General features: G+C 39.2%; 2 protein-coding genes and 1 long non-coding RNA gene across 4 annotated transcripts; 2 read left to right on the top strand and 1 right to left on the bottom strand.

The window, feature by feature from the left end:
• Positions 1-28108: 28108 nt before the first annotated feature.
• On the bottom strand, positions 28109-93757 carry LOC113006402 (uncharacterized). Of its 2 annotated transcripts, XR_003269748.1 has the most exons (6): positions 93681-93757; positions 57885-57949; positions 35837-35955; positions 35423-35532; positions 34140-34208; positions 28109-30617 (listed from the first exon to the last, which is right to left on the bottom strand). It is a non-coding gene; the product is annotated as an uncharacterized LOC113006402 (long non-coding RNA). The 2 variants fall into 2 exon arrangements; XR_003269747.1 differs by having other exon boundaries at positions 28109-34208.
• A 19189-nt stretch (positions 93758-112946) lies between these two features.
• adgrl4 (adhesion G protein-coupled receptor L4) lies at positions 112947-125123 on the top strand. Its single transcript, XM_026143091.1, has 16 exons — positions 112947-113195; positions 113562-113711; positions 116156-116305; positions 116617-116766; positions 117151-117221; positions 117940-118119; positions 118534-118717; positions 119535-119648; positions 119733-119932; positions 121419-121598; positions 122269-122472; positions 122752-122972; positions 123474-123540; positions 123642-123733; positions 123939-124107; positions 124610-125123. Exons 1-16 carry the CDS (start codon positions 113084-113086, stop codon positions 124670-124672), a joined length of 2307 nt encoding a protein of 768 aa, XP_025998876.1. The 5' UTR covers positions 112947-113083; the 3' UTR covers positions 124673-125123.
• Positions 125124-128339: 3216 nt separating this feature from the next.
• vtg3 (vitellogenin 3, phosvitinless) lies at positions 128340-138539 on the top strand. Its single transcript, XM_026142852.1, has 28 exons — positions 128340-128460; positions 128899-128919; positions 129029-129180; positions 130281-130532; positions 130612-130773; positions 130870-131018; positions 131103-131253; positions 131373-131530; positions 132432-132597; positions 132686-132811; positions 133103-133321; positions 133611-133828; positions 133929-134023; positions 134127-134251; positions 134329-134430; positions 134523-134642; positions 134738-134927; positions 135027-135114; positions 135230-135415; positions 135668-135758; positions 135853-136021; positions 136204-136313; positions 136405-136479; positions 136700-136900; positions 137416-137561; positions 137716-137854; positions 137958-138050; positions 138246-138539. Exons 1-27 carry the CDS (start codon positions 128355-128357, stop codon positions 138042-138044), a joined length of 3804 nt encoding a protein of 1267 aa, XP_025998637.1. The 5' UTR covers positions 128340-128354; the 3' UTR covers positions 138045-138050; positions 138246-138539.
• Positions 138540-144179: the final 5640 nt, after the last annotated feature.

The following is a 144179-nucleotide window of genomic DNA, read 5'->3' as shown; positions in this document are numbered from 1 at the left end:
GCAAATGCGCAAGGTCGTATGTAAATGTAACAAAATCGTATCCTTTAATACACGTCCCTAATAGGTCTGGAACCGCACCAGTCGCAGCCATTCGAACTGTTTATTAAGCCAAATTAGTCCGAATGAAATCTTTCCAAGCCGATCAAATAGTTTGCTTGATTAGTGGTGTGTTCATCCTGGCACACTGAAGAACAGATGAATCCAATGGGGGGAAAAGACGAGGAAAGGCAACTCTAATTTCTGAGGACAATGAACTAAATTGTTCTGTCCCAATTTCTCAAGAGATACTTTGTAATCATGGTAAATTATTGCTGCATGGTAAAGTGGGAAAAGAACAATAGCAGTTGTTCCAGACTTTCTGTGTGTTTGCACAAATAAAGAGATATTTCAAAGATTTTAAAAATAAAAGTTCCATTACAGCACACGAGACTGTTGGGAAATGACAGTCTGCATGGAAATGTTGGGTTTTTTCCTTTTATGCACTGGCAAACCTAGAACACATCATCATTATCATCACAGATCCACTAATGGCTGATTACAGTTGTAGTTGGTCAGGACTGCTCGTTTGTTTGTGTGTGTCATCTATCAAATTATTGTATGCCTATAAAATGTTAATATATCAATATCCATATAACATGTCAGTGTGGGATGCTAATATAAAGGATAGTGAAAGTTAAGCTCTGTGGCACATGACATAAAATTAACCCCATTTTTCCATTTCAAAATTCTGAGTTTCTGTCTGTCTGATGCAAAAGGAGAAGCTAAAGGTCTCAGCATCTGCACAGCCTCTTACCTATTGTGCTTTGACCTGCCTCATGCATTGAATTTTCTCTTGTGAGCCTGTGTTACAAACTCTGTGTGGGTGTGTTTTTTCCACAACTGTTCTCAATAGCAAACCTCACAGAAGCAACCTTCAGAAAGATGCTACTTCATACCGCTTCCTTTTAAGCCACCTCGAATTTGTCTGCATTAGGGTTCGCCAAAGAGGAGAAATTAGTCAGTGATGTCAGGACTAACATAAATACTTCTCACGAAAGAAGCAGAATAAATAGGGGTCAGCATAATAAATGCAATAAATGTTCCACAGGCAAGAGGAAATGGAAAAATGGAAATGTGCAATGGATCCCATTCATATTTCAGACGATGGGATAGGCTTGCCATGTTTAACCTAACGCTGGGATATTTGATTAACTGTGTTAATCATTTCCCATCTGCACTGGGCCCCTGTCTCTGCCTTTTGATTAAATTCCGACTAGTCTTGCATTGTTCATTATGTGTACTTGTCAAATAATTGACTGCTTGCAGGCAAAAAAGGAATGTACGGCTTTCAATCTTGATGAGGAAGTGCTTTAATATCATGTCATTCACTTTGCATGTCCAGGAGATGAGTGGAAGGCACAGGAACGAGTGCATCCCCGGTGGAACCTCAGGGGTAGAAAGGTTATCGGGAATTTGGTCCAGCTGCTTTTCGACAAGTTTTTTGCCCCTAAGGGTCACATCCAGGGTCAAACACACACAGACTTTTCTGTGAGTTATCTGTCTCAGTATGTATGGAGAACACATGACAGGAATTCAGTTCTGTTCTGGGTAATGTTAATTAAAACATCTTTAAAAGGTAATTTATGTGTGCTGGTTGGCATGCTGTTTGTGTAATATATTTGCTATTTTTCAGCAAATGCAGACTGATTATTGACGTGCTCCATATAGATTTCCTGAATGGAGACATGAATAATGCCATTTCAGGTGTCGACTTTTTATATTCAAGACTTTCTAATGCAACCCTCCTTTTTAATTACTTCACAGCACTAGTGAATCAAATCATAAAGCTGTCAGCCTCCACTAAGAACGCAGACCTGCTGCGATAATGATACCTGACTCAAATGACAGCTCCGTGCTGTGTTATTCCTGGGGTTAAGGGTGTGTAACTCCAGGCTCTTCGGCATTGTCTTTGCTCCCAGTCTTAATACAGCCTTGTTTCTGTCGCCCTTAAGAACGAGGCGTTCCACTCTCTATGCATATGCAGCGAGCTGACAGCCGCTCTTTTTCCTCCTCAAGGATAAACTCGACCATTCGACGCCATTAGCCTTGTAACATAAGTAAAACTCTGCTGAAGTGAATGGGAGGAATAAAAGACAGTGGGAAGGGTTTATGGTCATGTAAGGCCATTTTGCAATCCTGTTATGAGCCACATCTGTGTGAATAATTTATTCCTAAAACGCTTGTTTCCAGCAGTCTCAGTCAAATCACTTCATTGTGGAAGTGAAATGAATTTACTTGCATGGCTCCACAAGAAGTGCCTAATGATAGACTTTTAATATTATGCCCCTATTGTTGTCACACTATTCACTGTCAAATCTACAAAAGGGACGGGATTTAATTAAACAACTACTTGTGGATTTCATCTCCATAGCTATGGCAACATCCTAACATCCCTTGCCAGACTGCAGGTTTGTTCTGCATCACGTTTCATTCATCTCCACTCAAACTGCTGCCGCAGAGATCACAGAGAAGCCGGTTTCAGTTAGAAGCTAGCGCATTTATGTGGCTAATGATATGCTGTTGACAGGAAAACAGCTAAGAAGTTCATCCTCATTACTGTGTCCACGTTAAAGAAGCACTGGGCTTCAGATGCTGCTGGCTCTCAAAATGAAGCCAACAGTTTCACAGCATTTAGATTAGTAAATATGTCTGTGTGTGCGGGAGGTTCTCCACAAATTACTAGAGTGAACCTATAGGTCACCGCTTTGCCATGGTAAACATAAGCCGCTAGAATTGAGCTCAGGGGCTTTCCCACCATCTCTCCGAGGTGGCAAAGGCTCAGCCACCGCTGCATTCTTGTGTGTCTTACCATTAAAACCCAGTGAATACCCCGGCGACAATGGTCATGTGGTCAATGTGGAGGCGGCGGTGTAAGCGGCTCAGACTTGGGCAAAGGGTGATCACTGGAATGGACTCATTAAGTCACAGCTGTTGTGTTTTGAACAATGAGGCCAGGGTGCTTCTCAAACCTCTCCGGCACCCAAACATTGAAACCTCAGCTGAGGATGTTCTGCGGGGTGGGGGGGAGAGTCGACAATAGAGGGAGGCCTGAGTAAAAGCAATTGCATCTTTGTCTCTGAGAGCTTAGTAAATATTTATGTGTTTTCTGTCCATTCTGTGTCTGGAAACGAGTGTGAGGACATAGGAAGGTCTTATTTGAATAGGCTTCCACTTGTGTGTCCTTGTTCACAGACACCAAAATAACATGACGACCATCAATGGAGGAAAGCCTGCTCAAACAAAATGAAATATTTTATTTATTTGCCCCATTCTCTGTGCGGATATCTCATCTGGCTCAAAGTGAGAGTTGCCTTTGAATACACAGGGACAGTTCATCTGATGCTGCATGTCGCCACAGTAAGAGGAAGCCAGAAAAGCAAAGCCAGTGACCTCTCTAAGGTTTGGGGGTCTCAAACTATAACACCCTTCCTCTCCTAACAAAGCAGTCCCCTGCTGCTGCAGCCCTAGTAGTGAGGTGCCAGCACCATTGCAGTAGATTGGATTAGAAAGATGGCTAACTGTGAGATGGAGCCTAAGCTCACCACCAGTCCCATTTCTCATGTAAATGCCACAACAGTTCACGGCGCTCGATATAATAGAATGGATACAACACGGTTAAAAGTTCCTTTGTCTGAAAAATTACTAGCTGTGACATCGGTTGGCCGAGATCTTTTTCTTTTTTAAGTTCTCCACTCTGAAGCACTGGGAGTGCCTGGGAAACAACCAGAGAAATGAGTCCTCGACTCATGTCATACTGTATTAATCTGCTAGTGTTTTCTTAGAGTAGAGGACTCTTGATTTGTTCTGTTTCCTTTTCCCTTTCGTTGGAGTCGGCAGTGTTTGTTTTGGAGCTGACAGCTGACGTTTTAGGATTCCGGAAGCGAGCCCACCAGCAGTCATGAAATCTTAACCTGTAACAACAAAGTTACTTCAACACAGCGTTTATACTACTGGCAACAATGACAGTTAAAAACACGCTGGCAAGTTTAAGTGTAAACTTCTGTTTTATTCTAGCCTCTCACGTACGGTTGAAAGGATGTGGAAAGCAAAGCGTGAAAAAGAGGCTACATAAACAGAGAGAGTGGGTGCTGGAAGAGCCAGAGAGGCTCAGGTTCAGGTCACCAAATCAAAGAATTCACACCTTGTCACCTCGGAAGCATGAGTAAAGAAACCGAGTCTCCAGATGACAGAGGAGCTAACTCCCACTTAAATATTTATTTGTGTTTAGCGGATACCCTCTGCTTCTTCCCAGGTGAGATCTGGCGTGTGAGGTCCCCACTGCATGTCTTCACATGACCTCTCTTCACTCAAGATCTGTGTCATATTTTCCCGAGTTCGACCTGGATCCGATCACCAGAAGCCGGCAGAGCGGTTAGTCCTGTGAAAAAATAATTAAACTCAGGGGTTTCACATGTAATTGTCAAAACAAATTAAGGGGCCTTGTGCGTCTCACTATGTTATTTAAAAAAAGAGACAGAGAGCGAGACCATTGTGTGTGCTCTTTCTTTTCTAACTTACTTTAAAACAAAACTGGATCGCTCTTTTTGTTTTTTTAAGTAATCGCAAATGTTCTCCACCACATGCCCTCGTGCTTCCTCATATTCCCATGCTGAAACCTTTCTAAATCCCCTCAAACTTGTAGTTTGTTTAAAGTGAGGAGCAATGTGATAAGACCTCTCCTGAGAGGCGAGAGCCATTTCAGTCAGCTGCCGTTTCAGTTAGGTGCACTGGTGTGTATTGGTTAAGCTGGTATTGGACCATCTCAAATTTGCCCCTTGGTGTCAGATAAGCACACGCCCCCTTCTACCCACTCTCTAGACTGATCCCCCCCACTCAACCCCCTGCCAAGCCAACCCTCGTACATAGACACAAAAGCACACATGCACACACGCACTCCCCACACAGCTGTTTCCCTCCTCTGGGGGACTGTCAGGGCCAACTGTGCAGCCACTGAAATGAGCTGCTAATCCCTGTACAGACTCCCGAGCATATTACAATGCGCCAAGCCATCGGTCCATCCGCCACTGTGCGAGCACGAGCGATTAGTCGCTATGCATGCATGTATATGTTTAGGCGTGTGTCAATCCGTTTGAGTGCCAGCTGCATAAAGCAGCGTTTCTTCACGAGAGGCTGAAAATGATTGTTGTTCTTCTCCTATGTGACCTTGGTAATAGCTATATATCTGCTTGCCGCAGTCTCTAAGAGCACAACCAATTGCCATTTCAGGAAGAAGATTCCACTTCTTCCCAACAAGTGTTTCAGCCTCCGCTCTTTCCCTTTCATTGGAGCAAAGTCATTATTGGTGCTTATGAAAGTGAAATGAATGCGAGCGTAAGGGGATGGATGTGAGGTCATGGCCTCGGGGTCTGTGGGGAGTGAGGATGCATAAACTCATCACCTCGCGCTGATGGAAGCCCGCTCACCTCAAACGACACGTTTGTTCCTCTCCGCTCATTGCTTCTTTTGGTTTTTGTCCTCACCGCACACCCGAGCGCAAAAGTATGAGCAATCTAGCCTCAAATGGTGTTCACAAAAAGCCATAAATAGAACATTTGAAGAAAATTCAGTGTGATTACCCGAAATCAATATTATAAGGAAGTGGAAACGCAGTCTGAATATCAAAGGCCAGAACAGCATGCCTTCCCTTTAACATTTCTCGGGTTTAATTGCAAAGGTGAACATTTCTTTGAATCTGTTAACATTGTTATCGTGGAACTTTTGTGAAATCATGCATTTTTAAAAAGGAGAGCTGATTTAAATCCCCAAATAAGAACTGAAATATTCATCAGTTTGATTATGCTTGCCCTTCGATGAGCTAATCAAACTGATAGACTGAGGAGTCTAAGGAGCCTCTGCATTAACTCCATAGGTGCAGCAGTTTTACATCAAGTTGGCCAAGCTTCGTGGATCTTTGATTGACTGTCCTGTACCAAAAATGATGCAAGACAAATCTAAAAAAATATTACATACACGATTCCATTAATCAATATCACTTATCGATAGATTCCCTATTGATTCTCTTACAGAGTCTGACTGGTTCCACTTTGGCTTTGTGCAAATGAATCCCATGCTGTGTGGACAAATGTTTGTGCTAAGGTACTTATTATACATGCTACACACTTAAAAGTAATCCAGTACATTACTTCATTACTCCCAGGAGAAAGTAATTAGTTGCACTACTCGTTACATTACTGTCGCGACACAAAGCAAATTGTCTTATAATTAGCAGTTAATAGTGTAAACCTGTAGGCTACAGCCCCACGCACCAACACAAATCCCTATCCTGATGAGGACACATGGTCTTTCTATCTTTAGTAGTTGGGCATGAACACAAAGCTGAACAAAACTAGCACTAAGAGACTTTAAACCGATCGCCATGGTGATTCTACGGTAGAAAAATGAACAGGTAGAGATGGAGGCTGCAGCCGACAGCTCATCAGTTTGGGATCTGTTGAAGTTCAGGTTCTGGCTGCTGGGCTGAGGTCAGCGTTAACTCAGCTTTCATGTCACTCTGGGTTCTTGATCAGCTGAGCATTAGCACGCTGTACAGCTTGCAAAGGAGTTGTATTAGCAGTATAAAGACTGCACCATTATATTGTATATGACTGACATCATATCCAAGCATCAGTGTTTCCTCAGTCTAAATGGATTTTTAGAATAATGGACATTTTTTTAAAAACTATCTCCCAAACATCAGGTGCTACTTTTCTCACTCAAAAAGCAAAACAAAAAAAAATTGGTCTGCTAGTGGAGAGTAACACTAGAGTGCACTAGACTGGAGACTAGTATTACTAGTAGTGGATTAAATAAAAATAAATACACCCAACTTTACCTGACATATTGAACATTACATAATTTTCCAGTACACTGTTAAAAAAAACATCTTAAAAAGACGGTAATATTCTGGCAGCTGGGGCGCCAAAATACTACCGTAAAATAACAGAAAATAACTTTCTCATGAAAATAAAGTTATTTTCGCTAATGAAAATAGAGTTTGTTGCGCTAATTTTACATGGGATTCTGCCTTTTCCAAGTGCTTTTAGACATTAAATTAGGAACATTTTAACGTGATCAAACAATGAAATTACCTATAAACAAAGTGAATACGTAAATGTACAGAAATATACAGTTAAATAATAATGGATTGCATGCCCTGGGACAGAGGCGAGGCTGCCATATCACACCATCGGCCCCTCTGGCCATCACCAGTAGGCAGTAGGTGAAGAGTCTTGACCACGGACACAATACCAAGAGTGTCCAAGCCGGGGCTCGAACCGGCAACCTTCTGACCACAAGGCGAACTGCCAACTCTTGAGCCACGATCGCCCTGAAGAGCAATGATAATAATACTTATGTGATGTAACACAAGCTTATAGGAATCATGTTATATACTTTTCCATAGCATTACATTTGAATTCAACAGTTCGATCTTTCAAATAACGGACAGATATTTGTGAAACCATGATACATTTGTGAATGTATTTTAACATCTAAATATGCATATGTACAGACAGATACATTTAATAATCATGAAAATTATGTTTTATTAAGTTACAGTGATTTAACGTTAATTTACATTTGAAATGTGAAATCAGTCTATTTACGTAACTTTAATGATATTCTAGAAGAACAGAGCAAAACTGTAAAATGCAGTAAAATACTTTCATATTAGGATGTTTTCAGTGCAGCCGCGACCTTGTGGTTGTTAGTTCACATTCATTGGCCGATGCTTAGCATCATGTTATTATGTGTCCCAACATCCAATGGCATGTCACATTGTTTTCATGGACACCCTCACCCCAGGTGCAGAGGCCTATTTCTTTGTTGTGAATACTTTGAGATTTGTATTAATTGCAAGCCCTACCTCTACATTTATTTTTTAAAATATATAATTAGCACAGCGTGCAATGTTTTATGTTTTTATTCCTATTAATTATATTTTCACTTGTTACCTCTGAATTATTGAATCAGACCTAGATGACATGAAATTTTCAGCAAAATTATAATTCAAATACTCCTTTAATTATTCATTATTCTCATTAATTTCCAATCATTTTATATATTTTTCCATAGTATTACATTTGAATTTAACAGATCATTCTCTCACATAACAGACAAATATTTGTGAAATTATGATACATTTCTGACTGTATTTTTACAATCTAAATATGCATATGTACAAAAAAATATATTTAAAAAACAAGTAAATTGTGTTTTACTGTATTTACAGTGATGTTATGTTATTTTACCTTTGACATGTAAAATCACAGTCTACTTATGTAAATGTAATGATATTCTAGAAAGACAGTAAACTGTAAAATATACAGTAAGATACTGTGACATTACTATTTTCTGGAACACTGTATATTAACAGGACGTTGACCCCTTTCTTTCAGTCGTCTCCATAACTTTCATCCTCTCACTGCTCACTCCAAGATTCAGACTGAGGCTGCTGGCTCGTGGTTGGCTCTGACTTTAATCACTTAACCTTTGTTAGCTTATTTCGATTATCTATATTCAGCAGGGTGATGGTCATTTAAGTGTCTGATTATGTATGTTAGGAACGTGTTTGATGTCGTGAACTTTGTGTCTTTGTTCCACACAAACACACTAGCATGTGTTTGTGTGTATTCTTTATTTTCTGTATTTCATGACGACCCCTCTGCATCCTATGGTGGTGTTTTCCTACATCCTGCAATGAAGAAACAAAAGAAAGAAAAGTAACAGAAAATTTAATAAGAAGCAAAAAATAATACGGAAAACAACATTTCGTAACATTTCTTTGCACTCATGGTGAACTTAGATTAATTTTGTATTATTCAAATGTTGCATGAAAACACTGGGTGGTTTTGTCCAGTATAAGCAGGTTAGTTTGCACTAATGTGGAGAATTCCCAGTAAAGCGCTGTGTTGGTCCGGTGCACAGTGACCGTGGTGCTCACGGTCACATTTAGGTTAGATTCAAATTGAGCACATTCATTAGAATTAGAATTTAGATTTGAATAGTATTTCTGTTTATATCATTTTATTATTATATTAATAAAGCAAAAGGTTCAATTATCTTTGTAATTTTTCAGTTTTACTTGAGTAAAAACGTTGCTTCAGCACTTCAACTTTTACTGGAGCATTTTTCTACCCTGGTATTTGTACTTTGACTTGAGTAAAGAAAGTCTGTATTTTTGCCACCTGTGGATTTGGTTTGTGTTCATCAGCAACGTGCACAAAATACGTCCTTTCTTATTTAACATAAGGGTCTCTGCAGAGTCCTACAAATCAAAATAACTGCATTATTTTAATTTTATTGGGCAGGAAATCTTCAGTTCTGACTTTTTCCCCAATAAACAAACTGTAAAAGTCAATGAAAGCTCGGCTGTACACGTTTTAAAAATGTTTCAGGTAGAAAGCATTCAACTTAACATAGAAATAGAACCGTAACCAGGTGTTATTGTGCTAATTCCCTGACAGTTAAAATATTAACGCTTCAAACAGAAAAAATGAAGAATGAACCCAATACATGCTTTTGTTACTTCCACTGAGGACCGACTGTCAAACTACTTTGAAGGAATTTCAGTACCTTGAATTCCACAGATAGCAGACTGTCTACAGGCATAACAAGTGCAATTTTTCACAGCTACCTGTCTGTAACACATTGTCCACTTATCCATCGTCAGGCCTCAAAACTAAAGCATTCAAGTTTCCACCCTGCGCCTGTGACGTCCGGCCAGCCATGACCCATGTAATCCTTTCCTCTATAAGACAAGGAAGGGTGCAAATATTATGAATATTATACATTCGACTGCTTTAATCACAACATCTTCAATCCAAAAAAAGAGAGAAGAAAATCCACATGACTTGACAAAGACATACTCTGTCAGAGAAGCAGAAAGTCAAGATTCCTAACAATTGTTACAAATTAAAGAAAACCTATTTGTCGATTGACATGTGTCTGGCAGACGTAGGTGAGAAAATTGTGTGTGTAATCGGCAATTACTCTAATAACAGTGCTGACATGCACTGGAGGGTAGGGTTTGGGGGCTGTGTGTCAAGTGGTTGGTGAGGGGAGAAGAGCCAGTAAGGTCTGCTGAAAGCCCTGTCAGGGTTTCCAAGTGATGGTTTGTCAACGAAACACTCCTGTTTCAGACAGCGTCAAGGCTCAGGTGGCTCCAGTGGGCCTTTCTACCTCCACATGGTGTGTCTCAGGTCACGCCTGTCCAGAGTGCTGGCCTTTTTCCACCCTTCCTCCATCTGCAGGACATTCCTTCTTTTCCCTGTGTTTACTAAGCTTTTTAGTCTGCTTACTTTACCACCTGAACTCCCGAGCTATATTATTTTCCTTGAAACATTCCTGAATAAATTTCAAAGATGACTACCCAAGGCTTCCATTTAGCTTGTTGGTTACACTTCCTCCATTACACAGCTACGCTGGGTTATATTTAGTTGTGGATAAAGGACTCCAGCCCTTTACTGGAGGAGCAATAACAAAGGAAAAGTAAAAGGAAATCATTAGCAAATGTTTGCAAAGGTTCAAAAGCAACACAGACACTGAAAAATGGCATCTGTGTCTTTTTTTCCCCAAATGGTAAAATTTGGTGATATATGAGATATTTACAGATGCATCAATTTGTATGTACCTCACTGTAGTGAGGCTTCAGCAATCCAACTGTATAGTTGGGATCAGTGGTTTCTCACGTAGGGGTCGTTCCCTCCTCAAGAGGTCATGCGAGATGTCTGTCATCTGAGTCATGAAAGGATTAATGGGGCGGGAGGAAAGAAAAACCAAGTTCTTGTGTACAAATCTGTGTCTGAGTTTTTTAATGTTTGCTTTTTGTGAGAAATGTTTAGCAGTTTGACCTCTTTGATCCTGAGGAATATTAGTTATATTTGAAGTTCAGATTAATGTAGTGGAATAAAACCTCCAATATTTTCTCATGAAACACAGTGGAATAGAAAATGGAAGAATAGTAGTTACTTTCAACCAGCAGATGTATTTACTTTTGGGTTTTTTCACCAGAGGTAGTTTGGGAGAAGTTTGCCTTCAGGGTTTACTGAGACACAATACGAGATCCACAGTGATAAAAAAAAGTTAGCAGAACTGGTCTATCTCGAATTTGCCAGATTTCTCTCAGGGCATCTTTTCATGCACTCAAAGGACAAAGCTACTGGGTCCCCTGTATATTATAGTTGATGGACCTTTGTTCATGTGGATATTTTTTATGTAGGAACAAGGATCTAACAGGAAGTGTACCACACACCACAGCCTTTATAGCCTAAGCTACTGTACACTAGATGGATAAAGGCATTGAGACACACCTCTTACTTGTTGAATTCAAGTCTTTCACTGTTATTGCCTCAGAGGTATAAAGCACCTAGCCGTACAGTCTGCCTTTACAAGCATTTGTAAAAGAATGAGTCGCTCTCAGTGAATCGGATTTCAACAAATCCGTTTGTGAAGTTTTTTTTTCTAGATATTCCATAATCAACTGTAAGTTGTATTATTGGAAAGCGGAAGCATTTAGTGTCTCACCCAGGAAGTGGCAGAGCACGTAATGTTGCAGAGCGGGGTCCCCGAGTGCCGAGGCAAACAGTCGCCAACACTCTGCTGAATCAATAACCGCAGAGCTACAAACCTCCTCTGGCGTTAACATCAACACAAAAACCGTGCACTGTAAACTTTATGGCATGGGTCTCCACGGTTGAGCAGCTCCTCTAGGTGCAATGTGTAGATGGCCCAGTACTTTTTTCATGTTGTGGAATTTGCAATGTCAGTTTCAGCTAGTGAAAGAAAGGGACTTCCAATGAACAATTTAAAAATAGCAGCCACGGACAGCGAAAAACAACCTTGAAGGAAAAACTGGTTAACTTCAAAACAGGAAATTGTCTTTTTGAGTTTCTGAATCTTTTTGATCACAGCTCAGATTTTAGTACAAATAATCATCTTACCTCAAACCTAACACGCTATGCCCTAAAATACACCAAGATTTGTAGAAACTCCCACCCTCATCAATAAACTGACCTTCTGAGTCTACACTCACCTGACTTTGTTAAGCTTAATGCCAAAAAGTCATTTGTGGAAGACAAACTATGAAATATGTCACATAGACAAGAAGAAAAGAGGAAGACTTTAGTGCTGATGAGTCACATCCTGTAGGATTTGGTTGCTGTAAGGTGACAAATGCACTTTGATCTACGTCTGGATTATGTTGATGATGTTTTTCTTTTTTTAAAAATGGTAATAAAGTGCACGTTTTGCACTGTACTTGAAGCTGCTATTATTATTTTTCATATTTAATCAGGGTCACAGATTTTTCCAATCCTTAACCAAGTGCTGAGTACTGAAACATAACCATGAAAACATTTAATCAATCTTTGGCTGGAGGAAAAAAGTTTAAGACCGTTCTCATTTGTTGCCTTTTTCTTTCACACAGAATGTAAAAGTTGTGTGAAAACTAAAGCTTGTTAAACTACGATGTTTGTTTTGACTACGATGACCTGGATGACTGAGAACCTTCACAGACATAAAGCTTGTTAAACTACATGTTTTACTGTTTTGCTACATTGTAATTTTTTAAAGCATTTTCTCACTTGAACTTCATCTACTGCTTACGTAACGCACACTGAATTCAATCCATGTGAAATGTTGTGAAAGAAACAAAAACTGGAAAAAAAGCTCATTTATTGCTGATACTTGGCACGTGCTAATGTGAATCAAACGCTCTCCGCTAATCAGATCGTTAAGCACATACATATAAAAACACAACATGCGAGAGCTCTGTTGGCCATTATATGCACTTGACAGCTTAAGCATAACTATTATTATACAGGCATGTACGAAGCAGTCGTTCCAATTAGGACATGTAAATGAAAGGGCCTAATAACCACCTATGAATAATTCAGATGTAACACTGGTGTCACATTGATTTGCTTATACGAAGAGTTGTGTTAAAAACAGCCTCTTCATTATAAATGACCACTGAATTACTCATTTGTGTCATGGCCTGAAGAGTGATGTGGGTTTCAGCATAGTAAGTGCTCATCAAATTATATTCGGCAGGCCATAGCCTTGAAATTATATTCAGTAGGGCAGAGGCTGAAGTTTATTTACTACCTCACAAAGAAAAATATTTGAATATCAAACAAAAAAATCCCTGACTGTATGCTTTCAGGTAGATGCAATGTGCTTTGTTAAACATACAAGCAATCTTTTGAGCTGTGCATACTCGTAAGCTCATCCTACTGTGCATGCATTCATGTCACCTTTGGAAAAATAAGAATAGGTTTGTGGTTGTTTGCCTAGCTTTATGCTCATTGCATTTCATATTGAATTTAACCTGCTGAGTTGGAGCCCATTCAAAAATGCAGTGTGCTGTGCTGCAACTGGAAAGAGGCGATATTGAACCAAGCTAATGTGCATTTCTATTGGCAAACCAATGCACTGTAGAAGTCTCTGACTTGATAACATCATTCTTCTTTCAGTGTTACACAAAAGAATCTGCATGCTTCAAGGTACCCAATCCAAGAAGATCATTCTTTAGAGATGGTGTTAGCCAGGCAGAACCCGACAGAAAAAACGGATGAGTTGTTTAACACAAAATGATGTCATCACCAAATTCCCCCTGTCACTTTTAAAAAAAAAAGAAATATTCAGCCGCTGCTTATTCTGCTGCCTCACAAAGATGTCTCTCTGTGCTGATGTGTGTAAGCAGTGCCTATGGGAGGGAAGCTGTCAAGCTTTGATTGTGACAGAATTTAAATAACAGTTGTTGCTGACCTAATTATGGTACTTCTGCATTTGAGGTAATGTGCCTGAACCAGTTGAATGATAAATTAGGAGTCTGTGCATTGAACATCTATCGCGTCTGAAAGCAAACCGAGAAAGTGACGCTGGTCCAAACAGCGCCGGCTTTGCTAACTAGTCTGTGCATTTCAGTTAAAAGCAAAAAACACTTGTGGATCGCGCTGTTACACGACAGGGCAATGTGCTTGACTGTGCAACTTTCAAACCTGAAAAAAAGAGGATGAAATTGGAATAAAAACCAGCAAACACAGTGACCGACACACGGAAATAAACAAACATCAACATCAACATCAATTCAGCAAAAAAAAGAAGAAAGAGACAGACCAGAGGTGAGAACTGAAGAGAGAGGAATACAATGAGAAGGGGAGCAAGGTTCAGCAAAACCTTCCAGCATGAAAGACCCTAACCACTATATCTCCTCCCTGATAAGACTCAAGAAGCTTATCAGCCAGTAGGTAATTTCAATTAAAAGGGGTTTTGCAAGACAAGTGGTTAAATACCTCAGAGGGAACCTGTCACCACAGGAGAGGTGGCAGGCTGCCTTCACTAGACAGTGAAAGAGTAGGAGAGGAAGAGGAACAGAGTGCTGCATGAATGGCTGGACTTGGCCCCGGTAGCGGCACGTGATGAGCGTTATTGCATTAGCTCCTCGCCAATCACATAATGAACTCTCTGTCAGACGAGACAAAAGTCCGGCCACACCCCTGCAGCACAGCAAAAAGCTAGAAGAATGCGATCGGTAGGATTAACAATGAAGGAACCCTGAAGGGAGGCAGAGAGAGGCCTTTTGCCAGGGAGAGATAGGAAGATTCAGGAGCTTAGTGTTGTCAAATGTTTTATTCAGCCATGACCGTGAGTGCTGCCAAACAGATTAGCCTGTTTACCAAAGGTTCTCATTTAAGAGATAAATCTTTAAATGTTGGATTTGGTAGTGGTGGGAGATGGGGAGGGGCAGCATCTATGTCACACTAAGTGGGGGTAGGTGGGCGGGTGGCTTGGGGTGGGGGAAGGACATCTAACGCCAGCGAGTAACAAAGCAACTGAGAGGTAGAAATAAAACTTCTCATTAAGCTCCGAGTTGTCTGAATTAATGACAGCTGTAAGGAGACTATGATCAATATGCCTCAGAATATCTCTCTCCCCGGGTAAGATGAGGATCGAGCTATCTTCACACCAAGCAGGTTGAATGGCCGATGTAGATGGTGTGCTGGGATGGGTGGGGTGGGGGTGGTGGTGGTAAAGATTTGACTGTTTTCTTTGTTGTAGCTCAGTGGAATTCTTGCCTCTCTCCTCTCCTTCCCTCTTCACTCCTTTTGTTCTTGTCTATTACAGCGGGGGTGATGAGGCTCCCCTGGGCGTGTTCAGCTACAGAAGCCCAATCTCAGAGGATAATCATCTTCAAGATACATCAACAGGGCAGTTGTAATTTTGAACGACTGGGAAAAAGAGAAGCAGAAAAACGGCGAAGACAAAGGAAAAGATCAGAAAGGAAAAAAACAACACGAGTTAGCCACCGTAGGTAGAATTAAAACACCTTTCCTATATAAAATGTTCCCCATTTTTTTTATCTACATGGCACACTCCCATCACATTTGCTTTCCTCCCTACTGGTTGTGTGCTGAACGCACCCACAGTTTGGCTGTGAAAGCTTCAATTCTCAGTCAACTTGTTAGAAAAGGACCATGCCAAGCATTCCACTCCATTTCCAATTAATGATGCTGCTCTTGGCAGGAAAGTAGTAAATGACTACCAAGAGGGTTGTTTTATTTCCCAAGATGAAGCATACACAGCTTCCGTTTCTCAGTCAAGAATTGATAACTACCTAGATCCTATATGACCCACTTTCTTACTAATGAGAGGTCATCACACACTGGGTATAAATGTCAGGGGAAAATGCTGTCATTTCTGTTGGGCAGTTCTTTAGTGCTTTATTGACCTTAAGGGACAGGCCAGGTATTCCTGGCAAGTGGCAGGTGTGTGAGTTAGGGACTGAAAAGGACAAACTACTGTAGGGCAACTTTTAATGGAACCAATGGGACCTATGTGTGTTTTTGTGAATGTGAGAATGCTATGGCCCCTGCATGTGCACACACACACACACACACACGCGCGCGCATTACAATAAAAGTGAGCTGGCATTTGGCTAACGATAACACCGTAATAGATTGCAGTGCTGAGGAGCTGCTGACCATTATATTTCAGAATATTCAAGTATCGTCTGTCATTTCTCCACTGACACGAGAAATGGAGCCAACTCTATCTGCGTGCAATGTGACAGCTTTCTCTGGAAATCTCATTGGCCACCTGGCTATCTCGTTCAAATCAATAACAACTCAGCCTACCACAGCTGTAGAGTGAGCCACTTCCAAAATGGCAGCCATATGTCCAGTAAAAGCAAATAAATAACTTGCTCAAATCTACACCAAACCTGGATGTTATTCAATAAGTCTTGCACAGAACAATATTTTCTGCTCTGAAAGGCTACAGTTGTCAAACTGGCTCTAAGAGTGCTCAAAATTCGAGGTAGTGTAGTTACAGAGTTTCAAGTAGGTTCAAATGTGCAAATCTGCGAATTAACATAGGTCTTGACATGGAATAGTGGGGAGTTGTCATAGAGGATCATGAATATTCAAGCTTGTGACCTAGTTTGAAATGCTAGAGCAGGACAGTGGGGTGCAGGGTAAAAATCCATCTGAACTCAAATGTACCACAGCAATGTGGTAATAGGAATCAATGTGGGAGGGATTTAATCGTAATTACTCAATCAACTGTTGAGCTACCTTCTGCTTTGCAAAAAGAGAGGTTTACTCTCCTCTCACGTCTTTGTGATGCGAGCGTGCCGTAAAAAGCAGGAAAGTAACACGCTTAAAATAAATATTTCGATTCGACAATCGAGCCACAAGATGCTGAGCCTCTCACGCTGGTACCCCATCACAGATCCCTCCAAGACAAAGTGTGAACACCCTTCCTCTGAATCATGAAGCAACATACTGAAGTACACAAATGAAAAGTGTTTCATTCTTCCCAGACCATAAGTTAATAAAAAATCCACTCTGTTGGCACCAGACTGTCTGACACAAACTCAAATTGATTCATAATTGAGTTTGTATAGATTTTTATCCAGCTTTTGCTGGTTACATTAGGGCTTGACTAGTCTCATTTTGCAGTGGAGTGTAGAGCAAATGCAACCCATGCTCTGGGCTCACTGTGCACCGTGCATTGCAATAACTTGCTCAAATAATAACGGCCTTTGAAGGACAATTTTGCTCCTCTCTACTCACCAGCGTGCAGCCACTGAAAGATGTATTTAGGGTCATCTTTTCCCCCTGACACAAGGCTGTTTTATTCCTATTAAGGTTTACATTTTGCATTTTGTTAAATGGAGCGTATAATAACATAAGGATTTTTACATCAAATCCAATTCTTGAAAACACAATTTTTATTTCTTTTAAATTAGTGCAGCTGTCAAAAGCACGTTTGCGTCATCAAAGGTAGATGAGCCATCTGAATCGGTGACAGCTGTGAGGTCACAAATCAAACACGAGAGCCTACGGTCCTATCTGAACACCATCACGTGACATCCCACATTCGTCCTAAGATGACGATGACGCTGATGATTATGCTGAGCAAAATGAGTGACAGGCTCCGCCCACTGATTGCTTAGCAACTGGGAGAGGACCTCAAAAATGGGAGCACTTCTGATCAGAGCGAGTTCAAACTTGACACTGACACTCAGGTCCCCAGCAATATACCCACCAAGACTGAAGTAGATCAGATGATGCTGATGAGACAGATGAAGGAAGCGCAGACAGACATAAAGAGGCTGCTGGTTTTATTAGACATGTTTATTATTGTCTAACACAAAATGAGCTTACAGAAAAGGTTTGAAGAGCATCCTTTTAGTTCTTTCAGGTTTAGATTTTTAGGTTTTTGCTTTTACTGGATTTGTGGGGTCGTTCAAACTACAGAGGATACTGGCACAGAAGCTGAGCAATTACTGCTTTGCAGGAAAACATATTTTAACCATTTCCACCTACAAGTTTGCAGTATCACTTGCATACAAGTACTTTACCTCACTTTCCAATAGGGAGCGTACGCATCTATGCGCTCCTGAAAACTGCTGCTCCTTTGATGAAAACAGTCATTTTACTTCACAGAACAAGGGAGCTGCTGGTCTGCCGCTGCCTCAAATGGTTAGTTAGTTTGTGTTATTGTGTAACTTTGGTGTTTAAAGGGTTAGCTTAGAACGTGTTAAAACACCAAAGGCGTCTGGTGGCTTTGAAAAGGGCAATATAATGGCTTCAGTTCCCTTTAGAAAAGAGCCGGTCTGACAGCAAGATAAATATTTTAAGTGTACGCTTGACTGATACAGATAAAATAAATGTTGTTGCTAACAGTGTCCACAGCAATACATTGCTTAGATCTGCGATCTATAGACTGTGACTAAGTGGCTCATTCAAACCCACAGTAGGGACCCTGCTACAATCTGTAGCGATAAAGAGATTAATAATAATAAAAATGTCTTTTTTGGTTCTTTTGTACCTCCATCTGCTAAATTTCCCTTTCTCCCACCTTCTCCTCGAAGACCTCCTCGAGTGTTGTTATAGATTGCAAGAGGCAAGGCTGTTCCTGGTGCCACTAGCTTCTTTGATAATTCAGGATCTCTAGTGCCTGGATTACAAGCCCATTGACTAAGCAACACCACTCATTAAAGAAGTCGTACACAGATAAACCAAACAAAAGTAACCAAAGACACACTGAGATCCCTGAAATTGCCCAGTACAACCACACTTGCCTTTGTTGAAGTCTTACTTGTAGTGAGTGCTTTGTGATTAAGAAAGAGGCAGGCCATTCATCAGACACTGCTGTCCATTCAGTCCTCAGTGGGGCCTGTCATATAGGTCTCTACCCAGCCCTGAGACATGGTCAATCTTCAGCCAGACAGCCACCTCCCACTGCGATAAAAAAAGACTAAGTTTGGGATTTATGGCCGATCTGCCACAGGCCTCAACATCTCCTTAGGGAGGACATAAAACACTGAGGAAAACAGAATGTAAGCAGTAACACACACATTTGTCTTTTATGGCTCGATGTACTGATAATGATGTTTGAGTTTCCATTATGTTCCAATGAAAGGTGAGAGAAATCAAGCCCGGTACCTTGATCTCCTGACCCACGGCGGTAAAAGTTCACGTCTGTAATGTAAACCTTTCCCGCCGGTTCCGATGGGATTAGGCACCAAGGTGCTCATTACGTGCGCCTGCTGAACAATATCATGATAATAAAAAGCATGCCCCGAATCTCGCTTATACAGTGAGGTTGTTTTTCTCATAAGGAGGGACCCAAGGTGGCTCAAAGCAGCTCTTCGGTTGTAAAAGGAAAGTCAGCTACCATCACTTACCCATCCTTTGTATAATATGTCTTTGAAGGATCTTGTGCATATTTAAATAAGGGTATATGTGGTGTGCATTGACAGTGCTTCATTAAAAGACTGAAATATTCCCATTTCATTTGGCAGAATCCCCAGTGCCGTATTTATTGGTTGTCCCTGGCAATACCGTGGAACATTAATAAAGCACACCAATATTATTCAGCTTGGGGGATAATTAGGCACCCCATCCAAGAAGATGGTATATGGCACATAAATTCTATTAATAAGCCATATATTGGTTTAAGATCTAGAGGTCCTGGGTCTAAACTTGTCATGAGAATAGCAGAACATTATAGCACCTTGGTTCTGCCGGGACAAGGACTAATGGATTTTGTCCTCAATTAAAGCTGAGATAGGTAAACATTCCCCTCCTCGCTGCTTCGTTAGACCACATTTGTTTATGAAGGAAAATAGATGACTTCTTTAATATTAATTAAACTTTGCAACGTTTAGCTAGATTTTCTTTAACTGCAACTAAATGCAAATAAGTCACAGATAGAAAATTCTTGGTGTGATTTGGTTAAATTTAAGAAAAGAAGGGTGCTTTTACTGACACTTTTCCCTCACAGATATTTGCTGCTCTGCCTGCATGTCCACCACGAACCTCACCATCCACTTCTCACATAAAAATGCATAAACTCTAAATATTAATGTATGGATATAAATCACGACAAAACGTACATTTCCATAATACCCTCGGGCTAAACGCACAAATCATAATTCGTGACATTTTCAAGTCAGTTAATTTAGCGATGATTTATCCAAAGAAATACACGAACAACTTTACATTCATGTTTCCAGTTAATGAAAAGTATCTCTTAGAATAACTGCTCAATGATGCGCTTGTTTCTTTTTACTAATTGTTTTCGGACTAGGCAAGGAAAATCTTTGCCTGCAAAAAGAAATAAAAAATAAACAAATCCGTACACACATGAAAATACAGAAAAAACACACCTCAAGTTTTAAGCATCACAAGTTTCATGAAATTCGAAATGTTTATTCTCAACATGTTTGTTTAAACGTGAAATTTTAGGGTGACAGCAAAGCTCATTTTTGGGCTGGTTCCATTGTTTGATCACGTGAAGATGAATGAATGAACGAATGAATGAATGAATGAATGATGTTTACCCCTGCGGTACAGACTCTCTCCAAACCTCTGCTTATTGAGGATGGCAGTAGAGCTGGAGCAGAGACACGCCCATGCAAAATCACACAATCCGAGTCAATGTCCGCTCTTTATTTGACCATTCGTGTTATGTTGCGTATTTGCTATGCAGACATTTGCATGTATTGTGTGGCTGTGATTGACTTTCTAAACATCGCTCCCTGGACCAATAATCCTCCAATCTGCAGCCTACACAGAACCAAACTAATCATAGTGGCAAACAGTACTGCTTTACTCACACTGTTGCTTATAAACAGGGGCTGCCCACAAATTGTTAAGCAAACACAGTGCTGACTGCATCCTCAGAGGAAACTGCTGCCACTTCCAGGAAAAATTCAAAAAAGTCTATTGATTAGTGGTCACTGGTTGAAAATAAGTGGGAATTAAAATGAGATGTACTTTGCTAGATTGAGGGTGTAAACCAAGCGAGTAGTTCAGGACATTATTGTCTTCAAAATGCATCCATGTGAAATGCAGCCTTCACCAGAACCTTAATGCTCACCTTAATCTATCTAACACATTTTGATCATTTCATTATTTTTATTGTGGGACATACACATGTATGTTTTACAGCTTTTGTATTTTTCTATTATCCGTGTCATTATTTTCTCCAGCTAATTCCTGGTAAATGGAAAAACACATCATTCATGCTGCTCCGTCTGTGGAGTTGATCTGTTTATAGCAGATCTGATTATGTCACAAATAACAGCCTCTCATCACTGAAGGCTAGATGAGTGCACAGTAGCACATGTGCAGACTGGATCACCTCTGGAGAGCGAGCGGAGTTTCAAAAGTAACAGATATCACTGAAGATGCAGCAAACACAGCAGCAGGTCTGCTTTCATGAGCACGATCATGCTCAGTTTTCCAGTTTCCCTGAAAACAAATGCAGGAAAAAATAGATAAATATGAGAGAAAAGAGATCATTTATTTGGTGACAGGATAAAGAAAAGGTATATTAAAAGGAAAGTTGGGCCTGAGCCCATCTGTTATTCTAAATTTTGACAAGAAGACTTTATTAATTTTGTATAATTAGCAACATTTACTGTGAAAGATCAAAAGGACAAAACTAAAAGCATACAACTAATTTCCACGCTGGCGGATGAATACACTTTCATTCACTGAGATCTATAAAAATAAAATATGAATGATCTGAGTCATTCGTTACCTTTACAGTATTTGCTGGATGGATCTTTGATGCATGCGATTTGCATGATACAACTGCAGACATCACATCCAATTATTAACATTACATCCAATGATTAACATTACATCTGTTTCTACTACTGTTTCACACTTTATTAAGTAACACTGACTTTATTATAATGGGTTCAAAGAGACAGCTTATTTTATATACTTGTCAGGTCCACCTAATCCTAAATAGCGAGGAGAAATTATAAATGCATCCCAAACACGAGCTCGGGTCTCAGGAGGTTAAATTGATTAACAACAATCGAGTGATCTGTTACGCATACTGATAATTCTGTCAACGAGTGAATGATATGCTTTATCTATGACCAAGTTGTACTTTAGAAAGCTATTCACATCTTGTCGGCTTGTTAGCCACAAACTGCCACATATCTGGGCAGAAATTACAAGTATGGCAGCAAAACTCATCCTTTTTGTGTCAGATTGAGAGATAATATATGCTGACTTATGTGATATCAAAATGATCTGATTAACTGCTCTTCATTGTATACGTGAAAACACTGCTGGTCTGTATTCAGGTTTGGTGTAATGCTCAGGTATCTGAGAGAGCAGTACTTCCGTTTAAATGTTTACTCTGGTTGCATTTAATATGTTTTTGTCCATTAAAATTCTAAATTCTGTGCCTCATTACAGAGCACAGATTCTTTTAGCTATATTTGGTACAGTATATGCATTGCATTTTGCTCTTGCTAGATAAATAAAATAAAAAGCTGACTTTTCTTTCTATATTCTGCACTTTATGTTGTAGTGCATCCATTTATTTACAACTTTTAGAAATCTACACGCAGGATTTGAGCAAATACACGAGGGGAATCTGGGGGGATTAGGCTGACAGTTTTGTTTTATGAAAGACTGTCTACAGTGACAGCGACAGCTCCCTGCAACAGCAAGAGAGCCCTGTTGCACTGTCCTTCACTGAAGCCTTTTATATTATGAGTATGCAGCGTTCCCAATAATCATAGCTTTTGATCCCTGTTTGAAAAGAATGGATCTAAGTGAGAGATGGGTTTTATCTCTTTGAAACTATACGGTGAATGAGGCGCTCACACAACATTCCTAAAATGACTGCAATGAAGTTCACAATGACTGGATTTGCTTACTCCATCCACCTAAGCCCACCACCAGACAGCTGAGTCATGCCTGGCTGCCAAATGGGTTACTATCAGCAACAGTGAAGTGGCAGGACCCACTCAAACACAGGCTGAGCCAAGAAACCGATCTCCTGTGAGAAGAATGCCCGGCTGTCTTCCCGTGTCATGTAGTGGTGCTGATGGGCTGATAAAGATTTTGCCAACTTGATTCTTCGCTTCCTGTGACACTTATGATCAGTCAAAGGTCTCGGAGATGCCGTTTTTTTCCCAGTGTGGACCCAAAGGATCTAAAGGGTAATTGTGACGAGCTGCTGACCCCTGAGCTCGGGTCAAATTTCTTCAGAAAACAAACTATCCAGTGAGGAATCAAAACTATTTCAGCTCCTTAACACTATCTAAGGACTCGTTCCCATGAGACTTATTTTCTTATCCGTTTCCTCAGTCAGATAAACTGTGATGGGTCTTACTGACAGCCAGTGATATGGCAGGATGTGCTCCTGGGAGATTTGTTTGCTGATCTTCATGTTGTTAAGACGTTTTTCATATTATTGGAAGACAGTTACTGCTCTAAATGAGAATTTTAACTACGGCTTTATGGCAATGTCAAGCTCAAACGGGTCCTATCAAATCAGGAAATGAGGAGGTAAATGAGAGATCATTTACTGCAAAACTATTTCCGCAGTCGTGCAGTAGATGAAGAATACAGGCATATTTGGCAGAGAACAAACTGCTTTCCTTAAACAGTTAAGAATAATGATGGTCACCGATTGATTTAACAGCAGAGTGCCCTCTGACACTAACTGCACAAATACATTCTTACCAAACGCATTAAGTTAACAGATGATTTCCCATGGAACTGTTTGTTTATGGGTCTAATTTATCTGAGATATGTCAACAGCTAGTTTCTCATGTCTGCAGCGTTGTATATTTAAACGTTTTCACACCTTTGATTGATACGAGTGATGAGTGAAATGCGAAGCTTTAATATATGCAGTCTTTATTTCAGATGTCAAAACACACAGATTTCCACAGTGCATGTGGAACATAAGATGGACTGTAGAAAAATATAAATGTATATATATATATATAGGAAAAAAAACTTTTTCCAGCATGAGCTGTTTGCATTGTAATTAGTATTCGTTTTAGTCAGTGGTTCTGCTCTTCACACAAACGTAACCTTCCCACTCTCATTTTAAAGTTGATTTCCACAAAATATTCTCACGATGGAACGGCAGCGATGACCTGGCCTGCTGGTTGGCACAGAAGGGGTGAAAGCAATTTTACACTTGTCCCACAGTCTTGTCTTTTATTTAAAAAATATTCTTCTTGTTATTATTATTGCTCCATTCATTTGAAAAAAGCACACATTGTTGATTGTGCCACAGATCGTGCATCTTAAGGTAGTTCCATTTTCAGGGAGTTAGTGTAAAATGACGTGCTAATGGGAGGATAGCACCAGCACTGTCCACAGTTGAATTTCTAGTCTGTATGATGATGGGCATAGCCAGTGTGATGTAATCCAAGTCATGTGAGTTTATTTCTATAGCAGATTTAAACAGACCAAATTAATTTAATAATTAATAAAGTGTTTTTGGGGACTGCACCACACAGCAGGCTGCATTATTTGTCACCAACACGTGTAACCAGATGTCCTTCTTTATGCAGGACTGCACAACATTTTTATCCCTCGTCCCGCCGTCCTGCATGTTGAGACAGTGCTCTACATTTTGATTGGCTCTGCAAGACAAAGACTTTTCTGAAGTTTGCCTTTTATTTAATACATGTGAAGTGAATGCTTTTTTATCCCATAAGTCACAAGATTTTGTTGAACATGATGATAACTACCACAAAGGGTGGGCTTATTTTTCAATTTCACACGGGAGAAAATATGGTGACACAGATAAGTGATTGGATATAGCTCAAGGAAGAGCACACATATATAAAGACTGTCACACGAGACCATTAGCATAAACTTCAGCTTCTTTTTAATTCCTACAATATTCACTTAGCAGTGAATAATGCTTGCTAAGTGATTGCTAATTAATCCCACTTAGTCCCATGGAAATATTGCCCCACATTTAGTTTGTCTGGACTTGGTCACCCTACCCACAGCACAAAGAGGTCCAGTTCAGTGACTCCACTTAGCAAAGGTGAGGTCTAGCAGACACTAATCAGCTGCACATCTATTAATCAATGCAGGGTAAACCCTAACGTCACTGTCCAGATGGACGAGTAAGTCCTCCAGAGTTTTTATGAAGCAAAAATGATTCAGATAGATAGAAACCGTTTTTGCACACAAGCTTAATGCAGTGACGTTGGGCACATTATATGCTAAAACAAATTCTGCCCACATGTACATGTGCTTTTTTTCGTGCATTTTCTACACATAAATGACATTTTAGGTCACTGAAAAAAGAGCTCCTGAAAGCCTCATTGCAGAATTAAGACCTTCCTTTTCATTTGGAAAAGAAAAACAAAGATTTTGTGTACCTTTAATCTCCTTTATTCTTTTTTGACATGAGGCTGTTGATTATTGTGTGCATTCGGCATTTTTCTGCAATATCAGATATAAACAAAATATTATTGCTGTTAATCTTACTATTTGGAATTTTTACACAATTACATGTACACAAACAGCTACTGGGTCTTTTCTACAGCTACTGGGGGAACATTTCCCCCCTTATCTGATTGGCTAATATTTCAGTAAGGTTAGGCTTATATCACCACCTGTTACTTTACTCTTGACAGTATGGCCAGATATTTTTCAAAAATGATGCTCATGTGGATGTGGCTCTGTAGAAAAAAAAGCCCATCCATCCATCCATCCATCCATCCATCCATCCATCCATCCATCCATCCAACCAATTCAGGGTTGCAGTTAAGCTGGAGCCTATCCCAGCTATCATAGTGCAGGAGGCATGGTACAGCCTGGGCACATCGCCAGTCTCAGGGCTGGCAAAACCCCTCTTTAAAAAAATGCCTGTGTATGTGTGGACACACAGAGGTTGTTGCTAGGTTAAAACCCACGATAACTGATTACACCATAACCATGTGTAACTAGTTACCTAGCCATGCAACCTGCAAGAAGGTGTAGTTTTTTATGTCCACCTTGAATTAAGTCTGTAGCATATTAGGCATAAATGCCAAACACAAAGCTTCTTACCTCCTTCCACTGATGAATAGCACTACAGGGCTGCACGGTCTCTCTCAGTGTTCTGGTGTTATGATTGTGAGTGTGGTGTAATTTAAAATTTTAAATATTAAATTTGTTTCAGTAATGTTTCCAATTACTTTTGTATACAGCATGTCATAAAATAATTCCTCATGCTGGACGCAGGCTATGAGAGTTATGTGCAGCTAAGGTAACTCTTTTTTTATATTTTGTGTATTTGTGCGGGTGACTAATTGTGGCAGATGGTAAAAAAAAACATCTTTCCACTGCTGCAGTGGTGTCATGACGGCTTTGAAGGTCTTGGTTTATTTACAATTTCTCTGTTTGCCTCTACGCATTTTGATTTTTTACAGTACCAATGCTACCTTCTTTTATTTTAATCTTTGGATTTGTAGATGTTTTATTGTCAGCTGTGTATTTTTAACAACACCTAACCAGTTCCATGCCTCTCGTTTAAGTGTCTTGGTTTCCTTTGCTGTTGCACTGATTCAATAAATAGAATCATTGACAAATTAGTTTAATTTGTCTTATTTACATATTGCCAAATCACAACAATCGTTACCTCAAGTCACTTTATATTTTAAGGTAGAGGCGTTAAGACCCCCTATGAGCAAATTCTTTGGCAACAGTGGGAAGCAAAAACCCCCTTTTAACAGGAAGGAGCAGAACCAGGCTCAGGGAGGGGCGGGGCCATCTGCTGAGAGCGGTGAAGAAAGGACAAAGACACGGTGTGGAGGAGAGCCAGAGCCACTCTGGTCTTGTCATTAACATAAAACATAAAACATCATGCAGGCTCATTTCCTAGTCCAGTTATATAATACAGCACAGTCACCATAGACCTAATTATGATATGTATTGTATGTATAGGAGTGTAGTTGGATGGACGTTCACACGCACAGGCAGAAAACTAACAGGAAGGTCCCGTCTGAATTGAAGCTTGCTCAGGTGCCCAGTTGCTCCAGTGCATCACACTCTTGGGTCTTATCGTCGCTATTTTGTAGATTATTTAGAATGCGGTTAATCTTTAAAGTCTTTGAAGGATTACTAAATAATTCACAGACAGGCCTGCATAAATGTAACACCACAACAAATTTTAAAGTCACAGTAAAATAATAACTAGTGGAACAGAATATGTGGGTGAGAAATACAGTTGTTATAAATACAATGTTATGAATGTACAAAACATTTTTAAAAAACTCACCAAGTGACTTGTAAAGTCAAATCATTTGCAATCTTCCAACTCTGTAGTTCCTCTCGGAGGTTTTTGGAGGAAGCTCGAGCTCTTCTTTGCCTTTTTACGCAACCTAATCACCTTAATACTTTCCTAGCAGCAGCAGCCTGACGGAGCGAAGATGAGCTGATGAAAGTAATAAAGTTGACTCCAATTTTCAATCAGAAGTAAGTGGACACAGAATCTGTGATGAACGATTCTTGCCATAAATTTATTTACAACCCTAAAAAATGAGGACATATTATAGAGAATTATCTTCATTAACAAGAGCAGCAAAGTATCCAACATACAACAGATGATCGGAGCGCACGGTGTAGTTCTCAGACAGACCATGTGAGTACACATCTGAAGCAGATCTTTCAAGATGTTAAAAAGTGTATGAACAAATTGCTTTACATAAATTAATACCAAGATGTATATAAAATGAACAACAAGGACCTTCAAATTCAGAATTATTCTGGAACAAAAATACAGTGAAACACAACTACACTGAAAATGATCAAATATTTAATCCAAGAAGGCAGAGCAAAATGAAATATGATGAAAAATGAACATGTAGTACACCGCAGTGTTCTTGGATTTACTGCTTGTTAAAGCTTCCACTGAGGATTAGATCTTTTCTTTTTTTAAAGATGGTTGTTTGTACATTTTCTAAAACTTGAGTCGGTGCAAACACAAAGCAATTCTCCTAAACATTTGAAGCAGAACAGATGGGCCTCAATCCAAAGGTCATGTTGTCATATCACAAATGGACTTATGATGCAGACATATGTGGCAGCTCTTTAGAGCTTATGAGTCATGTTGTCTGGGGTGGCAGCTAAACGCTAGCCTTGCTTGTAATCCAGAGTGCTCAGCCTCCTTTGGGAGAAACTGCAAACAGCACCTTGTCAGAGCACATAAGCAGTAACCTCAGCCACACACAGAGCTTGTTAACTGTAATCTAAAGGAAACATATTCATGCAATATGTGATTTAGAAAGAGAATTTATGCTGAGTGAAATCTATTCTTATGCTGAGCCACATTTGTAAAGCTAACACACTTACACATTCAATATTCTTAAAGGAAAATTCCTGAGTAGGTACAGAGATTAAAGTTAATATTCTGTGCTTAGTTTTCATGTTTGATTAGTATTTAATAACTTTAACCTCAATAAGGAATGTTTAACGCCCAGTATCAAAATGATCAAACACTGATTCATGTGAACTAATATTTCTGGCGGGGCAGGGCGCTTTCCTGTAATTACCACAAGTAGTTGTCACTTTTCCATATGTTATATATATGTTTTGCATGTAAAATTCACAAAGTGCCACAGACGCTCTCGCTATAAAATGCACTGACTCCCAACACGAGCCTCTTCAGGCCCAACCTCCTTCTGAGCATCTAAAATTCAGGGTTTAATCATAGTCTACAAATATCCTTAATCCCTTCCACAAGATCATTCTATAATCTGCAAAAGAAGGACAAAAAGTCTACTTCAAGATGAATTCAGTTGTAATCCTAGCATATTGTGATGTATTAGAACATAGCATCAGACAAAATATTCCTCCTTTATTATGTAAAGCCCCCCTCTTCCCTTCTTATCAATAACACAATGCACCGTTAGAGTAAATATAACCAAAAGTCACTTTTTGGGTTTTTTGATTTTAATGAATGAGCTCCACTCTGAATGTTTCCTTACACGTGGCCTCCTACTCGTCCTTTTCCATCTAACGGTTGCACCTGTTTTTAGGCAGGCATTAACAAATCCCATAATTTGTGCATAAGCACAGAATCTCAGTGCGCTCTGCGTAGCTGCTGCTGTAAAATATCAGCATTAGCCTGGATTTCACTGGGGAAGCCACAGGGTTTAGTACCACTGTCACTTTATAGCAGAGAGGTTCACATATTTGTCCCCGTGTCTGTGCATATTTCCTCCAGGTGCTCCAGTTTCTCCCCACAGTCCAAAGACATGCAGCTCAGGTTAACTGGAGACAATAAACTGCCTGTAGCACAAATGTGGATCTGTCTACTGCACGGTAGCACAGTGATGGATTGGCAGGTGCTTTTCTCCTTTCATCCAGGGACAGGCTTCAGCCTTTCCACAAAATAGGAATTAGGTACATGGTGGATGACTTTCAATAGCAAGTATTGTTTGACACATGATGGTATAATGGTGTAAGTCACGTTTAGTAAGAATTGGGCTCAGGACAGAACCTTTGCATGTTGTACTTTGTGTTTTTAATGTGGACACAGAAAAAAATATAAAGATAAATGTTTAATAAGTTGAATAAATTAAAGGTTTGGTTAGAATCCTTGCTCCTATATTCTGAAGTAAAAGATCTGCTCATGTTGTGTAGCTACAAATGTTTTTTTAAAGTATGCTTGTAGGAAACAAAGCACACAACACAAACAACACAAAGAAGAAAATATCTTCCTGCTTGTAATTGGACTGACTGTTCTGGAAACTTTCTGCTCCCAAGAGTAATGTCGATTTTATTTCAAACAATTTTTTGAGCACCCTGGATTCATGTTTTTCATAATAATGGATAGTATGTGTATTCCTCGTGTACATGTTTCAAACTATTTGGTTTGTTAATTTATGCTGATTAACTGATTCCTCGGTAATTATGCTCAAGTAATTACAACATAAATCTTTTGTGTGTGAATTCCCTGCACAAAACTTCAAGCGTAGATTCAGTGACAAAGATGACACATTAAAAAAACAGATGAATAATGTTTAATTTTGAGCAGTACATGTAAATCAGAAATGTTTCTGGGCAACAGAAACATGAGGGGTTGAAAAAAAGCCTCAGCCTCGCTTGAACCGTCTATGATGAGGAGCTCAGATGGTCATTTTTAGAGCAAGGATAAAGGGTCCCGCTGGGGGTCTGAGTGCACAAGAACCCATCTGCAGGTCTATTGAAAAAAAAAAATGGCAAAAAAGAGTCTGCTGAGGTGGGCTCATCTACATTCCCCTGACACTGTGCAGGAGCCCTGGAGGACTGGCCAGGACATAGGAAGTCATAAATGATTTTCTTACCACCGCAGGTCCTTACTGTTTCAAGGAAATGACCAGAACGTATGAGATAAAAAGGAAACGTGTTTTGAAGCCCCAAGAGTCAGGAGAACGTGCACGACAATGGAGAGCACAAAGAAGCAAGAAGTTATAAGTGCAATTATTGTAGTTCTTATTATTCTTTCTCAGTGTCTGGAAGCTTATGTTAACCATGAAGCTATGCAGTTCTCTATTGAAAAATTACCAAACTGCTTTTTGTAATTTTGGTGTTAATTATTAACCCAGGTCATCAACCTATTACTTTGCAAGGTATTGACAAAGCCTGCTGTGCGCCCCCTCCTCCTTCTATCCCAACAAACCCAAATTGAAGAATCATTGAACAAACTTTTTCATGTAATCATATGCATATTTTATTCATGTAATGATATGCAATCATAGCTAAATCTTTCCGTGTCAGCAGTTCCTGTATGCATGGCCCAAACAGAGTTTCCTGTAACAGAATAGATAAACAGCGTTTGCCAATAAATATCAGAATAAGTGGCTTAATTTAGGACGCTCAAAAATGCACATTTCCCCTTCGTTAAATCCACGGTGCATTTCCACCAACTTAATTACACAGAATCCTGTGCCCTACTTATATCTACACACTATGGTTCCTTCTCACAGGGGGGTCCCAAGCAGGCAGTTGTAATAAATATCAGACTCCCCGTGAAAAACAGCTTACCCAACTATGAAGGCGGTAGCTCCAAGATGGCTAAGCTGCTCCCAAAACAGTAAAAGCTGTCACGTATGACTTGTGTGTGGTGATGAATCAGCTGGAAACTAAATCAGAACTGCTAAAAAAGAGAAATTCACATCCACTGTATCATATTCTAATAAACCACATACCCTACCAGTTGGGGGGGATTATGACTGTCCATTTGTCTAGGCCAGGCCACCACTGTTAGGGAGGAATTCTCTCTTTGTGTCTGCACCATGCAAAGTTAAAAGCGATGGTGGTGACTGCTGTAAGTCATTTGTCTCTGGTAACACTGGTTTGTAGGAAGCTGGGACCTCAGCTCTGGTGGATGATACATTATTGCTATCACTTGGCCTTGTTTAATTACATCCATGTATGGGGTCTGGTATCATATTCTTCAAAGCATATCAATCATGGGAAACTTTAACCAAGGTCCAAGTTATTGTGTCATATAATCCGGTGTTTGACAGAATATGTGAAAGAATATTTCAGCAATAACTTAAGAAACAGTATGGTATCTCGGCAGCTAATCCATTAATACGGTTTATCGCAGCCGCAGAATATAAAATGAATTCTCTGGCTTTTTCTTGAACTGCAAATGAATAATGAACAGCACATGAATGTAGATATTCCTTGAAAAGCTTTTGAAGAACATCTACTTTTTCTTCGAGTGTGCAGTTTAATTTTAGCCTCATGTTGTTTATTAATCACACTTCCTTTCATAGTTATCACCGTTAATTTCGCCGCACAGCATTTATGTAAAAAACAAAAATGCATTGAAGCACCTATAGATAATCCCAAAGACATAATGCCTTTCTTTGGGCTCACAGAAATTGTTACAGCCATATATGTTTATTTAGGACAGTAACTTCAAATAGATGCATGTGGATTCACGAGCTTGATAGATTTAAGTGCATTATTAACTTTGACACAAACAGACATATTTATATACCTAAACCTTGTGATAGATGCAAAGAAAATATTCTCCTTGTACCTACCAATTAATACTTAATTAGTACTTTTACATTTTATTTATAGTGATTTTTATTGTGCAATGGACCTAAATTCCCTGCTATGCTTTACGTGCACAGAGTGTGGCTTATTACATTGCTAGCTATGTAATCATTTTGTATTTACTCAACCTTTGTGCCTTTATATTTATATATATAATATTTACAGGTTAAATGCATTATAATTGCTGTGGTGTCATCCAAATATGACTTTACTGGGATCAGATGACAAGATCAAAGCAATTCTTCAAACTGAATTTGCCAAACTGTGTTGTACAGCCATTTGTGTTTGTGCTTATTTTGCCCCCTGTAGCCAATCCAGAGACACATAAACAAACTGAAATGAGCTCTGCATGGAGGCTGATACGTCTCGCTATAACCCAACGCTACACAACAACTTAATGGGTATTTGATAGACTTAATAGACTCATATCTGGTCTGAATTTATGACTAATGTGTTGTAGCTTCATTACTAAGTTTGCTGAAGAAAAGCTGAAACTCGGATCAAACCAAATATTTTTCTGACATGGCAGCACTCTGGGGAACAGCCGGTGTGTGATTGTTGGCTTCTCTGTAGTTTACATATTGTAAATCTAAGAAATTCAAGCATCTCCCTCTGTTAACACAGTGTGCAGTTATGTTGGGAGAGTTGTCCTGCAAATGTTTCCTTCTATTCGCGCGGGCCATTTTTCACACGCAACGAGATCCTTGTGTATTTGTGCAACAGTTCTCTTGTCTACATTCGGCAGCTGCAATCTTAAGTCAATGATTTTTTCTCTTCCTTTCCCCAGTTGATGAATTGAATAGGAAAATCCCTCTATGTTTATCCAGGGAGAATATCTCTCAGAGTGGCAAAAATGCAACAAATCCACAATGAAAAGTAAACCGAACCAATCTTTCCCTAATCTCTGCTTGAGAGTAAAATAAAAACTAGATTTTGAGTCTACGTCCTGAGTCAATCGCTCCCCGGATGACTAATGTGTTGCTGGGATAGAAGCTTTGCAATGTGCGATGAAATCTCGCAGGGCCTTTGTGGCTCTCACTTGCTGGACATCCCCATTGAGACAGTAAAGAATAGGTGGTCACAAGGTATGGGCACAATGAAACAGAACTCAGGGACTAGAACAATTGCTTAAGCTGTCAGAGGGTGACAGAAACTGTAATTAATGATATTTTCTATTTTCACGGAAGAGAATGAGCAGCTGACAGAAGCATTATTAATGAGAGCTGCCTTGTTGAAGGGAATAATGGCAGTTTATTAGAAGCAAGACAGATTTAACGGATCTCTCTCAAACAAAGGCTTTAGACACATTGAAAAATGGAGACAATCTGCCTTAAAGATCTAATGGGAGAAAATGTTCAATACAACAGAAATGTCTGTATTGTGATCATATTCTTTTTCCCCTCGAAACCATCTGTTAGGCACGTCAAGAATAAAAGAATTCATTTTTGTTTTTTTCCCTTGATTTTAAAAGAAGTCGCTTATAGCAAAGTCTAACAAAAGTATTTTATTTTTACTATCGCTGCAATTAATCTACAGAAACAATAGCTTGACAGGTACATAGATGGATATTCTTAGTGTTAAATGCAAAACTATAGCTCAATGTCTAGTGAAACTGTCACCTATTAAATCAGAATTATGCTGTTAGAGTGGTTTCCACTCTATATCGAGGATTTCCAACATGATTTAGTATCAACAACTTTGTAAAAGTATACTGCAGAATTTATACATGTGACACAAAGGTATCGCACTTTTGGAAGATTTATTGCGTTCTACTGAATAACATTAGCTTTCTGTTTTTTTCTATTTAGACAGATGTTGTTTAATAGACTGACACAAGTAGGGCAATAGTTTCTATTCACCAATCCAACCAATCACTTTGAGAAAGCATGAGGATCCCATTATTCCTCACAGTGTCTCGCGGATTTAGGCAAGATATAAGTATTTTTGAAGTAAAGCAGATAATGGCAATATTACCACGGGGTGAAAAAGATTTGTGTAACATATTCTGGCAGTGTTTCAACAGATCCTCCACTGCTTCATTCATTTCACTGGACTGAAATATGGCTTCGATGTGATACTACAGGCATATTCCACTGAATAGACGTATTAGATGATTTCCAGAAATGAAATGATATCTCCCCCCCGAACCTATATTCAGTTCATGTAATTGATTCTCATCCAGCAAGTTTGACTGTATTATGTTTGTTTGAAAAGTTAAAAGAATTCGGCTAATTTCTCCCCAAGCAGGCAATACTTAACCAGATTAGAGTGGCCACTTCAAGCTTTGTTGATGCATCCAAGTGAGGCAGGGCAGCCCAGCTGCAAAAGCTGATCAAAAGAGAGAGGGGGAATGTGATATTAGCATCAAGTGCTTCAGCGAGTGACTCAGACAAAAACATTGAAAAAAACATCATTATTAGACACTTCCTTTACCCATGTTTGGAAGTGAATATATCTGTTTGTCAAGCAGCTGTGTGCATCCATACATGGCATTGATTCGTACTTTAACCAGCATTATAAGGCAATTCCTCTTTTCCTTTTTGCAACCCCTTATTGGTAATATGCTAATGACATCCGCTGTGATTAGTGATTTTCTTCTAATCTTTATTCCACGGTGGCCTGAGCAATCACAGAGGTAGAGCTTCGAGATTTCGAGCAGTGAGCTTCTTCTGACTGCTCTTCCCGTCTGCCCCGACTTGATTTAATCTGAATAATAACTAAAAATTTGGATTCAAAGGCCACTGTGGTGCACCGATGCGCTTTTGCGGATTCAGGAAACACACTCAGAGGGAGACACTTTTTGGCTGTCTTAACCCAACCTGTTCTGATTAAAAGGTGTTTAAAAGAGGAAATCCTGATATATTGCTACAATAATGCTTAAAAGGCAATGTGTGGCATTTTAAAAAATCCTTTGGGAAACATTTATTGGACCATCTTTTCATCCTACAGCCCATGTGTCAAAGTATCCTTGGGCAAAATACTGAATGCCGAGCTGCCCAAGGAGTCCGTCAGACAGTGTGAATGTTAGATAAAAGGGCTTAGGTGCAGACAAAAGCGTTGCACTTTTAGTAGGATGCACTAGTTAATTTTACACCGAGCACTAAATAGGAAACAAAATTAAACACTGCCTGGTAAGACATGTAACCACTGTAAACTTTGGTTATTTAAACTCAGAGACATCTGTACAGAGACATCGTGAACGCAAGAAAAAACGTCCTGTGGGGATTGTGGGGGTACTCTAAATATTTCTGTGGTCTCACACTGTTTCAGGCGTTTCAAGCCTTGTCCATCAAGAACACAGAAAAAAGGATTATATGAATTTTCCAGTTAACTCACACCGTTAACCAAAGAGAAAGTCAGTTTAAACTCCAGCTTAGAACATTTAGGAAGACATCATTACAAAGTTCACCCCTTCCCCAAAGCCAAGTATTGAAATGAGGTCTGCCATTTATTCTAGTAATTGAAATACTTTCAGAAGTTTCTGTTGAAGTCTACCTGTAATAAAGTGTCTTTGAATGGAAAAGACTACAGGGTGCACTTACCAGTGCGCGTTTGCATTGAAATGCACTTGGAAGCCCTCCCTAATTGGCAGCCATCTCATTTGGCTTTGATATTGCACACCATCATCTGCATGAGCAGAACAGGCCATTGTCTGGGGGATGAAGTACAGGTGAGTAACAGGCTAATCGTCAAAGACAGCGCAGGCAATGCTGGGTTCAACATGAAGCCATAAAGTAACTCCAAAGTAGTGTCAATTACAGCTTATATTCATAATAAACTGTTCATCCCGGCGATGTTTCGACTCAGCTCGGGATGAACTGTGTTATATAAAGTGGTAATGTGGGCAGTAAAATGTGACTTTAGACAGCGAGATCCAAGGACCTTCTAATTAAGAGCGCCATCTTCGAGACATCATGTGGAGTGATCTAATGGTGAGTGGCCATGCATGCTTTTACCTGGAGTGTGCTTTATCTACCAGTGCCTCGCAACGGGACCTTAGACCAACCCGTCTCCTGCTTTAGTGCTGAGGTATGAACTGCACGGGTCCTAGCAGCCATTCAAGGACCATTACAACCTGAGTGAAACGAATGGGCAAAGTGTTTATGCCATGTAGTACAAACAGCATCGCCAGTGTGAGCTATCATAGGTGTATCTCAGCTTTGGATACAGCCATGCTGCTCCAGAAGGTGTGGCGATAGAATTCACACCACCTGCAGGAGTGAAAAAGACTTCCTGCATCGTTTCGTGATAGGGTGAATTCATGCTATTACAGTCATGCAGGTTTCATCCTCTCTTTAGCAGTCAACTATAACCCATCTCAGAGACGCTAGGTGCTAATTACAAAAGGAAGAACTTGGAAAGAGAAAGCAAACAACAGAATCCAAGATAAAGGATTAAGACAGGTGCCTAATCTTCTGTTTTGGATGTTTTGGGCTTGACAGGCTCAGAGCTGCACATCCTCCTACTTGTAGGTTCATACATTTCACTCTGAACCTGTTGCTAAAAGCAGTGATTAATCATTTAACTTTCCCACAGTCATCCTCGGAGCTTCACAGTGTATGAAAAGCATTAAGAAAAGAGTCGCTGCTGGTGGGATGTGACAAAGCAACGGCCCACTGACTTAACTGAAATTAAATGGACAATTTAAAACGAGCAGAAACAGAGGAGGAGACCGTGGATTGCTATTTTCATATTTTGATATAATTATTTTCAGTCCACTAGAGAATAAAAGCAGAGAAACCTAAATTAACTCCACGGTAAGCCCCCTATCTATTCACCTTTAACCCCTTTATATTCCATGCTCTAAAATATCTCCGTAAACAGCTTTAAATAAGCACTGCTTTATTATTTTCTTTGCAAAGGTTTGTCAGACATTTACACAAGTATGTATTGGTGTGTCATAACTCTACTGAGGGTTGAAAAATGGATTTAGTTAAGTGCAGGAAGTATTATGTTTAGCTCAGGGCAAAGTGTTCTGTTGAGTTATAGCAGCCGATTACCCACAGCTCTGGTCCGAGGACTACATGGGGTATTTGTTTACACCAAAGGAAATGAAACTATTTCCATTTAACTGCCCTGATTATTGGCCTCCTTTGCTTCATTCCTCAATACATGTGAAATGTTTCCTACTGTTACAATGGGTACCTTTGCTCTGACCACAGCAAATAGAGGAAAAAAAAAACCCCTCTGAGCGAGGAAATAAAAAAGGTGTGTATTACGTGAAGCATTGCGGACGAATCCTGTTTTCCATTATGTCTTCGTAACCGAATGAGTTTTTATGCAGAGGTGCTGATGCAATTAGCTGTTCCCCTCCTCACCGTGTGCCAGATCGTGCTTCGGTTTCAAAGAGTCAAAGAAACACTATCTTGCTCCAATTTCTGGAGACCTGTGCTTAATTTGGCCTCCTTTATCTAACAGAGTTTTTCTTTTTCAAACACCATGTGGTTTGATTTTGGTTGAATCCAAATAATGGACCACAATGGCGAGCAACCGGGGGCTAAGAGACTGATGTTTTAACTGTGATACATCCACATTTTTATCTCCCACTTTAACAAGTATATCCTTAAGAAACCCCACTGCTGCAGAGACCATTATCTATGTTTCATGAATAGAAAAATATCAATGCTGGAAGCAGAGAGAAAAATAGAAATGTGGCCCTTGGTTTTTGAAAAGAGCCGAGCATTAGGTTGAGCTTCTGCGACGTGCGTTGGAAACACATATTTTAGCCACGTTTATCTCCATTGCTTGACAAAAGTACTGACAAAAGCTCCATATCTTGATTTCCAAGTGCATATACAGTATTTCGGCATAATCCCTACCAGGAGTGAGTGCCGCGCAGAGAGATAGAGGGAAGGTTGTGGGCAGTGGAAAAAACGATGAGGTTGATCCCTCGTAAGCTGGCCCATGGCCTCAACCCTGCAGCATTTATCTGAGCAGCAATGGTAGTGAATCCATCACCAATCGCACAGATAAAAAGACACCCCTGCTGTCCCTGATTCTACTGCCCCCTTGAGGAAACAAAATGACAAAGGTAATAAATGCATCCAAATGCATCATTACACTCTGCGTTCAAGGTGGTTGTAGGTATCAGTCATTTTTATGAGGCTCTTGTAAAGCACACACTTCAGCTATAAGTGAAATGCTCTTCTCTGCTATTTTGCAACACAGATTATGTGACACGAGTAAAAAGGCAGGCACAGTTTATTCAAAGAAAACAGACCCTGTGCCTTTAATTTTACACACACAGTGAAGTAAAGACAGAAAAAGTGTAAGAAATACACCCCCGAAATCGGTGTTTCGTTTTTTATTGCTGTGGCCATTGTCTTACAGCTTCGGAACAAATCTGCGGAGCAAATCTACAATCTACTGTCTCCTCAATATTAAATTGTTACCCACCAATTACGCGAAGCACAGATGCTTCATCCAATCGGCAGCTGGTGTGCTGTATATTTCCGTTAATATTTCACATTAGCCTGTAGCGCTACATAATACCAGATGATTGCTTGTCTGTTATGGTATACGATGAGAAGTGTTCGGGGCTGCTAATGTGAGACGTCTCTGTTTACCACTTTGATGGATGGCCTCCCTGATAGGACCTGAGTTACGTTCAGGGGTGTCACAGGAAAAAGATGACAGATGGGCCCAGCTGTTTAAGATATCGACACTTTGACCAGACCATGAAGACATTAATCACAGCATGACTAAGCAGCACGGTGGGAGAACGGGTGACTTCTCTTATTAAGACACAAGTCGTGATGGTGGGAAAACCCTGCGTAACACACCGTTCAGTGATCAGAAGTTATAAATATTATGGCGAAGACAATGCAGAAGCGACCCAAGGAACTTGTAACATGATTAACCGTCACCAGAGATTAGGGGCCAGTAATAAAGATAAACGGGGGGCTGTTGATGCTGTAATATGATATCAAGGGATGGCAGCTATCCAAGAAGTCAGTGTCACAATGAAAAACAGGGCACTAATGGCTCTTTGGGATCTGAAGACTCACTCGCACCACGTTGTCTCGTTGATAAAACACAACTGGTACTAGTCTCGCCGGAAAAGATGCTGCCATGTTATTTCTATATTGTGCCTCTCGATTAAATATTTATCCACCTTGAGAGCATCACCTTGTAGTTTAGTTCAAAGACATTTATCCCTGCTACGGTGATTTCTATGATGATCCTCTTTGATACTGACAATTATTTGAGACGATAGTTTCTGTGTTGATATGTTTCTTATACATGTGATAATTACAAGACAGTGATTGGCTGTGTTTTAGCTAAATATTAAGATGCACAAGTCATATTTAAAGTTTATTTAAACTTAAAAATATTTTGGGATTATTTTACTGCAGATTGATTACAGTGCAAAACTTTTCTTCTCCTGTCATAATTGATGTTAATTTCAATGCCTCCCAACCTGCACAAAAAAGTGACAGAAAAGACAACAGAAGTCTGGCTGACAAATTAGACTTGAAATCGTTCATTAACATAATGTCTAGAAGTTCATTAATAACGCCGTTTTAAATTATTCATGGTCTTGTTTCACTAGATACAGCATGTTTCCTCCTGCTGAGCTCCACATCTCAATTGGCTAAAAATGGTATAAAAAAAAAGAGAAGTGAGAGAACGAGGGGATGAAAATAAAGGAAAAAAATGAGAGAGAGAGAGATCACAATGCACACAAAGACGACGGGTCATTATTTCAGCACTGCGGGGAAGACAGTTAGACACTACTTTGTTCTGTTCAATTTGACTCTGTGCGACACAACATGCAACCACAAGCGTAAACCAGCGTATACCTTATTTTAAAAAACAAACAAACAACTATGCATGTCATAAGTATGACTGTTTGACTACCCACGGAGCTGTGTATTTGCTGCACAGCTTGGTATACTATGGATATCCCACTGTTGTGATCAAATAGTTACTTGGCTAGCATTCGTGAAACTATGGTTTCACACCAGCTGTACCGCCGTTTCAGACATTACAAACTTTGAAGCAGCTCCTAGCTGTTTGTGCTAGCCTACTTTGCCTTTCACCTTTTTTCTCACAGTGCTTTCTACATGAAATGAACATCCTCACTGGTGCACGTTTCACTTACCCAGTAAAGCACAACCCCCCCCCCCCCCAAAGTGATCAGTTTGCTCGGATCTTACAAATGCTTCATTCTATAGAAAAGCACTTTGATGCTACAGAACCCAGTGTCATCAAGGACGGCACTAACATAGTAAACAGCAAGAAACACAATGTTTCTTTCCTCTTCCTGAACTGGAATAAAAGGGGATCTCATTTTTCTTACCATAAATATTATCTCTGGTAAGTAATTTTGTGACTACAATTTGATCAGACATGCTTAATATTCTATTGAAATGCCACAGGCTTTGGCAAGCGCCCACTCAACATACCTGTGCAAAGGAAAGCCATCTTATATTTGAAATGCTGAATAGTGATGAATGAATGGAAAACATATCTGCATGATTTTTCTCTCAAACATAGTTTCATACCGGGTGCTTAGCAACATTGCAGCTGAGCAGATAAAGGAGGAGGCGAGAGAAATCCTCGCTGACAGCTGCTTTCTCCAAGCTTCTCCATGTTGTAAAGATGTACCCTCAGAACTGTATTGAAACAACTGACCCCATTGTTCCCAGTGTAATTAAAGAGACCACAGCTGAAAACGCTGGGCCACATGGCCAAAAGGGGCTTTCCACACTTTTTCAGCATGCTGTCCACTGTAACGTTATGAAGAGCGACGAACAAAAGCTTCTTAAAATCAAAGACTCCGTAACATTTTAATTTATGCATATATGACCTTTTGTGTTGATTTCAAATTCTGCTGCATAAAGAAAAAGAGGTCCATCTTTCACGTTGAAACAATGTCTCAATAAATTTGCACTTGGGACACTAGGCAATTGAAAATGGCCCATTTTTTCTAATCATAAGCACTGCATGAGACTACTTGGTTTTTGTGTTTAGATTTGGTTTTAAAAATGCTAAAGCAGATTACTTGTATTTTTCTCTTTTGTCAAGCTTAGGGAAATTTGGAAATTTGAATAAACAGTGAGCAACTCTTGCAACATACAAATTTGTGCTGCCATAAAGGCTCATTTTCAATTAAACTTCCAATCTCATTTATCATCGTGAAGGCATTTCTCCCTGATTTAACTGATAAATCTCAACAACTGTAACACAGCTGTGTTATGGTGCTGCACAAAATTTCAGTGCCTGCAATCACGTTCCACTCACTCGTCCATGAGCCTCTGTCTGCAGCAGCTGTAAATCGAGTAATTTCACAGTAGCATGAAAAGTTGAAGACAAGCTTAGCAACAATGTCAAGCGAGACACGGAATCACATTCATCTGCCGCTGTGACTATTTGATACATATCTGCTTATGCTTTGAAAACAGACACTATATTCCTTCTACAACCTGAAATACAGAATGTCCTCATTCTGTTAGCCAGATAATGACCCGTCCGACTTCAAAACAGTCTGTTCTAATTAAAGTCCTGGTCCAAAGCGACGCTACATTCCAGGGGCAGCAATCTGATGGAGCGCATGGATTCACATGAACCAGGCACCATCACAGCAGTCTTTGATCTCCAAGGGATTCATTGGATGTCAATCATTCAGCTAAGCTGGTTTTGATTTTTGGTGCACATTTGTTTTTGCAAATTGCGAATGTTTTGTTATTTCCACTAAAGACAAACAGTATGGCATAAATTAGAACGATACAAATTGTGCATGTGTTTATTTGGAAAATTAAAATGAAACACTGAATATTTCGGCTTCACCAGTGGGAAGAATGGTTTATTGCAAAAAGTCACTGATGAGATGATTCACATTGTTTCTGTTCCCATAAGCTTATAATAGTCTTTATTGGAGCTTTTATTGTTCTAGGGCCATGCATGAGGCACCTAATACAAATAACAAGTCTATAATCCAATAGACATGTAATACATATTGTGAACAATACAAAGACAAATACGAGTTGGAGTGACAGCACTGTACGTCCTTCCAGCTGTGGCCTAGCTGCAGCTACTGTTAGCATCTATTAGTCGTGTTTCTGGAGCAGGAATGTAGCATCAAAAAGAGGCACTGCACACTTGTCTCTCACATACTGCAGTGGATTTGTCCTCCTGCTACTTTCAGTTTGAACTGACTTTTTACACTATTTGCAGGTCACAGTGGTTTGTTCACACTGGGACAATGGGGAAAACTGGAATAACACCAGTGCCTTCAGTTATCATTGGCTGTTTCTCTCAAAGTGTGATTGACAGACAAAATAACACATGGGGCATCTTCAAGAAAACAGCAATAGCTTGCGTTACTGTTTTGACTCCAAAGAAGTATGCTAGCATCGGACTGTTTGAAAGACGTATCACAATTTAGCGACTGTTTTTTTTAACACTGTCGAAAAGAAGTTGACAGGTTTTTAGGATTCAGTTAAGGTTCTGCAAAGAAAGACATTAAAGCACAGAAAGTACAAACAACAGATCTACATACCAAAAGCCCAAAGCACATTTGCCAAAATGTTTGGGCTTGGTTTTTGTTTGGGAATGTTTCACATGCCATTTTGCACATTATAAGAAGATTTGATGGAGGATTTGGTCATGAGTGAAAAGGTAATTGCACCATTTTTGGTATGGATCCGACTTCAAGACCACCGCAGACATGGCAGTTTAATTTCAGAATGTTCCAAATTACATTTTGCACATTAAAAGAAAATATGATGGAGAGTTTGGTCATGAGTGAAAACAGGTGCATAGTTTCTTGGATTTGGCTTCACCTCCGATGTGGGAGTTTAAGAAAACTTTACGCTTGGGATTTTAACCGCCATGGTAGTTTCAAGAGTATAATTGCAAAATCTGATAGCATTTTGCCAACATGATGCTTCTGCAATATAATAAAACGGTGATCAGTCTGACTTGAAATTTGGCACAACTCATCCATGTGCTTTCCCAGGAAGGATAAAAGCAGCAATCAGCTGAGCAGGTGTGCGCTGATAAATATCTGGACCAGATGCAGTTTTCTAAATTTGTCCTGTTTAAATAAAATAATGAATTTAGAGGGCTGTGCTGTTTTGGTAGATGTATGTACTTTGGTTATTAAACTTGAGTTCATCTGCTGCTTTCGAACAAGTAAGGTGGTGCTGCTTAAAACCCATTATTGTCGCCCTGTATCTGCAGACACAGTGGTAAAATGTTCTTTTTAAAGGCGGTTGCATACTCGAGCCCGTCATCTTTCACTTCAAGGCAAGGCTATGAAAACAGCTTCATAAATGAGCAGTTAAGGTTCTTAACAGCTTTACAGCACACGTTAAGATGTTTGCCACATAATTACATACTGCGGTGATTTGAAAATAGTACACAGCGAAATTATAATTTTTATCGCCTGTCCCCTCCATTCCTCAGAGGGTTTGTCATTCCGTTAAAAGAAATGATACCAAATCCCTCCAGAAGAAAAACAACCGACTGTGAACCATTATCAGACAAAAGAATTGCTTTGACCAGTGCATGAAACGCCACAAGTTTAGTTCTCCTGTCTCCTGCACACACAGACGTGCTCCTATGCAAACACCAGTTTGAAAACTAAAATCTATATATTCCATAAATTAATGGAATATATAGAGATGAATGCTTCTGAAATTCTAATGACCATTAAGAGTCCAAGAGGTGCTACTATTTTCTTTTGGGAGGTTTGAATCCCTGAAGCATAAAAAATGAACATAACTGCTTAAATGTGTTTTGTTGATTTTCAATGAATCAACCAGCTGTGCCTCTGTGCCCAACTCACCACCCAGATGCCAGAAACTGTTACGAGGTGGACAATACTTCACTGTTCTGTGATTAGCCGATACATCAAAGTTTATAACCTACCACATCAATTTTACTTGGGTAGATAAAAAAAAAAGGAAACTGACAAAAGCACATAGTTGCCACGCATTTATCACATCTATTATTAATCAGCTACATTTTCATGTTCACTTATCTTTAGTGGAACATTTTAGTTTTCCAAACCATATATTTCCCATTCTGTTATAATCAAACCATCCTGTTTAATCATAACTTACTTTAAGTTGGTGTTTTTTCGTTGTTGTGTTTCTTGGATGTGGACAGAATGCATGGTGGGCCTATGATGTTTGTATTCACCTCCAGCACCGGTTAGGACGCAAATCATACCCATCACATTATGGAAAAGTGCTCTGAGCTAGTTTTGATCTTTCGATATTTAGCCAAGGTTATCTTTGGCCAAATGAGACTAAAGTGGAGACGCTACATTCGGAGAAAACCAAATGCAGCATATCAGCACATCTCACAGTGGAGGGCCAATGATTTGGGCTTGTTTTGCACCCACAGGAGCTGCGTACTTTGCAGTCATTGATTTAACAGTCAACCATGAACTCCTCTACACCAAAAGATTCTAGAGTCACTGCGAGGCCATCTGTCCGGCAGCTAAAGCTCGGCCCGATTCGGGTCATGCAGCTGGACAGTGACCCCAAGCACAGCAGCAAATCTGCAACAGAATAGCTGAAAATAAAGGAATCAAGCAGTTGTAATTCCCCAAAGTCAAACTTTAAATCGGACAGGATGTTGTTTTATTAACTGCATAATCACCAACGTACCTATAGTTACGCTTTAAGCCAAGCAATTTTGGACCCCGAACTAACCATCCAGTGATCTTCCAAAACCACGATGTGAACAGAATTTAACAATTGTGATTATTTCACAAGTTAAACCCATGTGTTTTCATTTATTGTACTCCTCATAAAAAGTTGTATTAAATGTTTGTGTCAAATTTTGCAGGTATTTGAATCAGCCGGAGATCAAATTTGAAGATGTGCCAGCAAGTGTGAAAAAAAATGTTTCTTCCAGCGTTGCTTCACTTTGGAAAAGTCAGTTTCAGCCACCTGACAACCTAAAGTACATTTCTGTACAACAGCACACAGACAGGCTCTTATATGTGTGTGAAACAGACAGATATGTCTTAATATTAACACTAAGGAAGCCACCTTTACAATATGGACTCCCACGTGCTAATGAGATCACTTCCTCCTGCCCAAACTCCAAATTATCACCGTGTCACTGCAATTGATTTGAAATAATGTTATCCATAATGTTACAGCAAGGATTGATAATTTCAGCAGGTAATAGACCACTGCTACAACAACCCACACATTTCATTATTTTTAATTAGACCCACCTTTTTAGTCCATTAGCACCAGCTGCTACACCAGTGCGTTCAACTTGTGAACCTCTTTGCTGCTGATTAACATTACCATCCTCAGACTAAAGGCCATCCTGTTTTTCAGCATTTTCCAATTCAGGAATAATAGAGAGATTTCAGCCTTTCTCCCCTTCACAGCATACTAGATGGACTGCCAGTACACCAAGGGACTAATAGAGACACAATTCTGGGCAATTTGCGGTACCCCCTTACCTGAATCTTCGCAACAGGAAACAAAACTATAACTCCCAAGCAACTCCTAAACAGAGAACATTCATTGTCAACACAGTTGGGCTATGAGTCAACCAGGGACTATTTGCTGTAGGCCAGCTCTTGCCATCCAATAAGTAAGCATCGATAGCAAAATCACCTCTGCATTAAACAGTGCAAGGGGATCTGGTGATGTTTTTTTATTTATTTATTTTTTCCCACACGGTGAGAAAGTTGCTGAAAGGCTGTAAGAACAGAGTGTACTTTCAGCTAAAGAAAAAAGATGGGACGTACAGACAATTGTTGTGAAAATTATGATAGTTTGTGATATAATCACAAAAAAGGAATGGTTCCTTTCAAGCTTTGGACACAAAATCCCACATTTAGGAAATATTTTTGAGTCCAAAGCATGTACTTTTGAAGTGAAAGCAGGTAGCTGTCACCATAGCAACCAGAAAAGCATAATTTTTAACAGACTGGCAAGCTCTGTATTTTATTCCAAACCATATTTTTTCTAAACTAAACCAAGTAGCTGTTGATGGCGAAACCAAGCCAAGCAACATCATAGAAATACAAAAATCATGTAAACGATGAGTATAAAATATTTGATGTGCATGAATAGGGCTCGGGTCTGATGCCTAGCTCCCCCGCCATCGCTCCAGCCTCAAAAAACTTTTTCCTCTCTCTCTTGTCAATACATATTAAAGCAAACTGATGGAAAGTTGTGTTGCTGGACATGAAATTCTGTTGGGAATTTTATGCCCAGCAACACAAATCAATAGATTAAAGGTTGAGACTATTTCACAAACTACCCCGCGGCGGGGTTACATACACAGTGGTAGCCTGGCCATCAACAGTTACTGATTCCCAAAACATTACAATGATTAGGCAGAAAAGCAAAATGCAACTACACAAAAAACTGTAACATGCCAAGAGACTTGTGCTATGAAGCAGGGTTTAGGCTTAGTGGGGTAACTTTAGGGTTAACATCCTATCCTGCTGTGGCGCAGGTTATGTTCGTGAATAGTGATCGACTGAAACAGGTATGACTCAACAGTTCTTTGGAAAACTGGAAGACTTCTTGGGCCGCAGTGTGCAGATAGGTGACGATTTTAAATAGTGATTAAATTCTTTATCTTTCCCTGATAACATTCATTGATTTTTTTAATCATTTTTGTCCTTGGCTGACAGCATGTTTATTGTTCTATAACCATTAATATGTGACTGTAAAAACAGGGCACCATCAGGCCTTAATATCAATAGACTCTCTTACCCACGTCTAAACATCAATTTAACCTCCCAAGACCCGAACTCTTCCACGGCATTTTTAATTTCTCTTTCATATTTGGGCTGATTGGGACCTGATGAATGTAAAAACAAAGAATTACCGGATTTTTTTTTTTTAACCTAATTTTTGTTTCTAAGAAAAATAATAGCCACATATGACAATATTAGTTTAAAATTTTGATACAACAGTAGCAGCATAATGTCCTCGTAAGTGCATATCAGGCCCTTGTAGAGCAAAATTGAGTATTTTGGTCTAAATAACCCAAAATGTGATGTCCACATATGTGGACGCAGGTCCTAGGAGGTTAATGGAATAACAGTATAATCCATCATATTCTTTTGTGTCTTAATGATAAACCTCTAATACTAATACTATCCTCGTTTTAAAAGGTTAACACTTTATTAATATACTAGGCCTTTTCTGGTCTCATTGACCAAAACACTTAAATTGCACACACATGCAGTACACAAACTCACACCGCTCCTTTGGCTTCAGCAGCAAATTAGCTTTAGGCCTTTACTATGTGTTTAACGTCTTCATATTTCTATAATTTTATAGTTTTGTCTTAGTAAAATCAGTTGGTCAGCTGCCACTGTACTAATCAGCATTTCCAGTTAGGCACATGAATGCACATTTAGGTAGTTTTTATATATGTTTTATTTATCAAAAAAATAAAACAGCCCTCCAAAAAAATAAATAAGTTAAAAACCCTGAATTTTACGGATTATATGTCATCTACTGGACAGCATCTTTAGTTCGTTTTTTGTTTTGTTTTTTTTGTTTTTGTTTTTTACAACATTTCATAAGCTGACAAATTATCCTGGTTATGGCACCGCATTTTCCCCTCACATCCGTACTTCTTGTGTTTCAAAGAAAACAGACATACATTTCTGGTTTTAGTCTAAACAAACCGATTCAAGAAGAATGTAAGCATTCATTGTCAAAAGTGGCATCTGTTTGCTGTACGTAGGCTGCAAAACCCAATAGTGTGACTGCTGCTCTATGTCCGGGTGAGGTCAGCGGAACAATCAGCTTCACCTCGGGGAACGGCCTGTCATCACCTGTGTAGTTTCTGCAGCACTAAGAAGCAATGATGTTTTAACAGCAACTGCAGTGGGACGTATGGATCTGGCAGACAGCAGGTCACTGTGACTCTAAGGGAGGTGACGGACCGATTTCTGCGGTGCTGGATGGAGTATTTCCCCAAAACAAAAGCCACCACTGCTTATGTTGGAATGAGTCTTGTGGTAGCAGCGTGTAATATCCTCAAGTTGTCTCTTTTTTAAGGCTTCCTCTGTTATATTGTTTATTGCATTATTTCCAAGACAGTGATGGCATTAATTTGCTTTTCTACTTGGCCCTGTGAAGTTAAGCAGTTTAATTTCTTTCCATTTTTAGGTCCGACCCTTCTTTCATCTTTGGAAAGCCCCCCAGGGAGATGTGTCTCTGCTACTGACCTCTCTCCTGTCTTGAACATGAAAAATCTTTCTGCATACAGGCCTGATTATGCAAACACTGAGTCCGTTCCTCAAATGGGAGATGACTTGAACCTGCATAATTTCCTGAATATGTATTTTTTTTTTTTTTGGTTGGATGATGAATAGGGAAACATGTTGTTGCTCATACCTGCCCAACTGTAGCTCATCCTTCTTCCTGTTACCTTGGGCCTAATTTAATAACCAAAAACTCACTCAGCCAACTGTGATCCTACTGTGCACCCTGATGGCAGAAATATGTGTAAACACCTGCACTAATTACCTTCTCAGGCAGATTATTTATGAAATGCATTAAAGCATGTGTAAAACGATTCATTGGTCAGAATTCGGAGCAATTTTTCACTCGACCATCCAAATATCTTCCAGCCCAAGGGAGGCAGAGCACGTTTCCAATGAAACTAAACGGCATTATCGCTTCGTGACTGTTTATTTTCAGGATTGTTTGCGCTGTGGAGACTAAACACGATTATCAAATAGACAAAGATGAGGATTGCTGTGTGCTTTAAATCAGACCACACTGATTGTTTATGTTAGATGCAATCTCCTTAATGTGTTTATCATCCTGTGGACATTGGAGGCTTTTTCTTTTATGAATTTGACTAAATTCAGTTCAGACAATACCTATTTCTTAGGATCTGTATCTCTCGTTAATAACCTTCGCCTAGATATGCTTCTTAAATATTTTCTTTCATGAAGTTTGTCAGACTGTATTGACTGCACTGCAGGTGCTGGGTAGAGGACAAAATTAGCACGGCACTCAGCCTTGAGTGTTCAGGAGGACTAATTGAGCCAAAACTTCTCCGAGATAGACATCTCTGATTACATTACATCAGTGAAATATTCTTGTCTCACAAGTGTGCTGATACTGCAACGACAATGAACGAGACAAACTTCCATAATGATTAACAGTGGGTAATGATTTTACATATCTACTAATTGTCCATGTTTGGTTATCTTGTACCAGAAGTTACTGGGAGGCAGCCAAATTGATCGCGAAAATTTGTATTAATTTTCAAGCGTAATGATGAATGAATCAAATTTGAAGAGTCTAGTCAAATCCATTACTATCTCATCAGTGAAAATGACAACAGATAATAGATTTCCAGACCCCGCCGTTCAATTGGTGAATCATTTAATATAGTTTATACAGTTTAATTAGATCCACTGATAGCCTTTCAACAGACACAGAACGGTAGCAAAATCTCGCATCACGCCCAGCTAAAAATGTAAAATCTCAAACGAGCGCTTCACTTAAGCTACTGAAGGTTTTGCTTTACTAGAAAAGGTTTAAAGACATTTAATGACAAACAGACAAACCTCAGCACAGCTTCCTAAAAGGAAGGAGATTTAGCCACAATCTAAGCCTCTGACTGCGAAGATGGTGGCGAGACTCAAGTTTGATGCCACTGTGCGAGAAACACTTTTTATTTCTTCAATGAGATGAAAAGAGCTGGTTATCTCAAGCCGATCTACGGGAATGAGATCAGATCGATTCACATACTTTTTCTGGTGCATGATATCAGCACACTTCCAATCAGTTTATGATAGGCTACTACTGTTTGCCATGTGCACCAACCCACTGCCGTGCATCCCTAAATGCTGGAGCCACACTGCTAAGAACTGCTGAGCATTCAAAACAAATAAACAGCAGCCGGCAGTTTCGGTTAATGACAGCACGCTTTAGCAAACCTTGTGAGCAGAGTCGCGTTGAGTTGTTTTTTTTCTAAATTGTGCTTTATTTTTTTTACATTTGAATATCAGGGCTGATTGAACAATAAACTGATGTTTCGCTCAACTGATAAAATCAGAAAACTGCAAAATCAAAAAGTCCTGTGACAACTGAGCCGCTCTGATGTGTGCCAAATATATTTAAATTGCTCTACTTCTTTTAATGTTGGTCTACTTTATGCTAAGACCTCGGTGCTGTGTGTAAGGGGGGGGGGGGGGGGGGGGGGGGGAAGGGGGGATTTTAAAGTATTGGGTCAGCCTTGGTTGTGGTAGATACTCTGGTAGAGTGCTAATGGACTGTGATCGGGATTGGGGGCAAAAGTTGGGCTGGGAAATCCCTAAAATCAATTTTATACTCAAGGGCAATCCAAAAATGTATGCAGCACCCAATTATTTAATATCTGAATGTTGTAGAATCTTAAAGTCCCATTTCCTGCTAAGGGCAGCAGTTACTGTACTGCAAATCATGAAAATGTGTTTGCCTTGACTTTGCATTTATTAGCTGGGTTTATTCGTGCTCTAGCAGGTGACAGCTAGTCGGATGTGACAGAGTGCAATATTATCCCTCAGACACAATCTCCGCAATTTCAGACAGCTACATCATGAGAGGATGATGTCTTTGAATTATTGATGCATTGTCAAGGTTGAGTGCATCATGCTTTTTAAGGGACTGCGAATACAAGGAAACTGCTTTTTTTAAGAAAAGGAATACTTCAAAGTCTAACATCCCACAATTAGAAAGATATTAGTACACTAGAACTATATAATGATTACCCCATCTGAGCACAGCGAGGCTAAGAGATGTAGCTTTTGATGACCGCAGAGAGCCGAAGAAGGCGACTTCTGACGGATCCTTCTATCTTCGCCTTGCAGTTGTAGCATTTGATTCATGAACGCTGTGGCTCATGCACAGGAGAAGTGTTATAATTAACTATGAGGGATAAATGCATCACACGGCGATTATCCTAATTACTTGAGATATTCTGGAAGTTCACTATAGCATCAGAGCTCTTCTCTGTGTATTTGTTTCATATGAGTCCCTTGGAGACACTAAAACACAACCGCTGTTTTATTTAAATGCAGAGCACCTGAAGTTGAAGTAATTTATTGCATCCACAACTTCATTTACAAGAGGAAAACATCAGTTTCTGCTTGCACAGTTTAAAGAGTTGTGTCACTTAGTGGAGACTCTATTTATTTAAAAATCTATCTAATTGCTCTCACACAATTCGCCCTGTATTTTTAGCGCTTGTAACCCAATCGTCACTCCCTGTTCACCTGGCCCGTAGACGAGCCTGCAGGCAAGAAGTCATTTGAAATGTGATTTAAAAATCTGTGAACTTATCCTTCAAAGTGACTCTTTATATTGAACTCACAACAACTCAAAGTTGCGAGCATAATGTGTCTGTGTTGTCAGCCATATTAACAAAGTGAACACACCATTAAACAATGTCATTAACCACCGACTCATGCTAATGTCTTCGTTTAACTATCAATGACGCTTAGCTTACTGGTCTGAAAGGGAAATCTGTTTTCTGGATTATTAGTCCAAAATAGAAATTCAGTGAGCACTTCGAATGTTGTTGTGGTGCTTGAGAGGGTGGGGCACTGCAGTTAAATTGAATTGAAATAATTCAAATGGCAAGGATGGGCAGTGTAGGACTACTTGTGATTGTGTTTATTGATGTATTTGTGAGTGGTTAGCACGGAGTCAATGAATTGGGTGTTGCTTTTATACTATGTTCTTTGCAATATCCCATTTAGCATGCCCATCTAAATGCTAATAAGAAAAAGGCTGTTTTGGAATTGCTCAGTATAACTGATGTGGTAATTCACTGATTGCTAACTAACTGTAACTTTGTGGCAAGTTAAACTTAACATGACACCTGTAACGCTTTGTTTTTATGAAGATACTTTTGCAGCAACTATCATCGCTGTATTTTGAGGCATATATCAGACCAAAACCTTGTCATTCATCTCTTTTGAAGCTTCTCCACACTTCTTTCTCACCACATCGCTCAGATACCTCCCCACAGAGGCGACAGGATGCTCAACAAATATGACCCTGAAAACAACCAAAGAATATTTTTAACACGTTTTTGTTTGCACTGTAGTGACACATGTCATTATGACCTCAGGTCACGCTGTTCTTGCGCGTTCTTGACTCTACCCAGGTGAAGGATCAAAATCATAATGCTTAGTCGGAGGCCTTAAATCCTTCAGCTAGTTTAAAAAACATTGTTGTCGGCTCCTGTGACTTTAGTTTCTTTGTGACATTCTCATTCAGTGGCTATATTAATCAGCCTCAGCCCGTAGGCCCAAACAGATGGCTTTGATAACTCGCTTAAAGCGGTCCAAAACTCTGCAGATAGCGCTACAGTAAACTAAACATCCATCTTTGGCTCTACGCGTTCCATTCCCCATGCAAACAGAGTCATTATACTCACGGCTTGGGGGAAAGATTCCCTGTCACACAGCCTAACCCTCTTCTCTCAAGGATTTGGATCCTTGTCAGCTGTATTTCTTAAACTAGTCAAGTGACACTAATGTTAAGTGAGCGTTACTGGCTCCAGCCACCTTGAATATACAGACATTTAACCCGACTTTTTTTGTCATCTGTTCAAAGTGACATTAAAGCAAACTTTCAAAATCTGTTTCATTTATTCATTTATATTTTAAATTGTTTATTTCCTTTAAAGCGTCGCCTATCGGACTTGAATAACGACGCAGTGCTTTTTACGCCTCTGTCAGCCTGCATTTATTTTAGCACGTTTGCTCAAGGTAAGAGGAAATACAAACACTGCATGGCACAAACTTTTTTTTCTTTTCCTTTAGTCACAGCCTGTTTTATCTTGAAGAATTAGAGTAAAAATAGATACACAAAGTGAGCTCCTAATTAATTTAGGGCCTTTTTGGCTGTGTACGCCTCGTTCGTTGGGTTTCCACTGATGACTTTAAAGTACAGTCAGTTTAATTTAATGCTTTGCTCATCCATTTCATAAGAACAATTACACATCTATAGCACTTTTGATAGATAGCCATCTCATTTCAAGGTGACTCGAGTATTTGAGAAGTAATACTGTATTTAATGTAGCTTCACAAATGACACTTCCAAATTGCTAAAATGTATGCAGTGGCTTAAGACAGCCGGCAGTCCTTAGTCACCGTGAAGTATGTCTTAAATTTAGCTGGTCCTGTATTCAAGGATAAAATTATTTTGGCATTTAGAAGCGAGTGGTTCTGCTCAGAGTTTTGAAGCATGTTTATTGTTATTTTTGTGTATTTTGAGAATGTGGGTAATGACTCAGCAGCCTGGAGCCCAGCTACAGTCAGTGCTGATTAAGCTTAGATTACTTCGTTGTACGGACACACTTGAATGTTTCCATCTGTATGTCTAAGATTCACCGGAACATCTGCCTAAACTCTTTATATGTCATTGCCTTCTCTTGGCTAACATTCATTTTCTTTATTTAATAAACTGCTGTTGTTTATCACACACTGATTCATTGTCATTCAAGTGCTATCCTGTGCAGCAGTCTTCACTCAAAACCCCCCAAATAAAGTCTGTGATTCATTTATTCATCTCATCTTTAATAACTCTTTTTTTTAGCTTGTTTCCTCTGTTTCCTGTAAAACACTCTTTATAAATAATTCTGGATGAACTTGAGTTGACCCTCTCGAAACACAGGTTTACAGTGTACTGTACAAAGAACACATTTCATCGTTACTCATTTCTCTTTGAAGAATCTGAATGTGAAACAAACAAAAATCACAATCAAAATGTAAAATCAGTATAACGCCGCCACCACTGAGCACCGGGGTCTTCAACAGACCCTAACTGTCACAGTGTGTTAAGCATATGCACACCAGACGCTTATGTGTCCCGTTACAGCAAATAGTCTAAAACACAGGAGAGCAAAATATAATTAGTGATTTTTCTTGTTTCTGAGGTTTTGCCAATATTTTGCAAAGTACTGCATTTTGTGAGTCTTGTCTGTGTTTGTTCATGACAAAAGATGCCATGTAATATTAAGTATAAAGAAATATAGTTGAGAAAGTGAGCATAACAAGAGAGGATGAGATGAAAGCATTGCTCTGATGCTTCAGCCACCCCCAAGTCCTCATTTAACTTCATCAGTCTGTCTGCTTTTCTTACTTTTTGGTAAAAGGCAGCTTACACAACACAGTCTTTATGCACCATCTTTGTTTGGTCAGACTCACATACACTCTTTTGAAAAGGAAAATGCACCTTTTTCAGTTTCAGGGTTTTTCAGGGTTTATAATCTTCAAACAACCTCAGTAGAACAACATATAACATGTTACACGGTGTCATTATTCTTTTAACAAAAGCCAAACCAAACTGAAGAAGCAGTGTGTGAAAAACTAAGCATAGCCCATGCTTCACCGGCACCTTTAGGACCAATAATAAATTTGCTGTATTACTTTATCAGTCTCTCACATCACTGTGGAGGAATTTTGGTCCGCTCTTCTTTACAGCCTTGCTCGAGCTCTCAGAAAGGACTGCTGCAGCATTTCAATCGGGTTGAGGTCTGCACTTTGAGCCACTGGAACACCTTGATTCTTTTCTTTTTCAGCCATTCTGTTGTAGATTTGCTGCTGTGCATGGGATTTATTGTCCCGTTGCATGACCCAATTTAGGCCAAGCTTTAGCTGTTGGACACATTTCACTCTAGAACACTTTGTTATACAGAGGAGTTCATGGTCGACTCTGACTGAAAGGGGCCCACGTTTTGCGGCTGCAAAACAAGCCTGAATCCTCATCCCCCCACCACCATGACTGACAGTTGGTTTGAAGTGTTTACACTGATATGCTGGGTTTGGTTTTTGCCTAATACAGAGCTGTGCATTATATGGTCTCCACATTGGTCTGTTATGTCCAAAGGACATTGTTCCAGAGGTCTTGTAGTTTGTTCAGATGCAACTTTTCAAGCCATAGCTATGCTGCCAGGTTCTTTTTGGAGAGAAGAGGCTTTCTCCTGGCACCTCTTCCAAACAAGCCATACTTTTTCAGTCTTTTTTATCTGTACTGCCATGAACTTAAACATTTAGGATGCTAACTGAGGCCTGCAGAGCCACAGTTGTAGCTCTTGGGGTTTTTTTGCAATTTGTCTGAGTATTGCATGAGCTGACCTTGGGATGAATTTGCTGTAATGCCTAATCCTGGGAAGATTGGCAACTGTCTTTAACATTTCTCACTTGTAAATAACCTTTTTTCACTTTCAGAACAGTGTAGTGAATTCCACATTTTACTAACAAACAAAAAATCCCAAGTCCGATCCCAGGAGGAGATGCAAATCCCTTTGTGGCTGCGTCAGGAAGGGAATCTGGAATAAAAAAACCTGCCAAACCAAACATGCATAGCAACCCACTGTGACGACCCGTAGTGAATAAGGGACCAGCCAAAGGTAGCAGTGGGACTGTAGAATAAGGAACTTAAGTTTGTTTAAAAATGGCCTCATAACCCTTCATGGGTTGATGGGCAGCAACAATGGCTCCTCTAAGATCAATGCTGATGTCTTTCCTCCTTGGCTTTACATTAACACACAACTGAATGCTCTGGACCCGAAAACTCAAACCTTCTCCTCTTACAGAGGTGCTCACACTTGCTGATAATCAGTTCATCAAGTGCATTTAGCAGCACCTGGCTGCCTGTTTATCCTCTGAATTCCTTACGGGTGTAATGCTTTGTACATTGTGGCTTCGTTTTTGTTGATTAAATAACATCACGGTGTAAAATATAAATATCTCATGTTCTAGACCAGGTTATATCTTATTATATCCTGATATGTTAAAATGATCGAAATGAAAGAGTGTGTACTTTCTCGTTCACGTGACTCTATTGGTACACTATCAAATTCTCACAAAGACAGTAAAACATTTGCACCTCAAAAAAGTTCACAACCACAACCAACTTCAGAAAAAAACACAGCGTTACAGAATTACGAAAAGCACCGAAAAGATGTCTGACGTAAAAGATTTGGCTGTGCACCTTTAAAAGCAATTCCTTTTTCTCTGTTGATTGTGAGGAGCTATACACCCACATAATAAAACTGCACTTACACCCATATTTTAAAAGATTTTTACATGCGCAATTTGTTTTTCATGGCAAAAGCTGCAGCTATTAGGCCAGTATTCAAATGAGGCATTTGGCAACAAACCATATTTCTCTCACAAGACACTTGCGTTGTTTTTCCCCGACCTAGCTGTATACAACTATTACAAGTACAAATTGGACACAGCTTCATGGAATCCTGAAAACTGGGCAGAGAGTGACTGGTGGGCAGATGGGCAGTGGATAAAGTCTTTTATTTCCACCATTGAGCAGCTCCACACCTTGGATAATAGGAGCCAATTCAGTTCAGCCCATAAAAAGGTTTATCAGTTCCTGTCAGCATGCCCTGCAGGGGTGAGGCGACAAATAACAAGGTAGTGAAAAAGAAAAGTGGTAGGAGTCCAGCTCCCTAACCTGTTCCCCTGTGCCAATGGCCATCTGCATTTTCAAAAAACTCTCATTTCCGCTCATGACTCGAGATAGGAGATTGGAGAGTTAAAAGTCATGTTTGAGCAGCATTAGAAGGAGATACTGAGGTCACGTGATGTGAAGATGCTGCACTCCGTGCATCTTAGCAACGTCACAAAATGTCAAGCACTTTGTAGGCTGCCTGGCAAAAGAGGACTCGCTGTGAGCGTTACGTTTCACCGGATGGTCGATTTTAGAAAATGATTCAATTAAAATTAACATTGTATTTACTGATGTATACAAAAAATAAAGATACAGAGTTACAAGTTGTGTGTTTTAATCATTTGACTGAAAAACTGCTTTGGCAACAAGGTTAATGTTCTTTTGATATTTATATTGCTAAAATAAAATGAGCGTATTTAAAATGTTTAATGATTCGGTCAAAGAGGTACACATAGTCTTCTGCACTTCAGAATATTTATTTCTGGGAAATGATTCTATTCAAGTGCAGGACGATGAACAAACCGTGTCAAATTACAGCCCTCATCCTGATTTGACAAGCTTGTCAGATCTAAACTAAATTTCTGTCTCTACCTGTATATATATTTTTAAAGTGACCTCAAACCCAAATAAACCTGGAGGTTCTCTCCAAAAGCCAAAAATAAGGTTTCACTATAACAGACTAGATTTAAGGAATTACTCAGTTTGAAAAGAAATGTTTTTTTCTGTCAAAATATAGGCGACTTTCACATGATGCAAAACTTTGATGATGGAGAAGAAGAAATGAGACAAAGTTTGTTTTGTTTTTTTAAATTCTACATTGCATTTTATGTACAGCAAATAGTAATTTTATATATATATATATATATATATATATATATATATATATATATATATATATATATAAATTGTATCTATCTGTATATATATATATATACACACATATATATGTGTGTGTGTGAGAGAGTATTATTTTTTCCCCCCTTTTGAGAAGTGTTGGGAGCACAGTCGTGAGAGCTCCTCCACTGCGTTTGCCTTATGCTTGCTGGAATAAATTGGTACCATATGGCACGATGACAGGATCACTCAATCTTCTGTGTACCTGAACACCACATTAATCATTTTTTGGGGGATATTCTTTCCCTTTCATCACACAGGAATTTCCAAATAGCCCCTGCCTTTATTTCTCTCACACATGTAGTGAATTTACATAAACAGAGTACACTCTGCCCTTGTTATAAGCCAGACTATTTGCCCAAGTTGGAGCAGGAGCAAAACAAAATGTTAAGGTTGGGTGTCAGGTGAGACTTTCTTCCTCCTAAACATCTTGACTTACTTTGATTGTGAAACGTTTAGAACGAGGCGCATTTTTTAAATAAATCTTTTCAGATAAACCATAAAATTATCCACATGTGTGTATGCAAATAAATCTCACACATCGCTTTTTTATACAAGTAAATAAATAATAAGTGAATTTTTAAAAGATTTCCACAGATGATCAAATGTTTGCACAGATTTTTTTTTTATCAAAGTAATAATCATAACTGTTACTTTAAATGTAATTATTTGCACCTACCTTTATTGAATTGCTATGATGAAATTCCACATGTATGAACATAAAGCTCCTTCCACTAATTCAGCCTAAGAGTTTATAGACAGAGAAAGGTGAAGTGAGTAAAAAAAAGGGTGGAGTGGCCCAGAGGTGAGAGAGACGAGAGAGAGAGAAATGGAGAGAATGAAAGAGGGAGAAGTGGGACAAAAGAGAAAGAGTGGTCTTTATAGCAATGTCCGCTTGATGAATCAGACATGTCTTATTTGTTGGCTGCACTGCCAGGGAATTTGCATTGATTATTTTCCCCTCAACAGATACATTTAAATCAATGTGGCACAGCACAGCCAGAATAGTGTGAGAAAATGTGCTAGGCACACAGTGAAGCCCGGAGCTTTAACCTTGGTCAGACAGGAGGAGCCACAGCTCCCCCTTCATGCCAAACAGATGAGATCAGGACTGAAAGCAGGACAGCACCATCTCTGATCTCCCAGTGAAAAAACAATCCCCCTCCTTCCACCCGTAATAATATTTCTACGGGCCAATATGTCTTCATTACACTGCAATTTTTCATATGCAGATGTGCCAACTAGTGTTTTCCCCTAGTTTTACAAAAGGATATATTTTGCTTTACACGTCACAGTTTTGCTTTTGTTCTGCTCTTTTTCCTCTCAACACTTCTTAGAGGTTGCTTATGAAATCATGTTTTTATTGCTTTGTCTGTATTTACACATGCTTTGTATTTATAGTTTTTTTTCCCCAAGAATACAAAGAGGTCAGCAAAATTAGTTTGTTGTCATTTAACATTTACAGGAGGAACTGCTTTATTCGGCTCTGCATATCCATGTAACTGTATCTGCTTTGCAGTGGTAGGCATCAATGTGGTTTGACAAATGCAAAAAAACATTTTCCAGGCTTTCCTTATTTACAAGGTCCAGAATAGACTGTTGCATATTTTCTTAATGTTATATTAAATGTGAAATCCCATCTTTAAAACACAGCTCAGGTATGATTTGCACTGCAAGTATTTTTCTTTCCTGACAAAAAAGCAGGGTGTCAAGACTTCTTGAAATACGCTGTCAAAGATGTACTTTTATTTGTAAAAACGAGCTTCTCAAAGACAACAAATGCTGTATTTTTGTGAATAAATAAGCACGATTTGCATCATCCTTTCACCACTCTATGGTGACACATACACTGTTGCTCAGTAAATGTATTTGATCATCTGGTATTTGCAAGCGAAAAAGTAGGTTAGGTTATTATTTACTATCACAGATGCGCTGGCTTTAATGCAGACCCAGTGTGGATCACTGCTAATGCTCCATCACAGGGTCAGGCTTAAATAACACTTTGATTGAAGGTTTTTTGTCTCCTGTAATAAAGTCCTGTGCTGCCCTCTTGCAGTATGTTAAACTATGTGATTGCAGGGTGCCAGCAGCGTGACATTGTGAAATTAACATGTTGCAAAAGGCAACGTCTATTGTATGTTTCCAGTTTAAGAGAAAATCAGTTTTTCATTAATGTTGTGCTTTTTTCTTTTTCTTTTTCCCCCCATTTTCCAGATTTGTAAGCTGTGGGCTCTAAATTATGAATTTCACATTCTAATTGGATTGGCTATTTTTAACACGCATGCCCAAGATGCACACATACACCACAGACCACTCCTGCTGCCTCTCTTTTCCTGTCTCTCTCATTCCCCATCTCATTGATAATTTCTCCTGGAGCTTCAGCCTCTCACAGTGAGATCAAAGTGCCTGTCACACACTGCCAGTGGAGGATGGTTCAGGAGCATCACCCTACAATATATTATTCCTCTGTGGATGATGAAAGAGTGTGTACTGGGGTGGAGATGACGCTGTTACGAGGCAAATGCAGCAGGGGGCATGATATTAGGCAAACCAATCCACTCCTGGGCTGACCGTTACATTAGGGCTCTAAAGTTAAATTAACCCCTGAACGTGTTACTGGCAAATACGCCAGCATCTCAGAGAGATTTACTGCAAGTGTAAATTTGCTGCTGCGTGCGCTGCTACAACAAGGACCTTCATTTTAGAAAAAGAACAGGAAGTGCAATGATTCATATTTTGAGCCCGTTTTGATAACAACTGGTGGCAACAAATTATGCAAAGTTTGCTCACTATTTTTTTTTCTTGCATCAAGTTGTTTGTTTGATTTTTTTCCTCTTCGAAGAAAAAAAAGAAAAGAGAGGCTTTCCAATATCTCCTGACTGTCTCTCTTTTCTCTGAAAGGCACATCTTAAGTCTGACTAAAGCATACACTCGTCTCTCCCCTAGGGTGCAGTGGCAGCGGTGCAGAAAAAGTGAACTGCCGAGGACCCCACTGTTTAGCAAACACTCCTACTGAGGGGAGGAATTAATTATTCAGAGCCAAGGACCAAGGCAGCCCCATTTGATTGCACCACAAAAGAAAGGTCAGAGCTTTTCATATGAGGAACCTCCTGGTTGTGCATCCTGTCAGCTGAGGGGACGTGTGTAGGATATAGGGCTGAATGGCAGCTTGGCTAACGGCTCAATTAAAGGGACACAAATTTCTAGGTGAGTGTGTTCACCAGATATGCGGCAAACAACAGGTACAATGCAATTTCACAAAAAAAATATGATTAGCAGCAGAAGAGAAATGGGTGATTGTGCCAACTCTGCAGGAGCTGGAGCAAGAGAGAAAGAAATACGCCTATTTTATTTAGGAAAAAAAGAAGAATGCTGCTGGTGAGAATAATTAAAAAGTTATGACCACTGAAATCAGCTTTTGTATAAATTTGAAAAAAAAAAAAAATCATTTCATTTTCCTTCTTCGCAAGTTAGCAAATGATCCATTACCGTTTGAATTGTTAATAGGCAATAATGGACTTCACATTTAATTAATAACATATTATTTAATTTTGTGCAAAATGACCTTCTAAAGACTGAATTATTAGCTTTCAAATACTGCAAATACAGTGTGGACACTTGTGGCAATTAATTGAGTCGGTGAAAGTTTAGTGCCAGGCTCCCCATAGTGTGATCGTCTGCATAATCCGATCGAATTTCACCAAGAAAGGCACGCGTTTTTTTCCCCCAGTCATGGTAAAATGCCTGATTTTCATCGAGTCCCTTCTCTCCACTCTAAATTCACAATGCTTAGCTCACAGAACAGACCATGAACATAGCAGTGCCGCAAAATCCAGCTACAGCATCCTTGGGGTTTATGGAGTAAATCTGCTGTCAAAGTAGAATACTGTTGAGGCCTCTTGGTCCGTTACTATAGGTTATAATCTCTAAAAACTATGGACTAGTGAGCCCCAGCAGGGTGGAGGATGGAGCCGGGAGAGCAAATTCTACAACCATGCAACAGGGGGTGCCTCTTCACTCACTATTGGTGAGTGTGCGCTCCACACCAGAAACCGAACACTTCTATTGGCTCTCTTCAACACCCTGTGAGCCAATCGTGTATGGCCCAGCTCAACCATTCCATAGAAACCAGGCCTGCACCAGTAATGACATCAACTACTCCATTGAGCTCCAGTCTTCACCCAGTAACTCACACTATAGTGCTCAGTGTGTCTGCAAAAGGTCAAAAAGTAAAATGACAAAAATGTGAGGAATGCAACCTCACAAAATCAGCAACCTTTGAATGTTTTTAGTATTTAGTATTTAGTATTTATTTATTTATTGTCATTGTCAAGAACAATGAAATTGCGTTTGGGGCTTCCATACAACCCAAAAAAAAAAAAGAACATAAATATAAAAATGTTGTGTAAAAAGAAAAAAAATATCGGTGGTCTAATTGCAGGTAATCAGTCAGTAGGTTGTGTGTGCTAACTGTGGTGTCTTCACCTTAACAGTATGAATTAGCTCATTGATTTATGCTGCTGGAGCATTATGGCTGAATAGACAGATACAGATAGTAAAGGGGATAGGTCCTTTCTGGGATGATTTCTTGCAGATGGTTCAGCCATTACATCTTAGTCTCTCAGACCATTAATTTCCCAGGTAATAAACCCCTGTGTTGTTAGCAGGTCCCCTTCCCCCCTGCACCCTGTGCCGCGGGATGCAGCCGGGTGTAGCTTGTGAGTAGTTGCCAAATGGAGATGACAGTTTGCTCCATTGTTCATCAGTGAAACCATGGAGCCATGCTGAGTCTATAGCACATGGATGAAAAACACCAAAAAATTAACGTGTTGTAATACAGTGTGTTATTTCCCCCCACAGAGATTTCTATCACTGCTTCAGGTCTGCCTCGAACGCGTCCAATAGGGCTTGACAGATATAAGATTTTGCAGACATATTTAATATTGAAATTACAGACAGATGAAATTTTGCATCAATATTCTAAATGTATCAGGACAGAGAGGCACAGGAAAAAGTAATTAGACATAGACACCAAAGTCCTGGGCGAAGCCTCATGTTCTAATTTAAAGTTTTTATTTCCACTTTCTAGATTTAGAGTTTCTCACTTACAGTAATCATGCAGTGTCAACGGAGATCTCTGTATCTGCTTAATTATTAACATACAGATTTTTCTTTTTCTTTTGCTTGTTTTTCTGCTCTGCTTCAATTTCTTCACAGAGGTGAGAGGAAATATTAAATTACTTTTTCCCCTTTAATATGGGCTCACTAACTTCTGGATGCATCGCATGTTTTTATGAGGGATCGCAAACAGCACAGGGTCTAAACTTACCGTAAGCACCTACAAATTCAGCTGCATTGAAAAGTATTATATCCTTTCACTAAAGCTGAGCGGGTTCGGTTCATGTTCTTTTCAGACAGATGTAGTGCAGCAAAGAAAGGCCAAAGTGAGAATTTATTCAGGATGGCCCAGGCATTATCTGCAATAGTGAGTGAGTGTAACCCTTATCAACTTTGAAGTCAGGGAAAATGCATGAGTCGGTGGGAATGTGAAAGCTTTTCTTCCTGATAGCACAAGTATTTCATCACATTTTACACCAGAATATACTGTACTGTTGGCTACTTTCAGTGCTCCAGCAATCCAAAGGCTAGCAATCGACTGTGCCAAAAAAAGAAAGAGAGGGGGGAAAACAATCTAACCTTGATTGTCAAACACTCCTTTGCTGTGCCAGCCTCATGAACTGAGGCAAAACAGCAACACAATCTACCCACTCATAACACAAGCGAGGATCTCTGGAGCAATAAACTGATTCTGAGAGCTCTCATCAATCTTTAATCCTTCCTCAGGCTCCGTGGGGCCGCAGTGAGTAAAAACCTCCCTGCAAAACCAGAACGAGGCCGGAATCTGGCACATTCAAGGTTCAAGCAAAGGCCTGGAAGACTTGTTCATGGGGCCAAATCAACTGAGGAGACCTTTTAACGCTTCATATCCAAGGGCTGAGACATGTGCCAATATTCATCACTTGTCTACAGCAAAGGTTTTAAGGGAAGGGTCATCAGAGCTTTGTGGTAGGTCGGGAAAAAAAATATGTTACGGGATTTTTAGAGGACGTATTTAACCTTGGTTATCTTCTCTGATACAAAGAAGATTACGTATACGTAAAAATCCGAAAATACAACCACAGGCTGTATTGAAATTAGTAAATACATTCACTTTGCAGTGCACTAAAACGAAATGGACCCGGGTATTGACAGCAAATAGTTAATCATTAGTTGGAAGGAGCATTAAAGTAAAGTTGCCTGGTGTTGTGTGGGCTTTGGCACTACATCCCAGCATCCAAAAGTCAAGGACACATTCTAAGCTGATACGAGAGAGGACAATCTAAACAACTATCTGTGTCATCGTACCAAAGCCACAAACATAGCAGCTGCGTGTAGCCTGTGAGTTGTTGCCAAAAGGATATGACAGTTCGCTCCACTGTAGATCAGTGAAACCAAGGAGCCTTGCTGAGTCTAGAGCACAACGATGAAAAATTAATTCAGACACCGAAAAAAATTAAGTGCCTCAGGAAGAGTGTGTAGTCTGTCCCCAGAGGTTGTTCTCGTCCCTATTCTGAGTGGTACGGGGCAGCTTGTAATGCGACCTAAGTAAGTGTCTGCTGACTGAAAGTCTGAGCTTTAGTCCCACCATATGTTTTCCCACCAGTATTTTACAACTCGGTATATCCGAGCAAGTCACTACAATGCAAACGCAGCGTATCGAGGTGGCCTTAAAGGTCTGCTGAAATTAGCGCGTGTATGTCTGTTTAAGAGGAAGGCTCAAAGAAAAATGTCCTGCTTCCAGGACACACAAAAACATTGGTTGGACACCATTTGAAAAGTAAGGCCACGCAGTGAGTGGGCTTTGGCACTAGCATCCAGAATCTCAACGTCAAGGACACAAACGAACAGGATATGGCAGGGGCCAGTCTAACCATCTGTATCGTCACACTAAAGCCGCAAACAAACCTGTTTACTTTTCATATTAGACAAAATACCGAACTCTCTAGAGTAAAGCCAGACAACCTCCACTGGCCTTTCTAGCTAATTTGTATCTAAACTTGCCCCGACATAGCTTGGTTTTCTGTTGAGGCTCGTCTCATAAAGATATAACAAGTTAGACTGGGGAGGCAGCGGGAGGGAGTCCACGCTAGTTCACCCACTGCAGAAGCAAAGCAGGTGGCCAAGTTGGTGACAATGAACAGACAGCATTGGTGGCCTAATTTCTTCATGTCAAACAACACCATATGGCTCCTCTGCTCCCCTGTACCTATTTAGAAACTGCGTCCGCATAAGTATGCAAGTATCATAGTCTTCACAATTAATTAAAAAAGGGAGGTAAGAGGATGCACTTCATTGTATATACTGTAAAAGATGTACAATTAAGGAGGGGAAAAAAAAAGAAAACATATCCCCCCAGGTATTTAGGCTTTATGCATGCCACGTCCTTGAAAGCAGCAAAGTTTCAACAGACAGTGTTCTTTTTTTTTTACCCCCTCGACACATCCTCAAATTTTGCATAAAATTGAGACAAGGCCTCTTACAGTTGTAGAGCACTCGTTTGGAAAAAAAGTGGAATATATTCAATTAATCCCTCTGACCTCTGGTAAATGTTTCAGAAGATGACAAGAAATCCTTGCTTTCCAGTCGTCCGCACTTGATCGCAACTTGAAATCGGTTTACAAAAAAAAAGTTGTACATTTGTTTTTTATCACTACATTATGTAAAAACACACCGCTTTAGACGCTGGAATAACAGTTATTAATGTTCAAGGATGAGTCAACCTTCTCAGCATTTTCATAGATAATAGTTTGAAATACAATGTCTTTGCTGCTGATGTCAACAGTCAGCCAGCTAAACTAAAATGATATTTAAAACATATCACCAGAAAAGCTTTAATGATGTTGGCCAGTGATTCTGTGACAGCTCTGCTAACAGAAGTGAAAGGCTCTGTTTATACCCAACCATGTGACTAATGGCAGTGATTGCTGACACAAACTTTCTCAAAGCAGAGGTGGTGACAGGTAACAAGGTAAACTATGTGCACGGAGACAGGCCGACTCCTTAAGTGGCAGCAAAAGAATATTGCACCATATGGTTCCATATGCTGCACGCAGCACTGGAAGCAGATCCATTACAGTTTATATTCAATGCAAATTATTTAAATCCCATAACAGAGTCTGCTGTTTTTGTTTTGGATCATATCGATTTCATTAGGTGTCTAAAATTCATTAAAAAAATGGGTTTATACGCGAGTGGTCCCACTCTCATTTAACGTGTGTGCTGCACCATTTGTGGCACCACATAAGAACTGTTTCCATTTAATGTTTTATTCCACAAAAAATGCTCACTTATTCAGATGTGAGCATAAAAACAGGAAAATATGAAATGAGAGACCTAATCAAAACATATCCAAAGTTGTAACAGTTATTATGCCTGTTATGATTATAGCATTTAATCCAGTTAATTTGAATTCCATTTATGTCGACCCCCTCGGGATTATTCCCAGGTGTCATCTTAACACAGAAATAAGACCGCAGACAATAGCAGAAAGTTTTCAGTGAGAAAGAGTTGAAGGGCTCTTGTCACCCCCCATGGGTTCCCAGCAAAATCTTTCAGCAGGGGACGAATAAAGCAGAAAATGGGTTTGTGCAGCATACAATAGCACACAGATAACTAGAAGGACAAGTATTGAAAATGTCCAATGGGGACGAGTTTGCAGAAATGCCTTGGTTCTGCACGACTGTGGAATGCCTGGTTCTTAATGGCGCACTAGTGGGGGTCACCATTAAGTGACAAAACAATATCAGTGGGGAAACATTTGCATCACGGTGTACAAATATGCAAGTTGTCAGGCATAGAAAGCCTGGCCTTTTCACTGTGACAGCAATCCCTTTAGGTGTGAGGCGAGTGCAGTTCAGTGGCGCAGGGGACAGCAAGAGATTTGGTGGTGGGGAACCGGTGGGACTGCGGAAGTTGCATGCAGTGAGGTGTGTGTCAGGGCGCCAGAGACAAAGAAATGATTACACACAATGAGTGGAGCAGAGTACATGCTGACACTAATGCAGTCCGAGGGGAGACACGAGACAGAGCACTTGTGACAACTGTGAGAGGGTGACGCTCCTCTGACAGACAGCATCGGGGGTAACAAATAAAACAAATTTGGGTTTTTTTGGTTTTTTCATTTGCTTTTTGTTTGTTTGTTTTTATAAAAACTACAAATAAACCTGAAACAGGCCGCATAATCGAAATGTTGCCTCAACAATGTGACATAAATGAATAAATCTTTTTCAGGGTTTCAGCTTAAAAGGTTACACATCTGTACAGTTGCAGTACAAACAATGTGATTTCATACAAAGAGCTGCACAATCACGTGTGTGGTGAACATAACAGCACGTCTGAGGCCGCCATGTTGCTGCAAAATGTTAAACATTTGAATCCTTCTAATATTTAAATGATTGACTGTTTAAGGTGTCCTTGGCTTCTAATGTTACAGCACTGGTTAACGTTACTTAAATAAAGAAATGTACCAAATGTTAATGTCAATAAATGTTACCATTAAGGAAAAAGGAGCTCAGACAGTCTGACGTAGTCAGAAATATACTTGCTATCTACACAGACGGGCTCCTCTTATATACAATAACATAAATGGTTCTTATATTGCATTTTTCTGCTCCACTTGAGCACTCAAGATGCTTTATACAACATGCATCATTCATACAAACACTTTTTTATGTGTCTAAGTGCTTTCTGCCTAACATTCACACTCGGGCTAACGCACTGCCAGCAACCCTGGGTTCAGTATCTTGTCCAAGGATACTTGTATACCAGAGCAGCTGGGGATTGAACCACCAACCTTTCAATTAGTAGATGACCTGTGCTACGTCCTGAGACACAGCCAACCAAACATATCACGTATATATTGTAGGGGACCGTGCCAATAGGTTATGGAGTACACAGGACAATAGTTTAATTCACAAGTCATTAATATGCTTAATACTAAGCATACTTGCATTCAAGCTGTAGCAGAGAAAATCTCCATTATTTCAAAAAGATTTTTTAAAATCGTTGTCAGGTCTGCAATTATGGAAAGTACAGAAATGCACAGTCGCTACTGTACAGATCAGATGGCAGCTTTCAAGTTGTCTGCTTCACTGAACACAGCGAACGAACCTTCACCACCTCTTCCAAAAAGATATAATTGTAATAAAAAACATGCAGCACAGCTGTAAAGTACTTTGTTTGAGATCGGTAAAGGCAGTTCTAACTTTACTGCAGCTCTGAACACTTTGCTCAAAGGATGTGTGTCATAAAGACTTTACAACTTCTAATTAAATTTGATTCGGAACAAATGAGAATGTTGCACCATCATGAAGTCTGACAGCACATTACATATGCAGCCCTATTATTGATTTTACTGAGTCTACTTGTGTGAGTTCCTCTGGGCCAGCCTCCATCTCTTTATGACAGATGGGGATCCTGATGTGCTCCTGACTGCATCTCACTTAAGGGGTGTGCTTAGGTGCATGCTGTTTGTTAAAACAACACCTGTCTGCGACTATGCGTGCGAGCAGTATTCAAGAACTTCTGTACAAGTACCTATCACCAAGTGTGACACCACCGTGGCTGAAATTGTGGCATTTCTGTTCCAAGTCACCTCATCAAGCATAATTTAACTGAAAATCAAACAGCAAACAGCTCAGCTTTGAATACTTCATGCTTTAATAAATATGCGAGGAAGGATTTCGAAAACAGTTGAAGAATAGCAGATTGCAATGACCTAAATAAATAGTTCACATCAAATTCACTGCATTCCCAGGAACTAGAAAAGTGTAATTTTCACATCAAACCCGCGTCCTCTTTCTTCAGAAACACGAGGACAGAATGAATAGAAAAGATTATCGCATTGCACAAAGATGCTTTAAAGTACCCACATAACACGCACAGCAGAGTGGCGTAACCTCTGCAGATTCTTTGATACCACACGCATATTTCTGAAAAAAAAAAAGCCTATTCCTCTTTCCACTTTTCTTCCTTGCTGAACACGTAAAAATGCAACCATGCATCAACTCAGTAAACACCTTACTCATTGCAATAAAACAAAAATGCAGCAGCCAAAATACATTTGGACTTTAGACAAAGCCTCAAACTGTGAGTCACATCGTGATGCAACCAGAGAAAATATTATTCCAGAAACTGAAATGAAAAAGTTGAGCGGTCAAAAGAGAATTTTAAAACGCATGCTGAAATGATTTCTCTTGCTCTGTGCACATATCTCAGAAAGCATCTTTGGACAGTGAGAAGAGAAGTGATGCTTGCAACTTTCTACAACACAACTTTAGTCTACAGATTTTATGATAATGACTCTTTATATAATGATCATTAGAATATTTGAAACCTCTGGGTTAAAGTTCCAGACATTAATCACTCTACATGGTTTAAACAACAAGCTGCATGAACACCTTTATCCTCTACACCAAATTAGGGAACTATTGTCTACGTTACTGAATGCCTAGTGCATTCCTTAAGGAAAGTTTAATCTATTTACAAATACTGTCATACAGTAAGCCCAAAGGCAACAATGTCACGCTGAGAAGAAGAATTACCTCTGCAAGTGACAGAGAATTTCTATCAAAACATAATGATATTCTTTATTTTAAATGCACACACAAGGCTTCAAGAAAGGACTAGCCCTCCCTAAATGCCAGTCAAAGTGTCACTGTAAGCTCTGCTCTCTTATGACTCCTGACTGGGAGACACTTTTGGGAAAATCAACAAAGGAGAACTCTTCATCATCTTGGCAGGTAGGTCTCTTCACAAATTACCTTTTCCCCTCCATCCGTCACACAAGGGAGTTCACCTGCATCTGTAGCACAATGCTCTGCTGCTCGCTTCTTTAACATCCCACATCTCTACAGCTCATCTCATAAAATATTGCTTCATTATGTCTTGAAATAATGTCACAAATGCTCCACATGTGAAAGACACCGGGGAGAACACACACACACACACACACACACACACACACACACACACACACACACACACACACACACACACACACACACACACACACACACACGTGTATATATATATATATATATACATATATATGTAAATATATATGTATATATGGTTTATGGGGTTTTTTTGGGTTTTTTTTTTGTGTGTATATTAAAATTTAATAAAGTTTGAGTCATAAATATATATATCTATATATATATATATATATATATATATATATATATATATATATATATATATATATATATATATATATATGCAAAAGTCCTATTGCACTTATTTAGGTTTCTCCAAACCAGTGACCTACTAAGCACTTGTTTTTTGTATTGATGGACACTAAACACAGCTGGTGAACCAAAGGTTGCAATCATGTGGTTTAATTTGCCCTTGAAAACAGGCCTGTGTCAGCCTTTATCCAGGTTGCTCTACACCTCTTTCACATACCACATCCAATGAATGAGAAAGACTAATAAGCAGCAAGCATCACCCAGTGGACTTGTCTAATTGGGTCAATCAACATCATCACCTCCTATAGCAGGGAAAGAGCGAGAGCATTCAGTATGTCAGAGGTGCTGCTCAGACCACTGCAAATGAACAGGCAGACGCGTGTGGATATTATGATATGGGTCTGTGATTAAAAGAAAAAGTTTCTGATAGTCTGGCGGTGACATTGCATATCTTCTTGGCCTTCTTTCGATCTGACATCTCTTTACGCAACTCCCCCCCCCCCCCGTGCTTTGAGAAAAGGAATGTTTTAGTTAAAATGTGAGAAAGATACTTGCATGTCCACAACCCCCCTGTGGTGGACTCCCATAAGACTTGTGATTCTAGAGCTTCTTGTCCAGTGCTTTTCATGCCGATGGACCAAATGTGGAGGAGTGCAGCTGCCATTCAGGCAGCGTAATATGCAGTGATGCATGTGTTTTTCATAAGGCTTTTACTGCTCGCTTCAAATTGAAATATTGCATCAGAATTGCACTCGTACTTAAAATACAATCAAAGCACCCGAGGCTAGGTGTCAGCACAAGATAAAGATGACAGAAATTACTGCTTGGTAATTCAAACATCTTATCTGTTATAACTCTGCTTGGCAAGAGTTAATCTGACATTGCAGAAAGCTGTCATGAGTGCGACTTATGCTGTACTGTATGAAGGATGCATGTACATGATGATAAACAAGTTTTTACGCACATGTTCTCACTATATTTTTTTAATGATCTGACCTAAATCACATAAGATATATGTTTGTTAGACTAAAGAACAGAAACAAATCTTTAAACCCATTCCAAATATTTAAAAAATGCTTGTTTACAGATTTACAGAACTGTTACAGATTAAACCAGCAATGTTTGAACAGCCAACCACAAAAACACCAACTGTGTGAACGAGCAGAAAACGTTGAAATGGAAACTAGACAATAGGCAAGCTAGGCAACCGCATCCAGTTTGGGCCAGGTTTAGAAACATTGTGCAACTGAAGCACTGGTGTCATCAGTAAAAAAATGACAACACAGATGGCCCTGCTGTCCGCAGGGGAAACACCATACAGGCTGTACTGGGTTTAAATATAGCATAAGCAATCATATCGGAAAAGTCGGAAACAATTAATTACTCCAGTAAGGTATTTTTAAAAAAGTTTTCACTTCATACATTGCAGCAAATTAAAATGTGTTTATGGAGCATTTTATGGAAGGTGAACTCCAAAAGAGGCAATTTCAGTAAGACATTGGTCATAAAACCTGAAGTCACCAGTGTGTGTGTCTCTCTTTGTGTGTGTGTTTCTCTATGTGTGTGTGTTTTGAGCTTTTATCTATCTATCTATCTATCTATCTATCTATCTATCTATCTATCTATCTATCTATCTATCTATCTATCTATCTATCTATCTATCTATCTATCTATCTATCTATCTATCTATCTATCTATCTATCTATCTATCTATCTATCTATCTTATGGGGCAGGGATAGCTCAGTAGGTAAGGTGGTCGCCCCATGATCGGAAGGTCGGCGGTTCGAATCCACTTAACGGCTACCCTGAGGTACTCCTGAGCAAGGTACCGTCCCTACACACTGCTCCCCGGGCGCCTGCTTAGTGGGCTGCCCACTGCTTCACTGAGTGAATGGGTCAAATGCAGAGAAAAACAAGTAATTTCCCCATGGGGATCAATAAAGTATCCATTATTATTATCTATCAACATTGGGTGTTTATGAGATGATTGTCTAGGGGCTTGTATATCTTCTGTCCTTTACAGTAGCAGACTGTAGGTTTGACCAGTTTTCCAGGGTGCTTGGTGGGTAATTTATATTCTTGTATGTCCTTTGTGGGGCCATACCTTCATTTGCCAGATTCCCTGTTGTTCTTGTGGCTAAAGATATTCCTTTCCCTTATAAGTAAGTAAGTCATAGACACAATTTTATTAATATAGAAAAGTATGTTGAAATATGCAAACCAGAGCAAAATAGTATAAAAGGCACTGATCAAAAATGACTGCTCTGGACTAAGTTAATATAATTTAGTTTTGTTATAAAGATCGCAGCTGACAGAATCCAAACTGTAGCCAAACAGACAAAAAAAAGCAACATATTTTTTGTTTTGTTTCGTATTGAATGACTTAAAATGTCCTCTTTCAGTGCTTTGCACTGAGTTACAAATGTGAGTAATAAATATTGTGTTAAGTCCATGTGGAGAGCAGAAAAGCTAGACAAACAGTCAGTGTAAAAGTGACTGAACCTTCCTGACATCTGATTGCCACTGTCAGCCACAAGGCCCTTAAATTTTTAACCAAACCTTTTGTACTCTAGAGCAGTAAAAAATTAATCACTACTCAACATGAGAAAATTACTCTGCCTTCTTTTTATTTTTTCCCTTTCACTTTGGCTGTGGCCATTAATAGCGCAGTCACTGTTGCCCGGACAGCGTGTAATTCCTTTTGACTTTCCTTTCCATTTGCCTGGAGGATAAAGTAGTTTAAAACATTTCTGCACACAGAAGCATGGCTAACAGGTAATCTATCTAATTATGGCAAGGGAGGGGTTCCCCTGTAAAATATTGAAGAGCTTCCATAACCTTTGTTTCACCCTTTCTGTACACAACCCCCTAAAACAGACATAGTCTTAATGGTAGGTTGGGCCTAAAGGTTGGAAGTGCAGACAATTCAAGCTAGCCAAGTGGAAGAATAGGAGCTGATCAGCTGTTTGTTACCATGGTGTCATTTCAGAGACCGTCCAATATCGCGATAATTGCATGAGATAATTGAACTGCATGATAAGAAAAGTAAAACCAATACAATAGCCCTGCAGTATAAAGTATTGCTGTTGGCATGTTGGGGAGATTTTGATTTGATGTTGGACTGCATCACACTCTGATGAGCTTCTGTCTGAGTTTCCTTCAGCAGGAGGAAAGAAACAGTCAGACACTTGTATTTTAACTGTAACATACAGAGATAGTACTTTTGTTTTTATAATATGTAAGAGAGAGTGCTATGTACAGTTTTATTAATTTATTTAAAAATCTTATTAATATTAATTATATAATATTAATTAATATTAAAAAAATACACAATCTTCCTTTTTATTATCTGCACCTCAGATAATTTACTGTCTTACATGTACGTGTTGTAGGCAAATATTTAGCCTATTGGGGTGGTTAGCACTCTTGTCTCACAGCAAAAAGATCCAGGGTTTGAATCTGGATGGGGCCTTTCTCCCGTCTTATTAAATGCATGTTCTTCCTGTGCATGCGTGGTGTTCCTCCCGGTACTCTGGCTTCCTGCCACAGTCCAAAGACATACATGTGTTGGGTTAATTGGTGGTTCTAAATTGGCTGTAGGTGTGAATGTGAGTATGAGTGGCGGTCTGTCTCTTAGTGTTCGCCCTGCAAAAGATTGCCTGTCAAGGGTGTTCCCAGCCTCTTGCTCTGCAGCAGCTTGGATAGGCTCCAAGCCCCCAAGCAACCAATTGACAAGCGGTTAAGAAAATGGATAGATGGATGGATGTCCATTATACATCCATCACTGTTTCACTGGAACACTGGAGAGTGCTGAGATAATGTTAATAAACACGTCATTGACGCGAGGTTGATCTGCAGCCTTACTGTAGTGGAGGCAGGAACAGAACACACCTTTTCTCTAAGCAGTCCATCATAGCATCATTGCCATAAGCTGAGAGACCCAGAAAAATGACAACTTGTATCTACAGATTGTCCGGTTTATTGGAATAAAGAAGTTTTCTTATTCATTAGAACATTATTGTGATAACAGTTGCTCCATGTGTTAGTGAAACATGTTATGGTTTATTAAATAGTCCACAAAAATACAAATTCACGGTCTCACTTCCTTTCTTATTCTTAGCAAGTTACTATACTATGCCCTTTGACATGTCCACAGTCAGGCATTAATAAACTCTGCACAGTTACGGCCTCCAAGAGGTCCATTCATTTCTGATAATGGAAACCTCATCAGGGACTATCTTTCACATAATACATATAAACCATCTTCACATCAGGTAGCTACTGATAATTTCATACTTTGCCCTTGTTCAAGATACAATAGTCTGAAGCAAATTGGCAAAAGTAATGTTGTGATTTATTTATAAATGAAAAATAAATGTTTGCTAAATAATAAACGATGCCCAATTCTCCTGGATACACTATGAAAAACACTTATTGTCTATAGCATAAATAACAATTTCAAGTGTTCTTCCAAAGGCATTGAACTGAAATAAGCTGCATTCAAAGTCAAAACTGAAATTGTGCAAACCAGATTATGTTTCATGGGTAAAAAAACTGAAAAAAAGCAAAAAACTTGCATCAACTTGAGTTCTTTGGAAACTTGAGTAAAAACAGTTTACTATCCTTTGTAGTCTGCAGACTCATACATTTGTTATTATATAAATGTATTATATAATACATTTTTTGAAAGTATGTTTATTATTTAAGCATCTTTTTAATTTTAAATCATTTAATTAGTTTATGAATCAAATTGGGTTATTTATAAATCCTTTTTTATAAACAGTGCTAAAAAAATATCCAGAGAAAGCAGCACAATCGTGCTTCTGTCCTTTTAAAAGCTGCGTTTCAGGTTCAGAGTCACATTCTCTTCTTCCAGATCAACATTAAAACAATGCAACCGTGGCGCAGACAGCTCGTGCACTTCAAACACCTTCTGAGCCTTTTTGATGTGAAGCACAGGAGTCATCCTAAGGAACACTTCACCTCAGCTGCTGTGACCCTATTATCCATAAAATAAAACATAAACGAGGAGCATCTGAGCTCATTAGTAAACTATGATTAATTTGAATTTTTTGGGTAAAAATAGCATATAGATGTGAGTTATTTGAATTTCTCTGATTTGTATGTAATGTTAATTTGCAACCTATTTTAAACTCAAAGCAAAAAATATTGCCAAATTAAAGAAGTGATGTTTTTAAAAGCCTGTCACCTTGAAATGTCAAATTTTTCCTTCTTTGCACTACGTATTCAAGAACAGTTTTTTACTACATCAAAGCACTTTGCAAAACTTGCCACCATTATGTGGATTTGAGCTGTGAATGATCCTAGAACTGATTACCTGCCTAATGGGACTGACTTTGATTAAGAACATGAATTATTTACATTATTATCCTTCACAGAATCCATGGGATTATTTAGGTGGAACTGATGCGACTCGCATAACAATCTAAATGGTTTCTGAACTGATTCTAAACCTGATTTTACATGAAATACAACCACACCCAGAGAAACACTCGATATTTACTAGCATTAATAGTGACAATAATTCCCCGGTAGAATAATATTTCCTTTCAGATGGTGGTGACAGTAATTTACCTAAACAAAATCACTAAAAATAAACTAACATTTGTGTTATTTTGACTTTTTGATATTATCCTGTAATAGAAATGCTTGTTCAGGGATCTTGTCAGATGTAATAACTTTCAAAATAAAAACATAAAAATCAGTTTTATTGTTCTATTTTATTTAACCCTTTCATGCATAGCGGTCACTACAGTTACAGCTATTCAAAGGCTGTTTTCTTGTATTTGTGCCAGTGTTGATTGTATACTTGCACATAAACCACTACATTGGACACTGATGTGTCACTCCATACCAAATTCATAAGTCAAAACGTATGTTGTCCACCTGAAGTGGACATGTAAGTCAAAAACTTTTTTTCATGCCTAAAGATGAATGAAAATCTAGATTGAGGTTGTCATAATTCATGCATGAAAGGGTTACGCTCAGCACTAACACCAGAGCAGCATCATAAACTAGTCTTAAAATATCATACAGTTCTTTCCACACTTTTACGGGGGAGTAAGACCAGGTTTTGTAAGTGTTGCTGGGGTTCAAAGAGATCAGGCGTAAGTATTTGACCACACACGAGGGGGGTGGGGGGATCTTTCTTGCTAAGATAAATGAAGGAACCTGGTATCAGCAGGTCATGTGTAATAAGCATTTATGATTAATGTCTTTAAAGAAGAATCACCTAAGGGACTCTTTAAGCTGATTAGGATACCAAGCTGTGATATGATGAATGCTCACTTTTGAGTAAAAATACACACTCGGAGTCCTTTGCATATGGGAGACCTGCTTGCTTGCCTAATTGCCTCAGCCTGCAAAGATGATTCATTTGATCTTTCCGATTGGTTTTTGTAAGTGGAACAAACGGAGAGCCACAAATTTGAAATAAAATTTCAAGCTTTATTATTAATGATGTTTGGCCGCTATTGGTTACTACGAAAACAAGTCTTTATCCTGGTACTGTACCACACTGCATTTACAGTATATATGCTCTTAACTGATTTCTATTTTAATCTGGGATATTTTTACTCTGTGGTATGTATTGGAATTAAATCAAATAAATGTATCAGTCTGACTATACAGTGTGTGTGCTTATTTTTTTATTTGCTTGTGTGTGTGAAGTATGTGCATAAATCCCACAGGCCTGGAGACGAGTCACTGGTACCCTGACAAGCACTGCTTGCAAGTGAAAAATGTGAATGTTTCAGACACCTTTTGAAATGTGTTGGTGTTTGCAGGTGGAAGGCACAACTTTTACTTTGAAGGGTTTGCATGTTGCTTTTTTCTGAAGCTTCACTATCCAATGGTGAGTTGTTGATGAGTGTTTGCAGACATGTCAGTGTCTGCAAACTATTTCCTGCTGACCAAAGCAATTACAGAAATGTTTGTCCTTGCAAGAGATTTCACTGAGCCACTTCCTGCAATGATTTATCAACCAGTTGGCTTTTCTGAGCTCTTTGACTTTGGCCTAACATAAACAAATAAGTCATCTGGGCAATGCTTATAGCAGCTTTTATAATAAGAATAAATAACTTCTCCAATGCAATATTTGATTAAAATATGAAAGGACAATCAAGTAAAGTGTTACAGTGAAGCCATTTTTTTTTGTACCAGCAAAAACAGGAGTTAGTGAAATGTGTGACATGTTTCAGCGCCTCGAAAAAATGCTGCAAAAATTCCTGATGAGTAAACCCAAGTTAAAATTATCCTCTAACATCTTTACTAAGACAAAAAAAGAAAGAAAAATTATACCGGAGCCCAGAAATCTGCCAAGTTGCCAAGAATCACAGATGATGAGGAGCTTAACAACAAAGATCGGAAAATAACTCCCCAGAAAATGATTCTGACCACTTCCAAGAGACAGAAAGGAGAGTGTGAGTAGATGACTGACAAATATAGCGTTTATATTAAGCTCTAGTATTAATATTTTCCATGGATAAGGAAAAGGCTTTTTAAGATGATGATTATCTTCTCCTGAAACTAATTGTGTCTGTAGCTTTCCCAACAGGATTAGCAGAAAACACTTTGCATCTTCACAAATATAGGTGTTTTAAATCGAGAGATGTCTCACAGTCAGGTTAGTCTCGTTTTGTGACAACCCATTTTGAGAGAAATTAATACCCTCTGGTGTGAATTTGCATCACAGGGAAGAACAACAATGTTGCAAAATGCTCGTATTAAATATTCGGATTACAACAGATTTTCTTTGTTTTTAAATCTCTGCTTTTACAAATATACCCGTTAATAAGGAAATCGTATATTTAATCAAAACAAATTGTTGTTCTACCTCAGAGAAAGAAAAAACAAAACCACTCACAAGATTTATAATATGGACCCACCTACACACACACACACACACACACACACACACACACACACACTGACCTTAAACATGAACATTATGCAGAGTTCACACATACAAACTTTTGTTACTGCCTCTACTGTGAATACAAATGTAGCAAATTTATACCTTTGATCCACATTACTGTAATATCACTTTCACACACCCTCTCTCTCCTCCCGCTTCCATTTCAAATAAGTAAAAGAAAAAAAACCCAGGATGTATTGTTTGTTCATCTATTTCTCAAAATGCCCGGCCTCCTGTTGGTTGTGAGGACTGGGGTTCTTTGACCACCGCCATGACTGCAATTCCTCCCACACAGGGGAGAATGGCATGACATTTACCAGAGCTGCAAGGCGGTAAAACATCTTTTTTAAATGGCAGGGCTGGAATATGCAGGGCTGAAAGGACCCACGCTGGGCCTCACCTGGACTTCTTCACACTAGCTTGCTAAGCTCATTCCGATAGGGCAGTAATTACAGGCACGGAGGCAAAGCTGAACTAATTCAGACAGGGCAGACCAAATGTTGGTAAGTTTACTATTGGAGCACCTATTCTGTTCAACTGTAATCAATAAATATGTGATTTTTGTAACGGTTGCACTGATTTACATCACTGTGCAGAACAATCAATCTCTTTATGACTTTATGAAATTATTTCCCAAACATTTCCACATCACTCATGGTGGGTTTTAAGATGGAAGTTGAGGAAATTATGCTTCAGTTTTCAAGTTTTTTGTTTTTTATTTAACTGTGAACATGCCAAACTATACACAAGCCCATAACAGTGGGAAATACTCAGTCGCAATCAGGCCTGCCATTATTTGGGGTCTTACACGCACGGTGAAGTATATTTATTTCCATCGACAGACATTTATCCATGAAAATATTGTTGGTGGAACACCACTGGGAGCAGTAACCTCCAGCTCAGAGGCCATATTTTCTGATTTTAATTGGATGTCTTCACAGCGGCGTTGAGAGAAGTCTCCGCTGCAATACAAAGGGAAAAACTGAGAACACCACTGTCCTTTCATTATTCCTGTAAACACGACAATTGCTCTACAGCGACATGAGAACTTTTGTAAACTCTGACTACCCAAACTGCAATTTGAAGGTAAGTAATGAAGGAATCGGTTTTCCTACTTTGTCTGCTCTCTGAGAAGTCTGCTTGTCTGTCAGTTCACTTTGTTGCTTAAGCAATTTCAAATATCTGAGACAGCAACCAAAAACATCATCTCAGCAGGGTGGCACTGAAGCAGTCATAATCAAAATCACATCACAGCATCGTTGATATGAAAGTTGACCCCCCTGTGAACATGGAAATCAATCTCTTTGACTGGCACTGAGATTTTTTTCCCCCATTACACGAGAACAAAAACAGTGCATTATTTTTCTTTCAATCTCATTTTTTTCTTCTTTTTTCATTAAATGTACTTTCTGAATTGTTTAAATGTATTTGTTTCAGTAAAACCAGCAGTTTTCTGTTCTGTTCTTCTTCATCCTTATACATTATCTGAGTAGCAGATGCCAGTGAGATATAAACTGGAAGGCGAGGTGGCGATGGCAAGCAATCAATTGAAAAAGGAATATTTCGATTGCTTACATTCGTCTTCTTTCAGCAGGTCCGTTTAGGGATGGGCATAGCAGATCATCTGTCTCCATCTCACCTATCCCTACCATCCTCTTCTGTAACACCAAACTCATCCATGAATCTTTTCTGTGGTCTTCCTCTTTTCATCCTGCCTGCTAGCTCCATATTCAACATCCTCACTATTCCTCCTCCAAACTACACTCCACATTGCTCAACCTGAGCTGTCCCTCTGAAAACTAACCTTATCCATCCCGGTCACTCCAACTGAAAATCTTAGCATCTTCAGCTTTGCGCTCAGCTTTCTTTCTTTTTGTTTGTACCCCCATGTTCCGACTATACATCACAGCAGGCACTCACTACCATCTGGTAAGCCTTTCTTTTCATTCTTGCAGGTTTGTTACATCAGCATTAAAAATATATCCTTAATCTGTTCCTAAGACATAAATGTAGATTTATTATATTCTCCAGCTAGCCTGAACTTCACTTTTCTTCATCGTGCAGTGATGGAGTATAAAGTATTTGTATAGTGCTTTACACATCCAGTCATTCACACACTGGTGATGGCAGCTACATTGGCAGAGGCGAGGCAGCCGGACACTGGCGCCACCACCACCAGTAGGTAACGGGTGAAGTGTCTTGCCCAAGGACACAACGACTGAGACTGTCCGAGCCGGGGCTCGAACTGGCAACCTTCCGATTACAAGGCAAACTTGCAACTCTTGACCTACGATCGCCCCGTTGTGAAAGCATGTAAAATAAATGTTGTTAAAGAACATTAATATATAAACTATAAAATTGATTATTGATTTGCTACAAGCAACATTTAAGATAATATTGTTTTTCACATTTTTAAAGTTTTGTGAAATTCTTGTTAAACCCACAAAGATATAAAACTGAGCTTTTTTTAAACACCCATCTTTTGAAATAACATCTTATATTCTCCACAATAAATTAGACCCAAGTCTAATCCTGACCCTCTGCTGACAAATACAGTCCTATCAAGTTCATTTTGCTAACTTATGCACTTAATGGATATGCTATAGAGTTTCAGGTTCCTGCCGTTGCGGAAGTTGGAGGCCTTTAAAAGCCACCATGAGCTAGTTATTTAGCACTGATCTCCCTCCTGGCTGTAATGAATCTTACCATGGGGTCTCTCTGAAAAGGAATTCAAATTGTGACAGTTTTAGTAAAAATAAGGATAAAAAAATCTTGGAATGGATTTGCATCAGTGTGAATTAAAAACACAGAGCGAATAGAAATTAAATGAAACCAAATAATCAGCAAGTACTGAATAATACTGAGGAATAGTGAATGGTGCTCAAAAGCAAATAGTCATCAACAAAGGGACTTTTCTGGCTCTTATTGTCATGACTAAATATATTTACTGAGCTTAGTTGTCACTGAACAGGCAATCACTTTGATACTGCATCAGATCAGTAATGAGTAATCTGTAGGAATACTTGTGTGACTTATGAGCCAAGTGTGAAAGGCAAATACACTCTGTGATACTACAAGTATCACAAGGAAATCCACGCTTCAAATCATTTCTAACTTTGTCCAACTTGGCTGAAGAGAAAAAAAAACACCTTGTATTTTAATTAAAGCTATGTATCATAAAACACTCCATATGGCTATAACCACTATTAAGAGGAAGTGTATACGAGTCCATTTGGATGTTGCATGATATAGTGACACACAGACTCAATTATACTGAGCTGTAAAATTTTTATTCTGCCAGAAAAATCTTTCGGCACGAAGACTGGAACTGCAGCCTAAGATAATCCATAAAAAAACACATGAAATGTTAATAGATTTTAATGATTGATGTAAAGATAATTGGAATGTCAGAAATGAAGAAGTGTAGGGGAACAGAGGTGTTTTGGAGCATAATAGTTGAGCTGGTGGCAGAGGTTCAATCAAGTTTGCCGTTGCAAACTTGATGCAAAAATGACTCTTCTTGAAATTCTGTAATGATGAAAATGTGAAAAATCAAACAGTAGTTGAAGTATTTTCTCTCTTTTTCTTGACCCTGAAGCAGTTACATGAAAATGAATAATATCATCCATAATGTAGTTGCAGATAATACTATAGCTCAGTAGTATATGTTGTAAATGCTGTAAGAAATAATGTTATCCTCAGGAATTTGCAGTCAGGTTAAAAAAAATCTGAATTCAAAGAGAAATTATTTTATTTATAATAATAAAATAGTTTAAAAATAATTTATGGGAGAGTAAAAATCTTCTACCTTCCTAACCCCACAGAGGCAGGGCTATTATCACAATTTGTAAAAAAATACTATTTCTGTGCAGAAAAATGTGTAATAATGAAATAATAGGTCTAAAAAGTTGAATTTATTCAGTCAAACACAGATGCTGTAAAAAAGAACCATCAGATGCTACGATGACCCTTTAGCGATAAAAAAAACTATACTGGTAACTCAGAAAACCATCCTTCAAAAAAAGCAAAAAAACATAGATGTTTGAGTTAACATATGATAACCGCAGGTCATAACATGTGATCACATTATTTTGATACTAGGAAACGACTCCTATCAGGACAGATATGTCACATCGTGGGGAAAAAACTGATATATTTTTTTATTGATTTGCTCCAAGGGGACAAATAAACCCTGCTAGCAAACTGACCAAAATGCACAACACAGACAGACCCACTGAAAGTGTAACATGTTCGGGATTCTGGTTTGATTTTTTAACTTCATTACACACATATCTTAACAAGCATGCATAAACTGACACCCACTCGATAGCCAGGGGTGAAAGGAAAAACATGAACTCGTCTGCATTTAAATTAGTTTCACTCTCTAGCCATTTGAATGCAATAAAAAGTTCAAGTATAACTAAATTGATAACAATCCCGTGGGATGATAAAAGAGCCCTATGTGGCCAGTACATGTTTGGAAACTGGACAATCGGGGCTATAAATACATGTTTTAATTTTGTTTTGTGTTTTTATAATGTTATTTTCTATAGACTTATAGCCAATAAATGTTCAAATTCAAAATGATATATAAGAATGCAGAAAATATTTATACTGTTTAAGCTGCATAGCTAGCTACCATCCATTGAAAACATATCAACCATATTGTCCAAATTGTTTCAGTCATTGTTATGCAGCTGACATTAGCAAGTTAAATGTGTTTGAGAGATGTTCATTGGCTACCTTTATTATCTGGGCAGGACTCCACAGTGGGTGCTGCTGGTGAGCATGCAGTTTGTTTGTTTTTTGTAGTGGTTATGTGATATATTATATATATTAAATCGTGATTTTTTTCAGTCTCACTTTTGTCACAGAACATCAAAGCCTTGGAAATGAACACATTAAGTGAACATTATTATTATTATTTTTTTTTAATTTAGAGACAAGTACACACAAGTTGACCTGACTGCTGTAGCCACATTTCTCTCAGAAGGCACAATATAATAATTGTATGCCGTTAATAACAAGCAGGATTGTTCTGCTCTCTTCCTGCCTCTGGTCAGCTGTGTCAGGGTACAAAACAAAACCAGGTCGACTATTTCAATTTACTTTCCAAATTAGAAACAAAATCGTTGTTAACAGCAACACTGATAAAAAATAATCTGAATTGAATTCCTAATTAATTTCTAAATCCAGAATCAGAACTTAATCATTTGATCCACAACTAAGAAAACACACATCCCAACCTCATACTCATCCCAATCTTTAAACATTCCCATTCTGTTTTGTTGTTGTTGTTTTTTCAATAGGTGATTTCTGTGTTTTCCTCTTTGGTGGACGACGTTCAAGGGCAACACGTGACGTCACAGACACTATAAATCGGCGTCTTGTGAAAAACTATAATTCGAATCTAATTAAATATGTAGCATTACTTCAGTAGTTACTTCAGGAGCTGGTCATATTTGGTGAAACCACACTGTTCCTGAAAAAACTGAGTGAGTGATTTCACTTTAAAAGAGCGAACAGGATTTTTGCTGGTGCGCTGACAAAAACACACCTAACTTTGACCAGGAGACGAGAGTACAAGTCTCGCTTGCACTTGCACTCTCGCTTTTACAAATGACCTATGTATGTTGTCTGGAGGAGGACAGTCGAGGTGAATACTGAGACCGCCCTAAAGAAGTTCCCCTAAAAACTATGAGGATGAACCATAAACGAAGTAGAGGGAATACACAAACATCAGCGGCTTACAACTAAAAAGAAATTACTGTCAGTCACAGAGAAAAACTCCTCCTTAAACATTTTGATATTCTTGCCATGTTACTCTTCTTGTACTGTACAATAGCACTGCAGAGCACAGTGGCAGGCTGCACAGGGGTGTCCTACTTTAATAAATGAGCTCCAACTCTTGCTCCAGAGCATCAGAACTGCAAATTTCCTTATGTAACTGCTCAGTGTTGTGACAAAGTAAATTTGAGGCAGGTTCAAAGTTTGCACTTACGAGGTATAAATGACCTCGCTTTAACACTGGGCGACACCGATGCTGGTGACTTGACTACATCTACCTGTAAGTGGACTTTTTGTGTGAACCTTTGATGTGTAAAGAGCAGCAAACAGATGGTTTGATGCGATGTTGAAGATGTGCTGCCTCCAAGCCTTTTTGGAAACAGCGTGAAGACCTAAAGTGAAATTCAAGCATTCAAAACTGTAACTTTCTGCACTGCCTTTGCAAAAGCTTTGATAGTATGATCAGTGCTGGTTGTTGAGCAGTATTTTCACAACACCAATACTATTAGAGTCATTAGGGGCCCTGCTGCGGTACAATCTTTAGTTTATCCTGAGGGTGACCATTTGGGAATTGCAGGAACACAACTAAGCTGTAAAATTACATTCCATAGATTTGCTTAGATCTCGTCTTGATACAAAGTTGAATTGCTTCGTGAAAGTGTTTTCCACCGACAATAACAATTAGTTTTTACAGTTGAGCTGCTCAGAGATTTGTTGTTATGTTTCCATGACTGTTTAAAAGACTTCACTTGATGTTATGGCTCCATTCTAGAGACATTTTGTTGAGGGACTTTATGGCCCGCTGAGCAAACAATCATTTAAATTCAATTAAGACTACGAAATGGCACAGCTGAAAACAGTCCTTTAAAAGGTTTGTTTTCGTGTAGTCTTGACCTATGTTCAGTGACTATATCCAGCACAGTATATACAGTATATTGCACATGACAGTGGATAAACTCTTCAGTGCATGTGCAGTGAATAAAATGGAATCATTAGCACAAAGCTCAGCATAATGAGAAATAAACAATAATGGGATGAACCCACTGTGTCTCTGCCCATCAGAGAATTTCATAATTAGCAATTAGCGGCCATTGTATTATAGTAGGTGCAACTCAAAGCTGGCTTAAGTGTCTACACTCACTTTGCTATCCTGAGGCATTGGAAATAAAATATCCCACTGGATTCAAACTTGATTAATGTCTTTCACGAGAAGGACTGCGATGGCAGATTAGCTATGATTATGAGTGGCTCATTTATTTTCAACATGTCATTATCTTTTACAACACTGACGAAGCAAATGGCCAGAGTGTGTTTACGAGTTTCGCGATCATTAATAGTGCGCCCTTAAAAAAAAAGCAGATGAAATGAATCAGAGGAAGTCCAATAACCCTAAAGCTTGATGTCTTTCCAATCAGAAATATTCAGAGTAAAGAAAGTTTGAAAGAAACATGATTTATTTCACAGAAGATGCATTGTTTTTGTAAACCTGAACACGCCGCTCTTTCTCTGCAGTTTCTTCCGCTCTCATCGTGCTCCTGATACGACAACATTATTAAACATCTCGTATCTTGTACTCCTTAATTCTTATGTTTTCACATTATCTTCAAAAACTTAATTAAGAAAACAAAAATGTTTAACAGCGTTTTTTCCTGTATTACTAGGTGTCTCGTCAGCCCACCGTTCTGGTAAATGTTGATGAGCCTGTTGAGCAAATGTGAATAATTGATAACTGTTTTCCAGTGGCCTGATTGTCACAAAAAACCAAGACAAATAGAGCGAAATAGAATCATAAAATATTCACCAAAGTGTTGGCTTGAAAATGATTAATTCCACAGTCATTTTTACAAGGATGCAGGTGTCCTCGCCCAGACAGGGAGACTTGACCACGGACAGCAAATACTAAAACCACTGAAGAAGCGTGTGATGTTCTAGCTTTGCCCTCTTCAAACTTTTCTACAGACGAAGAATGTCGACCAGATACCATCAAGTGCATTCGGGCCTCTTAAAGTGCAACAGGTAATAGCAGTCAAGAAGCCTTCAGGTTAAGGTTCAAAGAGAGTTATCTCCAGCAAACGTGAACCCTCACTCTCGCTCTGACATTTCGTCTAGTCTCTGCTGCAGCACATTTTTGCGCTGATTGTACTTTGGTGTAGTCACAAACACTCCAGCAGCTCTTCTAGTGAACATCTTCACACCCACAATTGTTGCATCACAAACAATGAGCGTTCAGTTCCAATGCATGCTCCAAGCTGAACGAGACACATCGGAGCATCTTCTTTCAAATATGATAAACTGCATTATTATTATTATTATTACTACAAGACGTTCAATAATGTTACAGTTCTAAATAAATAAATCAAGAAAATCTTCCCATTCAGTGGATTTTGGCAGATCTGGTACCCCACCCCCATCCCCGCTCCTCCTCCCATTTGTGATAGAGATGGTTTGGAAATAAAAGATGAATTAAAGCTTACTCTTTATATCACGATGACATGGTGCCATCTACTGTTAATAAAGAGATGATATTGCTCGAGGTTCATATGCCTTTGAAAAATATCAGGAAAGTGGAACCGTGATTCCAAATTACATATTTACCCAGTTTTCCTTCCTAGAGCCCTTTTTATTTGATGTGTGTGTGTGTGTGTGTGTGTGTGTGTGTGTGTGTGTGTGTGTGTGTGTTGTTGATGTATGGGAGTTTTTCTTTTCAAACTGTGGACTCACACAAATCTCAGTGTCTGTAAACAGATGTAAAAATGACACGAAGCCATTTTCAGTACAACATGTTTTCACAAATAGAAATATGGTTTCACGTTGTAATTGTGTGATCATGAACTTGACTGATCTCTTTCTATGTTACAGTTCTGTGAGAACGGTGGACAGTACTTCCGGCAATGCTCGTCGTCGCCACAGTCGACTCACAGCCCACCACAGGGCTTCTATATGAGCACAATTTGTACAGACGATCTTTCTGTAGAATTTTAACATTGTACCTCCTTCAAGTAGCGTGCGCTGCTGCCACAGACAAGTTGGATTGTGGGAGTAAGGTATTCATTAGCATATCAGTGACACAGATTAACATATATTAACATACATTATGGCTGAATTAATCATGGCATGTAGTAGAACTTGGAGCGGCATCTGAAAACAGTGTGCTCTGAAGTCGATTCAAGGAAGAAAGCTCGCTGTTCTTGCATAGTAATCTCAGGCAGCTCAAATAAGCCCATAGAACATGTGATACCCTGTGATATCTTGGCTCTTTCATAAAGCTTGTTCATTGGTTTTTTTCATATCCAGTCTCTTGTTTTGGCTGATCTACTCATTAATGAGGGATTTGGGTTGTAATATAGTTTTACGTTTTTAAAATGCATTCATATAGATATATTTTGGCTTTTAAGGTAAAATTGCTTTGTGGTCACAAACGATAGCGTGCCTTGGTTAGTATAAAGCTTGTGAACAATGAGATTTTTCACATATTATTACAATTGTAAATTGGGATACTCCACAGAATTTGATACTGGAACTCCATATAAACGGGCTGACTGTTATATTTTTGTGGTTTAAGATACTAAGTCTTTGCTTTCAGTTGCAAAAAGTTGAAGTCCCAATCAAAAGAACCAAAAAATGGGATTATGGGTCAAAAATTGCAGAACTAAAAGATTTAAAATGAAATTCTTCATGAACATAAAAGGTAAAAAAACCCTTAAATGTCACATCCTGTCCCTTAAGGGCAGAAAAGTTATAAACACTTTAATCAAGACATGCTTGATAAGAATAACACATCAATCTTCCACAAGTCTTCCTGCAGCCACAAATCCAAACTCCTCGTAGCTAAGGAGGAGCAAAGCCACAAAATGAATTGATAAATAAATCGAGTCTTAAAAGTGGGGTGGGGTGGGGGGGATTAAACTAACACATCAAATGTCACCGATTCATTTATCAGCATTTTGGTCATGGCTACTTTTGTGGTGCGCTATCTCAGTGAAACACACAGCTGGGGTCCTATCTAGGTATGAACACAGATTCTGCCTTGGGCCCAGGTAGCACATTTAGTTTCTGCTCGTGGAGATGAACACTAAGCAGATAATGCTATTCCTTCCAATACTTATCATTAACTTTTGACTGCCAGGCATATTGTTATAGGCCTGATTGAAGCGAGGCCATATCACTGGTAGTATGACTCCGGTCCGGACCGCCTGTTCCACTCAGTTAGGAGTAAAGCAAATAGTTTCCTTTTAAACACTACTTAAACAGCTCTCAGAGTGCTCTTAAAATCGTAATGAAAGCGTCATGCACGAATCTGGAATGCAAGCGCCCGAGTGGCCAGTATCACTTGAAAAGGGCCATTTAAAAGGCAAGCCGGAGCACATGATGGACAGCTCCTTCTCTGTGTTGCCAGGTGAAAAGGGGCTGACAACTTGAATTATATGGTTATTACACCAGTCCAGTCTGCCTCTATGGACCTGCTGACACCACCACAATAAACACGACCCATCACCCACCAAGCTTTTTGCCGGGCAAAGAGTAGATATAATGAAAAGCAACTCTTTTTTTATATATATTTTACTGTGAATATCTACTGCAGGTAAAGCATGAACTTGGGCCTTTTCTTTCCCTGACATCCCCCAGCAGCAATTCAGCCTAACAAGGCACAGCAGCACAGTAGGAGCAGCACAGTGTTTTAGCTTAAGTAATGTCAAGTTAAATTCTGTAAAAAATCAGGCAAAAGAGATGTGTCTATTTTCATTCCTCCGTTTGCAATCAAGACATAGTGATACGCATGCTTATTGCTGGCATGATTTACAGTCGTTTGCACTGATATGACACTGTTGGGGAAACTGAACGATTCAGCCAAATAAACTTACTTACAGGCAAAACAAACAGACAACCTCTCCTTGTGCCTTTACCTAATTATTCCTTCTTCTAAAGTCCTAATGAACTCCATGTGATAGATGTTTATGGCTGCTGCAGATAGTTTATTTGGATTTTTTGTGTGCTTGAATGCTCGTCAATGAAATTCAACGTGAGAAAAGGAAAAACTTCTAAGTAAACCACTGAAGATATCGGCATGAGAGGACAATGTCCCTCTAATCCTTCTAGTACTTCCTGAATAATTCATGAACTGTCCAAGTGTAACTGCAGTTTTAGAAATCATTACTTTATAGTAATTGAGGACCTAAAGGGCCTTGTCTCACACTATTAGCCAGGTGAATTAAAACACCCTTGCTACCTTACATACTCCAGCATTTAGGACCACATTTTGTGTACCACAAAGAAAAAATTGTGTGCATAAAGGCAGATATGCATGTAACCACAGCCAATTTCACTCCTACATTAACACAATACAATGTGCTAAGTTGACAATTACTTGTAGAAAATGCGGTTTCTTCCTTTTCTTTTTTCCTTTTTTGATGCGAAAGTTGGCGCTCGTTTACAAAGCAGGAGTAGGGATGGGTATCGTTTAGGTTTTATCCGATACCGGTGCCAAATCGGTACTTTTGAAACGGTGCCGGTGCTTAAACGGTGCTCAAACCGGTGCTTAAAGAATGGAGAGCACAAACTTTGTCCAAAAACCTCTCATGTTCAGCTGTTTTGTTTTTTTTTTTTGTAAAAAGATAACAATGTTAGCCTTTTCTGCAGCTATGGGGCATATATGGTATCACTCTTGGCTGGAAGCAGTGCTTAAACAATGGAAAAAACACAAACTTTGTCCAAAAACCTCTCATGTTCAGCTGTTTCCCACTTTTTCTTTGGTCATTTTAGCCTTTTTGGCCAGGGTGAAGGGAGCATCTGCCATCAAACAAGAAGACAGCCGCATGTAGCTATGATGATGTTTGTTAGTTCACCTTACATGCATTAATGTAATAACGTGGTTAGCCTACTCAACGTAATTTACACTCGAACAACATTAAGCGACTCACGCAGAGAAGAACGGCTGCTGCCATCATCATCCTCATCATTTCTGCTACACTGGCAGGGCTAGGGGCCAGGACTCTATTCTTCGGGTTTTTGGGGGATGTTGCTCCGGGTCCGATAACTGGCAACCCACCCAACGTGCACAGTGTGAGGTCTCGCAGCAAGCTATCAAATACGGCGCATTTCTCGGCTTTTAACAAAACGCTATGCGTCGCCAGGTGTTTCATCGGATTTGAGGTGTTACCTCCTTTGACAGTATCACAGTATCAGCTTAAAGCACTTGTTGCTGCTGAGTTTGCATCTTTTGCTGTGAAGTACAGCCAGACTTTTGACCGCTTCGCCTTGGACATTTTTAATCTGTAGCTCTGCTCTAACTGAACTTACGTACCTGGCCCCGCCTACTATCCTGGGAAACGTAAAATGATTGGCTAGAAGTGTATCACAGCTCAGGAAAAAAAAGCACCGAAATAAAGCACCGAAATGTGCGCTGCTTTTCGGTCTGGTTACTACCGTTTATGTCAGAACCGGTGCCATCATGGCACCGGACACCGGTACCCATCCCTAAGCAGGAGTTGCAGCTACGGTAACTGCACGAGTGGACCCAAGATATGTTCTCCCCTGCCGATGCAAATACAGACATTTTGGCACAGAACTCCTTGCATTATTCAGGTCTATCTATAGAGGAGATTAAATGCATAAAGAAGTGCACTGCTGTTTCAAATGTGGAAACCTCGAAACATACTGAGGGTGGGGGTGGGGGGATTTCCTGTTTCTTCCTTCCTTCTTAAGGACTCGTCATTCAGTGAGCTGCGCATGCTCCTCCTCAGATAGGTTTATTACTCGAGGCAACACATGGGATTAATAATGCATGTTTTTTGACACGATAAAACAAGAAGGTGCAGAATCAGAGAGCCGTCTATAAATTTAAGATGTACTTTTTACATTGATTCTCTCATACTAGACTAAATCACTACAATGGGGACATCTGGAGGAATGGTAATTAGACATTATGTGAACTGTTGTACATGTTTTATCGCGGTGATCTCAGAAAGTGTAGGTTTTACTTTCACTGCTGATATTCTGAATGGATTGCTTGCTTTTCTCAGATAATGCACGCACCTCAACACTCAGCAGATCGTTTCTTAAGATATTGTAAAGTATGCTTTTTGGTGTAGCTCTGTGTTTTGAGTAACTCCTCTTCCTTAGGGGAAGGATTTATACACAGCACAATGCCAGAACCAGGCAAAGGACTGACAGCCTTAGAAATGGGAATGTCAGATAACTGGCTGAGGTTTTTATGCCAGTTTTCTGGTTGCATTGAGTTCTGTTGTTTTGGCCGGGGAATACTGAGGCCGTAGAGAGATTCAATACAGACATTTTGTTGATCATAGATGGTCGGGTTGACATTTTGACACTACTTGTACAAGTTTTGTCTATTTCTATCACTGTCTTGTCAGCTGAAATGAGAAATATACTGAAATATGAGGTGATCCGTTAACGGTTGGGTAACCATGAGTGAAGGTCTGTCAATTAGTCGTCAGACTACGGAGTGTCATTAAATAGTCAATGTACTAAAAACTGAAAGATCTATATGATTGATTTCTGCATGCTATGCAATTAGAACTGGCATTAAGTGTGTTTTAGGGTAAAGTGTTTCTGATAAGTAGGTGACATTAAAGACATGAGATAAAGTCAGATTTTTGAGAATTCTTTTGACATGAAATCAAACTAAAAATAAACACAAATACCCAAAATGACTGGTGTCAGAATAATGTTCCCACATTACTCTGTGGTCTCCTGGAGAATGAGACTAAGCATCCCCACATAATTTGACTTCATGTCTGCAATTTATGAAGCAAAGGATGGGAGGAAGGCGCACTGACTGAAATTAGATGCCATGCTACAAAAACGGGGCCAGCATAGGTTGCCAATGAAATCACTGTATTCACCTTACATCATTTGACAGCAACAAAATGGCGACAAAGTATCTCTTCAGCTCCTAGAGGTCACAGAGGATGGATGCACCACTAATCTCTGACACTCGCGCTGGGACGGTGGGGGAAATCGACACAAACTGGGGCTTTAGATAACTTCGCTATCCACCAGTGACCTCAAATGCGAAGGCATCTCTGAGCCCGCTGTGCTCTGTCAACCAAATCCTTCTTACTGCTTGGTGAGTTCAGACAGGGAGACGTTGCCTGCCCCACAAGGATAAATCCCAACCAAGAACGGGCTATATATTAATCTGATATTGTCTTTTTATTGTTTGGGGAATAATGCTGTGGAAAGCGATGACTGATCGGAGGGCTTGAGAGACTTTTTTATTGTCAAACTTGTATTTAGAGATGTGTGAATGTTTCTCCAGGGGGTTCGATCACACAAAGCCAAAGAACAAAAGCATCATCTTCCTCAAGTCTTTCCGACTTTAAGAATAAGACCTAAAAACGCGCTAAACCTGTTTGCTGTTTGCACACATTGTAAACGCCGTTGATAGAAGCGACTGATGAGCTGACTTTCATGCCTTAAACTTCTTCACTTTCTTTTTGGAGCAACATATGACACCGCTTGAACAGCTTTGTGGTAAACATGCAGATTTGTCACCAGCTCATTGAGTATAGTTCACGTCAAATTGAGCCCACAAATGCCTCCAGTAAAGACTCTGGCAGAGGGATAAATAGTGCGCTGAATGTATCTGCCACTGCACCCCAAGAGGGAATATTATCAGGAAGGTTTGTGGTTTCATTGATTTCAAGACTGCAATCATCCCCATCTCATGTAGTGGGCTGAGAGAGGATAAGTGAGTCTGCAGTCAGTGGAACAGCTCCGTTTGACAGTAGGACACGTTTGAGATGACTTCAGCGATAGCAGTCCACTAAGGAAGTTTCAAGAATTATTTCCTGTAACCAAAGAGTGCCAAAAAAATCCCACTTTTGTTGTAACAACTGATCACATGAAATAAAATCTGTCCCCTCTTTAGTTTATTGAATTTCCTTCCTCGTGTATTTTTATGAATTGATGCTTTTATTCAGGTTTCAAAAATCCAAGTTTTTGATAATTAGAAAACAGAGTGCATTCAGAGGACGGCCCCGGTACAATACTCTACAATAACACAAATGCAAAACAATCAAAGCACTTCTAATGGCCCTGACTAGATGTTATCTCGCCCAACTTTGTATTGCTGCTTTCAGAAATAAAGTTCAAACCATTAAGCAATTTGCAGCGAGGGGCAGAGCACAGAGAAATAAATTGAATTCACACTTGCTGTGCTTTAAAGTTCTCCTGACAGATGGAGAAGAATTATGCTTGCACCGTTTTACTGAAAGAATAGGTTCAGCGAAAACGAAAGCTCTGCCATATTTGGTTTTCAAAAAGGCTTAATGGATGATGATGTTAACTTCAACGCCCTTTCCTCCTTTTAACCTGCCACGACAGCACGGAGATTTCAACTAGATATGCGAAAACTAAAATAAAAGAAGGGGGAAAAATCGATTGTCCTTCTTCATCTTTCATTCATCATGCGTGTATTTAGGTTTTAGGTCAAATCTAATATTGAAAGTAAGCCACAGAAGCCCTCAATTTCTTGTTGCCTTGATACCTTTATGATTATAGCGAGTTTATAAATAGGCTGCGTGTCATCCACCGTGAAAATAAACATGATGAATTAATCAGTTGTGCTTTAATGGATATGTATGGAATTGATTCAGACGCTTGCTATGTCTGTGAGCTACGCTGGGCCAGGATTCAATCTAAAACCCTCTGCTGGTAGGATCTTTAGACGTCTCCTCTGGCATTGTTCACATCCATTCTTACCGTTTCTCACTGGCACAAAGAGAAAAGGCTCGAGAGTTTTGTTTTATACAGAAGCTACATTTTTAAATCCAAGTGAAAAAAAAAAGAAAGTTACAAAACCTTGGATTGGTGAGCAGTGGAACGTTTAATTTACTGATCTAAAATTTTAAAGATATATATTTCCTTTGGGACTCCAACTAAGGTGCTCTACAACTTTATTTTTCTTTTCATCAATATTAAACCTCATCCTCTGATGCCAAACTAAATGGTGATAAATAATGCATTTGAATTAAAATGCAATGTAACACAATGTTTCATGTAACACAAAATTAGGATTGTTTTAATCACAACATTTTTTAAATGTAATCTGTTAAAAAAAGAACAAGCTGTACAGTTTACCTCTGGAAATTGGATTTCTCAAATGTATTCTTTTAAATGTTTGATTGTCTTGACTATCCTCATGGAACAACATAAAAACAGGAGATACATGCTAGCTTTTCCAAAATGGCCTTTCCTTAACCAAAATCACATGCATGTGCAAATCCACTTTTAACCACTATAACACACACAAAAGCTTTCTACATCCCAGACAAAAGACCCTGCAAGCAACTTTTCACAGCTAATGAACTTGCGTAACTAACAGTACTGCAGTGACAATATCGCCAGTCAACACAAACAATCAATCGGCTCTGCAGCAATAACACCGAAAGGAAGTGCCTCCAATTTATCTTTATTAAATCAATAGGGATTTGATAGCCTTACCTGCAGTGGTGCGCTTTGCCAAGTGTTGGAGCTGTAAGTGTCTAGAGCATTGGGACAGGGGGAGATCTCTGATTCACTTGTTGTTTGTCGGGTATGGGGTAGTTTGCTGTGTGGCTGGAAGCGACACTCCTAAGGGCCCATTGTGAATAGAGGTCAGGATAATAGACACAGTCACACAACAAAGACTGATAATCCTGTCTCGCCCCACAGCTCCCATGTTGCAATCAGACATTTTAAGGGCAGTTAAGTTGCAGCGAGGGGCGGCTGAATGAACTGCGGTTAGGAAAGACTCCCAAGCTCCCATTATGGACTGTAACCGGTGTCAATTCGCAGCAATTAGACCACTCAGATGTGTCAGTAGACAGGCCTCAAATTAATAAATAAATAACGTCAACCACAAGTGCTCGCTGATATAGCCTTTTGAGTCATTTGAGTCTCCCAATGGTCTGTTTCAAAGCAGAACACTTAGTCCTTCAAAAAGTGACGAGGTGTACCTCCTCTTTCCTGAATGACCTTTGAGTGAAAATAGTCCTGACCGAGCAGGCTGCTTAAATCTGCTTCCTCTGCTCATTAGAAACATCTGTTTAAAAAGGACCAAACTCTTTGTGGCGGTTCACTGATGGCCCAAACTGCTGACATCAACTAAAAAATAAATAAATATAAATAATTAAGAGCTTACTACATGTTATATTTGTGCAGCACATCAGTTAAATCTGATAAAAGCAGTAGCTATAACCCGAAGAACCCGATCCATTGGGGGAGATAATCAATGAAGACACAGAATATATATTTTTATATCCTCCCTAATAATAAAAGTGGGTTATGACACGGACCAAGGTTGTTGCCTTAGGCCTTAGGAAACAACAGCAGCTAAAGACTAGCCTCGGGCTCACCGCTGTATATCCTCTATAAAACAATTTTTTGAGGATCATCACGGTCTGGGGGCACAACCTTTTAGTTAGCCCTGTGTATTTGTGTCACTACTCATTTTTTCTGAAATTAACACACTGTAGGAAAGTAAATAGCAGTCGACTTACCCTAGCACAAATCAATGCAAAGTAATTCTGAAGATAATAATAATAATAATCAGGTCTCACAGTTAACTTTGCGGGTGTTTCAGTCCAACATTATTTGACAAAACCCCACAAAATACTGTTTTATTTTAAAGTCTCATATTATGCCCCACACAGAACAAAGAACACAGATCTCTCAGCATTTGACTGGGTGCACTCAATCAAGAGGAAATCATTACTTCAGAATAAAGGGTAGCTATGCTTTGCTGGCTGACTTCAACTGAATACCTCACCTTTCAGCAATGCATAAATAATGTGCCAACTGTCTTTGATCTGCTGAAGGTGATAACTTCACAAGCATGGGCATGCTCCACTGATATAACAGCCTCTGCCCTGTCCAAATATGTGTCAACAAGCATCACTCTTACAGAGATGAACTGATGAGGAAAAAAATTAATGAAGCAAGAGCCGAGAGCAGACTTTACAAAACCAAAGGAAATAAAATCATGATCACTGTGATTGTGAGGGGGGAAAGAATTATTTTAGATTGAAAAACAAGGTTATTTTTTTGATTGATTAAAGCACAGATTGTTACTTAATTACTTCTATTTATCGTTTGTTGTTTACAATGTCCCAAAACAGTAAAATAACCTTTGTGTCATATAATCACTGCATAATGATAAACCTATAAATACTTGGACATGAAAAGCTACATTTAAAGGATTGTTACCATATGTCTGTTGACACTGATTTATTGAGAACAAATCTATTAATTTCTGAAGTTTTTATTCTTATTTCAGCTTCGTAAAGTTACATCTTAAACTATCAAATTACCAGTGAAGTACCAGTGAAGTCTAGTCCTTGGAAACCAATACCACAGAGCTAATATTTGAACTGAAACTGTGGTTAGGCATCATTTTTGTCCCCATTCAGCCTAAAGGAAATCTCATTAATACTGTTGTCAGCATCTTTTAAGTGGTCATAGTGGACACTTTGGATTGCGGTTCTCCAAGAAATCCCAGAAGCCTGTAAAAGCCCTTTTCTGTGTCAGCGGGGCAGATTGGGTGACTTTTCCTGGACAGTCAGACACCCTGATACAGCTGAAGAAGGGAGAAAAAAACACATAGTAAAGTGAGCACACAAAGCACTCTCCTGAGAGGTCAAAGCGAAGACAAGTGCCCCTTTCAGACAGAAAGAAAAATAAAAGCCCGTGTGACTTCCAACAAGCCTGCTTTATCCAAAGTGCCCAAACTGTGTGAAATGAAGGGTCACCATGTAATAATGGTGATATTAGAAATTGTTATAATTGCCTCTCATTTCCATTTCAGATTTAAGCTGTGAAAATATGTCCAGTAATGGCCTAGCCCTCCAATTTATTTAATCCTTATTCACATGAAATGGCGAGGAACACAGAAACTATTCAACTATGTTTAGCACCATACATTCTATTTTTATATCTCATGACGCGAATACTTAACATTTTAAGTCCACAATGAATGAAGTGCTGAATACTTTGTCCAACATTTGAGAGCTCTAGTAAAATATCTACAAGAACAAATGCATCTTTAGTTCTCTTTATATTGTAGGGAATGAGGTTGAAAACAGGTTGGGGTTAGCCCGGGGAACTTATTAGCAGAGCCTCCCTGGTGGGTGAACTTCCAGGGAAAAAGGAAGAGAGGCTCTTCCTCAGAGTTGGCTCCAATGCCATGAGCATCCTCTGCTGGTAAAGAAACACTTCAAACAACCGGCCTGAAAAGAAACGCACCAGAGAGGCTCCTTGTTAATTAATACACAACATGCATGAATAACCCATATGAGTGTACTCGCTGTTCAAGCTTATATTATAATCACATCTTACACTGCAGATTACACTAATGAAGACATACATAAAAGAATAGTGTTGCACTCAATATCACGATCTATGCAGATGACAGTGTATAAAACCTTTTTTTTTCTCTACATCAGCAGAGGCTGGGGAAATCACGGTGAGTATGCATGAGCCCGTTACTAATAAGAGTCAGTAAATAAATGACTGACAGCACATCACAGAGTCGGGTAAAAACATTAACAATTATCATTACTCTCATTTTAGCAATAATACTACAGGCAGTAGTCACATTACCAACTGATAGTTATTTATGATATTTAATTCAAAATACTATCAATAAAATGTTATTTTAATACCTCGCTTAATTGGCCGTTATTACTGTTTACTTAACCCTGTAACACAAGTGTGTCATATTTGGTGCATGTGTTTTTGTGTTTTTTGGACCTCCACATCATCAAACTAAATATTAAATATGTAAATATTAATTTCCCCAATTATTTGTTAAGACAATACATCACAAAAAAATCCTGAACGCAGGAAAAATAATACAAATTTAATGATTGAATGATATTTAATTTCTTTTTGTCAGACGGTTCAATAAACAGGCCGGTTAAAAAGAAAGAAATTTCTGGTAATTATTTCATTGTTCAAGCTTAATTTAAAAAATGACGTTAAACAGGAAAAAGACGCACATTTTAGTTTTGTACTATACAGTAATTCAATGGATAAAACACGACACATGAACCTGTTATTTTATTTCTTTTTATTTTATTTTATGATAATAAAAAAAGTAAAGCAATAAATTGTCACATTTTATCAACCTATGCAGGCAAAATTTTTTGCATTATTTTCTTAAAATTAATAAAATTTGTTTTTGATGATATTAGTTGCACTGCAACTAATATCAGTTGCGGTGTAACTGGTATTAGTTGCAGTGCAACTGATATTAGCTCACCCAGCACACATCTGTTCTGGCTCCTTGCACTGCTTTTTGATAATTGTCTGAAAATGATTTTGTTTTTATTTTAATTTTCAATTGTTTGTTTACCCACATCATTAAGATTTTATCACACTATATTTGAGTTGTCCGATAAACCATATTCTTATAATCTAAACATTTTGCAGGTTCAAAAAATTTAAAAACCTCATTTCTGAACTCTTAGTTCAACAAACAAACATAAAGTTTTCCATTTAAAATGATAAGTGTACAGGTTAAAGAACAGGTTAAACAATGGACACAGAAAACAACCAAAAATGGAAAACTTCACACGTCTCGTAGAGGTTATAACACATCCTGTACTGTATTCCCAGGATCCATGACAGAATTGCTGCCTGAACCATAAAATAGATTGCTGGGCCAAATAAAAAAACACCATGTGGGTACAATAATCACTCATTGTCCACAGATACACAGACTGTGGCAGTAATCTTCAGAACTCCTAAGTGGGGAAATACAGATATTTGTAAAAGCACTGAAGGGATTAGGCAGGGTTTTCTACCTCCTGCTGTACATGGACTGAGTCATGCTGAGAACACCAGGAGCTCTGTTGAAGTCCGTTCAGGATGGAAAGGATTTGACCTGCTTGCCGCATTATTCTGATATGACCCAAACAAAAGCCATCAGCATGAGTCCAGGGTAGGGGGTGCACTCTATTTTTGTCTCTTACTCGTTCCTTTTTTTAAAATTTTTAACATTTTTTGTTCCGATAACTCAACATTTAATAAGGCAACTTAGACAGAGATAACTGGCTGACCTAGTGTTTTTGTTTATTTATTTTATGAATAAATGAAAATTACATGATAAACAGAGCTGAGGTGTTTTTTATTAGATGTCTAGTTCTAATAGACCTAATTTGAAGTAAATATTTTTCTACAAGTCCTTCTTAAAATAAGTTACTAAACCAAAACAGCTTTATTTTGTAATTTTTTATTATCATATTTCTTCTGTTTCAGGCATACAAACATTCTCAGTTTCTATAGAATAGAATAGAATAGAATAGAATAGAATAGAATAGAATAATCCTTTAATTGTCCCTCAAGGGGAAATTTGGTTGTAACAGCAGCCAAAAAGACACATACACAAACAAACAGTACACAGGACACAGAACAGAAACATACACATTTTTTCTTACATATTTACATTAAGGACAGTGGTTACTATATACAGAATACTGTACAGTTATTAAATTAAATAAAAATAACTACAGATGAGAGGCAAACCAGGTTGTAATGTGAATCGGTTAATTAACTTATTGCAGTTACAGCATTGATGTAAACATCTATGTTTGTTGGGAGCAGTTCTGATTGTACAGTCTGACAGCTGCAGGGAGGAAGGACCTGCAGAGACGCTCCTTCGTACATCTAGGATGCAGCAGTCTGTCTGCAGTTCAGCAACATTTACATGCATGGGGTGGGAGACGCTGTCCATCAGAGATGTTGTTTTGGCCACAGTCCTTCCTTTAAGTTTCTGTCTTTAAATTGTAAAAACTGAAGAGGTTTTAAGTCAGGAAATTAAATCTCTTTCAGTAACATAAATAATTACATTTGAACATATTCTGGGATTTATGCCATTTTTGTGGTGTGGGTATGGGCAAAGGGACGTTTTTCTAACCCGCCAAATGAGTAACGAGGAAACACGTGCCTCTCTTAAAATTACAAAGATAAAGGTAGAGTATAAACATTAGTCATGTGTGACAAATTAGGGGAAACATGACAAACTCAGCTCTTCATTTATGCCTCGACTGTGTTTAAAGTGTGGGGACCGTAGCGACTGTCCGCAGCGCGCTGGGTTGACGATGTCACCACCTCCAGAAGAAGAAAATACTTTGTGTTTTTCCAGTTCCTCACCACTTTAATGAGGCTTGTGTCTGCTTATAATAAGCCTGTGCATGAGGTCGTGCAGGCTAATTGCAACAAAATATCACACAAATGTCTAATATAGCGTAATGCATGTTTGTGTATGTACTGGAGTTGGATGTGCAGATATGCAAATCTTTAAAGTTCTTTTTATTTGTTTGACATGAACCAGACTAAGCATTTTAACTTATAGTGTGTAACTGCAGTTAATGACAGATTCTAAGGACTATTTTTTGCCAGTGCATAGATGTGAAAAATACGTGGCTTAGAAATATTGTGCACAGTGGCCATGACAAAAATACCCTGCAGGAGATTTAGGTGTCAGAATGAACCAGTTTGTCTCTCAAATTGGAACATCTCACTGGGGGAGGCAGAGAGCGGACATCATTTAGATATGGGTTACGTTTGAAGATGCTTCAACATTTAAGGGTAATAATTTTGACAGTGCCTGCTTGAAGGTGGTGTGTGTGAGGATGTCGTGATAGCTCTACTTCCTTGACTAGCAGGGATTCCTTTTCTGAAAGAAGCAAGCAAAGGTTCATAGTGCTCTATAGTGAGAGAGGCACTTAGTGATACAATGTATACATTTCAGTAAATCAGGAAGCTTCTATTGTCTCTCTATATGACCACAGTAGCATCAATGCAACTTTCTCGAAAAGCAATCTGGGACAAAAATGTATTTTTGTTTCAGATCAGTTTTATCTGGAGAGCATGCAAGAAGTTCAGTGTTTGTAGTAAATGGACCGAGACAATCTTTGTGCAGAATTCTTCTTCCGAGGGAAAATACTGAACATTATAAAATAACTCTGACAATCAGAATACAAACAAATGCCTTTTGTGCATCCTAAACATTTGTGGTTTAACATTTTGATGCCTGTGTGGAACTTTTGTGGAGGTAATATAACAAGAGCTGAACTAGTGGCCGTTCACTAATTTTGATCATGGTCTCAGTCATACACGCCTAAAGGCCAGAAACAACTGGGGGTCAGCTGAAATCAGCTGCAACTTGCAGTTGCTTTGGCACGGTCAGCCAAAGTTTGCATGGAAAACTTGTCTTGTCCTCAAACATTCACTAACCACTAGCAGAGTAGTTTTGAAACTTTGGCCTTGAGAGGTCAAAAGTAATGCATCATAAGGATACACCAGCAAATAGAAAAGCACTGCAAAATCACACAAAACACAACAGAAAACATTTAGAGGCGACAGTAATAAAAGGATGAAACCTTTAAACTTTTTTTTTGGAAATCATGCTTCATGTTTGTCTTTTAATACAGTCTATGTTTTTTACATGAGGTCCCAGCAAGGTTTACCTTTGACCTATGAAATGTGAGCTTCGGTTTGGAGTCTTTCCCAGCTCACTCTGGGTGGAGGCGGCTGGCGAAATCTCGTGTGTTTGAATTTTTCCTCAAAAAACAAAAACAAAGTCTGTGGCTGAGATGTGATTTAGTCTTGTAAACACTTCACTTCATAATAATGAAAGATACATAAAGGAGACAGTAAAGGCGTTGTAGCAAAGCACTCGCCATCTGTAGCTCCTTTCTTAATCTTTTAAAATAACACAATGACTAAATCTTCTCAATAGCAAATAAGTCACATTACCAAAGACCTCAACTTCTGTTTTACTTGTGAAAGTAAAACTGCAACATGTTAATAATTAAGGCATTATAAATTTATTATTATTATTTATTAATATGCACTCACTAAGCGTCATTAAATCTACATGTATTTACACAAACCCACTAAAAATGCACACTGCATGAGAGCAATACTTTAAAACTGTGCAACAGACTTTCGAAGAGGCTGTCCTCAAACCTATTAGTTCATACTGGTTATGTACACATACAGCTATTAACCCTCTCAGTGATTCTCCTGAGTTAATTCCTAATGAAAAATAAATTGAGTTGCTCCCTACACTTTCATAACATTCCCTCCTCAAAATAAATGGGCTCCTTTATGAGAAAAGACATACTGTTGTTAATGATTTTATAAGCAGGGAGCCCACCTGACATCCTGTTTTCTATTACTGTTCTTTATTCAATTTGCAAGGCACGCTGCAGGTGACCTAACCTATAAAAGGGCACTCCAAATTAAATTATCAGAGCTTCTTGAAATTTTATAAATTCAGAATCGGCCTCACAGAGGGATCTCATACCAGAAACTAATGGCTTCACCTTTAGCTTTGCATAAATCAATTGCACCAAAGGTTAGAACACATCATGCCAGGATGTATCAATGCAGTTTTTAACATCATAACATGCAGTAATTTTGGAAGTGCGAATGGCAGGTGCGTGAGGTCGTGTGTGTGTGTTTCTTTTCTTATTTATTAAAGTTCCAAAAATGTGAAATTTAATGCAGATTTCCCCAGATAGTTTAAATCTAGCACAAAGAATTACCATTACCAGTAGAATTACCAGTAGGCAGTTTATCTTGCTGATTTTTTCAGCAATTACGTGTATTTGAATCCAGTTCGGAAACATAAAACAAAAACCACGCTGATCGTATATTTTGTATAACACAGCTTTGTCACCTCAATAGGACCCCCTTTATCCTCGAACGAGCACAAGCTCTTCCAGTGTCATTTTGTTCCAGTCGCTAACCTAACAAGAGGTTGGTGGCAGGAGAAAAAAAAGGGCCAATCAGTAACACTTGTTGCACCTGAGAACATGGAAATTTTAGACTTCTCTGTTTGAGAAAATGAAAAACATTGTCTTGTAAAGAAGTCGGGAATATGGATAGAATCATTCAACTGTGTTCAATCTGAGTCAGGACAAATGCTTTTATGAAGCAGTCGAGCATGAAGGAAATTCATTTGTAAATTGCACCCGATCTTTGGAAAAAATTCCTTCTTTTTCCAATTCAGGTCCAGATGCAGGATCGACACAGAACAAAGTCTTTTTCATTTATCCAGCTGTACACAGACTTCAAAAATGGACTTGAGCAGTAATATATTAAAATACACTACACAAACCGCGTTGTGCATTTTAATATACTTTGCATATGTTACATTAGAACTGCACATAACTAAACATTTCTGTATGTACAGCATATCAGAAGCTATTAAATACTTCGAGAAATTTGGCAGGTGGTTTTTTTTTATTTAAAAAAAATGAATGAATTGAATTGCATCAATTTGTATATTTGAACAAATATGTTTTAGCTTTGAGCTCTGCAGAAAGAGATGCAGTCAGAGTACCGAGGTCTTCAAACACTTTTTTAAGTGAATGAAGAATAATGAATTATATTTGTGCAAAAATCAGTGGTTTATGGAGGAGCAAGTAAAAAAAATGGATATATTCTTTCCAACTATGTAAATATTTTGTCCTTTAAACAATTTGCTAAACATGTTCCTTACATTGACACTAGGGGGCTCTTTAAGTTTCACAAAGATTGTCTATGGCACAGAAGGACATTACATTGGGTTCTACATTTTGCTAGAACCCCAGGTAATAAATGAAAGACAAAGAGGGATATTTAACTATTAAGCCTCGTGAACTTCCGGTTAAGAGGTTGTGTACACTGATGATGTTATTTTTTTCTTGGTTAAAAGAGGTGAGAATTTACTCTATTTCAAGGATCTCCACTCCCATGAGAATTACGAACTGACTCCAGAAAGGTGCCCTGTTTCCCCTTGTGCAGGTATATTTAAAGTCTACTGACTGCCCGGCATTAAAGGTAATACACATATTAAAAGGAGCGAAATATTCACTGTAAAGGAACATAGAATAGATCAGGGCAGTCCTTGTCTTAACTAAGGGACCTCAGTGCACTCATCTCATACGTCTGTTGTACACACAAACTTGAATCTGATTACAATTATGCAAAGTGGTGTCAAGTATGCCATTAAATCACACACTTCCACTTTGATGTTAGATAGACGATCTTTTCAGACAGTTGCCTCACTGAACCTGAGTGCTCCTGTAAACAAACGAAAGCGCGTGGCCTAGAAAAACCCTGTAGCTGTTAAGCTTGAGGTTCAGTGCTTTTATGCTGAGAGGTTTGCCCTATTCATTTGTAAACAGTGCACGGCTTTTTTGTTTGTGGTTGGAAATTCAGTGACTCTTTTTGAGAGCAGCGTTTTAATGTCATCCATGCAGCACTGAGCAAGATTCAACTTTCAGATATTTGCACAATTAGTCTGTAAGTGTCCTTGGGAACTTTTCAAGTTATAGACAAAAGCTAAACATTAGACCTGTGTTTATTTAGGTTTATGTGTATAGTTTAAGTCCTTTTTTCCTGGATTACCTTTCTGTAGTATTTTAAATTTTAGCAAGGGCGTGTTTAAATTTAAATTGGTTCTAAAGTTGTACAAATATATCTCTCAGTGTTTAAAATTAGCTTGATAACGGTCAAGCCTTTGACTCCGTGACACCAAGAGGAGGGAAATGCTGCCTGCTGCTCGCTTTCTGTAGTCCACACGTGACAGGAAGCCAATGTCAACCTGACTCCTGTTGACCAGGCAGCTGCTTTAACCCATAGCACTGTTATTCAACTCTATCTAGCTCCAGAAGAACAATACGGTGCGTGGGTGGTAAAGGCACACGTAAACACCGTGAGCTGTGCTGGAGTTTCCGTGTGCCTTCAAATATGCAGGAGCAACAGTAATAAGGCGAAACGGCAGTACAACGAAGGTCAGAGTTTTCCTGCCTCACAAGAGAGAATCTTGTTTCTTGTTTGTTATTGGTTCAACTATGACCTCTGTAAGCTGTTTATTAGCAGCAATTGAACTTTATTTAAATACTACGCATTTACTCATGAAGCAAGTTTCAGCCTGCCGAATCATAAAATCATTCACTCTATAATAATAATAATTAAAAAGAGCTTGGATAGATTGTGCGAGAGCTTTAATGCTGTATGTAAAGTGTATGGACATAACAGACAAAACCATGACAGAAGGTGAGGATGAACGGCAACAAGGATAAATGCAGAAGCCAAGTGCAAGCACAAAAACCATACATACACTTTGTCCCACTTCTGGAATTTTTCCTTTAAAAAAGGGAAGAACATGCAGTAAAAATGTGCAGACCTCACACATTCTTCACGCCACACCTGCACATGCTTTTACAGAGCAAGCCGAGCTGCGGTGAAAAACAATGTGAGACCCCAATTCCACATTTTTTATTATTATCGTCATCAATTTTTACACATACAAGCATACCTGTAAGAATAATAAAAACCAAATATGAACATAAACCATCCACAATTTATGAACGTCATTGATATTATTTGCAGCCTCTTCATAATTATACTAATTATTACTATCATGGTAGCTAATTATTGGGGCTAAAAATAGCTTAGCCATGCTTAATGGTCTGTTTTTTCTTGTGTGCACTGATGTAGTCTGACTATGCATTATTCATTTATCTTGCCAGGGCCCTTTGTTCTGAATTTCACAATATATCCTCTGTAACTTTTTTCCCAGAACTGAGACCACAAAATCAAAACTTCCATTTAGGCCACTACACTTCACAGGCAGGAGAGAATTCAACTCCTTTTATGTGTTATTTTTATTGTTATGTCTAAGAAGCTGAAGTGAAAACAGTCATTTTGAATGGAAATGATGTCATAAGGAAATGTTAACATCTATTCATGGCTAAAGATGGGACTGTCAATAAGGCTTGCTCTAGTAGCAATTTACTCTAGATTGCAAACAGGTGTGTCGGAAGTGCTAGAGTCAGTCTTTTACATTATAAAGATGTAGGATGAAGCTACGAGCGACGGTTTATACCGTCTGAAACTCCACTCTCCTTAGCTTTGCATTGAAAGAAATTTGAACAGTAGACTTAAGATTCAACAAACAACAGCACAACTTGAAATATCATAATAATAATAATTAAAAATTTGACCTCATTTTTCTATATAGCACTGATTCACTAATTCACAGTAACCTCAGCATGCTTTATATTGTAAGCGAGGGACGCTACAATATTAGAAATAAATCCCAGCAATCACACGATCACGTGGCGACAGTGAGAAGGAAAAAAAAAATCATTTTTAATAGGAAAAACATCCAGGAGAACCAGGCTAAGGAACGTGGTAGCTACCAACCGTGGCCGGTTGGGTGCGATGTAAGTGTTTAGATAACTGCTAGCAGTTATCTAAACCAGTATCTAAACCAGTATCAAACCAGTATCTACCAGTATCATTTCTCTTCATAAAACTACTTATTGTTTCTTCTGTTTGCAAAAAGCTGCATAAAAAAGAGGGCTGAAGGCTGGAACAGATAGATGCTTAATCGGGAAATCAAAGCTAGCAAGAATACAGCCTTACAAGTGTTTGTAGTTCAACAGAGTCACTCTTTGGAGGTTTGCTCTCATTTAAGATCAAATCAAATACTCCATCAGTGAAATAAATATGGTCATATAGCACTACTCAGACATGGTTGCTACTGTGTTTTAAGGACTAACAGCTAGCTAACTATCATGCTAGCAAACTGTTGACGTTATCCTTTTTTTTGTCTTCTCTACGAAACTCCTTTCATGAAGCTTGCTAGCTTCGGACTGAACAATATAAGCTTTAAAGACTTGACACACCATGCAAATAAAACTCTTTTTGGACTCACCTATTCTTAATGCACTCATTCACAGATCATGTAATTTCAATGAATGAATTCGCAGCGTTTATTCTTCCAAACCAAGCTTGAATTCTTCAGATTTTTCTTATCTGAAACAGATATGACCAATCAGACCACTCGTAGCTCAAAACGGGCACAAGTAGTGACTATACAGTGATGAGGAAATACTAAAATAATACTGTTTTACCTCATAGCTAGGCGCTGCTCCGGGTCAATCGGCCCTCTGAAATGATTTCCCTCATCAGATGTGTTCCCAACTCTGCCAACAAGAGCTGAAACTGCCCCACTGGCACCTGAAAAATGTATGAATGCGGCCATGATATAGCTTCAACTCCTGGATCAAACTATGAAGTTCTCCCTGCTGCTGCCTTCTCTTGAGAGTTGGATGGACCCAGAATGTGTTCCTTCCTTTTGCTGCTTAGAAACATCACGACCATCGCTTGATACAGTTTTTTATTTTTTTCAAGGTCTGTTTTTTGAGGAAAGCTTTTCCACAAAACCACAACAAGTTCGGATCCAAAAAATTCGGAATTTCGGGTTTGCTTTTTTTGCAATGCGCTTGATGTGTAACGGCCTTAAGACTCACATTTAAACTAACACTTACCATTGGCTGTTCATCATCTCCCATATTGTGATAACCATTCCCTCCTTAAATTAGTTTTACCACCTCAAAACATTTTTTTAGATTTACAGTTCACTGGCTATCAAAAGAATATGATTCAGTTAAAGCCTCGTCTCACGAAAACCATTTCCTGATGCATCTCACTCCAACACCAGACAGCACCTTGTGCATAATCGACATGCTAGTGACATAGTGACAAAACTGCATTGTTTACATGGAAATGACACCAGTCTGAACCAGTGTTGGTCAAGTTACTTGAAAAGAGTAATCAGTAACTAATTACTGAGTACTTCCCCAAAAAAGTAATCCCGTTACCTTACTGATTACTTATTTTCAAAAGTAATTAATTACTTAGTTACTTAGTTACTTTTTAAAAACACGATTTACAATCTGAATAGGTGATAAAGCGATAGATCTTTCAGCACAATTCTACTTTTTCTGCATAATTCATCATACAAAATGTAATCAAATGGAAAAGTCTCTTTTTAAAACTTGTTTTATTAGTTTTAATCGTTTAACTTTATGCATCAAGCAAAAATTTAATTATATTATATTTGTTTAATATTTAAACCTATTTTCTGCACATTCCAGCACATAAAATAAATATCTATCTATCTATCTATCTATCTATCTATCTATCTATCTATCTATCTATATACAGTGGGGCAAAAAAGTATTTAGTCAGCCACCGATTGTGCAAGTTCCCCCACCTAAAATGATGACAGAGGTCAGTAATTTGCACCAGAGGTACACTTCAACTGTGAGAGACAGAATGTGAAAAAAAAATCCATGAATCCACATGGTAGGATTTGTAAAGAATTTATTCGTAAATCAGGGTGGAAAATAAGTATTTGGTCAATAACAAAAATACAACTCAATACTTTGTAACATAACCTTTGTTGGCAATAACAGAGGTCAAACGTTTACTATAGGTCTTTACCAGGTTTGCACACACAGTAGCTGGTATTTTGGCCCATTCCTCCATGCAGATCTTCTCGAGAGCAGTGATGTTTTGGGGCTGTCGCCGAGCAACACGGACTTTCAACTCCCGCCACAGATTTTCTATGGGGTTGAGGTCTGGAGACTGGCTAGGCCACTCCAGGACTTTCAAATGCTTCTTACGGAGCCACTCCTTTGTTGCCCGGGCGGTGTGTTTTGGATCATTGTCATGTTGGAAGACCCAGCCTCGTTTCATCTTCAAAGTTCTCACTGATGGAAGGAGGTTTTGGCTCAAAATCTCACGATACATGGCCCCATTCATTCTGTCCTTAACACGGATCAGTCGTCCTGTCCCCTTGGCAGAAAAACAGCCCCATAGCATGATGTTTCCACCGCCATGCTTCACAGTAGGTATGGTGTTCTTGGGATGCAACTCAGTATTCTTCTTCCTCCAAACACGACGAGTTGAGTTTATACCAAAAAGTTCTACTTTGGTTTCATCTGACCACATGACATTCTCCCAATCCTCTGCTGTATCATCCATGTGCTCTCTGGCAAACTTCAGACGGGCCTGGACATGCACTGGCTTCAGCAGCGGAACACGTCTGGCACTGCGGGATTTGATTCCCTGCCGTTGTAGTGTGTTACTGATGGTGACCTTTGTTACTTTGGTCCCAGCTCTCTGCAGGTCATTCACCAGGTCCCCCCGTGTGGTTCTGGGATCTTTGCTCACCGTTCTCATGATCATTTTGACCCCACGGGATGAGATCTTGCGTGGAGCCCCAGATCGAGGGAGATTATCAGTGGTCTTGTATGTCTTCCATTTTCTGATGATTGCTCCCACAGTTGATTTTTTCACACCAAGCTGCTTGCCTATTGTAGATTCACTCTTCCCAGTCTGGTGCAGGTCTACAATACTTTTCCTGGTGTCCTTCGAAAGCTCTTTGGTCTTGGCCATGGCGGAGTTTGGAGTCTGACTGTTTGAGGCTGTGGACAGGTGTCTTTTATACAGATGATGAGTTCAAACAGGTGCCATTCATACAGGTAACGAGTGGGGGACAGAAAAGCTTCTTACAGAAGACGTTACAGGTCTGTGAGAGCCAGAGATTTTCCTTGTTTGAGGTGACCAAATACTTATTTTCCACCCTAATTTACGAATAAATTCTTTACAAATCCTACCATGTGGATTCATGGATTTTTTTTTCACATTCTGTCTCTCACAGTTGAAGTGTACCTCTGGTGCAAATTACTGACCTCTGTCATCATTTTAAGTGGGGGAACTTGCACAATCGGTGGCTGACTAAATACTTTTTTGCCCCACTGTATATATATATATATATATATATATATATATATATATATATATATATATAAACACCCAGCACGCCCCTGCGGGCGGTTTATCCTTCAAGCTCGGGTCCTCTACCAGAGGCCTGGGAGCTTGAGGGTCCTGCGCAGTATCTTAGCTGTTCCCAGGACTGCGCTCTTCTGGACAGAGATCTCCGATGTTGTTCCCGGGATCTGCTGGAGCCACTCGCCTAGCTTGGGAGTCACCGCACCTAGTGCTCCGATTACCACGGGGACCACCATTACCTTCACCCTCCACATCCTCTCGAGCTCTTCTCTGAGCCCTTGGTATTTCTCCAGCTTCTCGTGTTCCTTCTTCCTGATATTGCTGTCATTCGGAACCGCTACATCGATCACTACGGCCGTCTTCTTCTGTTTGTCTGTTTGTATATATATATATATTTGTGTTTACACTCACTCTTTCAAATAGATGCAAGTAACTAATGTTTTTGTCACTTTTTATGGAGTCAAACTTAAAGTAAGGTCAGTACTTCCACGCTCTAAACGCTGCATGCTCATACTCTCTCCTGCACTGGATATATTATCCATTGTTGACTGCACACAGCTGTTGTAACGAACATCGCACTTGCTTAGGTCACTGTCATGAGACATTCTCGCAAAAAAATCACGGTTTTAGTAACACAGTAACGCAGCGTTCCTACGGGAAAGTAACAGTAATCTAATTACCGTTTTTGCAATAGTAATCCCTTACTTTACTCGTTACTTGAAAAAAGTAATTGGATTACAGTAACGCGTTACTTGTAACGCGTTACAAGTTACAAGTAACGTTACAAGTTGCGCGTTACTGCCCATCTCTGGTCTGGACACACCCACTCCCAGTGTGGGAGTGGGTGTGTCTGGTCTCAGCAACGCTCGTGCCCAATGAAAAGAAACCTCAACGTCAGCCCTGAATATAAGCATTGCTGTACAGGTTCATCAAATACATCAGCAAAATATATCCTGACTAAACAATCATGATGAATAGACATAGTTTGTTCCATGGTAGGGATGGGTATGGATACGATTTTCACGATTCCGATTCCATTTTCGATTCTGTTTAACGATTCGGTTCTTTATCGATTCTCTTATCGATTCTTTTTAAAAAAGGAGAACACTAAGGTCGATTAGCTTAGAACTTTGTTTTATATCTTCTCTTTGAACAAGATAGAAATTTAGGAGTAACATGGCCTTACAAAGAGATCCACAGCCTACGGCTCTTCAATGGAGTGTCACAGAGTCCCCAGGAAAAGAAATTGTAAATGTAAAATAATAAAATAAATATTCTTCTGTAGCAATAACAAAGTATAACATAAATTATTCTGTAACAATTGTAGCAAGAATATCCAGTAATGTCCCTGCCTACAATTAAACACATTCACTTACCAAAAATCGGGGGCATCTGTTGTGTGGCAAATAGATGCAAGCCTTTGACCACAAACTCGCGCTAACATAATATGCACTGTTAGTTGATTATTTACCTGCCGCATTAACGGGAGAGGACGCGCAAACGTTACCGCTGCTGCTGGGTTGAGATTCACGAGTCGAGCGGAATTAAAAACACGACATTCATTTAAGGTCATCGTGTGTTTTGTGAGCAAATGCTTTTGCATATTTGTAGTGTTTCCTCCCTTAAATGAAATATCTACTTTGCAAGTATTGCAAGTTGCCCTGTTGTCATCCGTTCTCGTAAAGTATAATCAAACTTCCTGCCAGGTACGTAGCAGGAATAACGCGGTGACGTTATTCGGGGCGACTGGAATCGATAAGGGAATCGTTTGCAAAAATGGCAAACAATTCCAAGGAATTGAAACAGTGGGAACCGGTTCTTGTTGAGAACCGGTTTTCAATACCTATCCCTGTTCCATGGTGTGCATAATCCTGCTACATGAATTAAGATTTAATGAGTTTGTAAGAGAGAGTTTCTAGTCTGCACAAGGATTGATTGAAACATCTAAGCAGACTAAAATAATTTAAGGTTTCTTTTTTTCTGGTCAACCAAATAGTTTCTGAAATTGTGGCGATTGGTCCACTTAAGAGGATATTCTTGATCCTCTTATCTACCCCTGACCAAAAGCTGCCCAAAATAAATGGAAAATTTGAACCAGAAGAAAACTTACTTTAGTGCTTGATGAGCCCAAACTCAATCTCAGTGCATCAAATAATTGTGCTGCAGCTGGTAACTCGAGGCATTGGTGACAGTCGTCAAAATAGCAACAGGTTATTTTTTAAATTCTTATCATGGTCATATTTTTCTAGGCTCTTTTTATTAAGTAGTGCCACCTATATGTGCCTTCAGTGTACGTTCTAGAGGGTTCTCCACACACAGCAGCTGGTAGCTCTGAACTCAAACAGAGGGCGTACTTTGTCTCTCCAACGCCATGTCCTGAAATATTCAAGAGCTCCAAGTTTATGAGACAGTTGCTGCCATCTGTGCCCCAGCGTTCAGTCCTCCCATCATGGCTGAACATACGGCCAGCATCAGAACAGATATCTATGAGAAGTATCAAAATAGATTCTTCACCCTTCTTCGTATTGCAAATCTCAGTATCCCCAATGGCACAAACAACACTCTTCATTTGCTCACACTTGCACACACACAGAAAGCCGTGCAAAATACCGCAACCGTAGAGTCAAAATTTCCATATCCATGAGAGAGGAAAGGAAAGGAGGAAACATTTACACAAGACTGCCTTGACACATTTGAAGAGCTCTTTTCTCTTAGATGTCTTTTTTACAATGTCATTGTGGAGCAACCAAGCTCCTGTGGGCTTACTGAGTTTCTTACTAAATGAGAGATTTCCTGAGACAAAAAAGCGGAGGAGGAAGGGTGCAATCAGTCCAGGTTTGTTCGAGGCAACATCACTTCCTTCCTTACCGTTAGGAGAGTGTCAGAGTGAGACATTCAGATGTGGTTTTCACCAAGCCCTTTCCCAGGACAGTAATGCAGAGCGATTCTAATGGTGTCATTCAAAGCAGCTGCTAAACGCCTTGCCTAAGCAATTCAAACCGCCTCCACAGACTGCAATACAGTCAACAAAGAACTTATCTTCCAAGTGAAACTATTCATCACTGAATGAGTTTGTGTGCTGAAAAAGTAGAGGGTATTTTGAAAAGACCTCAGACACCTGAATGGCCACTTTTCTTTTTGGAACCATTGTCACTGCATCACATTTTAATTCACCTGTTCTGGAGCAGCACTGCTAGTTCAATTCCACCTTAAAACAGCAATTCTGAGGGCCGATGTTCATGGGTGAGGTGAAAAGGCGCCACTGAAAATATCTGCATTTGAAATGAGCAACTCCAAGTGAAGACATTTTGTGTAGGTCAGTGGCCCACACGCACCAAATAACCTTCGGCCCCGCTCATTTCCCTCACGCAAGAAAGGGGTCACTGCTCCATGACAGTCAAAGAACCTGCGATACAATGTGTTGCTTAATCACTTCTCTCCAAAGACAAACTCGAAATGTAGCTTCATTCAATGACCTGTTTATGTTATCATTTTACACAATATGACAATTAGTCTGGCAGTGCTCATAGAAATCCAACGTGTATAACAAAGTGAACAATAGCCAACTGGAGCGTATTTCAACAACTCTATAAATGGAAAATGGTATCTGCGCTGTTTTAGAGGAAACGTGGAAAATCGGGCCTTTTTAAGTGAAAGTCCAAAAAGAAAGACTGTTAATAGAAATTGCAGTGGGACCACTGATAAGAACCAGTCAACACTGGCCAATCAACATTTCCTTTCACTGTGTTTTCTCAAGAGCAGGAGCCCCGATGCATTAAACACACCACCAAAGAGTCTGCATCTCAAGTTTAGTAACGTGTGTCTTGGAAAGGATAGCATGTGTAAGATGATACGTGGAAGACACAGCTCTGGAATGTCCGTGTGTGAATTTGTGTGCTAGCGCCTGCGGAAGGGAGGGGGTCGTCCTTCAATGAAGTTAGCTGGTGTTGTTTAGGCCTGTGTTTACGTAACCTACTGTATGTGGTCAAGTGAGAACAATGGCACGCAGGCCTCCAAAATGACAACCTAAGACAAAGTGTCAGCAACGCTACGAAAAAGCGACTCAATGCAACTAAAAGTCCTTTTATATTTAGTGAAAAATGGAGGCAAACGTGTCTGTGTGGCTGATGACTCGACCAAGCTGCGTGTTTTTCAAAGCAGATTAAAGAGCAGGACAGGAAGGGCCAGGTTTAAGGAAACAGGAAAACTGATGCAAGGAAATGAACGACGTCACCAGACAGCCCACTGCAGTCTACGATCAAGTAAAATCCAGACACAGCGCAAGTATGGATTCTTTGCTCAAGTCACCAATGAAACTTGTACTTTTGACAGGTACGTGAGCTAATTTATACTCGACGGGTACCAGATGTCTTACTGGGAGACTGTTTTAAATGTATGTCCCTCAGAGGGGTCCGCATTATCAAGTATTATTAGTTTGGAAAGGTGGTTTTGTTTAACATAAATTTTCTCTTCAACTTTATTTCTTTTGGGGGGGTTTAACCGGTTTTTGACAGGTACGTGTTGCTTTTCGGTTTAAGTTGAAGTTTGATGGATTGCATGACTGACTCTGCAACTTTTAGGAATTTGGAGGTTAACATGTTTTGTTTTTTATATAATCACACGTCTTCAGGAAGGTTTGGAATAATAATGTTGTGGTGTAATTAAAACATACACAGTGTGTCTCTTGTGTCTACGCAGCATGGCTCTCGAGTCTGATGGGCCCATGCGTCCCCTCTGACATTTGTGTTTCTTGTCACACACTTGCAACATGTAAGACCTTGAATGGATCAAACAAGGCCTGCTACTGTAATCACGGATACACCGGAGACGGAACGACATTTTGCAATGGTGACTACACGCACGCATACACAAATCAACCTTTATATTAAAGAGCACACGCAGCGAGACTGTGGAAGCCTCGACTATTTTAGGAAGCCTTTGTTGCTGTGACTGCGTGTCGTAAACAACAGTATTAGGCCTACGTTTTGAAACAAGCGGGCTAATTGAACATTTTTAGAACATTACACTTGACGGAGCAGAGCATAGATGTGAGGCGTTAAAAATATAACTCTGGGTGGGTTAAAGCTTCTTATGACGGCTCTCGATGGCAAAAACGTTTGTGTCAAAACTTAATGAGGAACAAGGCACTGCTATGGTCATATTATCAGTATAAATCACTGTGACTTGTGCAGCTTTTCTCTTCTGGAACCATTTATCTCTGATTATCTCAAAATAGTCCACAGACATGAAGCAAATTAGCGACCTAAGGATGCTCGTGTGCAAGCAAACAAGATTTATTATTGTAATTCAGCTTAACTCTGGCCAGTTTAGAAAACGTAGGCAAAAGGAATGGCTGAAAAAAACTTAAGGTCTGTGTAAGTCATTTGAAGTTAGTTTTCTCGTGTTTGTTTGTGTATGATCGACTCGCTGTGCTGGCTTAAAACAGCTAAAGTTAGGGGGGAGGTTTTTTAGAGTTTTCTTGCCTAAAAAGTTGCCACAGAGTTATTCACCAAGGGAACAGTGTGAAGTGGAACATACGTCCAGATACAGCTTTATTAGAAGGATTTTAATGGCCTGCATCGCCTACAGTCGGCATTGTTAGTCCTGTTATGTTTCTGGGCTGTTTAGAATTCCTGGAACCCCTTTGGTTTCCTGGCCAAATCTGACCACAATCACCGCTTACATAGCCCAAGGGCCAAAAGTAAATGAAAATGTTAGAGGGGTTTTTTTTGTTGTTAAGTTTACACTGAAGCCAGAGACGTAAAATTAGGACAATATTAACTAGCAAGAGCATTTCAGACTGTGTCTGCTCATGCTTTATTAAATCTGCATTTTTACCAAAACTGTTTGGAAAATTCACATGAAACAAACAACAATTGTAGATTTCACACAAACAGGAAGAAAAGGGTCATCTTTAACTTTTAAGAAGTAAGTGATGATAGGAGGGTAAAATGGATCCATAAAAACAGGACATTCAAGTGAATCATGAAGTATGTGGGTGAAAAGTCTGTGAGGATGACAGATAAAGGATCACATGTGCTATGGGAGTATTTCCTCTCTGACTATGGTCACCTTTCTCGCTGAAGCAGAGGATTTCCCTTACCGGACAGATTGTGTGCCAAAGGTACAGAGGAGAGGAAGAGCAGAGTGTCCATCATACGTCGACAAGTAAAAACAACAGTGGAAAGTCTTAGCAGGTCCTTGTCAACAAGGGGCGGAAGGTGTGTTTGGAAGTAAAAAAAAAAGCTGGAACAGCATTTTCTATAATGAAGCAGCATCTTCAGCAGTGCTCGGTTAGCCTGGAAAGCAAAATATTTTAGGTAATTTGACTTCCATGAAATCAAACACAGGCAAACAACTGCAAATCAGTCACAAATGTGAACTATTTAAACTGCGTGCAAGTTACACCCAGCCAAGGCTTTAATCAAAAGAAGACTAACATCTCTGAGCTTCATCAGCTCATCCACACCACAGCCTTCAGGATCACGATCACATTTGGGCATTCCTGAAACAGCAATCATGGATCAAACTTCAGAGTGTACTTGTGTTAACATGCGCTCAAAGTAACTCAACAACAATGATACTAAAAAGGATCTGGGAAGATGTTATGTTGAGTTTTATGGTTTAATATATAAATTGATATGAAAAATGGGTTGCTTTTTTCTCTCCATCCAGTACAATTTCAACAAATTTAGGGGCAAATGCATAAGTTCAAGTTGGTTCTTGAAATTTCCAAAAATGCTGTCTTTGTAGTAATGTTTGTATTATTTTTGTGACATTTTGAGTCAAAAACTTAGAGAACACTTTGCATAGCATATGGTTAATCATGGAGGATTAAATTAAGATTTCATTTTCAAAAAGTAACTGAGTCTGAGTATTTCAGTGATTTTTAAATTAATGCTGCACATTCAAAGAAGAACTGATTTATTGTTGATTCATTTCTCATTAGAGTAAAATGCATTTCAGCCTCAACACAAACCTGGACAGGAAATGAATCTGCTGAGACAAGATGGAAATATGATATTGTAACAGTTTAAGAATAAAAAGTAGCCTTTTTCAAAATGCTGTAACTTTTAATTTGTAAAAAAACAAACAAAAAAACATGAATTTTAATGCAAAGCAAAAATGCAAACTACATCAAACTCCTTTCATCTTTGTTCTAGGTCATCTGTTAACCAGCTGGTTTACCCACTCCATGAGTAACAGAGTAACAAGCTGAATCTACTTTGCTTATTGAGGATGAAAGATTTTGAGCTCATTTTAGCGTTTGTATTTCCATTTCCTCACCACAGATGATGACGAGTGCCAGAACGTGACTAATATCTGTGGGGACAGGGGCCAGTGTACCAACACAGTGGGCAGCTACTACTGTAAATGTGTCTCTGGATACAAATCGACAGGACGGGACGAGTTCCTGCCCAACGATGGCACTGACTGCATCGGTAACGTCTGGTTGACCTGTTCAGGATTTAAATATACCAAACTTTGTTTTGATCAGTATCATAAAGAGTTATAAAGAGTTATAAAGTTTAACGAGGTCGTGAGAATGAGTTATCAATGTGTAACATGCGTGCAAGAACTGCTGGTCACATATTTGTATTTAAAAAAACCAACCAATTCTTATTTTGAGGTAGGAATGCTGCCTAGACAAACATCTGTAACTGCATTAACTTTGTCAGCGAGCAGCCAACGTAAGGGAACATCAAACTGCTTTGCTTTAATTGAAGCTGAACTCTTCATTTGCATCTTTCAGATATTGATGAGTGCGAGTCAGAACAGGTCTGTGGACCAAACTCAGACTGCCATAATACAAATGGATCTTTCAATTGCACCTGTCAGCGTGATTACATCCTGACTTCAGGCCCTAAGCACTTTCATCCAGAGAGCAAAGTTAGATGTAAAGGTCGGTATGAGGATGGAAGAGCACACACACACACACACACACACACACACACACACACACACACACACACACACACACACACACTGATCCTTACATTCAAGGACATACATCTTTTTTCATCTTTCTTTTTTTTTACTTGCTTTTACACATCTACACACAACCCAGACACATCCATTATTGTGTGTGTGTGTGTGTGTGTGTGTGTGTGTGTGCACTGTTCGCTCGATGCAATACATCGAGTGAACAGTGCAATACTGAATTGTTTGATGTTTTAAGTAAAGTTGATGATAAAGAGAGCTGCTGTTTTTTTCTAAATGAAAGGCAGACTGGCCAAGTCATGGTAGTGAATTAAAGATGCGCTTTTGCAAACTGTTTGTTTTCCAGAGCATCCCCAGAAATACTGCCATGACAACACCGGCTGCGTGACGCAGGTTGTCAACAGAACATTGGAATCTGTGAGTACTCCTTTCTCACAATTTTAACCAAACGGGGTAAAAAAGAAAGGATAAGATGATGCTGCCCTCTGTTGGCGAGAAGGAAGACAAACAGAGGGTGGAATAGGAAAACGGCTGAAATGACTCGAGATTGTATGATAACAAGGATATGCAACACCAGCCGCTATGATCCAAACACAACCTGCAGTTTCAATCAGCAGTTTCGGTTTGGAGTCCTGCCCCCTACTGGAGAGTAAAGTTATAGCAGGACCAGTTAATGGATGTCATGTAGCACATTTTGTGTTCCTTGTTACAGGAGAATGGGAGAGATTTAATTAGCGTGTGGTTAGGTGATGATTTATGTAAAACTGGCTCACTAACGTGATAATGAAGCTGAGTGTAATCCGTCGTTCATGAACTGATGTTTATAAAGAAAAGCAAAAAATAAAATCAAAATAATTCTGAAGGTCATATTTGGGGATTTACTGCATGCAGCTGTGATTAGTTTGAAGTTAAGAGGAGTACGTGAAAATTTTTTAGCATCTTTTCAAGTAGTAAAAACACTTGACACAATTGCCGCCTTTTGTAGAGAGTCTTCACGTGATTAGATATGTGCACACGTGTGAATAGGATGAATAGGATACGTCACGTTTTCATGTAAAGTTTGGTCGTTTCACAGCTGTGATCCAAAAAAACATAACAAGGACATCTATCAATCTAAACATTTCTCCGCCACCAGATGAGCAACCTCACGGAGCCCCAAAGTCTACTGAAAGAAATTGCCAAGCAGACGTCTGGTGAACTTACTTCAGTGGAAGTGATTGCATATGTTGAGGCCTTGAGTAGATCCGCATCAACACTGGGTGCCGCAGAGAAGGATTACGCTGTCAAACCATCTGCCATCAACTCAACTCTCTCAGTAATCTTTGTTTACCATTCTTATTTCTCAGTCAACAGTTGGAAGTCTGCCTGAAGTGCAGCTATGCTTTGAACTGGTTTAAGAAAAAGTGGCACTGGTTGCAGCCCATTGCCTTCTTAACAGTTATGCCTTGGAGATACTATTACTTTCTGCTAATGTGTCATTTTTATTATTAGCACTTATTATTTTGTTGTTGTCCCAAAGCTGACAGCAAAATTACCCATTAACCAATAATTTTTTAAACACAGTGTAGCTGCTGCTTGTATTTAATGAAAGGCCAAAAACAGCCAAACTGACGTAAACATCCCATTCTAATCATACCTAATTGGAAGCATATTGCAGTGCAGACATAACATGCATTACATGCTATATTATTGTGCACATGTTATACTCGAAGCAAATCTTTTCAAACAGAAATTAGTAAATGCAGTAAACAACCTGGTGGAGAAGGATGAACTGGTGGCTTGGACCAGAATGAAAGAAGAACGTCGTGAGCATACCATCACCAAGCTGCTGCATGTTGTTGAAGAAAGCGCTCTGTCTTTGGCCAGCAATTACAAAACTCCAACAGAGCTTGAAATCAAAGCTACAGATATGGGTGAGGCTTTCAGTTAATTGTCACTGTGATGCATTTAATTCCTTTATTTGCTTTAAACCCAGACAGGGCGCTCCTACGTTTGCTTAGAAATTTCACTGTTTAAAAAAAATCATCTGTAAACATAAATGAATGCCATGAATTAATTCACCCTAAAATTCAATGAGCAGTTCAAAAACACAGAAAAAAATTACTAAAGGTATCAAAATACACAAAAGGCAGTTATGAAAAAAATAATATGAATTTTAAGACAGCATATGTATTAATTCGATATGGTAGTATAATAGTAGGTGTTGCCCGTTATTATTATTTTATTTGAATTTTCAGTCGGTCATCAAATTATTTAAATACTATTTATTTATAATCTTGAACCTCATGGCTTCATTTCACTGTTTTATTTTCGAGAAAGTGAAACTTCACCCTCGTGCAATGTTGAATATTTTTTGGGGGGTACGGGTTCTTTTTTATTTATTTATTTAATATCTGTCCTCCTTTTGTGTGCTTGTTGTTGCTTTGGATCTGTCTCCTTTTTTCTGTTTCAGCAGAGAGCTATTCTTCCAAGTCGTAATCTCTTTTTAGAGCCAAATAACATTTTAATCCATTTTAGCTTTTAGTTTCTTCTTTTCTGTGTCCCAAATAGCTTTCCTTACAGTGTGTTATGATTTGGTTTATTTTGATTGGTGTTTGAACAGCAGTGATAGTTACAGTGTGCCTGATAAGACTCAGTAACTATCACTGGGCTCAGCTCTCCAGTTTGGCGAGGCTTTGAAATGGAGAGGGTTATCCCTGACCTCTTTTTTTTTTTTATCCTCAACCGCAGAAGTGAAACTCTTCACCTTCGAGGCTCATCACACAAAAGCCAAACTGTCTGCTTCCATGGGAGGAGATCATATAAATCTAACACTGAAAGTGAGACCAGAAGAAGACCGAAATGGTAAAGTAGCTTAAAGCCTAAAAGGAAAATCAGATGCAATCTGTGCCAAAAAGAAAAGTTTGTATAAATTTTTTTTTTCCTCAGGAAGCGTGTCAGTGGTGTTTGTGCGATATGACAGCATCAGTGACATCCTGAAGCCGAGCAGCGACCCAGGTGTCACTGACTACTCGCGGTATGCAGGGACGGGGGAAATCACTGTCAACTCCCAAGTCATTGCAGCAGCCGTCAAACCTGCTGACGTTTACCAACTTGACCATGTCACCTTCACTCTGAGACACAGTGAGGTACAGACTGCACAGAGTGCTGAGGCAGGCTACATTGTTTGCTTTTTTACTTCTGCATTTGTAGAATGTAATGTCAAAACATATACTGTTTCAGAAAGTCGCTGCTCCTCTACACATGACTGCAGCTTTTCTTAAGGGAAGCGATTACTAGAGATTTTCATTCATTTTTATTCTCTATATAAATTCAGTCTAATCCTTTTGCTCAATTTGATCAGGGTAAATTAAGAGCAGCGATTCAAAATAGTTTATGTTACTCAAGGTTTTTCATTTCGAAGCGTCGTGTGATAAACAAGCTAAATACGGCGTTAAAAACAAACATTGCTGCTCACTTTTGTGCCACTTTAAACTTACAGCTAAACTTTCTATTCTGCAAACGAGTCATTTATCAACATTAGCTAATAGGATCTTGTTCAGTTCTCTCGTCAGTATCTCATCATATATATCCTTGTCAGACTGGGGCGTTGTGCTTTTGTTGTGAGAAATAGCTTCCTCAGTCCCAGATTGGGTCTGGCAGTAACCTGATAACTGCCAGAGTTTCCATTAAAGTCAAATTTGAACAAACTCACATGGGAGGAACAGTTAGCGCTTTGTGTAAAGTTTTTATGAAATTTTAAGATTTCGCACCGTGTATTTCGGCAATGACCTTTCATTTAAAGGGAATAGCTGAGGAAACGTGACGAGATTATGGAAAAACGTGGGTAATGAGATAAACAGCCCTAAAAATTAATGTACTGGTGTTTTCTTTTAGGATAATTAAAATGTATGAAAAAGTAAAATCATTATTTTTGTTGCTCCCTTGAGTATTAAGGCTAACAAAGGATGAGTTGATTTATTTTCGAGCCGTGAAAATTCTCTGTGAACTGCCTTCTTTGAAGAGCAACAATCAATAATTTGGGCCCCTTTTTTGTGCAGATACTTTTTACTACTGAAGCAGATTTTTTTTTCTCCTGTGATGCACGGGATGCTTTTTTCTTGCCTGCACCTTTTAAGTTTTTAAGTAAGGACTTTGAGAGTATAAAATACACAATTTTAAACGTTGATATACAAACATATTGTCCTGGTATTTTCTTTTAGGATCATTAAAACATATAAAAAAAAGTAAAATCATTATATCAATATATTATATCATTGTAAAATATATATATTTGATACATAATCATTTAGAATAGGCCCAGTGAGCCCAGCAAAAAAGCTCATGTGCCAGTGATTAATGATCTTCCCATTACATTTATTTTCTGTGCTCTTGCATGTCAATGGCAATATTAACGTGAAAACTTGGAAAAAGCAAAGCTCATAAATAGTGTTAGAATCAATAACAGAACAACAGACCTTCGATGGGCTGTGCTGATTTCTCACAGCTGTTTTGATGAGACCAGCTCTGGGATCAGTTTAAGCCCCTATTGATTTGTTATCCCAAAGCAGCGAGCTGCAAAAACTAATAATAACTCCACAGTTAACAGTCTTTGTTCCTCTCCATCCCCTGAAGCCCATAGACACTAAAGCTGATGTGACGAAGTGCGCCTTCTGGGAGTACGAGGCGGATAGCCTGCAGGGCCGGTGGGCCACTCACGGCTGCAAGACAGTCCACGTCAACAGCAATGCGACCACTTGCTCCTGCAATCACCTCACACACTTTGCTATCCTCATGTCCTCTGGGCGAGCCAACGTGAGTGAGCATACACTAAATTACAACAGTGAAATATGGAGCAAGATCAAGGAGTTTTTTAACAGCTTTTTTCACCAATGTTTCCACGGTTACTGAGGGAGAAATTTCATTTCATGCAAAATAAACACTATGTTGTCTTGTTTTTAAGTCATATATTATTTGCTTGGTGGACAATTAGTCGCCTGTTAGCTGAGAAATTTAAATATGTGGATTTATCTGTGAAGATGATGGAAATTTCTACTAAATATTTTGAAAGCGCTGCTTTGTTTACAGTAGAAAGATAAAAAATCAACTAAAGCCAAATGCAGAGGAAGTCTGAACAGGTCCTAGAGGCAAGGTGACTCAGTGCACATGTTTGGCATCTATAAGAGTTATCCACCCACTACTTTTTGAAACCTTCTCTCACTTTATTGTTGGTTTCAATTCCAATTTAAATTGTTTGGTGAATTTCACACCAACAACGAGGAAGTTACTTTTTTTTAAACTGACAACAAACCACTTGCCTATAATATTTGGACCAGTATCGCCCCAGAACGTCTCCAAGCACAACATGCTGCTGTAACCCCAGCCTGTGCCTATGTTATGCCAAATGATTCCAAGCAGAAAAGACAACAACTCGGCGCTCCATGAAACTGTGAATGAAACGCCTCCCTTTCCATTCGCTTCTCAGCTGGTGGCCCACTATACCATCCTGACCCGGATCACCCAGCTGGGAATGATCATCTCGCTCATCTGTTTGTTCATGTGCATCTTCACCTTCTGGTTCTTCAGTGAAATTCAGAGCACCAGAACCACCATCCACAAGAACCTGTGCTGTAGCCTCTTCATGGCCGAATTCATCTTCCTGGTAGGAATCAACATGTACACGCATAAGGTGAGGATGCCCTTGACGTAGTGAAACGTGAAATATCATGAAATATTGTCCGTTTGTCAGCTTTAAATCTGGTGTAAATCTGTTCTTATTCGACTTGCAGATAATTTACTTTATGAAAATGAAAATAGAAAGTAACAGTACATCTCAACATACACATTGAATAAAGATTGCAAAATACACTTAGAGTATATGAATACTGTACCACTTTTTTAACACAGTTTTATTTAAACTAAAATTGTAAAATCTCTGTCTTTCTCTCTCCCGTCTGTTTCTTGGCAGCTTTTCTGCTCTGTGATTGCAGGGCTGCTGCACTACTTCTTCCTTGCGGCCTTTGCCTGGATGTGCATCGAGGGCATCCATCTGTACTTAATAGTGGTTGGCGTCATCTACAACAAAGGCTTTCTGCACCGTAACTTTTATATTTTCGGCTATGGAAGCCCAGCGGTAGTGGTGGCCATTTCCGCAACACTAGGCTCCAAGTATTATGGCACAGATAAAGTGTAAGCTGACAATATTTGCAGCTTTTTTATATATATGTATGTGTGGATAGACAAAGGGTCGTAAAATGACTTCTTCATTTTTCAAACTCATTCAGGAAGCAAGATGAACAAGTTACATTAATTATAAGTACAAGGGGACATAGATTAAATTTGGCCTGGAGGGACATGAAGGAAGTTGAAGATGGTTGTGCCGTGGGGCAGAAAATAAATTCTGAAATGTTTTGGGTACCACAGAGAGCTTGATAAAAAAAAACCCTAAAATAGTAGCCCTGTTGTTTATTAGTGTAAAATGCTATTACAAAAGACAAGAGATAAGTTATGCAAAAGACGCGTTGATTGCTTTTTTTAGGGGGTTTTAGGGGTTTTATCCTAAGATAAGAAAGCTTATGTACAGTATTATTATAATTAACATCAGGGAATTTTACACTAAGGTGGAAATCATAATTTGCTAAAATATGAATCAAATGTATTAAAATGTTATTAAATATTATTCCATCATAGGTGTTGGCTCAGCACAGAAAACCACTTCATATGGAGCTTCATCGGACCTGCATGTTTGATCATCCTGGTAAAATCATACATCATGACTCATGAATGTGTTCAAATAAGCAAGTAAAGTAATTTTTTTTAATAACAGATATTCATTTGATTGTTGTTTTTCCACTAAAGGTTAATCTCTTGGCTTTTGGAGTAATCATCTATAAGGTATACCGGCATACTGCTGTGAAAAAGCCTGAAATCAGCCACTATGAAAACATCAGGTAGGATTATCTTTACTCCCGTTGAGTAAGTTGGAAAAAAGAAGGGGAAAAAAAAGAAAGTCAAGTTGTAGGTTCCTTATCTGGTGGATTATTAGGGTATCATGTGGTGCCTTTGCAGAATTAAATTACAGCTGAGTTCTTTGTTGATTGAGAAAGGAGCTTAGCCATGTGCAGGGTGTTTAAATCGGTGCTATCTCCCTCTCAGGTCCTGTGCCCGTGGTGCCTTGGCTCTGCTGTTTGTGCTCGGTGCCACCTGGACGTTTGGAGTCTTGCACATTCTCAATGAGACAACCCTCACTGCCTATTTGTTCACCATCACCAACGCCTTCCAAGGGATGTTCATTTTCATCTTCCTCTGTGTGCTGTCCAGAAAGGTAACATCAGCTTTTTGGGTTTTTTGCTTTTTGCTTTTTTGAATCAAATAGAACAAATAGACCCCAACAAAACACATTTTATATAGTCAACTGAGAATATTAAGGTGAAGATATTAAGGCTATATGAAAAAAGAAACCTGTGTGTGAGCAAATGTGCATTTTGGATTAGGATTTAAGCATCCGAATATGCTCAGTTTGTTTGGGTTTGCCATGTTTTCTCTCTCCCCAGGTGGTCAGATTGATGCATAAATCTTTCCCTATCAAACATTTAATGAACTGACTGAAACTTTTCCTGTTAGTGTTTTGACAGGTCACAAACTAGTATACTTGTGAAATATATAAATTAGAGTTAAAAGTACAAAATATCCAAGTGAAGGTTTATAAATGTATGAAAACCCTGTAAATATGTTAACAACACTGGCACAGCTCACCACTGTATGGATTAAACATACATTGTATTATATCTAAAGCATATTTCTGTTGTGTGTGTGTGTCTTTTCAGATTCAAGACGAATACTACAGGCTTTTCAAAAATGTCCCCTGTTGTTTTGAATGCCTAAGATGAATTAATGCAGCCAAAGCCAGACCATCTGCACTTGTATAATAATAGTCTATAGTACAGCTTTTTAATATCCTGTGACTCGTGCTTCCACTTTTGGGAAAAATGGTGTTGGAGGATTTTAGTACAGATGTCTAATAAATTAGAACATGTAGCAGTGGTAGTTTCAAATGTCTTGTTTGCTTTTTAACAGACTGGAATCATAATTATGCAGCACACTTTTTGTTTTATTGTTTGTTTTGTTCCATAAAGTACATAAAAAGCCAAACAATTGCATTGCCTTTTACACAAAAGCAATTCTTGTGAGAGTAACAATAGAATAAAAATAGTTTGCATATGTTCAGTTTAATTGAGTACCTTTACCTTAGTGCCTTTATAAGCATTACACTCCAAATAATCAATGTCGTGTCCGTCTTTGTTCTCATCTTTTGTTTGAAATTGATTGTAAATTATTAAAATAAATGTGTCAAAGCAAAACTTCTCTGTTGCCCATTTCTTTTAAACCGAAATGCAAAATAATCATTGGGCTTGGTTAATGCATTCATCAGCCTTCTTTGCTAAATAAACACACTGGTAAGTGGACAGGAAGTCCAACATGAATGGCTGTGTGTCCTGTCCATGCGCCACAGTAACAATTGGATAGGCCAATGGCCCCATCTAGTGGAGATTATCAGGCACACTCGTTCTTCCATAAACTCAGAGTATTTTTGCATTATTTATCTGCATGTTAAGAAAAAAAAAATGTTGTAATGAATTAATATGTGTTATCTCCTCAGCACACAGCATTCCTTAACTATCTGTCTCCTAGGCTGTGGGATCTTTTAATGAGGTTAAGAAACGTCAGCCTGGGGTCTAGCAATTAAACACATTTACCAAAAATTTCATTATTGTCTTCATGCTAGTACATTTGCATATGTCATGACTCTACTAATAAACTGAACCTCAAACTTTTGAGTGAAACAAACGAAAGTGCTCTATTTTATAGAGCCAGGAAACGCTCTCATGCTGCTCGTTCATTTCAGAAGTGGGGAGGGAACACTGTATATTGCATTAATTATTAATGTATAGGACACATTTATTGATTGGAGGGTGCTAGCAAGATATATCCTACAATACCTATATTACTGAACAAACAAGAAAGCAGTGTGTCTACTACAGCCACCCAACAGTCCTCAGACTATCTGAGAAACTGTATGTCATTATTAAAAAGAGCATGTGGTAATCTCTGGGGCTGCATAATAAAGCACAGGTGAAAGTGAAAAAAAAACAGCAGTTCCTTAATTAAAGGAAGTATAGTAGGGCGAGTTTTTTCATCTTTATTTATTTATTTATTTAATGAAATAATAAATAACCATCTAAATGGTAAAGGTGCTCTCACTGGTGACACAGTAGGCACTGCCCTGGGAAACGTATAAGTACACATCAGGTTTGTGTTTATTTGTTTCACACATGGTTCAACAGAATTTCGTTTCCGACACGCAAACATCATTCCCATTAATATAGCACTGCACCCATGAATGGAAAGGAGCAGGAGGAAGAATAAATTCTTATTGACACCTGCCCCCTATCTGAATACCAAATAGTGGGCACCTACAACCCAAAGAGCACTCTAACATTTATCGACATTTAACAATGCAAAACAAAACAACAAAAGAGTAAAATCAACAGTGTACAAAACCACAAGATGGCAAAGAAGAATTGTTCCTTCCACAATTAGCCCAAATTACTTTTGTGTTCTTCATATTGAAGATATTGAATTCATATTGAAACGCATTTTAAAACGGTGCATATTTGTACAACTCTTGAGATTATCATGGAGAGAGCTCCATATTCTTATGCCTGCAACTGTTGGACACATTTGCCAAACTGATGCTTACAATAATAATAATCCTTCTACTGTCCCCACTTCCTGAACACAATACAAATAAACTTTGTAACTTAAGAGGTAATGTATTATTATTTTTTGCCTTGAACATCATTAATAATGTCTGTGAGGACACTAAATCTTCTAACTTCAACAATTTCGATTTTATAAACAGATTATTTGTATATTTAACATTATGAATCATTCGTAACATGCTGTAGAAAATGGGAGCAAGCAAATCTTATATCTGTTAGTGTTCCTCACGTTAGCTCTGCAGATCCGTTAAAGCTTATGGGAATAAGGAAACACAACAAAGAGACCTGAGAAGTCCCTCAAACGCTGCACTGCAGCAAGTGTTGTGGCCTGTGTCGAAACCCCTGAAGGTTTAAAGCTAATAAAGTTTGGAGCCAGACGTCTGTGACTGACAGGTAGATACTAATATATCAGTCTGCTAGGCGTGTCTGTGTTAGTGCTCTTTTGATCATTTTAATAGAGAAAATAATATAAAATTACAGCTTTTTATTTGTTTAATTGTAGCATATACAAAAAGTCTTTGGTCCAGTATCTATTTCTGTTTTATTTGCAGGTATATGTGCATCTGTCCAACGTGCTAGACTCTTGACAAGCCTGCCAGTTGCAGCTGATAACTGAGCACGTAGCTCTCTTTCTAAATATATTTACTCGTCTGGCTCAAAAAAAACAAAAAATCCCCAGGGTGATGTCACGGTGGCCATATCCCGTTTATGAAGTTTGTGACCTTAACTAGAACTTTCATTATTTTTCTTATTTTTAAATGCACCTATTTAGTCTTAAACGCTGAAACAGTAGGATATTTTAAATCTGTCAGAAAACATATGGAATATAATTTTTTCTGTGATTTTGGTACAATGTTGCCATTTTTTATTTCATTTGAATCTATGATTGTAATTGCAGTTGAATCTAAAACCATAACTGGCTGCCACTCAAGTGTGTTAACAAACATTATTTAAAACACGTTTGCAAGCTTCAAGACAAAAATATGATATTCCATATCACCCTAGAGGTGAAATAAAGACTGGGTGTGATTGCACAAGACAGACGTGCATTGTGAAATGTGAGCACGACCCTCACAGTTCAAACTTCACATACGAACAGGGATGTTTGTTAACCCGTTTAGGCCAAGGCAGAATCTTTAAATCTGTAATGAAGAGCGGCGTGTGTGTGTGTGTTTGGTGTATTATGAACATATTTGAAAACCAAGCGTTTCACTGATGTCTAAGAAGTAAAAGCACAAACCCGGGCAGCAAACAGCTTTCTCCCTTTACTTGAGACACGAATCTCACTGCATATTTCGTTTTTGACTGAGCAGCGGAGCTTTGAAAAATGTGTTTATTTCTTCTTCTGAATGATGAAACATTTACATTTTCACAATGTTTATCTGTGATATAAAACATATAAATAGGCTTTGAATATATAAATTATTTTTAAGCCAACTCAACTATTTTTTTAATGAAGGTAACCCACATTCACAACTGTTGTAAAATATTCAAAAGGATAACATTGATTTATATATAATGCTTTTCTACAGACACACTGATTTTGGGCACTGGGGTATCTCGTAAAAAGACACTTTGACACTTTGACCAGAGAAGCCGGGGATCAAACCAGTGACCTTCCCATTAACGGACGACCTGCTCTGCCCCTTAAATTATCTTTGACATATCATCTGTGTCGCTCTGACAGCGCCACGGGTTAGCACGGCCTCACTTCAGAGAGGGTGTGTTTATTTTATTATGTTCTTTGGCCTTATCACACGTCTGATGTGCTCTGAAGGATCAATGAGTAATGACAGCTCATGCATATAAACGGACAGCTCTGAAACCTGATCTCCACTCCTCTCTCACCATGCGGGGTCTTGTCTTCTTCTTCTGTTGCCTTGTGGCTCTGGCCAGTAAGTATCATTCACTCAGTTCTACTTGTAGGAGGATAGCACCCCCAAACTTAATAATCTTCTAACTTCTCTTGAGAAGTTTGGGTAAGAACATCCAAAAAGTCCCTTGTGAGTGTCTTTTATAGAATTGTTGTACTGTTATTGTCAGGATTCAGGTTTATTCAAGCAAATACTTAATACCTGGATAAGATTAGAACAGAATAGAATACCAATTGATTTAGTTGTCTCTGCTAACGATACTGGACTATTCTTCTGGAGTTTTCAGATTAAGTGTTTATTAGATGCCATGTGTGTCTTTTAACATCTTAGAAAAACACTGTTGTTACTCTAACAAGGTGCCTGATTGTAGCATTATGTTGTGTAGCATTGACGTAGACTCATAGTGTACCTTGCAGTGTGTTATAATGCTTACACTATGTTTGACTTTCTTGCTTTTAGCTTGCCAAGCTGCTCGTTATGGTGAGTCTTTTTCTTTAATCTTAATCATAAATCCATCATATAATAATAATATTCTCTTCCAAATGCTTTAAGTTAGATGGTATTTAACTTTAATAAAAACACCTTTCAGATCTCACCCTGAATCACAGGAAAACCTACGAGTACAAATATGAAGGAGAAGTGAAATTTGGATCCGGCAAACCCAACCGAGCCGAGTCTGGCGTGAGGATACAGTGCAACATCAAGATCTCTGGTGAATCTCCACAAGTATTCATTCTTCAGGTGAGAGTCCCAGCAGACAGTAATATAAATCCACACACTGGTTACTTAAAGTTATAAATGATGGGCATTTCATCTTTAGTAGGCTTGATTACTGTAACAGCATCTTTACAGGTCTACCTAAAAAATCAGTCAGACAACTACAGCTCATTCAGAACTCTGCTGCTCGAGTCCTCACTAAGACCAAAAAAGTGGACCACATCAGTCCAGCTCTGAGGTCCTTACACTGGCTGCCTGTCCGTCAGAGGATAGACTTTAAAGTTCTGATGCTGGCCTATAAAGCTCTGAATGGTTTAGGACCAAACTACATCAGTGACCTCCTGACCCAGTATGAACCTTCCAGATCCCTCAGGTCATCTGGATCCGGTCTTTTATCAGTTCCCAGAGTCAGAACCAGACACGGAGAAGCTGCATTCAGCTTTTATGCTCCTTATATCTGGAACAAACTCCCAGAAAGCCTCAGATCAGCTGAAACACTCAGTTTATTTAAATCCAGGTTGAAGACTCACCTGTTCTCAGCTGCATTTGAATAAAACACAAAATCCAAAAATTTCAAAACTTACATTTTAACTACTGATTTTATCTACTGTTCCTTTTTTTCATTTTAAATCATGCTTTTGATTTCTTTTTGTTTTTTAATGTCTCTGTAAAGCACTTTGAATCACCTTGCCGTTGAATTGTGCTATATAAATAAACTTGCCTTGCATACACAGCAACACAATGTTGGCCAGTTAATTTGAAACTTTATTTATAAATCCACCGAATAAACATTATGTAATCATCACTATAGATTCTTCAGAGGTCAAATGAGTAGACACTACTGAGGCTTCAACACCCTGACAAAATGATTTCTTTAAGACATTAAAGCAGGTTCTACTCTAATTTCAATGTTTGCACACCTACAGCTGTGCGACGCTGGCTATGTTCCAGCATCTTTCTGTCTTCTGCTTTACAATGTTATAACTACAAAACTGTGAACTTGTAAGCTAATGATACTACATACAAATGACAATGTCTGCACACTTTTGTAGGGTCACACGTTATTCGATGTGTTTTGTTGCTCAAATCTGAAAAATATTTCTTTTTTCTGTTCGGGCTTCAAGGTTTCAGACGTGACCTTCGCAGAGCTCAATGGCATCACAGGGAAAAGTGATTTCAGTCAATGCCCCAAGCTCAGTCAGCGTATTGCTGCCCAGCTCGCCAAACCTTTCAAGTTTGAGCACATCAACGGCCATGTTCGGCAAATCCAAGCAGCTCCTGACGTCACTGAGACCACTATTAACATTGTGAGAGGGATGCTGAGTTTCTTCCATGCAACTGTCAAGACCTCACCAACTGTCTATGAGCTGGAGGAGGTAAGTCATCAGTTTCTGATTTTTTTAGTCTACCTCATTAGTAAGAATGTCAATAACACAAGTTTTATTTTGCGTATAGGTTGGAATACATGGAATGTGTCCGAACAACTATGCTACTGAAATTAACAAGCAAACAAACAACATGAACGTCACTCAGGTTGTGGATATCGACCACTGCAGAATTAAAGCAGCAATGCAAAACGGAATGGCCTTTGCTGTCCTCGACAAAGAGACCAAACAGGTTTGTTTGTCTCGTCGTAAATGCAGCTGATTGTGCGATTTTAAATTAAATCCAGCAAAATCATCTCCGTTTCTGTTTGCATATGCTCCAATCTAGAGAGGAGAATCTATGATTTCTACTGTGCAATACCTTTACACCATCCAACCAACAGAAGAGGGCGGCATGGTCAAAAGTGCTTATGCCCTCGAGCAACAGCACTTTAGTCCCTTCAATGTGAAGGGCGGTAGTTTCAGAATGGAAGCAAAGTAAGACAAGAAGGCATCTGCATGTTATACCTGCTAATTAACTTTAGCTGCTGCATAACAAATAAAAAAAACCTTCTCCTGCAGGAAGGAAATGGTACTGATTCGTGTGAGTGAGGGAGGCAAACCTGCCAACGTCGGGCAATTGCAAAACAGGGGCGACATCGTGCATAAATTAGTGAACTCCAACGCTAATATCCCTCTTGTGATGCAGGACCTCGCAGAACCAAAAGCTAAGGTAGGGATCAACTGGTGTAGCAAAATTTCCACCAGAATACAACAAAAAGAGTGAAATTCTTCATAGTTAAACAGCTAAAATCAGGAATAACTGATGAAAATCTCTGCCCCTGTTTGCAGGCTATTAGAATGATCAAACAGTTGGCTGAGGATCATAAAAATCAGATTAAGAAGGAAACAACTGAGGACACCTTAAAGGTGTATCAGCTTTTGCGAATGCTTCAGGACAGGGATTTGGATGAGATGTGGGTGGAACTGGCAAGAAACAATGAACACAGGTGAGTGTTTGTGAGGTGATTACAAAAAGTAATAATGTAGCAATTTATTTTTTTTTTGCTTTTTTTGTCCAAAATTCATGGATAACAATAATGTCTGATAAAGAGCTTGCACATACTTAAAATATATATTCTTGGAAATACCAAAAGTGGACAGCTGAGACATAAACCCTCTGTCGGGTGGTGGTCAGACACATTTGTTATGCACTGAATGCACTGTGTAATACAATTGTGATTCAACAAAATACTACTTAGTTATACTACTGCTACTACTTTAGTTATTAGTTTTTTAATACCTATTTAATTGGAGTTTGGAATTTAATGGAAATTCATCTGCATTGACAGACATATGTGTAAAAGTTGCTACATTTTCATGCTTCAAGGCACTAATACTCGTTGAGTATGCTCATTTGAATGAATGCGGTTGATGGTGTTGTAAATACAGCCTCTAACACGGGATTTACGACAAACTTTATGAGTAAAGCTGCAATAAAAGTATCATTATTAAGTTATTAGTTAACTTTTTGTGAATATCTTTGTACCCAGTGAGAACATGTTTTTTTAAAGCTCAAAGTGAGACTCTTTTACGGATAACCTTTAAAAAAGCTTTTCATTATGAAGAAGAACATTTTTCGAGGCTACCTCTGAAGCCTGATGCTGATCCACTTCAGCTGATTATCCTTCGACTCAGTTCAGGAGGGATTTAGTGCAGCGCATTAACAATGAGGAATAGTTTAATATTATGCGAGGCATAAATGTAACAACTTAATTAAAACCTTATAAATATCTTTTGTAACATTTTGGTATACACCTTCCCTTCATCTGTGTATTTGAAGGATAATCTTTATCTGAAGTATTTGTGTATGTATATTAGCTCTCTTCTCTCTTCTTTTTCACTTATTAGACGCTTTTTCTTGGACATGGTTGCCGAGATCAACGACGACAGAGTCCTCAAATTCCTGCACAAGAGATTTATTTCAAAAGACGTGTCTGCAAATGAAGCTGTGCAAACCCTTCTGATAGCTATGAATCATCTCCAGCCCAGAGCTGAGCTGGTTGAGAAGGCTAAAGTGAGTTAGCAAAGCTGGATGGTGATCACGTAACAAACAAAAAACAACAACAAAACGATCACCTAAATGACATGTCGATCTTTCGCAGGAAATAATGAACATGGAATTCATCAAATCCAATCCTCATTTGTGGACTGCTGCCATGTTTTCTTTTGGCTCTCTGGTGTACAAATACTGCGCATATCATTCACCATGTCCACAAGCTGCTGTTCAGGTATTCACACATCAACAGGTGTATGCTATGTAATGAGAAATTATCTGTGCAATGGAGTGTTAAGGTTTTGAGATAACTATTTAAGTAATATTTCAAATTTAACTAGAAAAAATCATTTTGAGCTTAAATATTGAAATAATACTACTTCAAGTACTGTTTTCCCCCAAATTAACCATTATAATTAGAAAAGATCTGAGATTACAGTCGAGATCATCCATGTGTAAAATGATAAAGCAAGTCAACAAGCATTTTTGAAAAAAATGTTAAACATGTATTTGTTGTTTTAACTAGCCACTGCTCAACCTTGCCAATGAGGGCCTGAGAAACCACAATGAAACTAAGATGTTCATCGCTCTGAGAGCTCTGGGCAATGCAGGTCATCCAGGCAGCATTAAAACCATCACCAACTTCCTCCCTGGAGTCGCTGCCAACCCCGTAGACGTGTCGTGCCGTGTGCAGAGCGCTGCTATGCAGGCTTTGAGACTGACAGCTCGCAGAGATCCCTACAGTGTAAGAACATTACATGACATGCAGTTGTTGTTGTTGTTGTTTTTAATATATGCAGATAACTTGCGTTTAAAATGTCACATTTTTTAGGTCAAGTGAAGTATTTCATTCTCTTAACTTAGACCGGTAAAATCAAGTGGAAAGCGTCTTCAGTTGTCTTTCAGGGCTCACTGAAACTGAAAAGAAACTGTGCCAGAACATAATAGTTTTTGTCCTAACAGTAGCTGGCAAATGTGTGAGTTTTGACCATGGTTTCCCCAACAGCTGATTATTATATTGCTTATGTTTTCAGGTCCAAGAGATTGCCCTGAAAGTGTTCCTGCAAAAGAACTGTGCCCCTGAGACAAACATGATGGCAATCATGGTCATGTTTAACACAAAGCCATCAGCGGCTCTTGTCTCCACACTGACTGCACATCTAGAGAGAGAAAAAGACATCCATCTCGCTAGCTTTGCATACTCTTACTTGGAAAATATAGCTAGATCCAAGACTCCAGACAATCACAATCTGTGAGTATAACAATAAAAAAAGGGGCTGTATCTTTATCGGTGTTGCTTTTGCTGGTATATTTTACATGATATCTAATTGTTTTTGTGTTTTCTGCTAAAGTTCAATTTACTGCAGTCTGGCTATGAAAAGCCTCGCTGCCAAATTTGGACGTCTTAGCTACAACAGCAGATCATTCCGAATGGACATGTTTGATGGTGGGTTCAAGTTCACCAATAATTAGACCACTTTTGAGGACTTTAAGTAAATACATTTACACTCACATTATGAAAATGACCATTTTTGCTTTTCCAAATGCAGATGATTTACTGATGGGGACATCTGCTTCATTTAATATGTTGGGAGGTCCAACAAGCGTCTTGCCCACTGAGATCATATCACAACAAAAGTATTTTGCCATCGGTAGAATCATGAAGCTAATGGAGGTACAGAGTCATATAATATCCTTCAAATAACGTTTCCCAAACACAAACTGTAATCCTGTTATTTCTTTTGATTCCAGTTTGGTATCCGTTCCGAAACACTCAAGCAGCTGATTGGCCCCAGCATTCCTGGATTTAAAGGCGATTTTAGCTTCAGCGACTTTCAGGCCATTTACAATGTCGTGAGTATTACATCAAAGACGTCAAGGGAAAAATATCAGCTGTACTATGACGCCAATTGATGTGGGTGTCCACTGTGTCGTGTCATTTTCAGCTTAAAAACTGGGAATCGCTGCCAAATGATAAACCGATCATTTCTGCCTATTCACGCTTGTCTGGACAAGAGTTTTTCTTTGTAAACATCCAGAAGGATCTCCTTGAGTACATCAAAGCGGTGAGAATAAATTGGCAGAGACACTGCTGATCTATTAAAGACACATGATGCCTTGATACCTCTTACAAGATGCTGTCCTGTGATTTTGCATGTAGGCTGTTAGTCCTTCTGCACCTAAAGGAACCCCTGTGTGGGCTGCCATTGAGCAATTGCAAAAAGGACTTTCATGGCATTGGACGAAGCCTTTGTTGAATATTGAGGCTCGTTTGTTGCAAGCTACCACCCTGGGTTTGCCAGTGGAGATTGCCAAATATTATCAAACAGTCACCGGGATCACCATTAACGGTGAGGAATAAAACCTTATAACAAATGGCAATCACATTTGTTCATTATTGAAAAATGTACTTGGGCTAAACATTTGTGCTTCTTTATGTGTGTCTATAGCTAAAGCTGCAATAAATCCACCACAAGCTCAGCATCTCGGAGACCTGATCAATGCAGATATTTCACTGGAATCTGAGGGTGTCGTGGGGTAATTTAAATAGATAGATACCCAGTGTATTTGGCAACTATCATCAGTATATGCGACCAAACAATTTTTTTTGGAGGTGCAAACACTAACTCTATCATTACACTTTTTATTGTAGATTCACAAAAGATTTCTGGATTTTCCACGGGATCAACACAGAGCTTTTCCAGTGCGGTTCAGAGATGAAGAGCAAAGCTCCCGTTGAGCTGCCAATGAAGCTTTCTGCCAAGATCAATGTTGGAAAAAGAGTTTTGGAACTTGACATGCCCGCTTGTAAAAATGAGTTTGAACTCATTTCATTCAGGTATGTCAAGATCATGATTATGTCCCTCTACAGCTCTAAATACATTTACTAGATCAATTACCAACCACTCTCATTTTTTCTTTACTTTAGTCACTGGAGTGTGATTCCTTTTACTTTATATAAACTGGTCACTCCACTCCAGCTCACACTGGAACTCACAGGAGCTAAAACACAAGAATGAGTGCTTTTCATTCATTCAGATTCATCAAGAAGCTAAATGTACTAAATAAATCCGACATTTCCATTTTACAGCTCCAATCTGTATGCAGTCTCAAGGAACATTGGAGATCCAGAATCCCCTAAAAGGACACCAATGATACCTGATGAATTTAACTCCCAACAGGTACAGCCAACACCTTTGGAAGATTACTGTTACACGTTCATTTATTGAAAACTGGCAACAACTTCTTCTTGATTATTGTTTTTCCTTCAAACAGCAGCCAACACCAAACAACTGGTGGCGAAAGGCAAATATGTGTGCCAAGAGCAGCATGTATGGAGTGGGTGTCTGTGTGGACTATGACATCAGGAGACAGTATTTTAACAACGAATACCCCCTCTACTCTATAATGGGATTCACCCATGCGGCCATCAGAGTAGTCCCAGGTATACACAGCAAGTTCAGTGCACCATATGCACAGATGACCTTTATGTCGTGCTTCTTCACTCACATGAGACACATGAGACTACTACTTTTAAATGTCTTTTTCACACATATAACCAACAAGAAGGCCTGTGTTAGGTTATAAAGGTATCCTGTGCTCATGTAACCTGATGCACTTTTTTAGCTGAGGCGACCAAACCTGTGGAGAAAATCCACTTGGAGGTTCAATGCAAACCCGCCAGTCATCCATTGACCATCCGCCATCTGTATGAGACTATGAGGAGGATTGCACAGGTATTTGAAGACTTCTGTAACGTTACATGTGCATCACCTCTTCCTGTCTTTTATCATTTAAAATTTTCCTGTTCCCATGTTGTGTTTACAGGAACGATCCCAGGAGCAATCAAATTCCGCATCAAATGAACGGGAAACCCGTAACAGCCAAGAAATCATGATGGATGTACGTTAAATAGGCAAAATACAGAGTACTCTGCATTTTAATCTGACATGCACTAAAAATAATATAATATACGTGACATATATGTATATGTTGACTTTGCAAAAAACACTTCCCTCAGCTTTATTTCATCCATCTACAATAATTCACACTCACTTTGGTATTACTATAAATTTAAGACATAACATGATTAATATAAAGTAAGTACTGTCTCATATCTTAGGCCACAGCACCTCAGCCTGTGGTCAGCATCAAAGCCATTGCCATGAGTGGTAACCAGAACCTTGAGGGTTTCGATGTGACCCTGTACAACCCATCTGAAGGAGACACTCTGAAGGCCCAAATGATCATGTCCCATATCGGAGACGCCGCCAACTGGAAGATGTGTGTCGACGCTTCTGCACAGTCTCCTGCTAATGTTAAGGTAGAAAACCTATGAAAGCAAGACTTTCTTAGTGATTTATGTTTAATTTGATGTGTAAACTGCCAGGACTTCATTTAATGGCATGGCATCAGCAGTTAATGTGTCCTGGTCACAATCATTGTCTCAGTAACTAAGGTTTGGCATGTTTTTTATTCATGTCCACGGCCTCCTTAAATCACTGGGGAAAATATTCCTTAGCAGCATTTAAAAAAAAGGCTGGTGTCATTATGTTCCCATATTTCTGCTCTCTAGACAATAAAAAAGAGTAGTTAATAAGCAATGGCATGCTACTTGGAAAAGTTTTAAAGAGTAATATTACAACAGTTTGGCATTAAAAAGTAGCAGACCTTTAAGCTGCTGAACATATAAAAATCTTGGAGTAGATAATGATGTCCTTATTTTTTAATAACATACTTTTCCTTCTTTTTAAATGTGTCATATTTTTTAAAAGAAAGCGCTAAAGCCATGTGTTTGTTTGTGGAGTGGTGCTTCAACGTTGACTGTGTTTGTTCTAGGCAATGATTAGTTGGGGAGCTCAATGTAAGCCCTACAAAATATCGGTGATGGCTGCTGCTGCACAGTCCCCTGCTCCCAGGCAGACACTTGAAGCCAAAGTAGAGTGGGCCAGTGTGCCAGAAGAGATGGTGAATTACTGCTCCAGGTGAGTTTCTATAAAATGTCCAACTTCTACCAAGAAATAAAAGCTGTGACAAGTTAAATGATTATCATGAGGAGAGAAGATTTGACATTCTTATCACCTTCTCAACCAACTTCCTTGAAATGTTTTTTGTGTTAATGGATTTTATCCACTCCAGAATGGAAAGATACATCCCAGGCATGGCTTTGCTTTACGGCTTCAACCAGACATCTGAGAGCAATGCCAACCAGGAGGTTTCTGCATCAATTGTATGTGCCTCATCCGACAGCATTGATGTGACCATCAAACTTCCAAAGGTTTGACAGGAAATATTGACTACATACGATTATATATATATAAACCTTCATACACTGTAGCTAATCATTCACTGATGTGTCCTTTCTTCTGTTTCGTTAAAAGTATACAGTCTTTCGTCAGGCTGTTCCACTTCCATTTTCATCTACCAGTTTCTGTGTGGAAAACACAGAAAGAAACGAACAAGCCTAAAAATGTGTAAGCAAACGAAACATGTCTGATTAGGAAAACTGAGGGTTCACTGTAATCGGCTGAGTCTTTTTATGTTAATCCTTGTGTGTTAGCATTGGTCTCTGTGTTTGTGTGTGTGGCAGTTGATTAATTTTTGTGAAAAGAACAAATGAGGAGCTGTGCCACTTTTGCTTACTGTCTAAAATCTGTTTTCTGTTGCAGAAGGACATCAGAGCACAGATGGGAGCCAGATGCCTCGTCTCACAGTGATAACAGCGCGACCAAAAGCTCACCACAGTGATGAAACTGAGGAGCATGAAAAATGTATCAGCAATCTGTTAGATGTCACCAGTTTGGAAATAACCTGTAAAGGTCCTGATTTATTAATTTGAATGCATGTTATTATTTGAACACCATCAACTGAACTGTGTGAATTCGTACCTACGAGTACGCTCACTGTGCTTGAGTTACACTTTGTTTTTTCTGATTCTGCTACAATAAATGTTTGTGCATCCAGCAATGTGTCGAATCTTTTTTCTATTTCTATTCTATTTGTACATTTAAGTGGCTAAACTGTAGTTACACAGTAGCTGGAGCTCCTCTGTCTCTTGATTAAATGTAATTAGCAATATAACCGAATATCTCACACATGCCATCGCAGTAACGGAGGCATAATCCACGCTTATTGAGGCGGCTTTCGGCTAAGTAAGAGTGCAATGAGCAGTACTGATGAAACCCCTGGAAATCTTCTCTTTTAAATTAACTTATAGTTAGAGTCTTAACCATATTTGATAACAGCTGTGCAGCCTCTCTGGCTTTGTTTGAAAAAGCAACTTGAAAAGCATTATATAAGAAATTATGCTCATCATTATTCCTTGCATCAGTAAGGCCTCCTCAGTATTGGGGCCCGATCCTTCAGACCGTGAGATAGCTTTTTCCCGAAAGCCATCAGACCCCCCCAGGTCACTTTACATCTCAATTGTACATTTTTGATTGTTATTAACCCTTGTTTACCTCACCTGTATATTTACTCCCCTTACCTCAGTCTTAAAGTGTATATTCATTCTTACTCTTCCTATATTTTACACTTAATGGAACTGGAGCCTCGTTGTCTCGTCTCTCTATATACTGTGCTGTATAGCGGACAATAAAGTTTACTTTGACTTTGAATAATAGAAGATGATGTGAGCAAAGCAGAAACCCTAACAAAATTAGCTGGTATGTAAGGTCCACATCATGTTGGACTCTGTCTTTTGACTTCTTTCTGTCATAGAGTTCATAGGATGCTCAGCACATAAACTGTCTGCTGCACATCCATGATGAACACGACATCCTAAAGGTGTTCTATTGGATTGATAACTGGTAACTGTAGAGGGCATTTAAAGAAGCCAGACTGAGTTGATATGAGCTTTGGGACATGAAGCCGCTTCCTTTTCTTAGCCTACAGGAGTGGCACCCAGTGTGGTCTTCTGCTGCTGAACCTCAGCTGCTTCATGTGTTGTGAATTCAGAGATGCTCTTCTGCATACCTTGATTGGAACAAGTTGTTATTTGAGTTACTGTTGCCGTCCCATCAGTTCAAAGCTCTCTGGCCATCCTAAACTGCTGGTCACTGAACATTTTTTCATTTTCAAATTTTCAGTTTCAAACTGTAAACCTTAGAGATGGTTGTTGTAATGTTCTTATTCCTCTATGAATAAAACATCAAGAATTTCTCCTTGTGCTAGCTTCAGCTAGCTGTTTATTGTTTTTCTACCAGCGATCACTTTCTTCTTCTATTCTGTATATCCGTCCCACAAGATTTCGCAGGTCTTTCCTCCCCACTGCTGTCAGACTCCATAATAAAGACTTTAACTGATCAAGCACACACATCCATACATATGCAATAATACTAAGTGCAATAATCCTTTCTGTCATCGTTGTATTTTTACTCAGTTGTATATAGTATTTGTATTTGTATTCTATTTTTATCTTATTGTATATTTATTTTATTTTATTCTACTGTATATAGTATTTTATTTTATTCTATTCTGTACAGTTGTGTACTGTATTTATTCTTATTGTATTCTAATTTTTGCCTCAACTTTTGCACTGTCCACTTCCTGCTGTGACAAAACAAATTTCCCACGTGTGGGACTAATAAAGGTTATCTTATCTTATCTTATCTTATTGATTCCAGAGCGCCCCCTGTGGGTAGCTTCAACAATAGCAGCTATCATTACGTCCCCTTTCCAAACAGGTTGGTGTTATAATAACCACAATTCCGAAGAGAACTGTGTACTCTGTAACATCTGAACATTCTTGTCTAACATTCAACATGTTATAAATTGTGCAACAAACTACATTCAGTAGTGTTTTTTTATATAACCAAAAGTTGTAGCACAAGTCAAACAAAATAAATCCAAATGTATATGAACCAAATGAGTCCCATACAGCCCTCAAACACATTAGAACTCTTCACCTTTGACAACTTGAACAGTCAATAACACATTATAACTCAGCAGGTCTCAAGTAAGTGTGAACAATTACTATTCTAAATGAATTATTATCATTCTTTACCACAACAGTTCACACTTGTTCTATGAGCCTCTCTGTAGGTTTCTTAGGTCTGGTAGACCTTCTCAGTATCTCAGACATTGGGGAAGGTGAAGGAGGCTCACTGTGGTGCTCAACAGGGTTAGCACCTCGCTGTTCAGTTCCAGTCTCTGTGTCCTGATGTTTAACATCCTGTGTCTTTAACAGACTTCTCCGGTTTTTCTTAACACTTGTCCATTCTCGGTCTGAACAGCAAACGATCTGGGTCCTACTTTGCTGAGAACTGTTGCCTTCCTGTCCCAGAAATCTGGACCTGCAATCCTCACAACATCTCTTTCCTGAAGCGGTTCCAGACGCCTTGCAGTTTTGTCGTAGTTCCTTTTCTGTCTGTGCTTGAGTTTGTCAGTCAGCTTGTTGTCATGTGCATTGTCATTTTCCTTGGAAATGTGTGGAAGTGTGGTGCGTAGCTTGCGATGCATGAGTAGCTCAGCAGGTGATCCCCGCACTCCAGAGATGAAGCTCTGTAGCTTAGCAGAGCCAGGTAAGGGTCAGTCTTGCTTTTTTGAACAGTCTCTTTACTATTTGGATCCCTTTTTCTGCCTGTCCATTCGCTTGGGGATACAAGGGACTAGAAGTGATATGCTGAAATCCATATTGCTTTGCAAAGTCACTAAATTCTCTACAGTCATATTGTGGACCATTGTCACAGATGACACACTGTGGAATTCCATGTCTGGCAAAAAAGCCCTTCATGTGTGTGATGACTGACTGTGCTGATGTACTGGAAAGCTGTGCCACTTCTGGACAATTAGAATAGTAGTCAATCACCAAAACATAGTCCTTGCCATCCAGATGAAATAAATCCGTGCCTACCTTTTGCCATGGTGCATTGGGTAGATCTGCTGCCAGCATTGGCTCTTTTGTTTGTTTGTAGTGATGTTTGAGACATGTTTCACATTTCTGTATCATCTCTTCAATATCCCTGTTGATGTCTGGCCAGTAAACTGCTTCTCTCGCTCTCCTTTTACATTTCTCCACTCCAAGATGTCCTTCATGGATATGCAGAAGCATGTCCTTCCGCATGGATTGAGGGATGACAATGCGGTTTTGTCTCAGCACCAGCCCATTAGCCATGCATAAATCAGCTCGCACAGAGTAGAACCCTGGACAGACTCCCTTTGACCACCCATTCTGTATATGGTGGGATACTTTCTGCAGCACTGGATCTTTTGTCGTCTCCTGTACAATTTGCTGCAACATGACATCTGATGCTGGGAGTGAAGCACTTACCATGTTTACATGTGTTTCAGCCTCCTAGTGCTGTGTAGTGCTGACTAACCTGTCACCACTTGGTGCTGGCGCTCGGGATAATGCATCTGCGAGTACGATATATTTCCCAGGCGTGTAGCTCAGCTCAAAATCATAGCGCTGCAACACCATCATCACGTGCTGAATTCTGGGTGACATGTCGTTGAGGTTCTTTTTTCTGATCGATATGAGAGGTTTGTGATCAGTCTTTGCTGTAAAGGTTGGTAATCCATATACATAGCTGTGAAATTTTCCACACCCAAACACTAAGCCCAAAGTCTCTTTTTCAATTTGAGCATAGCGTTGTTCAGTTTCTGTCATAGATCTGGACGCATATGCTACAGTTTGCCACTTGTCTTTGTTCCTTTGGAGCAGAACTGCTCCCAAGCCATCTTTTGAGGCATCTGTTGAAATTTTTGTTGGCTTTGATGGATCAAAGAATGTCAGGACCGGCTTCTCATACCGGGCCGTCCACTCGAACACTGTGTTGAGCTGTAGCGGCTCCCTTAAGCATGCTGTGTTGGAGGTAAGATTAGGAATGAACTTACCCAGAAAGTTGATCATCCCCATTGCTCGCAAGACACCTTTTTTGTCAGTGGGTGCAGTCATATCCAATATGGCTTGCACCTTTGACTGATCAGGTTCCACCCCTTCACTTGTGACCTTATCTCCCAAGAAGGTCATCTCTGAAACACCAAAGAGGCACATGTCTCTATTCAGTTTAAGTCCATTCTTGTTAACTCTCCACAAAAGAGTCACCAGCCTTTCATCATGTTGTTGCCTTGTATTTCCCCAGACTACGAGGTCATCTATGTAGACTCTGGTGCCTTCCAGCCCTTCGATCAGGGACTCCATTGCCCTGTGGAAGATCTCTGGTGCTGATTTAATTCCAAATGGGAGCCTCAAGAAACAGTAACGCCCAAATGGTGTGTTAAAGGTAGTGTACCTGCTGCTTTCTGGGTCTAGCCTCAGCTGCCAAAATCCATGTGATGCATCCAGTTTGCTAAAAAACTTAGCTCCTGCCATTTCACTCATATCCACAGGAGTTTCCGCACCGGAAGTAGCATATGCTAACGTGCACATAGTCTATGGTTGTGTCCAAATTCATGGGCTGCATCCTCCTGAGGCCGCATTTGTAGACCGATTACGTCACAGCGACGCGCCAAAGGCTGTCCAAATTTGTAGACTCCTCCGAATGCAGCCGACAAATGCGTCCTCCTTTTCCCCGAATTTGAAGGATGGGTCGGGTGTGTCCTTAGTGGCCCACCTTATCCCAGAATTCATAGCGCGGCCCAGCCAAACTTCAGTTTCCGGCAATGGCGGCCGCTACTAAGTTTTAAAATTACTCTTATTCATCTTTCTGGGTCACAAAATAAACTTTTAACATATTTTCAGGCGAGAAAGTAGCTGTGTAAACTTCAAGTATCTGCTCGGTTTATCAAGACACCACATATTTGCAAAAGTGCTTCGATGTTTTCGGAGACGTCTGTTACCCACCAGCTCGATAGCGAGCCGAGAGCTTGAGGGTCACTGAAGCCACCGAGAACAGCACAACTCCCGGCACATCATTTTCAGATCACCGCGGACTTTCGCTACTTGGGTTAAACGTGATGTATAAGTCACTTCGACAACCTAAAAATGTTATTGTTGGGCTTTTTTCAGTGTTTTATTTGTTTGTGAGTAAATTGGTTTGGCTGAGATTAAAGTTATTAGATTAGATAAAATAAAACTATTAATCCCCCTGGTGGGTTCCTCCTTGGTGTTCACACAGCTGAATAAACATCAAACAGAAAACTGATTAAACAGAAGTATGAGACAGTCGAGAATTTACGCCAGTGTCCTGTTATATTTTAGATAGCAGGGAGCAGACGGCCGAGTTGATTAAACTCCACCGAGATAGCGGTGACGCTAATCAGAAGGCTAGACCGTCCAATTTCCCCAGCCGTTTACTTCCAGCCTACCCGACCTTCTGAGGACCCGGCCCACGTAGACCGCGAAGGCCGGGTCCTCGGGAGGATGCAGCCCATGAATTTACTGCTGTTTGAAAGTCCTCCAACTTGCATCCACGTTTCCAGTCAGTTTCAACGGACTTGACGGTTTTATTGCATCCATCTTGTTGCATTGCTTCTTATTCTTGACCTGTCTCCTGGTACCATGTAATGTTCTTATTCCTCTATGAATAAAACATCAAGAATCTCTCCTTGTGCTGGCTTCAGCTAGCTGTTTATTGTTTTTCTACCAGCAATCACTTTCTTCTTCTATTCTGTATATCTTATTGGTTCCAGAGCGCCCCCTGTGGGTAGCTTCAACAATA

The sequence above is a fragment of the Astatotilapia calliptera genome, chromosome 15 (genome assembly GCF_900246225.1).
Source record: "Astatotilapia calliptera chromosome 15, fAstCal1.2, whole genome shotgun sequence".
Lineage (NCBI taxonomy): Eukaryota > Metazoa > Chordata > Actinopteri > Cichliformes > Cichlidae > Astatotilapia > Astatotilapia calliptera.
The sequence above is the reverse complement of the archived record's forward strand: the minus strand, read 5'-3'. Positions and strand labels throughout refer to the sequence as shown.

Excerpts from the sequence above, each read along its gene's own strand:
- adgrl4 (XM_026143091.1), top strand. The coding sequence starts at position 113,084 with ATGAACGACGTCACCAGACAGCCCACTGCAGTCTACGATCAAGTAAAA. Across the intron at positions 121,599-122,268 it reads TGTCCTCTGGGCGAGCCAAC|CTGGTGGCCCACTATACCAT; the intron begins GTGAGTGAGCAT and ends TTCGCTTCTCAG. Across the intron at positions 124,108-124,609 it reads TCTGTGTGCTGTCCAGAAAG|ATTCAAGACGAATACTACAG; the intron begins GTAACATCAGCT and ends GTGTCTTTTCAG.
- vtg3 (XM_026142852.1), top strand. The coding sequence starts at position 128,355 with ATGACAGCTCATGCATATAAACGGACAGCTCTGAAACCTGATCTCCAC. Across the intron at positions 129,181-130,280 it reads CACAAGTATTCATTCTTCAG|GTTTCAGACGTGACCTTCGC; the intron begins GTGAGAGTCCCA and ends TCGGGCTTCAAG. Across the intron at positions 137,855-137,957 it reads TGACCATCAAACTTCCAAAG|TATACAGTCTTTCGTCAGGC; the intron begins GTTTGACAGGAA and ends TTTCGTTAAAAG.